Source organism: Sinohyriopsis cumingii, chromosome 13, assembly GCF_028554795.1.
Source record: "Sinohyriopsis cumingii isolate HCF-2022 chromosome 13, ASM2855479v2, whole genome shotgun sequence".
Taxonomy (NCBI): domain Eukaryota; kingdom Metazoa; phylum Mollusca; class Bivalvia; order Unionida; family Unionidae; genus Sinohyriopsis; species Sinohyriopsis cumingii.
In genome coordinates this window covers 5,893,899-5,995,333 of record NC_142973.1, presented here as the reverse complement: position 1 = coordinate 5,995,333, position 101,435 = coordinate 5,893,899, and the positions used below count along the sequence as shown (strand labels likewise).

General features: G+C 35.7%; 2 protein-coding genes across 2 annotated transcripts; one reads left to right on the top strand and one right to left on the bottom strand.

The window, feature by feature from the left end:
* Positions 1 to 11,850: 11,850 nt before the first annotated feature.
* On the top strand, positions 11,851 to 68,028 carry LOC149784892 (sperm axonemal maintenance protein CFAP97D1-like). Its single transcript, XM_089978474.1, has 6 exons — positions 11,851 to 12,014; positions 37,436 to 37,506; positions 41,269 to 41,390; positions 42,553 to 42,676; positions 65,059 to 65,178; positions 67,222 to 68,028. The coding sequence occupies exons 1-6, from the start codon at positions 11,921 to 11,923 to the stop codon at positions 67,300 to 67,302; spliced, it is 612 nt and encodes a 203-aa protein (XP_089834600.1). The 5' UTR covers positions 11,851 to 11,920; the 3' UTR covers positions 67,303 to 68,028.
* Positions 68,029 to 68,328: 300 nt separating this feature from the next.
* Positions 68,329 to 82,560, bottom strand: LOC149784891 (short stature homeobox protein 2-like). The gene is made up of 5 exons (XM_089978473.1): positions 81,976 to 82,560; positions 73,533 to 73,700; positions 72,436 to 72,596; positions 69,819 to 69,953; positions 68,329 to 68,672 (listed from the first exon to the last, which is right to left on the bottom strand). Exons 1-5 carry the CDS (start codon positions 82,151 to 82,153, stop codon positions 68,406 to 68,408), a joined length of 909 nt encoding a protein of 302 aa, XP_089834599.1. The 5' UTR covers positions 82,154 to 82,560; the 3' UTR covers positions 68,329 to 68,405.
* Positions 82,561 to 101,435: the final 18,875 nt, after the last annotated feature.

Sequence of the window (101,435 nt, the reverse complement as noted above, 5' to 3'; positions counted from 1 at the left end):
AGGCAAGGTATTGATTAAGTGTAAAAGCAGAAGTAATGTATAAATACAGTGTAAAAGCAAGGTAAGGTATGAATACAGTGTATGGATCAAGATGGCCGCTATCAACTGACCGGCTTGAAACAGCTGTTCCGATTTTTGTGCCGTTTTCATGATATTTGTGCTTGTTGTCTGTCTTCGTCTACCTTATTGTGTTCATTATGTATTGGCTGTTCAGTTCATATGTGTTTCTTCATCTCCTTGTTTTGGAAATGAGAACAATTAGACTTTTTCTCAGCTGTCTTGCTCCACTGCTACATTTTCACCTGCTTTTAAACAAACCGCCATCATGTGATACTCGCCTGTCAACCCGTTTATGCTATGATGGACCCTCATTAATTGCTTTAAATGACCACTTCTTGGCTCTCCACACTACATTGTGCTCTAGACTAAACGAACTGGGACTACATTCATCATTACCTAAATGTAAACAGAAGCGAAAAGCTGGCCGGCGTAGAACAAGAAGAAGAATTCCAATTATCTCCCTTATACTCTTTCCGGCTCAACAATGAAAAAATTTGACCGTTAATTTAGATAACCTAATTCAAATCCCTATTAATTCGTCAACCTTTATGTCAACTATTCAAGAGATACCTCTGCGTATTGCATTGATCAATGGCCAGGCAGTAGGACCACCGGAAAAACGCACAGAAATAGTTAATTCTATAAACGACCAGAATATTGACGTCTTTTTCCTGACAGAAACATGGCTAAAAGCATCAGGCGATGATGCCATGTGTGCTGATCTAACACCCACTGGTTACAACATCAAATCGTAACTCTCGCGGAGGTGTAATTGCTGTCATCACAAAGAACTCCATGATCAAATGTCTTAACCACACCACAACAATCAATTTCGACCACACATCGTTTGAACTAGTCCAAACCACACTCACAAAGGTCAGTCCATTTGTTCTGCCTATACCTCCCTCCTCCTAGTAGAAAAAAAGCTGACTGAATCTCTCTTTTTGGAGCAGTTTCTGAATCTCCTGGAGTATGGAAATTCTATAGGTGGCAACTTGATTATTCTTGGAGATTTCAACTTTTACTTTGACAGTCTCGGAAACCCAAACACATCAAAACTCCTAGATTCCATTAATGTTTTCAACCTCAAACAGTCAGTTAACCAACCCAACCATAAACATGGTCATATTTTAGACTGGATTCTTCATAGATCTGATGATAACATTCTACGTTCCTCCCTGGTATCCAGTGAGCTTGCATCAGATCACCTCTGCATTATATGCCATCTTGACATATCAGTCCCTAACCCTCCACCTTTATCTGCTACTGAGAGAAACCTCCGTATGATAAATAGAACCAAACTAATGCATGACATCCAAGCAAACCTAACAACTTGCTTACCTCCTACCGCAGAAAAAGTCGATAATTGCCTGCGTTCATGGCTCGACAAACATGCCCCAGCTACCAAGTGCAGAGTATCAATTAAAAAGTGTTCTCCATGGTATAGCAGTGTTAGGGACCAGCTTCGCAATGCTAAAAGAGACCGCCGTAAAGATGAGAGGCTCTGGCTTTCCAACAGACTCACTATTCATAAGAAAATCTATGAAGCCGCTAAGAAGAATGTCACAAATATAGTCCATGCAGCGAAATCAGCCCACTACAGAACTAAAGATCATGGAAAGTTTCAGCTGCAAAGAGGTCTTCGAGATTACTAACAACCTAATGTCAAGGAACAAATTTACACTACTTCCAACTACCTTCTCTCCATTTGACCTTCAGGACATGTTTGCAAATTTCTTCCATGACAAAGTACAAACCATTAGAGATAAGCTTGACAACACAATTTCAATCGACTTGTCACCATACAGATTGGGTTACAGAATTTGAGTGGCAACCATTCGCAGCATTTGAACCTGTCTCTTTGGATTTCGTACGTACAATCCTGATAAAGAGTGCACCAGAGTCATGTGAACTTGATCCAATTCCAACATCACTGCTGCTTGAGTGCTTAGATCCAGTATTGCCTGCACTAACTGATAGTATTAATAACTCTCTCTCATCAGGGGAATTCGCATAATTTTTCAAAACTGCCATTGTAAAGCCTCTGATGAAGAAACCAAAACTAGACCATAACGATTTAAAGAACTGCTGCCCAATTTCTAATCTCCCATTCATTTCAAAAATCTTAGGAAAGGTTGTTCTATCCGAGCTTGTATCTCATCTGAATTCAAACAGTCTTTTTATCAATGTACAATCTGCGTATCGCCCTTGCCACAGTACTGAAACTACTCTTTTAAAAGTAGTTAATGACATTCTCTCTGCGTCGGATAGCAGAAAGATTACAGTCCTTACCATCCCTGATTTGTCTGCAGCATTTGACACAATAGACCATGATATATTACTTCACCGTCTCCAGCATGTATTTGGCATTCATGATACAGCCTTACTGTGGTTCAAGTCCTACTTGGTCAACAGGACACAAATTGTATCTGCAAATGGAATTCACTCCAACCCAGTTGATCTATGTTGTGGTGTTCCACAGGGGTCTGTTCCTGGACCTGTTCTCTTTATTCTGTACACTCATTCGCTCTAAAGTGTCATAGATCATCATCCAGTGTCTCACCAATTGTACGCTGATGACACGCAAATATACAAATCTAGGCACCCAACTGAAGTTTATGCTACCATCCAAGGTATAAAATTGTGCATTTCTGATGTGAAATCATGGATGACATGTAACAAGCTGCAGATGAATGATGATAAAACTGAGGCCATTCTGATCACAACACAAAGACTTTCTCATTCACATCCTTTACCTCAAACAATAAATATCAGCAACGCCAACATTAAATTCACACAATCAATACGAAAAATAGGTGTTACTCTGGACAGTCCTCTCACATTGCACCAACATGTCATGAACAAATGCAAGGCTGGATATCTTGGGCTGAGACGCATCAGCTCCATTCGCAAATATCTTTCAGTTGATGCCACTAAAACACTTGTGTGTTCATTAATACTTTCAAGACTGGACTATTGTAATTCAATTCTGTCTGGTTCATCTCAATATCTACTCCAGAAACTTCAAAAAGTTCAAAACACAGCTGCTCATATCATACTTAGAGTACCACGATCAGAGCACACCTCCCCGCTGCTCTGTACCCTACACAGGCTATCCATTCGATCCAGAATCAAACACAAAATTTGTTCTCTGTGCTACGTTTCACTGTCGGACTCTAGGCCAACATACCTATCCGACCTCACTCATGTGTACACACCAGCAAGATACTTACGCTCCTCTTCTGACAATCGTATACTCATTATTCCAAGTATGAAAACAAAGTCATTTGGACAGCGTTCTTTTGCATACCAGGGCCCAGCAACGTGGAATGAATTGCCCACTGAACTTAGACACAAAAGACACAGTGATCACATTCAAGAGTGCTCTCAAAACTCACTTATTTCGACATCAAGAACAAACTTAAAGACCTAATAATGTTACCTACCTTAAATATTCTCAGCATGTCTTTTAATGTTTACTAATTTCATGGTGTTTGTTTTTGTAATCATATTATTATATGTTTTTTATGTTATAGGTGTTGTCTTTTGTTGTAAATCATTTAGAACTTCTAAAGATGAGGCGCTATGCAATGTCCTCATTATTATTTTTATTATAATTTTTATTATTATTATTACTATTTAAAACAGGAAAAAGAACCTTCAATTTCATTTATTTTGGTGCATAATTGATGGGTGTAATTTGGGTCATATAGTAGACAGCTTGGTCTTAGATCAGACGTGCACCTGTCAAAATCTGCTAGCTCCGCCTCACCAATATCAGTTTCTGGACTTCAGAGATAAATTAGGAAAAGAGAGCCGATAACCTTTCCGTTTTATATATTTTCTAATTCATCTGTTGCACATCATAAGCTATTCTATTCTAGTCTGGACAAATTCGTCTCGCCTATTTTAATAACTGCAAAAAAACTTGGTACTTTAGACTAATTAAGGTTGATTTTATCAAGCACATGGGAACAATCATTTTTATAGCTGTATGCTGAGATCATGTACAAGTTCCACAAGTACAATATCCAACGAAATTTCAGCTACAGTACATGAAAATAACATGCTGGAGTGCCAACATTCTCTCCAGTGTACATGTTGCAAAAGCTAATAATTTCATCTTACACCTGTTACTCTCTAAGAAGTCCATAGTATCTGTAGAGCTTCCACTTAAGTCCCCCGGTTAATATAGATACCCATCCAAGCTGTTTCAGAGTATGGGTATCACGGGTGGTTCTAAAACTATTTTGCTAGTTACAGTGATTGTCTTCTGCCAAACCGTCTCTTCTGGTTTTAACCTATTTGCTCGTGCGATTTCATTAATCAACGCTTCTATGGCTGAACGAAGTCGTGTCATCCACTTGCAAGATTGTTCTTTACGATTCTTTATCAATTTCTTGCGAGTATTTATATCCGGAAAATCGTTCTGCAAGTGTACTGTTAAATCATTCTACTATGGCGTGATCGCGATGCATGCCAACATGTCCAAGACTATCAAACACCATATGTTTTGTTAACATAGCAGCAACGGCTCTGAGAAATTATTTGCCTGGATCAGCATGTAATATCTGCGGTCATGATAGCAACGAACGTGTTTAAATCCATTTAAGCTTATCCACGACACTCGCTGAATCTTTCTACGTCAACGATTTGGCTTCCTTGTATATGCGGGCACAATCTACAATAATTAGTGCGTATTCGTATGTGCGTCCGTGTACCAGATCATGTAGTAGAAAAAAAAAGATCACCCTGATGAGCTTCCTTATATGCTCTCACATCATACCATCCACAGGAAACCATTCTTGTTGCGGTTAGGTAAGTTTGACAAAATCTTTGCTTGGCTAACAATGTTCAAACAACCTCGTGGGTGACTTTTCCGTGTTTACTAATTTTTCAACAGCAGCATTCCTCTTCAAATAGCATATTGCGGACAACGTGCGCTCGTAAATAATGCTTTACTTATTGATGTTTGTGTTATTAATTCACAGTTTTACGTCCAATGAGTGGGCTGTATTCATCGCCAAGTGGTGTATTAGCTACCACCAGTGATGGCTAACATGTGACTGCACCATCTGCGAAAGACCAACCAGCCATATTATGATGTACTCAAAGATTGTACGCACGCGCTTTAGTCGTCGTCGAGAAGCTTATCTCTACCATTGATTTATTTTCCATAATCGTTGAAGCTAATGATATTAATCATCTTCATCCAAGGGCAAATAATCTTGTTCTGTAGGACTATGTAATGCTTGAACGCCAAGACAACCTCGAAAAAATATTTTCCGAGGCGTACATAACACTGATGTGATCTATCAACACAATGATACAAACACGTGCCATAAGTGATTGGTTACAACTGCATCAGGTTGATGATATTTCGTCGTACTGACGCGAATAGTCTCGCAAACATTCATTTCACATAGTGGTATGACACCAATTATTCGTGGAATGAGTTTCGAAATATGTAAGTCTGTGTCATCCGGGACCGGTATAGTTTCTCACGATTTTCTCACGATGGCTCGCATGGTCCAAATATCGTGCGGGTCGAGACGCAACGTTCATCAGTTATCATGGCATATTAACTACCCGTCAAGATATAAGCACACCAAGACACGTGTACATGGCGTTTCGAACTGTAGCTCTGGCAGGCGGTGGACAGAACGTTATTTAAATTTGAATTTCTTGCGATTAAACGGTTATCAGGAACACTCCGAAGAAATTTTCTTTGACTTCAGAAACACGAGTAAATCACAATTTGTATTCTTTCATTGACCGTGATAAAAAAAGTTGACACAGGTCGCCAGATTCCCTCTCATGATTTTGCTACGTTGTGCCCAATTTATTACTTTTTGTTAGACCACCTGGACCGGTACAAATAATTTGACCTGCACTTTATGCACGCGTAGGTAACCTCGCCTAGGCTACAACCGTCTCGGATGGTTACAGATGCATTACTGTAATTCTCTTTGATACAATGATGTGGTCACATTGAGTCTTTCCTCAACAAAGTCATCTAGAACTGTCTTCGTGTCTAAATCAAAAGTAACTTAGTTTAATGCAGCGAAACAAAGGAATACTTCTGTGGCATTAAATTTGTCAAAGTCAGAGGTGACACAAATGCCAAAGATCGGTTTAATATTCCGATTTCTCGTGGTCACTCTAGCGTTGTTAGCGGCTCTGACTTCTGCGGTTGCAAAAGCGGATGCGTCAGAGGCCGCCAGTACTTCATCGGAAATAATAGAGGTCGGTGAAAAGATTTTGGATTACCTGAGACAACTCACAAAATATTCACAGGCGGAGGTCTTTGACTACGAGGTAAGACTCGCAACGGGCCTCGCCGTTAAACAGTTTTGATTCATTCGAGATGGTAAAGTCAGTCAAACATTACTGAGGCGTTTTTGTGTGGCATGACCTTACATTAATGATCTCATGTATAGGCATTACCATTTTAATATGTTGATTATTTAACCAGAGGTGGTAGACGACAACCACTGTTTTATTCGATTCTGCCGTTACAAGTTAGGCTGGACGGTCCAGTATGTGGACATCTTGTTGTTAAAAGCGTTGTGAGCATTTCAATTCAATGTTCACAAGCACCACATTGTCGCTGAGAAAGAAAGTTTAATAGTATACGAAATGCCTACTAACATGTACGGACGTCACTTAACCCGACGCAGTGATGATGTGGATTTGAGCAGGTGTGCCACCAGAGTGAATTAGACTAAGTTACCAACCAGTCGACTTACAATCAGTATTTTTGTAAATCATTTTGATCGGCCTTAATCTCACATCTTAAAGGTCCACGAGTTTGGATCGTTTCTGCTCATCTTTTGTCATACTATAACAGGCTGAGTGCAATGAGAGTATTGGTAGATAATAACCAGTGTGATAATCCATCTATAAGATATGCCAACGAAAGTAGTGATGTTAAAACATATTCTACATATGCACCATCAGTAAAATTAATTACCGGCGAGAAATTCAATCAGATTCACCATTTATGCGGACGGATATTTAATAATATTTGGCTTTTGTGTTGTAGATTGGATTTATCGTTGAATATAAGTGATGGATTCTGATTGCTGTAATGAGTGTGCATAGTTTACAGGCGAGTTGCTGGATCGGCTGATCAATGATGCCAATATTGATGGTGATTTTGTGCCATTTGTTGACAAATGTCAGCTTCACAATTATGGCAATAAAAAACCTTCACACACACTGAAATATAATTTTTTAAAGGGTTAAATAGAAATCGACAGCTGGGAAGATCCTGATGATGTACAGTACCAACTCAAAACCAGCTTGAAATCATTGCATTAGCATGCCAAAACGAATGCACAGCCAGGTATGAACAGACTCAGTGATTTTTTCTGCAGCGATGAAGTGGAGTCTACAGACAAATACATTATGGTTGTGCAACCCTTTGAATATTTTGCTCCATCATCGACTCATCCATGTATAAACAAAATCTCAATTCTTATTCAGCAAGGACGCGCTTGTCCGCTTAACGGAGTTTCGGCCAATACGATAAAATATTCAATGGCGTAATCAATATGGTTTTATAAGAACGAAATGCCAGATACCAAGAATGCGCAATCGCCGAAAATTTAAATATTTCCACGAAAGATATTTTCTATGATTTTACGACAGCTGCACCATTAAAATGGAAAAATTTTGGTTAGAAGTGCGCGTGCCCGTTGCAGAAGCATTGGGCCAGCTGATGGAGGAATTATACGTTGCGATCCCAATAACAATAGACCAACTAAGGTAGACCATTAAAATTACGGAGGTGAAAAAATAACAGAAATTTAACAATATCTGCGATATGAAATCACAAAGACAAAAGCAATATTCGAAAATCACAATTGTGTGTGTTTATGTGTGTAGTTGTAGATGATAATTGAGGAATCACTGCCTCAGTCACTATTGGTGTTACGGGTATTCTGACCACAGCAACTATCGTAGGTACCCTGATCAGATTTATTGTCGGAAGTGCATCGTTAGCAACCGATTTTGCAGACGGTACTGATAAAGCAATCTCGCTAAGGGTACATTCCAGATTGCGTGTTTATTCAGAACTTGTCGCGAGGACACAAAGTAGTCTGAGTACAATTAATAAACTGTACTCGATAGCTATCAATGATAAAACTATCAGCATAGCGGATTTCTAGACCGTGTTTGCAGAAAAGGAAACCCACATAAAAATTCGTGTACAGATACGGAACTGAGGCGTTAGCAGCCAAAACATGCAACTGATTTACAGGCACTGAAAAATCGAGTAGCTGTTTTCCTTGTATATCAGTATGCCCAGTAGTGCGTTGACCTGACTGTGGCACCTAGTGTAGTAACCTCGTTTGCCGGTGCCCACTGAGGACTACTCACCACAACCTCGCACACGAGGGTGAATGATACTCTATTGTGTGGTTCGTGGTTTAAACCATGTGGTTTAGAAGGTTTTCACTTATATTAGTAAAGAAAGTGGATAATGACATAAATGTATGATTGTTTTCTGTTCTGACTGCATATATAATATTTGGTCACAAAATATTAACATTTGTCACAGTAATAACCAGCATCTGCATGTTTGACACCACCCCACACACACCGGATCCAAGGGATGGATAGATACCAAGAACTATTAATGCACGAAGTTTGGTACATTTACACTCAGCAGTTGAGGGGTGTGCGTGGTAACAGACTGAAGGACAGACAGTATGACAGTATAAAATTGACAGGATTTTTGTAGAGAGATTGAATGAATTGTCTCACCCCCTATATAATCTTTATTAAAATATATCATTTGTCTTCCAGTATGACTGCTAATGACGTAATCAGGAAGGGTCTCTAAGTAAACTAGCAACGGAATTAAAGAGCTACTATAGCATATGTTGTTAAGCAATCAAAGTATATATTCACCGGTTTGCAAGGTGGCAGAGTCTACTGTCGTAAATTGGCCCATGGCAAATTTCTTAACTTAAGGCTATGGTGTGACTTTTTCAGCTCTTATTGTTTACTATTTAAAGACATGGATATATTTGTGAACTAGTTATTTTGGGCTTGTGTTGTTCTTGAAATTGATGTCAGGCATGTACACCTTCCATAGTTACTCTGCAGCATGTTGATAGTGAAATACCAATAGTCGGCTAGGAGGAAGAGCTAGCCTCCCATAGCAGTAAACATATGGGTTTGGGGCAAGTAGAATATCTCAAAAACGGCTTGGATGACCACTATTTTCAGTTGCATCAGCCTGTTTAGTACAAACTGTTTTGCAGAACTGTCATCTAGGAAATGACCTTGTGTTTGCACTGTGAGCATCATATGGTGTCAAAAATGACCTTCGGACATGAAAATTGCAGGTAGAAATTTGGGATTGGGGTGCAAAAACTTCTTATGCTATGAACTCCCCATTGACTTCTTTGATCAAGTGGATAATATTCTTATGCTTTATTTTAATACAGGTATCCAAACATATTAATCTTTTTGACCTCACTTGTGTGATTTTTTATACTAGGCCACTGATATCGGCATTAAATTTGTACGTAAAAACTGGCCCCTGCCCCCAAAACAGTGTTCGTCATAACCGGTGCATCCGTAAATTATCACGCTTTAAATAGTTTTCAATTTGATCATCATACAGATTTTGCACATCATATAATGAAGCCTTCACATCATATACTGAAACATCAACACAGCATAATGAAACTTACATAACACATAATGAAACATCAACACGGCATAATGAAACTTGCATAACATATAATGAAACATCAACACGGCATAATGAAACTTACATAACATATAATGAAACATCAACACGGCATAATGAAGCCTTCACATCATATAATGAAACATCAACACGGTATAACGAAACTTACATACCATATAATGAAACATGAACACGGCATAATGAAACTTACATAACATATAATGAAACATCAACACGGCATAATGAAACTTACATGACATATAATAAAACATCAACACGGCATAATGAAACTTACATAAAATATGATAAAACATCAACACAGCATAATGAAACTTACATGACATAATAAAACATCAACACGGCATAATGAAACTTACATGACATATAATAAAACATCAATACGGCATAATGAAACTTACATAACATATAATAAAACATCAACACGGCATAATCAGCTCCTTTCGCAAATATCTTTCAGTTGATGCCACTAAAACACTTGTGTGTTCGTTAGTACTTTCAAGACTGGACTATTTTAACTCAATTATGTCTGGTTTATCTCAATATCTACTTCAGAAACTTCAAAAAGTTCAAAACACAGCTGCTCGGATCATACTTAGAATACCACGATCAGAGCACACCTCCCCGCTGCTCTGTACCCTACACTGGCTATCCGTTCTATCCAGAATCAAACACAACAATTGTTCTCTGTGCTACGTTTCACTAACGGTCTCCAATCCAACATACCTATCCGACCTCTCCCATGTGTACACACCAGCAAGATACTTACGCTCCTCTTCTGACAATCGTATACTCATTATTCCCACTATGAAAATGAAGTCATATGGACAACGTTCTTTTGCATACCAGGGCCCAGCAACGTGGAATGAATTGCCCACTGAACTTAAACACAAAGACAAAGTGATCTCATTCAAGAATGCTCTCAAAACTCACTTATTTCGACTGCAAGAACAAACTTAAAGACCTAATAATGTTTCCTACCTTAAATAATTCAGCATGCTTTTTTTATGTTTTTCTAATTTCATTGTGTTTGTTTTTTGTAATCATATCATTATATGTTGTTTTTTTTATGTTATAGGTGTTGTCTATGTTGTAAAGCGCTTATAGCTTCTAAAGATTAGGGCTATACAAAGTCATTATTATTATTATTATTATTATGAAACCTACACAACATATAATAAAACATCAACACGGCAAAAGGAAACCTACACAACATATAATAAAACATCCACACCGCATAATGAAACCTACACAACATGTAATAAAACAGCCACACCGCTTAATGACGCCTGCACAGCACATAATAAAATATCCACACCGCATTATGAAGACTACAAAGCATATATAAAACATCCACACGGCATTATGAAGATTACACAGCATATAATGAAACATCCACACGGCATAATGAAACCTACACATCAGTTGTGGGGTTTTTTTTAACCTCATTTAGGATATCAAATATAAATTAAAGGAAGGCCATTAATTAAAAATACACAGCATACAATTAGAAATGCACATAATGCAATAAATAATGCACAACATATAACAATATCAACGCATGCTATAATAAGAAAAGCAATTACAACTGCAGAATATATAATAACATGCACATAAAATATGCACATCTCGTAATAAGCAATGTACATCATATTATAACAAAACGGGTATGATATAAAATCGTTTCAATTGCATGCATTTAAATGAATCACCTAAGAGACCCTTTTATTCCGTACAGGTGCATTACCTCTCTCCTAGTAATGGTGTTTGCGATTCTCCACAAGTTGAACACATCAGAACGTTCCAATTTGTTTTCTTATAAACAATGATTTTATTAAAATGTCTCAATTTTTTTCTTCTTGAAGACAAGATAATCAATCGAAATAAAATGCCTCACTAACGAACAGAGACAGTTTTCCTGGTTTCAGAAAGAGGGGACACAAAAACAGACGCGTGTTCAATCGACGCACCAAAAACCGTAAGTCATATCATCCTCATTTCATCAAAAGATAAAACTACAGTGACGTCATCAGTCGACGTCACCGTCACAGCAAAGTTTACTTCCATCGCTGGATTTAGCTTCAACATTTCTTTTATCATGTGTTAATTATGTGGTGCTAATAATTGTGCATTATGTATAGGAGGGAGACGACAAGCCCTAATAAGTTCCTAAAAGAAAAATGGGATCAAGTTATATTCAATTATCATCGTCAAAAACTTAAAAACGGTAACTTTTTCTTCTTTCTGTCTCTGTTTCTCTCCATTTCTGTTTACATATCGATACATCGATGGAAAAAAGGCTTGATGAATAAATAGATCAAGCGAGTACACAATTTAATAGTAGACTCACCAGTTCAGTGTTCAACTACTTGTATAGACAGACATAAATTTATTAATGTTTTATATGTACAATCAAATTTATCGAACATATAAAATCATTTCAATATGTACATATGAGCAGCAGGGAAGTCGTACAGACCAGGTGGCTCAGATAAATTTAACCCTCCCACCAAACATTTATCCGTAGAAGCCTCAGAAAGCAGAAATAACGCCTCCTGCGCAAATTAATCCGCAAAATTTCAACCCAAAGTGCATTTTTAGGTATAAAAAAAAACAGCATTTTTTTGGGGGGGATATTGTAAAATTTGTTTGTGATTGCAGGATTGGGTTGCGGATATTAATTTTATTTCACAATAAAACAATATCTTTGAAAATAAGATGAGCCGGAAAACTAGCACAGTTGGAGAGCCTCAATCTGCTAGATTAGCGCGAGATCAATTAGCGGCATTAAAGAAGCTAATTCCGACAAAACAATTATTTAAGAAAAATGTTCGTGGTTACGAAGATATGCAACATGGAATTTTAGAAACTTCGGCAAAATGGTTGAAGCCAGTTACTAAAACAATTGAACAAACTGTATATGGTGACGAAAAAGATAAGGAAGATGAGGAAGCCAGAAAACGTGGAATTTTTCGTGCGTTGAAAGGTATTGAGGAGCAATCACGAACATTACCCGATCGATTAGCAATAGCAGCAGCGGCAGCGCAACAGGGTGGACAACCTGCAATTGCCTTTAAAGTAGGTCGTAAAGGAAAAACTGAAGCAAGACCTAGAGGGAGAAAACCTGGAGTAAAAAAAAGGAAATTTGATATCGATGATTTAAGAGAAAATTTCACCGATGAGGGATGGAATATAATATCACAACCGCTATCTACGATATATAGTTTAGATCAATTTGGTCAACTTGCTGAAGATATGTTCAGTATTCGAAATGATTATTTGTCTGATATAGGAAGAGGAAGATATCCAACTCGTAAAAGTTGGTTTAGTATGTTATTTAGAATTTATGATGGAAAAACGCAAGCGAGTGAAAGGGATCCATCTTTTAGAAGATTTATGGCAGCAGCAGACGATAGATATGGTCATAATAAACAAATGGCGGAAGAAAGAAAACAGCAAGAGAAAGAAAGAAAACAGCAAGAGAAAGAAAGAAAACAACAAGAAAGAAAAGAAAAAACTAAAACACGAGGGAGAAAAGAAACATCACAGGAAGATATTCAACCACAGGAGCCAATAATTCAACCAGAGGAATTAGGAGCTAGACCAAAGGAAGATATTCCACCTCAGAAAAAGGAAAGAAAATCAAGAAGGAAAAAAGATCAGAGTGATGAACCGATAATTGTACCTAAATATAAATCATCACCGGCTAGTAGTGTGTTTAAAATTGATCCTAGTGTAACAGCGGATAATTATTTGAATACAAACATGTTGCATTTAACTCGCAACTATGATTCAGTAGTTCAAATGGCTGCGGATGATTCTACGGAAAATAAAAGATTATTTTTGCGAAAAGAATTTGATGCTGATAAAGTTAACACAATTGATTGGTATGCGATGATGTATTTTGGTAGTTTAGGAAAACCAGTAAGATATTCCGATGAAGATTTTGAGAAATTTACAGAAGATGTTCATAAACAGAGAGTAAAGTTATCACAAGGAAAAACAAGAACATCAATTTCAGCAACACCTAAAAAAGATAGTCCTAAAAAATATTATAATCCAACAGAGGAACTTATTTCTAAATTAATATACCCCAAACTCGAACCATCACCTGAAGAAATTTCTACTTTATTACAACCTCTTCCTCCTCGTCCCACTCTCCTTTCATTACCTACAGGTAAGGAAATTTTGCCACCTAAAAGTTCGCCACCTGAAAGTAGTGGTACTCCTGAAAAGGCTTATATTAGTAATCTTCTTACTATAAGGGAAAAATATCCTAAACAAGATAGTCCTGCAGGGGATTTGCCACCGAGGTCATCGTCGTCAGGGTTATCTTCAACGCCGTCAGATGAAGTATTTTACGTAACGCCATTGGAATCTCCAGAAACAAAAAGGGAAGGAAAAGGATATGGAAGTGGATATTCAGTTTGCCCCGACAGTGTTGTCAACGATGTTTCTCGTCTTGAAGTATTAATCGGAGGAAAACGAGCCGGAAATAACTCCCGTGAGATAGTCAACGAAGCATCAGATATTTGTCAGCGATTATTCCGTGGTGGTATCATCGATTCTCACATTTATAAGGAGTTTGTCGATGAGCTTATCGATTAAAACAACATAATTGAAATAATATGATTATTCACAAAAATCAACGCAGACCAAGACAGGTCCGCATAGTAAACTCTCGATTGCCAGTATACAAATATATTCACGGTAATGGATTCGGCGATATCGTTGGAAGTCTTGTCACGCGAGTAATACCTAAAATTGGACCCGTGATTAAGCAATTTGGGTTGAAAGCGATAGGAAAGATCGGCGAGACTGCCATTTCTGGTATCGGTAATTTGGCCAGTAAAGGCTTCAACGCTATCAAAGATAAAATATTAAGTTTAGTACGTAAAAAGCAACCCGTCAAATTACCCATTACCAGAGAAATGCCACCTGAAGTCAGTAAGGCCATAAATGATGCGGCAAATAAAAAAATAAATGATCTAGCACAGGAAGCTGCTATAACAAATCTAGCGCAGGAAGTTGCTAATACAAATCTAGCGCAGAATGTTGCTAGGACAAATCTAGCAAATACAAGTTTCGTTTCAGGTGATGGTCTTCGTTTTAGACGATATTATTAATAATAAATGTTCTCACAAGTGTCAAATGAAGTATTTAACATGGATGAACCAGTAGGTATGGATACATCAATGCGAGATTTCCAGTATTTCTCGTACGAGGTAGTTGAGCCAGATTCAAGAAATCGAAAGGAAATTCAAGTCCACGATACAACAAGATATTTTCTTCCATCTGAGGCGTATATCGAATTTGTTGGAAGGCTTGTTAGAGCCAACGATACCAACTTTGGAGCAGATTTTAAAGTTGGATTTGTCAATAACGGCATTATGTCATTATTCAAGAGTGCCACTTACATGATCGATGGAAAAGAGATTGAGTCAATCACGAATAATGTTGATATAGCAACGACGATCATAGGACTAGCAAGATACTCGGATGATTTTACCAGATCAGCCGGTCCTAGTATGATGTTTGCCAAGGATAATTCTAATGAAGCTGAACATAATCGGTATAACATCGCTATACCAATGGATCACACTGGTGTTGCACCAGCCACCCAGATGGCTTTAATAACTGGCGTCAATGACAATTACAATCTCGGATTTGCCACGCGAAAACTTATGTTGGTTGGTCCGAGTTTAAGATTTTCCTGCGCAATTCCGTTATCTCATATTTTTGGATTTTGTAGACATTTCAGAAAAGTTATTTACGGAGCGAAGCATACGATATCTTTCGTTCGAGATGTCAATGATGACAGAGCCATCTGGCGAGGTGCAAGTGTAGATCCCCTTGATATCGGCAAAGTTGTCCTTGAAAGAATTACCTTGTGGATGCCAGCAATAACACCATCGATGATCATAGAAGAAAAATTATTATCATTTATGAATCAAGGTGGAAAATCCGTTATGTCCTGGCTGACAACTATGACTGACTCCTACGATATTGATATTAACGGAATATTTACCTGGCGAATTGCTTCACAACAAGGTTCTTCTGCACCTAGACATATCTTTGTTGCCCTTCAATCTGTAGATAGAAATGATCAACTGCATAGTCACATGATATTTGATCGATTTGGGGCAACAAACATATCATTAAGAATAAATGGCCAACAGGAGCCAACCGAGGAAATAGCCATCGATTATACCACCAATTCCACGGCACGCGCGTATCATCGATTACTAAGTTTTATGGGTCGCGATCAAAATATTGATACCGGATTGCAAATATCACAACTAGATTTTAATACACTCTATCCTATCTATTATTTTTCCCTGGAACATCTCGATTTAGTAAAGCAGTCGGTTGTTGATATTCATTTCAAAGCCAGAATTAACACAGGAGGACCAGCAAGAGCAATCGCAGTAATTCTCAGTGATAGAACGATGATCCTGGAGGGTATCAGTGGTAGAATGAGAGTCATCGATGCACCCGTAGAGAACATGTAACAAATTCTAAATTTAGATTAAGTGATTATTAATATGCCATACGATCACGTTAGTGTAACTCTGACCCCCGGTCAGGTGAAAAAACTTCAATCAGCAACAGCAGCGCGACGAGGTTTAAGTTTAACTTTGAAAAGTAATCAACTTCACGGTGGACCTAACAAACTATCGTTAACTAAAAATCAACACGGACATTTCACCAAAGCCAGATCGGCAAATACTGGTATTCGTCTGAATCTCTCAATAGGAGCAATCAGAGATATGATCAAAGTAGGTGGTATTTTTCCATTGGCCGCGCTTATACCAGCGTTAATAGCAGGTGCGAAGGCAGTAGGATTAGGTGCACTTGGTGGGGCGGGTTCTGCAATAGCAGGAAAAGTTGTTGGAAAAATTATAGGAAAGGGATATCGTAAAAAAAAGGGCGGACTTCTCTTACCCCTTCTTCTCGCAAAAATGATGCAACAACAACGACAAGGATCCGGCCTTTACCTAAGACGACCCCCGTACGGATCCGGGTTAAGTCGAGCCTACCAGCCTCAAATTTAGATTTAATCAGTGAAGCAAAAAAAAAGAAAATAAAATTTTTCAGAGGCGTATTTATGCGAGATCAACTACCAGATAAACCAAATCCCACCGAGACAGGAATAATAAATCTCGATAAAAATTCCGGCCCTGGCACTCACTGGGTTGCTTACGCGATTAATCCTCGCGAAATCATTTACTTCGACTCATATGGATTAGCACCGCCAAATGAATTTATCAAATACGTGTCAAAACTAAAACTTCCGGTTTGGTATTCAACACTTCCAACACAAACATTAGCGGATCCACCAATATGCGGTCCAGAGTCAATTAATGTCCTTGATGCAATTTCAAAATCATCCAATCCTTATCGCAAAATTTTATTTGAATATACCGTAGATAAATATCATGGTTGACATTTACGGTAGATCTCTCTTTAGGAAAGAAAAAAAAGATGCAGTCGACATCGATACATCAAAGTTTGCAACCAAGAGCGATATTAACAATCTTTTATCACTGTCAGAAGTTGATCCTGGCGAAGTTGCTGTATTTCAAAATACAGAAGGGCGATTACAAACTAGCAACGTCAAAATAACTGACATAATCAAGCGAGATGAATACCGCGATCACATTAGTCAGTTTACTCGCCAATCGGAGATGGTATTAAAATCTATTGCTGATATCGCCGATATTATAGCAAAGTTACCCCTGAAGGCCGATAAAGCATTACACGACGATCTTCAGGATAGAATGACAAAAAGACTTAATAGGCTAAATAACGACCTTAAAAAACTTGACGATGCTTTAGATAAATTTAGCAAAAAATTTGACGAGAATATAAAAACATCAACTGATACTTCCTCCGCATCAGATCAAGCATCACATGACGATCTTAGCGAGAAAATAAAAAAAATCAACGAGGAAATTACTAATATTCTTGCCGAAATTAACGAAGTAAATATCTCGATGAGTCAGAAAATCGATAAAACATCAATCGACGATCTCAACGAAAAAATAAAAAAAATCAACGAGGAAATTACTAATATTCTTGCCAAAATTAACGAAGTAAATATCTCGATGGGTCAGAAACCTTCCATCGACGAGCTCAACAAAAAAATCAACGAGGAAATTATTAAACTCGGTAATGTTGTTGTTCCTGAATTTACCAGGGGAATTAACGCGATGCAAGTACAAATAAAAAAAATCAACGATGAAATTAACGTGGTACGTGAATTAGCGCGTCAAAAAGTCGATACATCAACGTACGATGAAAAAATTCAAGATTTAAAAACAAAAATATCGTCAATGAACCTTGGAAGATTATCGCGAATTTCGATACCAGAGGAAGTAGAAACAAAAAATCTTACCTGCAGTGTGCCACTTGTGGTAGAGGTACGAAAAGAGGCATGGTGGACACCCGAGAATAACACATTTACATTTAACCCGCCAATTAGTGGATATTATCGAATATTTATTCAATCTTCGGCAGGTTTTAAAATAAAAACCGGGGGTGATAAAATTTTTGGTGAAAATTTTAATTATGTTATGTACGCAGGTTATGATAATATATTTGTGTTAGAACCACCAGATAGAACCAATATGGGACCATTTGGTTATAGTATAGTTTTCGAATATTTATGTAAATATATTCGGGATTAAATCATGCAATTGTTATCGTAGATTAATAAATGACCGCATCTGATTACCGATACAATCTTGCGCGATCATGGCAGGATTCATTGCGAAAACAACTTGACGATTACCAAACAAAAATAAATAAATACCAGCGCAAATTAGTTATCATTGATGTTGCAGTTTACGCGGTATCAGCCGTAGTAGCTGGTGCGGGTATTATTCTATCCGCGGTAACAATGATAGCGCCAATTGCAGCAACAATAATAATCTCGTCAACAACAGCAATCGCGGGTGTTCTTAATATCATCGCGAAAAAGATATCCTCGTGCACAAGTGAGAAACTATCTTCGTACAAAAGTAAACTAACTAAGATCAGTGACGCGTACTCGAAGTTATCATTGTTACTTTCTGAAAGTCTCAACGACGGTATTATATCCGATCTAGAATTTTCTTCAATGATTAGTATTTACTCGGAGATTGAACAAATGAATATTAATAATGTCCGAGTTAGCCCAGATCGTGACAAACACGACACCGCCAACAACAACGTTAATATCGCTAAGTTCAACGAAACCAGAGTTTAGCATTAATTTCTCAACACCAATTAACGTTAGCGAAATTGCGTTAACACAATTGCGCGTCTACAATAGCTGGCCTAATGTTAGATCGAAATCATTTGGTAATTTGATGCCAAATAATTCACTTGTTTTTGCAAATAAGAATAAACCCGATGGAACACCCGATTGGATCGTCGTTGGTATACCAACCGGTAGTTACGAAATTGATCAGCTGAATAATGAGTTTACCACTAGAATATCAAATTTAACCGGCGATGCTACTCCGGGAATAAAGATATCTTCACATGATCCAACACTATCGTCAATGATAGAAGTGAAATCACCGTACGTGGTAGATATTTACCAATCATCGATCAGGAATATATTAGGTTGGCCCGAGGTCGCACCTCTGATAAAACCAAAGAAATCGGATGTTATTATTCCAGGTTGGTATGATGAAACCCTTCCAGAAATACCGGAACCAAAAAAGGAAGATTTTACAACCGACGAAGGATGGTATGGAGATATCAAACACAAACCTCTGATCCACAGCGCCATCAATCTCATGAATAACCACAAATTTAACCTGGTAATGTTCGCTTTCACTTTTATTAACGAAAGAATTCTCTCATGGTTGCCTCTTCCTAAAATCGCCCCAGATGTGAAAATCTTCGACGCTACCCACATTAACAGGATAATAGCCCCCATAGACGGTATCTTGGTAAGAAGAACTCTAGACGAGTTTATTCAAGAACACGAATTACAATTAAATTTATTGCGAGGATCATTTCATGAATGCATCCTAAATAAATCTAGTTCATGTAGCGAAATTATAAAACACGTGAAAATTTTAAATCAACTTGCAAATGATATTGAATATTATCATGATATGTTTATTCGGGCGATAGTCGACGATATATCAATTGCCGAATATGTTCTTCCTATTAGCAAATTCGAGTTGATCAAGAACTCGGGTGAGAAACAAAAATTCATGAGAGTATTTGAATTAACCGAGGAAACACTGCCAAATTTCAAATTTCCCAATTCTGATTTTGATGCGATGAGAAAATCCGTCACTGATACCATTGATGATTTATTTCCGAAATTATATACCGCATGGACCAAAAAAATACATTCAGAATTAATTCTTAAACACAATAACGATCCTGACAAAGGTGGACGACATATATCGCCGGGTATCGTTAATATAACGGATGTTATCGCGATTTATCTTCACGCGGATGTTGTCGAGGGTAGTTATAATGTTGATTCGTCAGTGTCGAATCAAGCGAATCAGGGATTTGTATTGTATTCATTTTCACCTAGCGCATCTCCCGGTTATTTGATAATCAAGGAGCCAATGAATCCGTTTTACCTGCGATGTCATAATCGATTTTTGTCAAGAATAAATTTCAAACTAACGGATCAGAAAGGAAATTTACTTGATATACGAGGAGAAACTGTAAGTATCAATCTTTTGGTGAAATCGTGAGAATCTCTGATTTTTAAATCGCAAGTGAGATTTTCCAAATCTGTATCCCAGAAATATTTCTGGGGGAAAAAAATAAATAAAATCCAGGGAAATTTTCAAAATTAATCTTTTTTTTTTGTTTTGCGGAGATATTCAATTATTCTTCGTCACTCTCCGAATCAAATATTATTGGTACATAGGAGAATTTGATCCACGAATCAGCATCATAAGAAAATGTTGCGTTGTATTTTCCTTCTGCCACTCGTTTTACTGAATGCGAGTCAATAACGAAATATTTTGCTGCTGCAGACATCGATGTAAACGCGATTTCCTCACCTGTTGCTTGATTCACTGATTTAACAGTCCTCGAATAATTAGGAAATCCACGGTTATTACCAAATCTTGAATTTTCACTCTGGGTTACCGCGCGCAGATTGGAAAGTTTATTGTTAAGTTTATTACCGTCAATGTGGTCGATAACAAGTCCTCTCTCTATTGGTCCTTTGTAGCATTCGAATATAAATCTATGATTCGAATAACATTCTGTTCTTTCATTTCTTTTATGGACTGTAAATTTGAGATATCCCGAATTACAAATACTACCAACACGTTTCTTTGTTTTGATGTTTCTAACGTTACCATCCTCAGATGCTTCGTAACCTTCGATGATGGGATGCGATTTATATTCACTCATGGGAATCGCTGATTTCATTTCCATATATGATATTCTCTTTGTTTAAATCGAAATTTGCTTTGAAACGATTAATATAATCTTCTTCGCATTTTATTACCGAGGAGGATCTTTTTTCATAATATCTCCGTAACTCACGATATTTTTTCCCTCCACAGGAGAAACATAATCTTGTCTTTCCTCGAATGCCAACTTGACAAACTAAACATCGTTGTGGTCCTTTGTTACCTCGTCGAATTTCGTATATATGAGCGCCACAATATTCACCTCTGCAGGATTTGTTACATGATTTTGTTGATCCAACTGTTATCCACGCGCATTGCTTCATTATATTTAGATATTTGTCTAAAATATAATAATGGATTTATTTGATCTCGATGAGGCAGAATATATCATTCCTGAAGTTGATAGTGCGAAGAAGGAATTTTTTGATGATGGAGCGATTCATGTTTGGTCGACATGGAAAACTAACTTTGTTGATGCTACGATGAATTTGGAGCGAGCGAAGAAGATAATCGAACATATAAAAAATTCACACAAAGAAGAGAGATTTATTTTCGGAATAAAATTTATTGCACAAATGCCCGATGATACTTGGATTATTCGTGATAAACGAGATCCAGTACGTGGCGGTAAGAAAAATGTTGTTCTTGATAAAAATTCGAAACCAGGATTGTTATTAGGGATTGATGGTCCTTATTATGCTAGGGCGTATCCTTCTAGTGCTGTTGTCTATGGAATTTATCGGCTGAATAATAATCCTGATGTGAAAAATCTACCTGCGATGAGGGAATCTCCGATAATAAACTGCGTAGCTGAGCGAGTTATCGAGCATATGAGGAATGCCCGTCGCGGATCTGGTCTGACTCAATTGAGATTGGATAAAATTAATTCATGGGCAAAGACAGTTGTTGATGGCGCATCAATCGATGATGTTGCTGCGTTAAGTAAGAAACTTAAATTTCCTATTACGGTTAAAACACTATCGGGTGAAATATTATATTCATCGCCGTATAATTCTCGAGGAACACCAATCGAAATTGTTGATCATAATTCACATGCGTGGAGTCAGTCGGTAATGATATTTCCGCGAGATCGTGTTGTTAAGTTTTATCCCGTGGAATCCAAAGATAGTTCCGATGCAATGTTTAGATATATCAAACTATTAGCCAAGTCCGATCCAATATCGATTTGGTTATTTTCTAGCGAAGAAAGATACGATCAATTTATCTTACCACGCGGAGATATTTACCGTGATGAAATATTACACGAAGCGATGAGAAATATCGCGGAGAAGTATTCGTCTAATCCAAATCAGTTGCTGACAAATTGCTTTACTGTTCCGTCTGTTGCTGCTCATGCTGCCAGAGAAAGAAATTCGTGGAAACCTACAAGAAATGAATTTCTCAATGATATTCAACTTAGTTGTATCGAATACGGCCATGGAGGATTATGGAATACCAAATACTATTTCGAAGATATGATTTCCGTTGATATGAGCGCATGCTATCCTGGAAGTTTCCTCGGATATGGCGATTGTGCAAATTACTTTGCTAAATTCGGTCATCCTACTAACGAGATGACGAGAGTGGCAATTAACGGACCGTTACCCGATTTTGTAATGACAGGATTCGCTTATGTTACTTCATTCGAACTTGCTGAAAATTTGCATAAAATTTGTTATATTTGGTTTGGTCGGCATTTATCTCAGCGAAGATGGATTCCTATAGTGCTGTTGAGATATATGCTAGATTCGTCGATGTTAATATCACTGACGGTAAGTGAAGCAATTATATCGTATAGAAAGCAGACCGAGGTGTGGTTGCCGACAGATTGTGAGAACGCGAAAGATATTGGAAGAAAAATAATTGGTAAATTTACTCAAGGAGGATCAGTTGATCATAAACATCGCCACGCTAGGTTATTTATCAATGATGCGGAGATGGATTTTATTATTGCTGATACGGTATCGCGTGGAATATTTTGCAATAGAGAAAATATTATTATTGATGGAACGAAATTAGGTACCGTGATAACTTATCTCGATGGAGAATCAGCGCAGTATACTCATTTAAGATCATCGATGCTCGCTTATGTGAGTATTAATTTGTTGTCGATGATAAATAAATTTTCTGATATCGCGGTAAGGGTTGCAACGGATTCATTTTATATTGATAAAAAATATCAGTGTAGGTTGGAGAATTTAATCACCGATGGTTCCTGGGGAACTTGGAGAATAAAAAACGAGGATATTCTAGATTATTGTGAGGACGCGGATGTAGAAGATTGCGATAAATTTCATAAAGATAAATGCGATGAAGTATCAACAGCAGTATCAGTGTTTGATCCAATTTCACGAAACAAATTCGTTTACCTAAATGGTCCTGGCGGCAGTGGTAAAACAACACGAGCAATAAACTTATTTTCAAATTCTGATATGATCGTGTTAACTCCAACTCACAGATTAGCGCGAGAAATAAAACAACGTGGCGTTAGTTCTTGTACGTATCATAGTTATTTCAAGTACAGCGGTGGATTGTGGGATTCAGCTCGAATGGGAAACAAATATATCAACAAGATTATAATATTTGATGAAATTTGCACGGTAAATTTAGTTGTGTTAAAATTATTCCTGAGTTGGCTAGAAGAAAAAAATACTGCAGTAATAATGTGTGGCGATCATGGACAACCTGATCCTATTGATGGTGAATCTCCTCACAGATGGCTTAGAAATTTTGTAGATTATTATGAGGAGATTGATGCTGATTATAGATCTAATGATAATTTATTGACTGAGTTTAAAAAAATGATTCGATTGCAACCTAATAAATTTCAATGTGATGTGATGAGAAAAATAATCGACGAAACTTCGATGGATAATTTTCTAACTTTGTGGCGTCCAGATCATCTGATTGTTGCTAGCAGAAAAATTGTTCGCGATGTTATTCAGGAAATATTATTCAAACTTCATTGTGATAAATTTCCAACATTGCAGGTGCCGTTGTGTTATAGGCCAACTGATACTAGGAAACAAAATATCAATGTTATTTTGCCATGTGGAGAAGAAAAAATATTAGTTTTGAATGATATTATTTTCGTTGATATTAATCTTGTCAATGATGCAATAAACGCAGAAAGATCGCCATGGAAACTCGGATACGCAGCAACGATACATTCATCACAGGGATTAACAGTAGATGGCCAGGTCTGGATCGTCGATGATAGAATTTCCTGGTCAAATTTAGTTTATCTAGCTGTGTCTCGAGTAAGAAAATTATCTCAGCTAGGTAGAATTAAATTTCACATTAACGACAATGGTGGTAATTGAGTATCCTTTGGTATTATTTGTAATTCTTCTTTGGTAAATCCGCGTTGTGGCGCTAGTGAATCTAGAAAATAAATCGCTGGCCTTCCTGATGATCTTGTTACAGCTGATATTTTATGTGTCGTAACACTCCAGTTTGGATCAGTTGCTCTTTTTCTGCCACCCTCGGCTTCTCCCTCCTTATATAAATACCTTACAATAACGCTACCTAGCACAGGCGGAATTGTGGAACTTCGCTTTAGTGGTATATTTGGTTTTGTAATTGCAGTTGCGGGTTTCATTGATATTGTTCGTGTTACTTCGTTATTTAGTGCGTTAATCACGTGAGGTAATCTTGTTACCCAATCGCGAGATCGTTTATCTTGGATAAATTCTCTCGCGTACTGATATCCGAATAATCGTTCTGCAAGAGTTTTATTGAATCTCTCAACGATAGCTTGATTGTGATGAACACCTACAATACCGCGACGGATTTTAACATTATTCTTTTTCATCAGTGAAGTAACCGCACCGAGGAATTCTCGTCCTGGATCAACCTGGAGAAGCTTCGGCCATGTTAATGGAGATCGTGAATAAATTTCGCTAAACGCCTTAGCAATATCTGTTGCTGTTTTATTCGATAACGGTTCCGCTTCCTTGTACCTACTTGCAATATCAACAACCGTCAGAACATATTTGTATGTAACTCCGTCAACGGTATCGTAAGGAAGAAACATAAGATCAGCCTGATGGACTTCATTAGGGACACTGACAGAGAAACTCGCATATGATATTTTCTTAGGCGGAGGAAGATAAATTTGCCAGACTGCTTGCCTCGATAGCCACGATTCAGCGACAGATTGCTTTACTTTTGCTGCCTTAGCAAGTTTGTCTATTGCTGATTTTCCTCGCCAAAATCCTCGCGGAGAATAATATATTTGCTCCATTATAAATTACCAGCACCTAGTACTAATTTACCTTTCATTGCTCCTTTTATTAACCAAGTTGCCAATTTCTCTTTGAAATTTTTATCAGGAATAGCATCTATTGCGTGAATTAATTTAATATCAGCGAGATGTCTTTGTTGTAAATCTCCGCTGCGATATGCAAGATCGTGATAGTAGCATGCGTTATCGATGGCGTTTACTGGATCCTCGCCAGGATTTGGTTGATTATTATCGTTAAGTCTTATATCTAGCCTTGTACCAGGTCCGCAGTAATTATATCCTGGTAAATGTTTCTCTCCGGGATATTTCGCCCAGGGAGTTCCAGGTAGATTTGTTAAGGAGGTTGCGATATCTCCTCCGGTTCTACTTTTTTTTTTACAAATCTAAACTTAATTGTCTTACAAACCGCACATTCACCTTTGATTGCATTCCTGTTGTTGCGCGTAACGACTTCGATTGGATTTAGCGTGGCAGTTCGAGTGCGACACTTAACACAATATGAATCCATAATATTCTAATAACATGAATGTAATTGATTTTTCAGCCACAAAAAAACGCGAGCAAGTGAAACACATCGATGCATTACCAAATTCGATTAGAATGATAATTATTGGACCATCTGGTTCTGGAAAAACGCAATTGTTGCTAAATTTGATAATGAGATGGCTAAAATGGGATAAATTATACTTGGTTGCGCCATCCGTTGATGATCAGCGATGTTATCAAGTACTAAAGGAATTTAGCGATAATACTGAGGATGGCACAATAGAATTTATAACGGATATCAATGAGGCTCCATCAGTGGAAAATTTAGACGGTGATGCTAATAATCTTGTTGTTTTTGATGATGTGATGCTGGATAAGCAAACTAACCCAGCTAGGATATTCTCGCGTGGCCGACACAAGAACACCGATGTGATTTACGTGACACAGCGATATACGCAAATTCCAAAGGTGATTAGAGATAATTGTAATATTTTATCAGTTTTCAATGGCGTTGATACTCACACGCTGAGAAATATCCATCAAACTTGGTGCAATGGCGACATGGATATAAATAAGTTTAAAAATTTCTTTAGTCACGCTCAGGCAACACCACACGGTTTTGTCACGATTAATCTTCATGATCCTCGTAGTAGGTATCGAGTTGGTCTTGATCAAATTTACTCATAAAATTGCAGCCCACCATAATTCATTATGGCACAAACAAATTTTACAATACCCCCCCCCCAAAAAATGCTGTTTTTTTTTATACCTAAAAATGCACTTTGGGTTGAAATTTTGCGGATTAATTTGCGCAGGAGGCGTTATTTCTGCTTTCTGAGGCTTCTACGGATAAATGTTTGGTGGGAGGGTTAAATTTATCTGAGCCACCTGGTCTGTACGACTTCCCTGCTGCTACATATGTCCTTGGTAAAAAAAATCAAGATAAGTTCAACATGTTAAACCCCTTGAAATAATCAACTCAAGTTCAAAATTTCTAATTAATTCATTTAAAAAATAAAAACATTTACAAAATACCTATTCCTGAATATAAGTTAGGTGTCTGAAGTGAGGTAATCATAAGTATAAACCTTTCTTGATATCATTAAATAACATTTGGCCATTATGATTATATCTCTTGATGGTAATGCATATCGCTCCGGTGGTCTAGTGGTTGGAGCGTCCGCCTTGAATGCGGAAGGTCGCGGGTTCGAAACCTGGCCGAGTCATACCTAAGACTTATAAAAATGGTACAAACAGCTGCCTCGCTATGCGCTCAGCATTAAGAGGTTAGCGTAAGGACTGGTCGGCCCGGCGTCAGGATAATATGACTGGTAGGGACATGATTCGGCATGATGTCCCTGTAGAGGCTAGACATCACCGTAAACTGCCACACTGCAGACATCTTAGCGATATGACTGAAAAAGTGTTGAAGCTTCTTTAAAAACCCAAATCACACACATAAACACACACTTCATTATATCGCTACATTAATTGAGTCAATCAGCGGTTGTTGAACATTATTGTAAACCATAAGAAAATTATGAATATTGTTTTTTTGATTAGAGACTTTCTATTACTTGCATTCGACAAAACGCAGCAGAGAAATGTTTGTCTAGGTCAGCATCTGGACTTTCGCGCAGAATGAATAAGCAGGGTCACCAGTTGGCAGAGTGGTCAAAAGTGCTCACCTTTACCGACCACTGCTATCTCACCCATGCCCGCATCGGTTCGAATCTCGGGCGCGGTCATTATGGGTATCTGAGGAAGAGAAAGCTTGCCAATGACTAACAGTGGGACCATGGTTCGTACCCTTGTTTTCCCGAGTTCTTCCTCCAATAGTTGTACTGGCAGCCATGTATGACCCTATCGTGTGCTAAAAAATGGCGTTAAACCCACAATAACAACAGTAACAACAAAGCAATCAGGTGTGATTTGGCGGGTTCTGGAGAGGTCACTTGCACTAAAAATTCTACTAGTCCCAGAAAATGCAACATTATCGATGATGATTTATGCCTAGTATAAGAATGATAATATATATGCATCTGAACATGTACGGAAATTTTGTCATAAATTTCGGCAAATGAAGGAAATAAAATAAGGAAGTTACTTATCATGCTGTGTTGGGTTTTTTAACACTTATTTGATGACTATACAGACAAGTAGTTTCATGAGTACAAGTAAAATACACAGGCACTTGATTCTGGGGAAACTAAGTAGAGCGGAAGTAGATCTTTAGAAAGGTCGCCTGTGTGTGAAAGACACGAAGCAACGGATAAACATTTTGCAAAATTGGCCTTTCATAATCAGTAAGGTTGCTTAAATGGTAATGGATGAAAGGTGTGGAGTGTCTTCCAGTGTATCTCCTAGGGGTGCAAGACTGAGAGTCAAAAATCTCCTTAGTGTCAAAACTGGGAGTCAAACTGAGTAAAAACAAACTTTTGGTATCAAAACTGGGGGTCAAATTAAAACTTTGGGGGTCTATGAAGCGCAGATAAGGGTAAAGGGAAACACTGGTCTTCCTTACCGTGGTGTACGTTATGAGTGACTGAATGCGTATATAGTATTGGAAAATTAGATCCGAGTCATCGAGGGGTCAGATTGTGACCGGCGAGAGTTAGTTACCTTGTGTTATATGGTGAGTGTACGCATTAGTTTCCCCAGAATATCAAGTGCCTGTAGTAAAATTTCATTTTCTTTGACGGATGCTAAGCTTAGACGCTGAATATATATATATATATATATATATATATATATATATATATATATATATATATATATATATATATATATGGAGAGAGAGAGAGAGCAACGGGTTCCCTGTTTGAAAATGTGGCTTCATGATAAAAGCTTAGTCAAACAGAAGACCAGCCACAAAATATAGAAGTACACAAACTCGAAATAGCGATCAACAAAGAATTACAGTCCAGCTTCATTGCCACAAATTAATTTGTTATAATAATAAAATTCATTCACGTTCTTAAAAAATACATATAATAATAATAATAATAATAATAATAATAATAACAATAATAATAATGAGGACTTTGTATAGCGTCTAATCTTTAGAAGCTATAAGCGCTTTACAACTTTAGACAAAACCTATAATATAAGAAACATAATAATAATATTACAAAATCAAAGAACATTAAATTAGAAAAACATTTAAAAAATAAAAGAACATGCTGAGAATATTTCAGGTAGGAAACATTAGGTCTTTAAGTTTGTTCTTGCTGTCGAAATAAGTGAGTTTTGAGAGCCCTCTTGAATGAGATCACTTTGTCTTTGTGTTTAAGTTCAGTGGGCAATGCATTCCACGTTGCTGGGCCCTGGTATGCAAAAGAACGCTGTCCATATGACTTTGTTTTCATACTTGGAATAATGAGTTTTCGATTGTCAGAAGAGGAGCGTAAGTATCTTGCTGGTGTGTACACATGAGTGAGGTCAGATAGGTATGTTGGACTAGAGTCCGACAGTGAAATGTAGTACAGAGAACAAATTTTGTGTTTGCTTCTGGATCGAATGGATAGCCAGTATAGGGTACAAAGCACCGGGGAGGTGTGCTCTGATCGTGGTACTCTAAGTATATCCGAGCAGCTGTGTTTTGAACTTTTTGAAGTTTCTGGAGTAGATATTGAGATGAACCAGACAGATTTGAGTTACAATAGTCCAGTCTTGAAGGTACTAATGAACACACAGGTGATTTAGTGGCATCGTCTGAAAGATATTTGCGAACTGAGCTGATGCGTCTCAGCTCAAGATATGCAGCCTTGCATATGTTCATAACATGTTGGTGCAATGTGAGAGTACTGTCCAGAGTAACACCTAGGTTTCCTATTGATTGTGTGAATTTAATGTTGGCGTTGCTGATATTTATTGTTTGAGATAAAGGATGTGAATGAGAAAGTCTTTGTGTTGTGATCAGAATGGCCTCAGTTTTATCATCATTCATCTGCAGCTTGTTGCAAGTCATCCATGATTTCACATCAGAAATGCACCTCTCTACACCTTGGATGGTAGCATCAACTTCAGTTGGGTGCCTAGATTTGTATATTTGGGTGTCATCAGCGTACAATTGGTGAGACACTGGATGGTGATGTATGACACTGGAAAGCGACTGAGTGTACAGAATGAAGAGAACAGGTTCAAGAACAGACCGCTGTGGAACACCACAACATAGATCAACTGGGTTGGAGTGTATTCCATTTGCAGATACAATTTGTGTCCTGTTGACCAAGTAGGACTTGAACCACAGTAAGGCTGTATCATGAATGCCAAATACATGCTGGAGACGGTGAAGTAATATATCATGGTCTATTGTGTCAAATGCTGCAGACAAATCAAAGAGGGTGAGGACTGTAATCTTTCCGCTATCCAATGCAGAGAGAATGTCATTAGCTACTTTTAAAAGAGTAGTTTCAGTACTGTGACAAAAGCAATATGCAGATTGTACATTGCTAAAAAGACTGTTTGAATTTAGATGAGATACAAGCTGGGATAGAACAATCTTTTCTAAGATTTTTGAAATGAATGGGAGATTAGAAACTGGGCGGTAGTTCTTTAAATCGTTATGGTCTAGTGTTGGTTTCTTCAGCAGGGGCTTTACAATGGCAGTTTTGAAAAATGATGGGAATTCCCCAGATGAGAGAGAGGTATTAATAACATCAGTTAGTGCAGGCAATACTGGATCTAAGCACTCAAGCAGCAGTGATGTTGGAATTGGATCAAGTTCACATGACTTTGGTACACTCTTCATCACGATTGTACGTACGAAATCCAAAGAGACAGTTCAAATGCTGCTAATGGATGCCGCTCAAATTCTGTATCCCAACTGTATCGTGACGACGAGTCAATTGAAATTGTGGTGTCAAGCTTATCTCTAATGGTTTGTACTTTGTCACGGAAATAATTTGCAAACATGTCCGGAAGGTCGACTGGAGAGAAGGTAGTTGGAAGTGGTGTTGATTTGTTCCTTGACATTAGCTTGTTAGTAATCTCGAAGACCTCTTTGCAGCTGGAACTTTCCATGATTTTAGTAGTGTAGTGGGCTGATTTCGCTGCATGGACTATATTTGTGACGTTCTTCTCAGCGACTTCATAGATTTACTTATGAATAGTGAGTCTGGTGGAAAGCCAGAGCCTCTCAGCTTTACGGCGGTCTCGTTTAGCAGTGCGAAGCTGGTCATTAACACTACTATACCATTGGAGAACACTTTTTAATTGATACTCTGCACTTGGTAGCTGGGGCATGTTTGTCAAGTAATGAACGCAGACAGTTATTGAGTTGTTCTGCGGTAGGAGGTAAGCAAGTTGTTAGGTTAGCTTGGATGTCGTGCATTAATTTGGTTCTATTTATCATACGGAGGTTTCTCTTAGTTAAAGGTGGAGGGTTAGGGACTGATACGTCAAGATGGCATATAATGCAGAGGTGATCTGATGCAAGGTCATGGAATACCAGGGAGGACTGTAGAATGTTATCATCAGATCTACGAAGAATCCAGTCTAAAATGTGACCATGTTTATGGTTGGGTTGGTTAACTGATTGTTTGAGGTTGAAAACATTAATGGAATCTAGGAGTTTTTATGTATTTGAGTTTCCGGGACAATCAAAGTGAAAGTTGAAATCTCCAAGAACAATTAGGTTGCCATCTATCGAATTTCCATAGTCCAGGAGATTCGGAAACTGCTCCAAAAAAAGAGAGTCAGCCAGGTTGTTTTTTCTACTAGGAGGAGGGCGGTATAGGCAGAAAAAATGTACTGACCTTTGCTCCAGTGTGAGTGTGGTTTGGACTAGTTCAAACGATGTGTGGTCGAAATTGAATGTTGTGGTGTAGTTCAGACGTTTTATCATGGAGTTCTTTGTGATGACAGCAATTCCACCTCCGCGAGAATTACGGGGGAACGACTTGATGGAGTAACCAGTAGGTGTTAGATCCGCACACTTGGGCTCATCGCCTGATGTTTTTAGCCATGTTTCTGTCAAGAATAATATGTCAACATTTTCGTCGTTGATAAAATTAACTATTTCTGTGCGTTTTTCCGGTGGTCCTACCGACTGGGCATTGAATATTGCAATGCGCAGAGGTATTTCTTGGATAGTTGACATAAAGGTTGACGAATTAATTGGGATTTGAATTAGGTTATCTAAATTAACGGTCGAAATTTTTTTAAATGGTTGTGTCGAAATAAATAAGATAACTGGAATTCTTCTTCCTGTTCTATGCCGGCCAGCTTTGAAACAACGTTTCTTTTTTCGCTTCTGTTTACATTTAGGTAATGATGAATGTAGTCCCAGTTCGTTTAGTCTAGAGCACAATGTAGTGTGGAGAGCCAAGGAGTGAACATTTAAAGCAATTAATGAGGGTCCATCGTAGCATAAACGGGTTGACAGGCGAGTATCACGTGATGGCGGTTTGTGCAAAAACAGTGAAGCAAGACAGCTGAGAAAAAGTCTAATTATTCTCGTTTCCAAAACAAGGGGATGAAGAAACACATACGAATTTAACAGCCAATACATAATGAACACAATAACGAAGATGAAAACAGGCAACAAGCACAAATATCATGAAAACGGCACTAAATAAAGGAACAGCTGCTTCAAGCCGGTTAAGCGATAGCGGCCATCTTGTTCTCCATATGTCCTGATCAAATATGGCTATTTTGCAATGAAAATTTTAGTACCACGATAACATAAAATTAAAGAATATACACATTAGTAATGCAATTTATCTTTTATATTTTATAGAAATGAATGTCTTGTCTTTTGGATACATACTACACCCATATTCTAATAGAAATAAAGAATACAGTATTATAATAGATCAAAACCGTCGTTATTTTAAAATTCGTTATAAATTTTAAAGCTGATCAGTATGTGCGTATTGTATCATTTCCGACATTAAACTGCGCCATGCTGGGAAATTTACTGTTGATTATATAAAAAAATGGTGGATAGTGTTACGTGTTTAGGCTCTTACAAAACGTAACAAGAAAAAAGTGAAGACAACGAGCTTTATAAAATTTAACAAATAATTTATTTCCCTAGAAAAACTAGGTAAAAATTAAGAAAAAGGAACTTACGGTTTTACGAATCAAATTCAAAATTAATTCAAGAATAATCCAAGAACTAAAAAATAGAAGTCCTAGTAATAAAAAGTCCTAATAAAACTGAATTCGAATCCCGATTAAATCCAAAATGGAAGGCGATGACATATTGTATGGTCAGCGTCGTACTGATGTGTCAACAGTTCTTTGTTGTTGAATAAAAGAAAATAATATTCCAATTTGAATTCTGTATAAATTTCGACAACTGTCTTTGTCCAAGAATTAACTTAGAGCACAAGTATTTCCAGGGGAAAATAATCTCTTGGAATCCAAATAATTTAAAGAAAAATGAAATAATTAGCCCCAAAAAAACTAGTCATAATAAAAAAACACCTGGACGTCTCCAGTGTTAAGGCAAGTAATGACTATTTTTTCTCAAAACATCAATAATAAACATAGTCACGATGCAAAACAGATGCCCGGATGCGGGTCAATCCTCCAGAAAAATCTAATTGATACATGTTATGTGTCACGTACTCCAAGTATGGCTTTGATTTCACTTTATGAATCTTACTCTGAGAAAAAAAATTAACAAGTGTTTACTTCAGCTCTCACTGATTTCTGAATCAAGGTCAGGAACTAGGTCAGCATTAGATACAAAGTTTATATTATTAGTTGTTTACGAATAATAGTCAGGTCAAACAGAACTGAACTGAATTTCTGGACAATGTCAAGTCCAGTACATACAGTTACATTGCAATAGCATGTAATGGAATATAAAAAATTAAAATACAAACAAACAATTAAATTAAATCAAATATAAATTAAATAAATCAAATATACATAACAACATTATTGTCATATATTAATGTTATATTCTATATATCAATCAATATTGTTATTCTGAAATATTTTCAATTTAAATCCTTTTGTGTGTATATATATGTTTGTTGTTGTTGTTGTTGGGTTTAACGCCATTTTTCAGCACACGATAGGCTATGTATGGCGGCCAATATTAATGGTGGAGGAAGAACCCGGGTTTCCCGGGAAGAACCACCGACCCACGAGAAGTTACTGGCAAGCTTTCTCATATACCCACATTGGCCGAATCCTAGACTCGAACCCACGCAGACAGAGGTGAGATGGCAGTGATCCGTAACGGAGAGCGCTTTAGACCACTCGGCCACTCGGGACCCCCTATATATATATATATATATATATATATATATATATATATATATATATATATATATATATATATATATATATATATATATATATATATATATATTAATTACTACATTTTAATATCATTTAAATTATTTGTTTTTATGGTAATAATGATCATCAATAATTTTGATAATAACTTTTTCCCGGACGCACCTATTATATTATAAATGGGGTATCCCTAAAATTTGGGGAGTGTGTGTATGTGTGTGCGTGTGTCTTGGATTTTTAACGTAGGTTTAAAACATTTCCAGTCATATCGCTACGATGTCTGCAATGTGACAGTTTAAAGTGATGTCTAGCACTGGGGCATCATGCCGCAGACATGTAGCATGATGTCCCACACAGTCACATTATCCTGACACCATGCTGACCAGTCCTAACACTAACATCTTAATGATGAGCGCCTAGCGCGACAGCTGTTAGTACCATGTTTAGAAGTCTTTGGTATGACTCGGCCGGGGTTCGAACCCACGACCTCCCGCATCCAGGGCGGACGCTCTAACCACTAGACCACTTGAGCAGTATCCAAAATGTGGATGTCTCTGGTTTTCATATCATCGTTTATCATAAATTAACACCTTATGAAGTGGTTGAGAGTTGCTAGTCCGATTGGGATTTGTTCTGGTGAGTCCAAAGATTTTCTCGCTTCAACCCTAAAGCACACCTCACCCAGAAGAAGGAATATTTATGTATGTATGTGGATAACAGCAAGATCTTAGTGCCAGTACAAGTTCAGTAGTAAATAAAGGAAGATAGTTTAGGTACTTTTGTTGTTGTTGTTGTTGTTGTTGTTCCTTTTTCTTTGGAGGTACATCAGTCGGTCAGGAAGATTTATCGTATGTTCACAACATGAACATAACATTATCATGTACCTGAACGGAAAGGGATACAAAATTGAAAATTTTCTGTCCCTAACATCTACTCTGTTCGTTTGTCACACAGACTAAAACGTCTGGTCCAACTGGGCTAGTTGTTAGTAAGTGCATTCATATACCTCGACCGCTACACACCAAAGGAAATAAAATACAAATAAATTGGCCAGTACATGTCAACCCTTTATATTGTAATTATTAGGTTTTGTGTATTTAGGGAATGAAGGGAACACAGACTTAGGACGGATTGGAAAGTTAGCCAGATTACTCAACCTAAAATACATTATAGAAGTTTAAAAGACATTTTGTATCCGAAATGGACAGGTGTTTGCAAAACTCAGAGAACAGATTTTGCACATCCCAATGTATATGAATTAATATCTATTGCTCTGAACATTTTACTTATGATGCGCGTTTATGAATTTAATGTAAAACAAATTTTTCAGGTAACTAAAATATTTCACTGGTAGATTGGAAGGACAAGTAGACATTCTTTCAAAATAATTCTGTCCTCGCGAGGGAAAAAATGAAATGTCCCAAAATGTTCCAGAATTTCCATGTATAACTAAATCCACTGCAGTTTATCCACTTAAAAAAGATGTTTTTTATGATATGATTTGATCTACCGTGATATTTCTGGTGATTATGATATTCAACCCTAATAAAATCAGAACAGAGGGACAAGCTCTTGTACAATTCTGTCCGCTGTTCAATCTCCTTATAAACCGCTATTTGGAAATTTACCAAAATTGGTAGGTTTCCCTGCTTTTCCACAATAAACATATGGGATCCATGGAAAAGGTGCCAGAAGTACGAATGTATTACAAATTTCAATTGCTGTGATATTTACAAATAGTTTTCTTCAAGACGGTATGTAGTGATAACACGAAATGTGCAACATACGCGATGGTACGGGATGAAGCCAGGTGGTACTGGATTTATTAAAACGACTTAACACCTCTACGAAATTGAAATCATTAGTAATAATGCAAATGAATTAATCTGACGCAATACGTATGTGCACAATTTCAGCGAAGGTGATACTGTTCCTTTATGGAACCGATCAAAGAATGGAATTTCATCCAAAAATAATCACATGATACCGTATGTCAGCATATAGGAACAATGTATGGAACTTATCAACAAATGTGCTTGACATTTGGAATTAAAAATAAGTATGATTGCCATATAGATTTATCAGCGGATACGATAAATGCATGAAATTAAAAATACGTATGGTTCATCAACATGATTTATGGATGCATGATTGACTTTGACATTGAATTTGATTTATTTTAACACTGCATTTTAGGCTCCAAAGGAATCTATAATAGCATGTATCCTGTTCATCCAGTTAAATTAAGACGAGGTATTTCCTATTCCACATCTACAATCAAATAGTGAAGGAACTACCTCACGTCGTCCGCTTCAGCTAGCCTGCCAAAGGATCCGTCGAGAAGCTCAATATCCCGCAGACCCATTTATACAGATCCTTTGACCCCTCCCTCTGAGGATCCTTTGACCCTTCCCTCTGAGGAGCCTTTGACCCCTCCCTCTGAGTAAATCAGTACCTTCCTTCCAACCAATGTTAACAATTACCACATTATTTGGGTTACACAAAATCCCAAAGTTCGATGACTCCCCGCAACAGCTAAAAATACAATAACTAAGACGTGTAATACACGAGTCACATTGAAGCGTAGATACAATGGTTTAGATTAGGCATCCACGAATATGCATTGACTTTGTTATGCATTCGATTATTTCGTAATAACGATAAACCGACAAAGAATAATCGCACTGGGTTGTGAGAACTCGAGCATTACTGCTTAACTACCATTCATTTAATGCGTTACAGATATAACTGAATTCAACTTGTGTGTTAATTGTCTAAACTACAAATATATTATGATCTATCCAATAGCATGGCGTTATGCGAAAAACTACTAAAAAACAAGAAACAAAAAAATATTTATCGAGTTTCTTTTTCTATTTCAATAATGTCATAACAAAAGAAATATGTTATTTTAATTCCTCTTTTCTTCTTCAACCGATGCGACGACAATCCGCAAAAGTTGTTCTAGTTCCTATTTTCTTTTCAGCCTAGTCGATAACAATCCACTTAAGGTGTGCAAGGTCCTCTTTCATTCAGCCAAGACCACATATAATGCCCAAGCTCCACTTTTATTCAGCCAAGACCACATATAATACCCAAACTCCACTTTTGTTTCAGCCGAGGCGATGTAATCCAAATTAGATCTTCTTTTCTTTTTCAACTGATACATTGGCAATCCACACAAGATGCTCTTATATTTATTTTTTTTATCAACCATTATTTAGCAATCCACGGAATGTTCTCTAGCTCTCTTTTTATATTCTTCAGCTAAGGCGGTCATAGATAACAAGCCTCCGAATACATACCTCCATTTGCACCTGAAACTCAAGAAACTGCAGGTAAAAAGTCATTCGTATAACTCAGTTGTATGAATGGCATTGTGGGGAATTAAAATCCATATATAAATAATTGTAATAATTTTGTTAGAACTTGTCTTAAATGCAGACGATTGGCGAGAGGTGAGTAGTTTTCATTAGGCCAGTGCCGGATTACCCATTGTTATCTATATTTAATTTAATTGTTTATTTGTTAGCTTTTGAAGAAAAAGATTATTTCATTACATGCTATTGTAATGTAACATTGTATGCTGGACTTGACCTTGTCCAAAACTGAGTTCATTTCTGTTTGACCTGATTGACCTTTTGTTTAGATATATTTCATTTTATATATTTTATATGAATAGCTTCATTATTCTCTACGTGTATGAACTTAATATCAGGATTTTTAATCAGGTAAACAAGAAGGCGTAAATATGTTTATTTGGGTCGAGTTTTTGGAATTTCCTAAGTGAATTTTACAGGTCATTGTGTTGTAAGTAAACAAGGTCCATTAGATCATTCTAGAGAGTTACTTTCCAGAAGGTATTTTTTTTAGAAAATGCTAATGTGACCGGAGTTCGAGTAGAGAACTATATACATTGTAACTGTGAGGATTTTACCACTCATGCATTAACATCTAGCGCTTTCAGACTGTATTATGTTGTGACTAGTTTGGGAAGATTTTTATTTTCTTCAAATTATTGAATTTAAGTGATTATTTTCTCTGGAAATACAAAAATGAGCTGATAAAATTCTTGGATAAAGACATTCACTGGAATTTATACTGAATTCAAACCAGGAATTATATTTCTGTGATTCAACAAAAGACTGTTGATACATCAACACTTCAGTAGTTACCACAGACACGTCATCGACTTTAGTTTGAGATATTTTCTGGACTTTTACTGAATTTTATTCAGGACTTTAAATTATTAGGACTTGTGTCAATAATTCTTGGATTATTTTGGGATATTATTTGGAATACCGTAAGTTGCATTTTGTTTTTTCTCATTTTCACTTTGTATTCTAGGAAAAAAAATTATTTGTTAAATTTTAGAAAGCTTGTTGTCATTCACTTTTTTCTGTTACTTACTTCAAGAGCATAGACTAGTAACACCATTAAGCACACTAAGTACGTACTTAGGTCATCAGCCCAACAGGTGCACCAGATAAAAATCAAATTAATTGTTGATGATAAAATTGAATGAATATGTGACCATTTCGATCTGCATGTACTAGTATTTTGTTTTGGAATGAAGTCAACACTGGTATTTTCCAACCTTTGTAGCATTTAATATTATTTTTGTTTCCTTTGAGTTTCACATTTTAAACGGGGCGGTGCTTAGGGCCCTGTAAGGCCTTAACCCTACACTGCACGAGGCCCAGCCGAAAACAAGCGCAAAGAAATCTGAATGTAAAATTCATCCCTTTGCCCTTTATCTTAAATATTGAACAGCTTATATTGTACAACTCTTAAATATTGAACAGTTTATATGGTACAACTCTTAAATATTGAACAGTTTATATGGTACAACTCTTAAATATTGAACAGTTTATATTGTACAACTCTTAAATATTGAACAGTTTATATTGTACAACTCTTAAATATTGAACAGTTTATATGGTACAACTCTTAAATATTGAACAGTTTATATGGTACAACTCTTAAATATTGAACAGTTTATGTGGTAAAATTCTTAAATATTGAACAGTTTATATGGTACAGCTCTTAAATATCGAACAGTTTGTACTTACTCTTAAATATTGAACAGTTTGTACAACTCTTAAATATTGAACAGTTTATATGGTACAACACTTAAATATTGAACAGTTTATATAGTACAAATTTTAAATATTGAACAGTTTATATGGTACAAATCTTAAATACTGAACAGTTTGTACAACTCTTACACCAGAAGAGTAGTTTGCTTTAGACATATTGCATGCAACTAAAATTAAATATAAAACTAACAATTAGTTAATTTGTTTTATAAGGCACCTAATGATCAACTATTTGTCCAATAGCTTTATACAGAAAATTCAAACAAAGATACTTGACATCGATACTTTGGATACACCTATATAGAATGTCTTAGGAATACAAATACAAGCTCTTTTGCAACATTTTACCACTAACAACATCACAATAGCCACCGGCTATTTTGTGTATGTGTGTGTGTGTGTGTGTGTCTTATTTCTTGGGGAGAGGGGGTAGTCGAAATAGGCAGCATCATTGTAGATACGGAATGTATTAACAATACATATTTGGTCCAATTTTTGCCGCCAGACAAATATTTATATGGCATAGAAGAAAACAAAGGATACCAATCAAAGAGAAGAAAAGAAAGGTTTCAAAATTTACATTGAAATTTGTTGGGACCAGCAGATTTATCTTTCTTTAAGATTATATCGTAGTTCAAATTTTTACGTAGATCAAACTTTACTATGATGCCTTGTACAAGAAAGATTTTTAAAAAAAAAACAAACATTTTAAATGAAAAATATTTTAAATAAGCTGTTGCTGTAATATTTCTCACAGAAGTGCCACTTCATGGCCAGAAAATGAGGCAAGATGTTGCTTATTTTTTGAAAATAATGCTATAAAAATGATATAATATTGCCTTCCAAGAAGGCAAACATATCCATAATCATGATGGTGAAAGCTCTTGTTTAAATAACTCATTAAACTTCTCGTGTTAGCCTATTTAACATACCGAGGCTCAGGAAGTTATAATTTGAAACTACCAGGAATTGTCACTCAAGGTGGTCCCCACATTCTTAAGTTTGCGCTTAATTAAAAACAAAAGAAACAAATCAAACAATCAACCAACAAAAGTAAAACACGAATGTATAATTTTGTGTTTATCTATATTACGTGTTTAATGATTTTTTTCGTCACGCTGGTATATTGTAAGGGTCGTTTTGTTTGTACTTGAACGTAATATCATTTTGTCTGTAAATATATTGATTGGGAAATTATGTGGTGTACATGATTATTTACTGGCTGGCTGCTAAAAGTTCAGCAAAGGACTTACCTTCTTTGCAACATAGAATGCTCTGGAAATAAACTTATGACCCTAATCCAGCTTCAGTTATTGTGTCTAAGTTTTTAATACAATGGCTGTTTACATTAGAATTGCTCATTCCTATCTTAAACATCTATAGTGGATTCAGTATTTCAGTTGTATTCAATAATTACAGGAGAGGATTTATTTATTTCATTTATTCATTGGAATTGCAAAGTTCTCAATGAATATAGGATAAAATCACTATTTTGGGATTACTGGGAATTCATTTCAAGAAATTATGGATTACATCATTGTCATACATCAAGACTGTCAACATCTTATCACATACGAAGCTACATGAGCATATTCAAGACTGGACTTCATTCGGAACACCACTAGAACCCATTTGGAATACTCTTGATATAACTCTTTTATGACTATTTGGGGTCTAAATAACAATATTGAAAGTTGTTTCGAAATTTTCACTTTGTATTTAGGTAAAGAAATTACTTATTGAATTTTACAAACCTTGTTGGTTTTCGCTTTTACTGTAACTTAACTAAGGCCATAAAGTTGAAACTAGATCATGCAGGCAGATAAGTATGTTCAGATTTCATACATTTGCTAAATTCATGGACGTAGTTATTATTTAGTCATGTGATAAAAAAATTTCCAGTCGTTTGTCATAATACATTCGAAATGTTTATATTTCCGCCTTGCAGAAAGGCTCGAAAATGTCCGTGTGCAGTTCCCTAAATAAGCATGTATGTTACAGATGGAAGCTGAGCGGATGGCAACTACAATGCGAGACAATCGTCTTTTGCTAGAGAAAATGGCTCACATCATGAGAAAAGGTGGAGAGGTTGACCACATCAAATGGGATTACACAAAGAAAAGGTGCATTTTTTATACACCTTTCAAATTAAAAATGATATATTTGAGTCACACACACACACACACACACACACACATATAAATGTAATAAACTGACAACGAACAGTGCAAAACTAGTATCTAGCTAGCCTGAGCGCTTTCGACTCTTTAATGAGTCTTTTCCAAAGGCAAATACAAAACATAGACAAGACAAACAAATAATTAAAAAACGGTTATGTTTGCGAAACTTTGAATGGCTGTTTCTACAGGAATTCAACCTTTTAACTTTATTTTGTTTCAACTAGTGTATTTCAGCTTCTTGCTGATACTGGAAAATATTTGTATTGACCTAGAAATTAATGAGCCATAACGACATCTTTTTATGTAAATTTATATAAGCGCAAATTATATCTCGGATATTTCATTGTTATAGTAGTCATTGTCTATTAAGCAAATTTAGAAAATTATTTAAAAGAAAATGTGTCGGCTGCAGAGATAATTTTGTTTGTGCATGGTTGTCATTTTCGAGTCTTCTTGGTTTAAACCGCTTGGTTCCAATGTTCTAAGGCGGCGTATCCAGTAAGATTCTTTTCCTTTCCTAATCTGGGGACTCCAGTTGGGGTTGTAAGCAATTGCGATAAGTGTTATATCACTGAAAGTGTGGCATGGGGAGGAGAAGTGTTCTACTGAAAAATTGCTTATAGTCAAAACTCACTTTAACGTGTCTTCTGTACATGTTTAACTTCTGCCGAATGATCGTGAAGTCCGCAAATTCTGTCCTCACTCCGACTGCAGTACTGCATCACTCTCGTGTTCTTTGCACATTTGTAAAGCGGTGTTGATTGGTCCTTTTTCTAATCGGACATAGTTTTAAGTTTACAAAGACCCACCTGCTCTAAGAATTATCATCCATAAGTCAACCCGTAAAAGTATATTGGTTGCCATGTATGCGGTAACTGTCGATAAGCGATTTTAATCCAAATAATGTCACCGTCCCTTACCGCTTGTTTGTGTATGGATGAATGAGCGCAACATAAGGCCATGAACCAGTCTGTTAGAATTTCTATAACTCAACGAAGAAAGCTTATAAAACAGAGAACGATACTTGAATTCCTTAGAAAACTCACGCCATCGAATGACACGAAGATTAATGGCGAGTTCATTTATTTTTTGTGTCGTATTACAGCTTGAACCATTCAAAGAAACAGAGAGAGCTACTGCGCGTGACGCACGAGAACTTCGCCATCTTGAAGCGTATCATCACCAAACAACCTCACTACAATCATAACCATTGGCTGTATGACTGGAGTGTAAGTAAAAGTACATTATTTTAAAATTCAACGTCTCACATGTATGTCAGTGTAAGTTACGTTACCTGATCTTTGTATACATGTACAATGCAATTAGTATGTATTGTTTTTAAAAGCAATTAAACTATATTTTGTCATTTTAAACAATATGTGTATTTAATAAATATATATACTTAGAGAGTTTGTCCTGTAGGATATTATGGTAATGCTGAAAGTATATGGGTCTCTAAAGGTCGCCCAGTCATACCTATCTAACAGTACAAACACCATAATCTATAATTAATTAATGTAACACTATAATACACAAGTAATTATATTATGTCATGTCGTCACTGGTTACACTATACGTTGATAGTTTTACTGAGCAGCAGAGAGGGTGAACAGACCACTTAGGGGAATGGTCACCCTTGTGTTTGACCAAAAAAAATAGTGACCACTCATAGAGGTCAATTACCACGTCTACGATTATTGTTTGTCCCAAACAGAATTGTAGACACCCCTCTCTGCTGCTATCAATATTGGGAATCATCATCTGAATCATGGGAATCTTCATCTGTTTCATCTTCATCTGAATCTTCGGAATTTGTTCTATGTTTCAAGTAATATTCAAGTTCTGATGGTGGTTTTTCTATTTTGGGATTTATGTTCTTTCTGTGTTTATAATATATCATCAAACTTCTGTATCGATCTCCACCGCAATTTTTACAAATCTGATATAATCCTCTAACGCCGTTGTTACATCCAACACATCTTCGTGGACCAGCATGAGGATTTTTCTTTATAAGATAATTATGTTTCTTGCAATATTCTCCACGGCATTTTTTATTACAATTGTTAGTGGTTCCTTGACGCAGCCACGCACAGTTGTTCATTATATTAATGATATCTGTTTAATTAAATTTAATTTTATCATCACCCCTGTTACCCAAATATTTTATCAATACCCACACGATATCTTGTTCTTGGATCATGTAAATTTATTGTTATAAATCCATGCGGGGTAGCTTGCGCTCGTGAGAAGAAATTTTTGAATTTAATTATATCCATGTCACCACCACACCAAGTTTGATGAATATTTCGCAACGTGTGTGTGTCTACGCCATTAAACACAACTAAAATGTTGCAGTTGTCTCTGATCACCTTCGGAATTTGTGTATATCGTTGAGTAACATAGATCACGTCTGTATTTTTGTGTCTACCTCGGGAAAATATTCTGGCTGGATTTGATTGTTTATCTAGCATCACATCGTCGTATACAACTAAATTATTAATAAATCCGTCTATGGAATCTACGGATGGTGCTTCATCAATATCGGTTATAAACTCTATAACATCATTATCTTCATCCAGTAATCGCGCGTTTTCATTGAAATCTTTAAGTACATCATAACATCGTTGATCATCAACGGATGGTGCTACTAAATACAACTTATCCCATTTCAACCATCTCATTATCAGATTAAGTAATAATTGCGTCTTACCCGATCCAGATGGTCCTATGATAATCATTCTGATGGAGTTCGGTAGCGCAGGATGATGCTTAACTGGCTCTCGTTGCCGAGTTGCTGAGAAATCAATTATATCCATATATGTTATAACATGAATTTATATTGTTTACGCTGTAGAGTTAAAACTCCAACTATTGATTTAGCTACAGTTACAACAAAAAATAAAAAAATAGCGTACGGTGGAAAATGTTCTATATGTGGTAGAAAGAAATTTTCATTTTTACCTAATAAGCGGGGTGGTGATATTGCTAATTTGATGTCAACGTTTCCAGGTGCTCCATGGGCTAAATACAGCGGAGAAAAACATCTACCAGGATATAATTATTGCGGTCCTGGTACTCGACTCGATATCAGGCTCGATAATCAAGATCAACCAAAACCAGGCGAGGAACCAATAAACGCTATTGATCGAGCTTGTCATGCTCATGATGTAGCTTATAAAAGTAAAAATCTACAAGATAGGCATATTGCAGATGTAAAATTAATTCATTCATTAAATTCTATAAAAAATAAAAATATTAGAGAATCATTAGCTAATTGGTTAGTAAGATCCTCGATGAAAGGTAAATTAGCGATTGGGGCTGGTAATTAATAATGGAATCAATTTATTATTCACCGAGAGGATACTGGAGAGGCAAAGCAGCAATTGGTAAACTTGCTGATGCAGCAGCGGTTAAACATTCTACTGCTAAAACGTGGTTATCTAAACAAGCAATATGGCAAATTTATCTACCACGTCCTAAACAAATTCAGTACTCGTATTTCGATGTCAGTGTTCCTAATGAAGTTCATCAAGCTGATATTCTGTTTTTACCGCATGATACTGTACGTGGAAAAACGTACAAGTACGCGCTAACCGTAGTTGATGTTGCAAGTAGATATAAAGAAGCAGAGCCGCTATCGGCGAAAACATCATCTGAAGTAGCCGATGCGTTTGAACGAATTTATCAACGAGGTGGTGGACCACAAGGTGGTCTACGATGGCCACAGCTACTACAGGTTGATCCTGGTAAGGAATTTCTTGGTCCAGTATCATCGCTGATGAAACAACATAATACCAAAATACGACGAGGTCATACTGCAATTCACCGTGATCAAGCAATTGTTGAGCGATTTAATCGAACACTTGCTGAACGGTTATTTGGATATCAATACGCGAGGGAATTTATTCAGGATAAAAGATCTCGTGAATGGGTTGCAAGATTACCAAACGTGATAGCTGCATTAAATAATGAGATCACACGAACAACCAACATGAAACCCACTAGCGCGGTCACAAAAAAAAATATACCAACACAACGGAAAGATGCTGGAAAACAAAAAATATTAGGTGATGTTACAGTCAGATATTTATATGAGCCTGGTGAACTTGAAGGTGGTAAAGCGAGAGCGACTGATCCTATTTGGAGTGTTACCACACACAAAATATCTACCGTGACAAGATCCACTGGAAGAAATGTAGGCGTTTCCAGACCTGCAATCTACAGATTAGATTCAGCTGCTCCTCAACGTGGATTTACACGTGAACAACTACAAATAATTCCCGCGGATACACAACTACCGCCGCGATCACTTCGGTGATTTCGATCACTTAACTAGCACCCAAGGTGTCAGCACCCCGACGTCGATTACACTCAAGACAGGTTAACATGGTATTTTCTCGTGTATGACCGCGACTATTATCTTTTCTATCTACGGTAAATTGTCTTGAATCATTACTCGAATACCGCCATAACATTATACAATTACAACTGGTGCAATGATTGTTCTGCTGCTGTTTTAACTCAATAATAAATTCAACATCAAGATCAAAGTCACGTTTATTTTTTTTGTCAGATTGTTTGTATCCGATTAATTTTTTTCTTATTATATCATCATCGATGATGTTAAATTTATCAACGATTTCAGGAATTATAATTCTACGTAATTGAGATATATTTCTGACCCTTGATACCGCTAAATAAACTAAATTTGACCACTCGATGCGATCGTCTACAATCCAGACTCGTGTATCAGAAATAGTTAATCCCTGTGACGAGTGGATTGTCATGGCGTATCCCAACACCCACGGAGATTTGTCAGCGCGTAATGCATCTTCGACCACACTGATATCGACGGCGACAATATCATTTAATACGAGATTCTGTTTCCTTGACTCTGTCTGTCCTGGAATATCAACATTAATATTCTGTTTTCGTGTATCTGATGGTCTATAACATAACGGAACGGGTAGTTCTGAATATTGTTCTTTATGCAGCTGAAATAACTGTTGTTGTAAAGCGTCTCTGATTATTTTTCTACTTGCTACGATCAAATCGTTGGGCCTCCATAAATTTAAAAAATCGTTCATTGATGTCTCTGAGATCACTCCACGTATTATTTCGCACTGAATTTTGTTTGATTGTAATCTGATTAATTTTTTAAACTCCTTCAAATTTGCATCAAGAGCTCTATGATCATCATCTATTTCTTCGTAATAATCAACGAAATTTTTTAACCAATCATGTGGAGATGGTCCAACAAAAGGCGGAGGTTGACCATGATCGCCACACATTATTATAGCGGTATTTTTCGTCAACAACCAATCAAGAAACGTTTTTAATGTATCCAATGAGACCGTACATATCTCATCCCAAATAATTATTTTAGGTATATATTTTTCCCCCATCCGTTCAGGAGTCCATGTATCTCCGCGCCACCGAAAGAAACTATGATACGTGCACGATTGTACTTGCCGCTGTTTCATCTCACGTGCAAGTCTATGTGTGGGTGTCAGCACGATTATATCTGAATTTCTAAAAACATTAATCGTTCGAGTTGTTTTGCCGCATCCACCAGGTCCATTGAGATATACTGTCTTATATCTGGTTATTGGATCACTCAACGATGGTGCCTTCGACATTTCTGATATTTTATTACCCTCACGATAAACATCTCTCACTGGAACATCTGCTGATTCTGTGTAATTGTGTAATAGTTCCTTTTTTATTCTCCACGAACCCCATCGTTCATCATTACTTGTAAATTTCATAACAGGTTCTAAATATTTACTTGAAATATAAAACGAGTCCGTTGCGACTCTGACTGCGGTCTTGGGAAATCTATTAATCATCGATAATAAATTTATAGAAACATAAGCCAACATGGAAGATCTTAGATGAGTATATTGCGGGGATACGTCATTTATGTAACTAACGATCGTACCTAATTTTGTTCCGTCGGATAAATAAACACTCTCTCGATTTACAAACGTATTTTTCGCCGTTGTATCAGCGATTATAAAATCGTACTCGGCATCATCTAGAATTAATCGTGCGTGATGTCTTTTATAATCATATGCACCACCTTGAGTAAATTTACCTATAATTTTTCTACCGAGATCTTTTGCGGTTTTGAGTTTATTGGGAATATCATCCTTAAACTCGCTGATAACTTCAGAATCTGACATGGGCAACCAAACTTTGGTCTGTGCATGATATGATATAATTGCCTCACTGACCACCAACGATGTCAGTATCGCACAATCTAGCATATATCGCAACAAAACTATAGGTGCCCAACGTTTTTCACAAAAATGTCTACCAAACCAAACATAACAAATCTTGTGAAGATTTTCGTTGAGCTCGAACGACTCAATACATGCGAATCCAGTCAGATCAAAATCAGGTAATGGTCCATTAATTGCCACTCGCGTCATCTCGTTTGTAGGGTGACCAAATCTTTCAAAGTACGTAGAACAATCTCCGTATCCCAGAAAACTTCCTGGATAACATGCAACCATATCAACCGAAATAACATCGTTGTAATTGTATTTGGTATTCCATAATCCGCCATGTCCATATTCGACGCAACTTGCGCGTACGTCCTCGAGTAAATCAAATCGTGTTGGTTTCCATGAATTTCGTTCTCTGGCGAAATGAGCCGCAACAGATGGAACGGTAAAACAACTAGTTAGTAATTTGTCAGTATTTTCCACGTGCTTGCACTGTAAAAACGTCGCAAGATTTTTCATCTCGTCATGGAGGGATTCTGTGCGATATATTTCACCGTTCGGTTTGACAAACTGATCAAATTCACCCTCCTCATTACTTTTAAATAACCATACCGATACAGGATCGGTTTTACTTATTTCGTTGATAAAATCAAACATATCTGCCACAGAATTATCTGTGGCAGATAATTCTGTGGAGTAAAATCTAACAGTTCGATCACGTGGAAATATTGTTACTGCGTTAGTCCATGCGTGTGCGTTATGATCGATAATATTTATTGGAGCTCCTTTCGATTTATATTTCGACTGGTACAGTACTTCTCCCGTTATTGTCGCCACAGTTATTGGAAATTTTAATATTTTTCCTAACCCAGCAACATCTTTTATTGTAGCACCGGTGTCCTTAACTGAATCAGCCCACGAGTTTATTTTTTCACGCCTTAAATCAGTTAATCCATTTCCACGCATCGCGTTTGTAAAGTGTTCTATTACTCGTTCAGCTACACAATTTAACCTTGAAAATTTCATCGGCGCTAGTTTATCAACGTTGGGTTTTTTATTTATCTCATAAATTCCATAAATAACTGCTGTCACAGGGTACGCTCGTTCATAATACGGTTTATCAATACCAGTCAATAGACCCGGTCTGGAATTTTTACTTAATATGATAGTTTTATTATTACCAAGTACAGGATCATATTTGTCACGGATAATCCAACTACCTGTTTCTGTTAATACAATAAATTTTACTCTGAAGAAATATTTTTGATTGCCCTCGTATTCAGCGATGTAGTTAATGATAGTTGCCGCTCGTTTGTCATTCATTGTAGCGTCCGTGACAGTGTTGCGTATAATCTTGAACGTTGACCATGTATGAGATGCACCATCCGTGTAAAATTCTTTCTTAGCGTCATGAATTTTCGAGATCAAACTTTTATTTTTCGGATCAACCAGATCTCGTACTGGCAATTGAGATAATCTGTCAAGGTTGAATTTATATTTAACAGGCCTAGTTTGGGATAATCTCTCAAACTCGTTCATATAATTAAAACAAATATTTAAATAAAGAAAATTATATATATATATACAATGTCCCAATGCAGATGGTTGATGATCGGCTCAGTAAATCGATGCAACAAATCCTGTAGAAAGGAATTTTGTTGGATGCACTCACAAAACATACGACGAGGAAGTCTAGGACCAATACCATGTCTACGGTGTGGTATTGGAGTGCGAGGAAAGACAGAATTATGTGGGAAGTGCGGCGGGAAACGGTTCAGAGAGCTCAAAAGATATTATGACAAAAAAAATAATAGCGGTGAAAACGCTATAAAATCCGTGAGGGATTATATATCAAGATTTCAGACAAACAATGATTTAAACATATAATATTATTATAATGGAGCAAAATATATTTGTCCCACATCCTGTCATAACAAACTATGAATCAAATATTAATGGTATCATCAGACACTGCAAGTTGAAGAAACAAGTTGGTTATATTACTAATGCTGGTTATCTAATGTTCACATGCGGGGGGGGAAAGAAACATTATCTGTGTCATAGATTTACGTATGAGTGTCACAAGGGTTTGATCAATGACGGTCTTGTTATTGATCATGTTGACGGGGACACTCAAAACAATAATTTATCCAACCTTCGTGTTGTCACATACAGCGAGAATAATACATGTGGTAATACAGGAAGATGTAAGACAATCGGAAAGAGGGCGGTAATTTCCACAAACATAGAAACTGGCAAAGAAAATATGTTTCGTTCAATATCTTCTGCTGCGAAATATTTTGATATTCACCCGCAATCAGTACAAAAAGTCGCAGATAATATAACCAGATCTGCTCTCTCGAAAAAATATAAGCAGAAAATTATCTTTAAGTATCAATAACTATCATCACCACATTATTAACTATCATCACCGCATTGAATTAATTTTTTTAATTTATGTCACAGTAGGTCCTCCATACACTACTGAATTTTTTATTTAAGGGGAGATTACTTTGTAATATATAGTTTTCTTCGTAGATGGTTGGTTTTTTATGATCGTAATTAGTCAGTTTAACTAATTACATCGTATTGTGCCGACGAACCTAACTCATTAGACTCATAAGTATTATTTATGGTTTTTAAATATTTCCCCATCATACAACACATGATAATATTATTGATCCGTAGGAAGCTGTGTGTAAACAGAAACCGTTACTCATTGTAATTGACCCGCAGTTGTGTGTTCACTGAACTTACAATTCTGGAAAGTTCTTTGACTGGTACATTAATGCCTCTATATTATTGATTTTCGGTCTGCTACAAATACAGAAACTATTATTCAGAAACTGTTATAAATACAGAAACTATTATTCAGAAACTGTTATAAATACAGAAACTGTTATTATTCAGAAACTGTTATTATTCAGAAACCACTACAAATACAGAAACTGTTAAATACAGAAACCGTTATTATTCAGAAACCGCTGTTTAGTGTAAATATTGGTTCCTTAGCTATATAGCTAGCTATATATTTTCCGAAACATATGTTCGTAACAAGGTTTGATAGCTCGATCAGTATGGTATTGGACTGTGGCGCTCGCGGTCCAGGATCAAACCCCCATGGCTGACAATTTGTCGGTGGTGCGCATAATTGCGATTTTTATAATAGTGGGGGGAACCGCAAGAACCCCTCCGCTCAGCAGAATTCACCCACAATATTGACTTGTGGTTGATACCTATTTTTCGTATCACCCACTGGATTAATTATTATGGGTGGGTTTTTGCTGAGCGTACCTTAATTAAGTTATATGTTTGTGCTGTCCCAGAAACATCCCGACGAACTCGAAGGGGGTCTGGGATATTTTTTTTTTATTTTAAAGATTTATATATTATATAATGAACCATGAAAATATCAATGATGTAATTGTCGCTATTAAAAAATTAAAAAAAGATGGAATTAATATATCTGATGAACTTAATCCTGAAAAAATAGTTTCTGACTTTGAGATTTTACAAGAACGTAAAACCATGGGCACACACACACTATCATCTGAATACAGGCTCATGAAACGGATTCAATCGGCAATGTTTCAGTCGCTAGCTACCGTAGAAGATGATCATGTGAAGGAGTTCGTTCCTCTTTCTACTGCCGTAGAAAGAATTAAGTTGTTATTATCCCACGAGTATGAGGCAAAGAAAACGATTAGTACTCGCATAAGACTATTAAGAAAAATAATGTCAGATCGTGAAACGATCCAAAGTAGTAATTTTGAAGATGACTGAGATCTTTGATCAGAAATAATATTTCTGAATTTGATGGGTTAGTAATTTGGTTTTTTTTACTGAAATTTAACAAATTTGTACAAATTTCTTAATTTCTGAATTAATTTATTTATTTACTGAATTAATTTATTTTTTTTTTACTAAAATCAAGAAAAATGCACGAACTACTTGATTCTGACGGGGTATTTGGTAGTCAAAATCAAAGAAAAATGCACGAATTACTTGATTTCTGACGGGGTAGTTGGTAGTCAAAATCAGGAAAATTGAGCAATTTCGTTGTATTTTAGTAAAAAAAAAATAAAAATCTCAGTAAAAATAATATTATTAATAAATAAAATTTATTAGGAACAATTTGACAAGGTTAGAATTTCTTATTTCTGACGGGGTAGTTGGTAGTCAAAATCAAGTAGTTCGTGCATTTTTATGTTTCTGAGGGGGTAGTTGGTAGTCAAAATCAAGTAGTTCGTGCATTTTTATGTTTCTGAGGGGGTAGTTGGTAGTCAAAATCAAGTAATTTGTACAATTTCAGTAAAAATCAGGAAAATTAATAAATATTTTTTTAAGTTGATCGAATTTGATTCTGATCTCTGTTACAAATGTTCTTCTAACTGTTAAGAAATCCTCGCGTGTAAAACCCTCCTCCACATGAAGATCTACGATAAAGTCTTTACGACAAAAGTCTTTACGACTTTACATACAGATTTATCACAAGTTCTTCTTCACGTATGTCAATCAAGCGATTAAGGTGGTCTGTGAGTTTAAAATTGATTCGCGTTAACATATTATTGTGACACCGCAAATACACGGGATTAGTTGGTTCTTGCACGATTAAATTTCCAGGGGGAACTTGTGGTGTGAACGTGTATAGGATGTATCCTTGTTGAGCTTGATTTGATCTTCCGAGATCTATTTGATAGCTGCCATCGATTACGTCACAAACCAGATTGACCGCGACAGTCGGTGTTATATTAACGATCCCGGGGGATACGTGTCTTCCGCCGCCATGTGGATCATTATCATGTCTGAGAACGGTTGCTGGTGGAATTAATTTTCTCCATGCATCGAGTATTTTAGGAAAAAACTCATCAATGACATCATTGATAGATTTTCTTAACTCGGTTACACTATACCCGGGAAATTTATAATTTGGTACATCGGCTTCTGTTATTTTATATTTTTCTAACCATGCTTTTGCTTCAGGATTTTCAGATGATTCTAAAATAATAAGCATCTCCTGAACTATTCGGTTATTAATATATTCCATATCTGATATAAGCTGATTTAATATTTCTACACGCGTGATGATTTTTTCACGCGATGACGCTGATATGTCAAAAATATGTTCGTTAAAATATTGATTTAGTTGATCTAGTTGTTTTTTACACTCTTGATTGATTTCCTGAAAAAATCTAATAATCGTTTCTCGATGAAAACCCCAATGACGTCCTGTTTCTCCCGGATTTTTAAAAAACCATGCCTCAACTCTACCGAAGAAGGAAAAACTGTGAAGCATTGATTTATTTTTTATAATACGTAGGTGTTCCCTGTATGATGGATTAATTTCATGATATGATTATCTATCCGTGACATAATCAGACTTTTTCGGTTCTGGTGGTATCGGTGTTATCGGTGGTGATATTTCAGGCCAACCTAGTACGGATCTGATTGAAGATTGATAAATATCAACGGCATAATCAGGCGAGTTTATTTCAATCGTCGAGGACAACGTCGGCTCATGAACGTTTATTGATATTTTTGATTCTTTTCCTGTTATTGATTTTATTCTACGCGCAAATTCCTCACTCATTTGTTCGATCTCATAACTGCCGGTTGGTATTCCAACAACAACCCAGTCAGGTGTTCCATCGGGTTTGTTGTTGTTAGTAAATACGAGCGAATTATTTGCTGGTGTATCATGAAATGATTTTGATCTGATATTTGGCCAGCTGTAATATACTCGTAATTGTGCTAGTGCTATTTCTTTTACTGGAATTGCAGTTGGAAAATTAACACTAAATTCAGGATTAGTTGAACTTACCGAGATCATCGTTATCTTTGGCGGAGTTGTGTTGGTCACGATCTGCTGGAGTAATTCTGTCATTATTGATACTTGTATCTTTAATACCTTCATCGTATATTTTGATCATCATTGAAAATTCGAAATCAGATATAATTCCATCACTGAGACTCGCTGATAACAACGAGGATAATTTCGAGTATGCTACCGTCGCTGTATGTAATTTTATTTTGTAATCGGATAATTTTTCGTTCGTACAAGTACATATTTTTTTTGTGATGATACCAAGCACACCTGCAATAGTTGTTGCTGCTGAAATACAAACAGTTACAGCTACTGGTGCCATCGTTGTCAACGCTGATAATATTACACCGGTTCCAGCAACAACAGCGGATACTGAATAAACAATCACATCAACGATAACCAATCGTCGTCGATATTTTTTTACTTTTACTGTATATTGATCGACTTGATCTTTTAGCGCCGCCTGCCATTCACGCGCTTGATTGTATCTGTATTGTGCACCGTCCATATATATTTTTATGCAGTAACCAATTGAGGTGTTTCAGCTACAAATTCCAAACACCACCAGTAAGATGTTGCGTTTAATGTATTATCAACTGCTTCCAAAATAAATTCCTCCTCGGTTCCGCTATTTAATATAACAGATACAACCCCGGAAAACTTATCAGTTGAATGGCGCCATGGAAACGTTGTAAATATTTCAAATTTTGCAGCACTGAACACAGACAGCCTGTACACGCCAGTGACTGTTGCGGTATATTTGATAGTTTTATTTTGCTGCGACCATGTTGCAAATCCCGATGATACCGTGCATACGATGTTTGTAATATGCCCGGGAGTTATTGCAGCTGGAATTTTAATCAAATTTGTTTTGTTGACAATCTCAGGAATTCCCGCTACGACGTCTTGCTGTGTTCGTTTGATCGTGTCTAGGTTATTTTTGATATCAACGAGTTTCATGTCAATGACGTGTGGAGTACCGAGGAATTTATCTATAGATTCATCGGTTTTTTGAAAATTTCTTCGGAACCTTGAAAAACCGGTTACGTGAACATCATATTCGGCCCGTAACGTGGATAATTTATTATCTACGGTACCATAGTTGACGTCGACGTATTTTTTTGTTGCTGCGTCTTCGTCAGATGTTGGATCTCTTAAAACTACTATTTTGTTCCCGTTCATGTTAAGTTCACCTGTCATTGTGTCACCGGTGTTTCTCACGCGATTAGCAACACTTCTTTCAATTTCATTTCTAATTGTTGCTAATGATACACTTGAATCTCTGATTTTGCCGCTATCAGTAAACACGGGAATATTATCTTTAACTGCACCGAGTACTCGCCGGACTATATCATTCCATTTGATATTGCTGGTTTTTAGTTTACCATATCGATCTTGAAAAATAACAACCTCATCTGGATTAACTCCAGCAAGGTTCATAATATCAGCGAGGTCATCTTTAGTCGCATACTTTGACAGATCAACGTCGGATTTTATTTTCTTACTAGTAGAAGATCTTCCGTAAATATCAACCATTATAATAAGATCCGTTGTTTAAAATGCTTTACGCGCAACAAATCGGTTGCTTGTATAATCGTGCACAACTTTATGTGGCGGCCTGGATGATTTTGATATAGCGTCGAGTACATTAATTACTTCACGGCCGCATATTGGCGGATCTGTCATTGTTTGTGTGGGTAGCGTTGAATACCAAACTTTGGAACCTCTGGTTGTGTGGAGTGGTGCGACATACTTGATAAATTCAACAGGTGGAGCTAACCCGTACGAATCAAAATAAACAATTCCACGCGGATCAACCGCGTATGATACCCAATGAGTACCGGGTCCGGAACGTTTGTCAAGATTAATAATACCTGTTTCTAGTTTGTTTGGTTGTTTCGGTAATTGATCTCGCATAAAAACACCTCTAAAGGCAGATATTTTTAATTTTTTAGCAGCATCAAGTAAATCAAAATTTGATGATGGAACGTCTAACGAAATGACCCTGGAAGCCTTAGGCCTCTCCCCCAACGAGATCCCGGTAATCTTAGACCGCGTCCCTTTTTTTTGTATCCCTGCCCTGTTGCTTTCTTTAGTGCCATTCCAGCGGCTGTTCCAACAGCACCTAACGCGGCCGCTTTTGCTACGGCTGGAGCAGCTGCAGCTATTAATGCCGGAATGTCCGCAAGTAGTGGAAATATATCACCCGTTTTAACCATGTCTTTGATGGCGCTCGGGGAGAGATGGAATTGAACTCCAGTTTTTGATTCTAGGGCTTTATTGAAATGTTTAATCTGATTATTTGTCAACGATAATTTATTTGGACCACCACCAATCTGATCTCGTTTTAGTGATATTTTAGTTCCGCATTTGTTGGCGGTTTTTGTTTGAAGCTTTTTTACCTGACCAGGAGTTAGAGTAACATTAACATGACTATACGACATTTTTATATAAAATATATTTTTCTAAATAACACGATTAAAGATTTTCTACCGGTGCATCAACGACCCTCATTCGACCACTGCCACCTTCAAGTAACATGGCCTTGTCGCTAAGTATGACCGCGATCGCTCTGTAGAAGCCGGGAACAACTGGTGGACCGGGTATATCAGGAGGAGGGTTAGTAACATGAGCTCGAAAGTGTATATCAACAACAGATTGTTTGGATAAATCAAGATGTTCTAGTGAAAAATAATAAATCGGATATAGACCTGTAAAATCTAGTTGTGATATTTGCAACCCGGTATCCACGTTTTGATCACGTCCCATGAATGACATCAAACGATGATATGCGCGCGCTACATGATTTTGATCAAAATTTAGTTGTATATCCTCGGCTGGTTCTTGATGTCCATTTATCCGTAAAGAAACTTCATTAACTCCAAGGTTATCAAATATCATATGTGAACGTTCTTGATTATTCGTTCGAGCATTATCTTGTAGTGCAATAAAAATATGTCGTGGTGCAGAAACACCCTGTTGTGATGCTATATGCCATGTAAATAAACCATTAATATTGCTTTGAGCAGCATCTGTGGTTACTGTTAACCATGATAGCAATGATTTACCGCCTTGATCCATAAAAGATAGTAATTTTTGTTCTTCAGTAATAGACCTAAGTGGTCTGTTCACCCTCTCTGCTGCTTACTGACTAAAAGCTAAAAGGCCTGAAATATGTTTAAGCAACTTATACGTACTTCTGAAACCGGTCTGCTCCCTGTAGCTGGCTTTTTTGAGACGTTATACTTATATTTAATACCCGCGTTAAATGCACACGCGAATTCTTTCATAACACTGTATGAGGCAAACCATGGCGCGTCTCATGGTATTCTATAATACTCCAGTGCAATCACTTACGTGTTGTTTCTTATCTGTCTCATTGAGTACTGTCATAATGGGTTGGTGTCGGTCGTTTCCTGTCCTAGCTCACTAATCCACAAAATCAGGTCAGCTCCTATATAACAATGTATCTTTTCTGGTGTTGTGAACACCTTCTGAAACTCAATAGCGCAGTTTCCTTGCTCAAGCTGTTTTCCACTGAGATTTGAAAGTATTCTGTTAATCAACGCTGATTACTCACCGGCACATCCCAAAATGCATCACCAATATGCCAAAATCCGCCTTCTTTGAACCCGATAGACAGCATAACTTAAAACATGCTACAGCACATCAGATAATCTTCTCTTACCACCCATGCCCTCATTATACACAACATATTTACCCAGACGTTACCAGCAGATGATATTAATAACACACAAACACTACTGATCAGGGATCGCCCAAGATTATCGTTCTCCATTCACCTCATTGCCATTCTGAAAATAACAATGTCGAAGGTAAAAGCCCCTGTCTGTAGAAACGAACTCGTTCTCCTCTATCTATGTAGCTCTTTGTTAGCTGAATTATATGCACTAAAACCAAATCCGACCCAAGAACAATCAAGATTCCTTGCGGGGTCTTCAACAAAGCCTGCGATAGGGAAAAACCTTGTGTGCGTTGTGACTCATGCGAAGTATGGCATCATCAAGAGTGTATGAATATGCCAAACTCCGTGTTCAAAACCTTCCACAATGTAAGCTTGGAATGTATTCAATGTGGTTTGCCAACTTTTTTCCACAGGAATATTTAACACCTCTGTCTTCGATACCAGTAAAGTTCCAAATGCCTTAGCGACAGTAGCCAAGCCGACAGTGAGATAATCTTTATCATGTCCTTTAGCAACCCAACTGCTACTTCATCTTGACACAAGCAGAGGTCCCACTTCAATCAGAACTGGGGCCCCGAGTGGCCGAGTAGTCTAAAGCTCTCTCCGTTACGGATCACTGCCATCTCACCTCTGTCTGCGTGGGTTCGAGTCTAGGATTCGGCTAACGTGGGTATATGAGAAAGCTCGCCAGTAGCTTCTCGCGGGTCGGTGGTTCTTCCCGGGGTTTTCCCGGGTTCTTCCTCCACCATTAATACTGGCCGCCATGCATAGCCTATCGTGTGCTGAAATATGCCGCTAAACCCCACAACAACAACAATCAATCAGAATTTACTTGCCCATGAGAATCCTAGTCATTAATTGTCAATCTATAAAGGGACATGGAAAAAAGACTACCTAGCAATGTGGTCTCCTCTTCCAAACCTACCATTGTTATTGGTACGGAATCATGGCTAGACAGCAGCACAAATTCACCCGAAGTATTCTCAGCAAACGTCAGATCCTACCGCTAAGATCGTCCATGGGGCGGTGTATTTGCCCTAGTATCAGACAAGTATGCCATATAATAACTTTGAGTTAGTTTGGTCCAAAATTAAGGTTAATTGAGCAACAGACCTATACGTGGAAGCCTTCTACAAAACTCCATCCTTAACTGATCCAATCTACCGAGACCAACTCGTGCCTTGCAGGAATTCCACGCGGTGCGAACATAAGGTTAGAAGGAGACTTTAACCTTGGTTGATATTGACTGGGAGAATAAGTATCCACTACCATAAGCCACAAACAACACCCAGTGTCAATAGCTAATACATATCATAAAGGACTATGTCCTGGAACAGGTTGTAGATGCAGCAACACGGGTCACTTTTACTTCACATCTGCTTGATCTGCTCTTCACAAACAACAAAACATTAGTCAATAAATGTGATGTCATACCAAACATTGATGTCCAGGAAGTAGTTGATACAGATTCCAGCCTACGACCAATGAAATTGAAGAAAACAAATCGTGAAGTTTTCCAATACAGGAATGCAGAATGGCCAGATACATGAAGAATTGAAATCCTCACAAGAGACATTCATATGTGAAACATATAACCTTCCTGCATAAGACGCGTGGAAACTTTATGAAGAGATCCAACGGTTAATGGAAAAAGTCGTTGTCTGTAAACAAGACAAACAAGCCTTGGATAGACAAATCTATTAAAGCACAAATCAGAAGACGGAACAAATTATTTGCAAGATTGAAAACAATAGGAAAGGCACGATATCGGAACCTATACAAAGAAGCAAAAGCAAGATCACAACGCTTAGAACGGAAAGTCTACTGGAGATATATTGAAATTTTGATAGAATTTTGAAATCCAAATGAAGAACAACAACCAAACAAGCAGAAGAGATTTTGGAACTACATTAAGTACTTACGTAGAGACAACTGTGGTGTGGCACCACTCAGTGAACACGGGTAACTAAATTCAGAGGCATCAGACAAGGCTAACATACTGAATCGTCAATACCAGTCAGTCTTCACACAAGAGGATAAGAGTGATCTACCAAGCCTACATGGAGATCGTTACCCACCAATGCCTGACATCCAAGTTACCGAAGGAGGTGTATACAGCTTATAATGAACGATTAACGCACAGAAGTACCATCGGAATAGCCATGATTCCAGCAAGAACCCTCAAAGATCTGGCCGGTGAGTGTGCACCATACTTAAGCTATATTTACCAGAAGTGCTTCTTAACAGGTTATGTCCCTGATCTGTGCAAAACAGCAAATGTTATGGCTATCTTCAAAAATGGAGAAAGATTCATCATAGGAATTACAGACCTGTCTCCATTTCATGTATCTGCTGGGAAACGCATGAACACATCATTGTCAGCAACATGATGCATCACTAGATCATTTAAACATTCTAACAGACTGCCAACATGGTTTCCGTGCCAGACGAAGCTGTTAAGCACAGCTCATAACCCTAGTGGATAAGCTCGCCAAATCCTTAGACAGAGGTAAGCAATATGGCCTTTCGGTCCTTAAATTTAGTAAGGCTTTCGATCGTGTCCCGCTTGAAAACTCCTCTGTCATTTGGACTACTATGGCATCAGGGGTACTACTCAGCAAAGGATCAGATATTTCCTGACAGACAGATCGCAGAGGGTTTAGTACATGGAGCAACATCAGACCCAGCACCGGTTGTTAGGGGAGTACTTCAAGGAAGTGTTTTGGGTACCATCCTCTTTCTGGTGTTCATCAAGCGACTTACTTGCGAGTTTCAAATCCAACACAAGACTGTGTGCAGTTAACTGTATAGTCTACCTGGAAATAAATTCCCTCTAATGATTGTGAAATCCTCCAAGAAGACCTGAACCGACTGGCGCTCTCGGAAAGAACTTGGAGTTGTTATTCCGACCAGAAAAATGCCGCATCCTAAAAATTTACAGGAAGAAATCATCAATCTTGTCAGAATATATTCTTAAAGCGTACAAGCTAACTACTGAGCAGGCAACACAATATCTCGTTAAACATGCAGCATATTTCTATCTTGTTCGACCAGGCATTGAGTACTGCTCAACCGCGTGGAAACCACATAATAAAGGCCTAAACATAGGATAGAGATGGTTCAAATGTGAGCTACTAAATTCACCACAAATAGATAATGCAATGCTTGCAGCTTCCTTCGATGCTGAATCATCTCTCCAGTGGAAATTACTCGAATCCAGGCGAACGAAAACCCAGCTGACCATGTTGTTCAAAATAGTGAACAATCTAGGGTACTTACCAGGTGACAAATACTTGACCCTAGTGTAAAGCCAAACTAGGGCAAGTTCCAATTAAAGTCATCATCAACAAATTTTTCAAGGTCAGGAACTTGGAACAAATTACCTACAATAATTGCAGAAGCTATTAACTTGGTATCTCACAAGTAGGAGCTTTCCAAAATCGCATTCTAATGAACTAGTCAGCTAGAAGTAAGACCTAGAGATTATCAGGGCTATGCCGGTTGCGGCTCCTTATCTCATCGCAGCTACGGTAGCTAGCCAGATCTGAGTATGCTACAGTAGCCGGATTGGTCTGAATATTAAAGGACGAAAACATACACTGACACTCTTTTACTTATTTCTGACATTCCTATCATTACTGTTCTGACTGTCATATAGCTATCTTCCTAACCTTAATATCGACCACATTTCAGCGTAGATAAAAATTATTTTTCTATGCGAATAATAATGCTAGACGTAAGCATGTGCGAGAAGAAAACGAATTCGGTGTTCGCAGTCTTCTGTATTGTTTGCATGTCGTGTGAATAACAGAATGTTTACAGTTTATTAGGTATATAATAGACATAAGAACAAAAATGTAATATGCATTGCCGTATCACGTATAACAGACACGGTTTAGCTCACCGTTTCACTTAGCTTAGCATATCCATTTTTCTTTAGTTTTTCCGTACAATTTCCGTATTTGGTTACAGGTGCTTCACTAACGAGAATTTTGTACATATTTCTGAAGTTTTCCTTTGAGTTACACGTCAGACTTGACCCAAAATCCCAGGCAGACGTAAATGCAAAGTGTTTTCCTAAGTCTGTATTCTGGAATGCGAGAATCCTCGAGACAAAAGGTTGTTTTTTAGATGCTCCCTGACATTTCAGTATGTACCGTGTAGTGGGTCTTCCCTAACAACGCTAAAAATAGTTTTACACGTTCGCTGTAAAATAATTCAATGTAAACATTCAAATGCGTAATGGTACATTTTGTTTAGCTGATTAACCCGAAAATATAAACAAGTGAGACATTAAAGTACAAACTTTACTGAAATTCCGTCATAAAACTCGCCAGAAAAATGACCCCTTACATACGTTATGTCAAGTTTGAGAAATGATGATGTTCGGAGTGCCATTTTATGCAGAGTCATTTAGAATGTATTCCCGTTAGTACAAACAGAAATTAAGATGCGAAAATTCGAATCCAGTAGACTGTACATTTTTTATTCCCTCCCTACTATTCATTATATGAAACCAATTTTTCCATACGTTTACAGGTGACGCCGTCAGCATTTCCTTTTGATAATGGCTACTGTCTTATAATACATCGAACGAAGACAATTTACAACTGTTTTTCTGTAAATTATCAACATCAGCAGCAGCAGATGGAATTAATAAATGTTTTGTTGGCTAATGATAAGAATTTGTTTATACAGACTTTTGGGGTCCTTATTCACCAAACATACGTTCAGCTCAAACGCGAAAGTAGCCTTAATGGGACTTCAGTGTTATTGAAGAAAATTAAGAGTGGACAGATATTTATTTATTTTTTAAAATTGTCTGGTATTATCCATAATATCTGAAGAGCCTTTAGCCCAAATGGATGTTGCACAAAGCTTGACACAGTGATTTGATACATAAACGAATTTACAGTTCCCACTGGTCATTAGATTGTGAGATTAATAAACTATTTCCTCAAGTTTATTTTTCTGTTTCCAGTGAAATCGCATATTTATAAAATAATAAAAAAAATAACTCAAAGCAAACATAATATTGTGAATAAGAAACTGTATAATCGCACTGTTGCATCGATGAAAACATGAGCAATCTATTTATATAGAAGTTTAAAAGCTTTTCTGTATATGAATTACGTAAAATCTGACCACAGGCTGTACAGTGCATGGTACCGAATTCTAAAATAGCAGTATCCAATTTTTTACACATGGATCGAGCACACAGAATTCAGGTAATACTTCTTATCGAACAGCAGGGCAATCACTCAAATAGCTGCCAAATCACTCTAACAGCGGCCAAATCACTCAAACAATTGCCAGATCACTGAAATAGCGAACAAAATCACTGAATAGCAACCAAATCACTCAAACAGCAGTCAATTCACTCAAATAGCAACCAAATCGCTGAATAGTGGCCAAATGACTGAAATAGCTGACCAATCACTCAAAAAGCTGCCAAATTAGTCAAATAGCGACCAAGTATGCAACCAAACGAACGAAAAAGATGTAAAACTTGGTCAAAAACTCTAATTATATTTAAAGCTTAATTTACATTTTCTTCAAGCATATATTTCTAGTTTATGTGTGGCTGCATAAGCATTTTGTTCTTCCCTCCTCCTAAATAGTTGTCATTTACTGGAAAGTGTTTAATGCTTAGTACAATTCTTTATATCATTTCTTATTGAATTGTATATTTGTTTCCATCAGAGCATTCAAACCACCTCTTTAATTATAACTAAGAGTTTTTTGTATATTTGTTTCCATCAGAGCATTCAAACCACCTCTTTAATTATAAAGAGTTTTTTGTATATTTGTTTCCATCAGAGCATTCAAACCACCTCTTTATTTATAACTAAGAGTTTATCTTGTAAACATTTGAACCTTCTAGAATGAAATTTTCCATTAGGTAATAGTTTTTTATATATAGAAAATGCTAATTGTAACCTGAGGTCAAGTAAAGGACTATATAATCTTGTTTATCTAGAAATTATTCATTCGTTCTGTAAGATCTGAGCAGAATCAGTTGTATTATTGTTGTATCCAGTATGTCATCTAGGCTGGAATTTATTTATTCAAATTATTTAATTCACATGATTCTTCTTTGAAAATACAAAGTGCTCAAAGTACCATTATTTAAAAACGAGACTAGGATTTATAGTGAAATTCAAAAATAAGGATATATTCTTGGATTGTATTATTGTGATTCGACAAAAGACTGTTGGCACATCACGACGACACAGACCACTTCAAGCACATTAATACTTTCAGCGTGGATTTAATTAGAATACCACTAACGTTTATTCTGAACTTTAATCATTAGGACCTTTCTTCCAAATTCTAGGATAATTTGGCATTTATTTCACAATACCGTTCATTTCACATGTTTCACTTTGTATTCTGAGGATATAAATTATTCAATTTTACAAAACTTGTGTTTTTTCGTTCTTTTCCATTACTTAGTGTATGACCATAGACTCGTAATAGGAAAATTCATCGTGCAGTCAGTCTAATATTCCATCAGTGGAAAGGCTGTGTATACGTTGAGGTGTTTAAATGGTGTTCAATGTAGAAAATTTTAATGATTTTCTTTTCCACGATCTTCAATTCATAGAAAAATGCCAAAATCGAGACATTGAGACGACGGCTTATTTTTTGTACTATTCCGATAGGAATTTGATGAAATTCGTTACATTTGAGTTTGGAATCGCATTTAATCGCTACATTTAATTGGGAATCGCCTTTCTGTTTTAAAGCAAATCCCACCCGATAACTGAAGGGTTGTGGAATAGATTCAAACAACACAAGAAACAACAGAAAGGCGGTATGCTGAGACAAAATTAGGGGAAGCATAGTGTTCCAAGGAACCAGTGGCGTCACTAGGGTTGGTGTCACCCAGTGAGGTAAATCTTGGTGTTACCCCCATGGATCTCTTTCCGTAAGAGACCATACAGAATCTTTAGTAATGTCATTTTGGTGTCACCCCCTCTGATGGTGTCACCCGGTGCGGTCCGCTCCCCCCAAGTGACGCCACTGCAAAGAACCTTTGTTGATTGGTTTATTTCTGTGAGACTTTAGAGTTACGAAAGGGTTGACTCACACTTGACTCATTTAATGATTCTGACACATAATTCTCTACAAAAGAAGTTAGGGGTAAACTAAGCGATACTTGTTCATTAGTCTTCCATTGGGTCATTTTATATCCGAACCTTAAAGCTGCCAGCTCGAAGTGACAGTGATTCACGTTAGATTATTATAATGATAATACATACATTATATATATATATATATATATATATATATATATATATATATATATATATATATATATATATATATATATATACATACATACATACATACACAAAAATACATAGTGTTTTATTCAGAATCGGCGGAAAGAATGAGCAGGTATATGTCGAGTTCGTCAGGCTAAGAAATATTCATTCCCCATATTAAAATGAATTATTTCCCCCGACGTGGAATAAAACATTGTTGCACTTTTGTATTTATTTAATACCCAACTTTATGTTTCACACATCATTTTCGCTCTACAGTGTGACTGGATATTAAAATCTCGATTCGGTGCATCCTCATTATTAACGCGCGTGCATCTGTTAAAAGACGTAAATGAATGTAGGTGTGCGATTCGGAAAAAAGATCGAATATGTGTCATGCGCCAGAACAACAATGCAGTATGATTTGAGGAATAAAACCCCAAAACTGGTTCATCCCAAGCTTGTTTTTGTCATCCCTTCATTTTGCGTGGACGAGGCTGAAATGTATATCATTGGGTTTTCCCAATGTGCAAATTTGTGTCTCTGCATTTAATATCGTCAATCTGTCTTTCTTTTTCAGGTTAACCAGGTGTACATGATGAATATTTCTAAGTATCCACATCCATGGAGGAGTGAGCAATCACACTACGAGAAAATCAAACAACAGAAGATGTGTGCAAACAAAGAAATCATGGAAAAGGTTATCACACAAAATGAAAAACACTAATATCAAGGGGTTCTGTTTTGCGACTTTAGCATTCGATCGCCTCGGTCATAGATACGTCGCACTAGACCGCCACGTTATGCGACAAAACGCAATGTATTGCATTCGACCGAGTAGTGTTGTATTCACTCGCCTACCGCATACACATAGTTCGAATACAGCATGCCACTTCGTCAAATGATGCTTAAAACGCGCTGTTTAGATGTGGCGAATGAGAAAAGACGTATTTGTCTCGGTCTAATACGATATATCTGTTATTCTCTGGGTTGATTTCAAAAAGCTGTTTCACTATTACACTCTTTAAAAAAAAAATAATTAAATATTCGCTAAGTACAAAAGTTTGGCGGAATAAAGCGAAGTGTTCGAGTCCTAAAGTTCTAAGTTTTCCACAAAAGATCCAACAAATGGTGACTCTGAGTAAATGTTGAATAATCTTTGTTTTTAAATGATATTATAATCAAAACATTTATAATTTACGAATAGACCTTTTGTCCCTTTGTACGAGTGATGTCCCTTTGAATAAGGTTAAGGATTATTGTGGTAGAAGTACAGTAAGCTCACTTTTGTGTTAATTCATATTTTTCATAAAATGATTATTAAAGAAAAACATGCTAGATTCTATTGGGTCTGAATTTAGATCATACATAAACTGTTTATATTACATACCTAAAGTATGCATTATTTGCTCATTAAGGGGACGCTCTACAGGTATTATGAACTTTTGAATGAGGGTCAGGTGTAAGGTGAAGTTGTTTGCATTTGCAACATGCACATTGGAGAGAATAGTGACATACCTCTATGTTACTTTCACGCACTATGGCTGTAATTTATTTGGATATTTTACCTGTGGAAATTGTACATGACTTAAGCACGCGACTAACCAAAATGACTGCTCCCAGGTGCTCGGAAAAAAGCCTGTTTAGTCTAAAGTGCACTATCTTTAGCAGTTACTGAAATAGGAAAGACGAAATTTGCTAGACTAGACAACACCAGCTTCTGAAATGCAATGAATGAATAAACAAATGTATAAAATAAAAAAAAAGTTATACGCTCTTTTTATAAGTTACCTCTGTAGACTAAGAAGTGAAAATGACCGAGCGGAGCTTGCCAGTGGCGTCACTCGGGTTGGTGTCACCCAGTGCGGTAGCTCATGGTGTCACCCCCATGGTCCTCCTTCCGTAACAGACCATACAGAATCCTTAGTAATGTCATTTTGGTGTCACCCCCTCTGATGGTGTCACCCGGTGCAGTCCTCACTCCCCGCATACCCCTAGCGACGCCACTGCTGTGCCTGCTAGTCATGTATTTAACTATGATCGGTTATCTGCTTATGAAATTCGACTAGACCGAGCAGTGTGTGCTCTGTAAAATTTACAATTTTTCATTTTGGTGTCACCCCTCTGAGATGATGTCACCCGGTGCGGTCTGCACCCCCCGCACCCCTCTAGCGACGCCACTGGAGCTTGCAGTTTTTTTTATTTTTATAGATGTGCGTCTAAAGGAAGGCCTAGCTGTATATTCTGTAACCCATATTACAGACATCAACCATACACAAAAATAAAGGGAATTAAAAGTTCTTTTAACAATGCCTAAAATAAACAAGGTCTAACTTTTAAATAACCAGTATATCCAGTGAGGCAAATCGGGTAATTCTTTTTCTTTAAAATCTAACCCAATGCAAAATACGAAACAGTAGAGCGCCACCTTAACTGTCAAAATCACTTTTATATGAAGACTGTGTACTCCGAATGACATCTGACCTTTGGAGCTCTTCAGTGCGTAGAAAGCAACATTGCGAACGAAGTGTTAATACAGCTATTACATCCTAGAAACGAGTCTTAATGACAATAGAAACTGCGGTAAATCAATATTTGACACATTTTATATAACGTTATATGAGCATTTATATTGAAATTTTGAGTAGCCTAATAGCAAACAATCCTTGAAGATGTGAGAAATGAATAAGTGGTCCTTTTTTGTCTGAAAAGTTACTCTTAAATTCTATTTTTTTTTTCACAGATCAGGAAAGGGAACCAGAGGATAGCACAGCTAGTGGCAGATTCCTCAAACACATCAAAAACATCCAAAACACCGTGGTAGATCTTGGAGAAATATGATAAATATATGAATTATTTACAGACGTGGATCTCTGCAAGAATGTTATCAAAATTTTTGTCCAGTGACTTTCTTCTTCTGAATTTATTTATTTGTATCGTTCCTTTGCATTGCGTGCAAGACATAAAATTATTTGTTATACCAAATATTACTCTAATTTGTTTTCTTTTTAACATTTCATTGATTTTTCATGCTACTACTACTACTACTAATAATAATAATAATAATAATAATAATAATCTATAGTAATTGTAATATTCTTCTTATATATTATTAATATCATCATCATCATCATTATTATTATTATTATTATTATTGTTCCGAGGAACTTTCTTCAAATCAGAGAGTCCTCTACCTTGTTTGTGCAAAAATTACTTGTTTACTTATTCCATATGCAAGTTCAAAGTATAAATTTGGCCAAATTTAGCATATTGTATGCAAGAGTCCTCTATATCGTTTGATCTGACGCTAGTAGAGAGAAAAGTTGTAACGCCTGACAACTAACAAGAAGAGGAAAATGGGACTGCTGTGGTAAAATTGGTATAACAGATATGCTGATTTTGAGGCTGGGTGGTGGTTTTAATATCTGACTGTGCAAAAACATTATTATGGGTCAATAGTTCCAACAGAGTCAAATTAGGACGATAATGTAGTCCATATTGTTTCAACAGACTTAAGTATTAATTAAACTGTATCAGCTTTATCATCCATATTGCAGATCGACAAGCGCAAACATGAAGGCAGCCTCAAATGTGTTGTGCACGTATACAGTTTTATACCTCGAATGTACCAAAATTGATCCCTTTCAAGGAGAAAAAGAAAGAATGTTGCAGACCAAAGGAAGAATAATAACTCGGAGTCTAACGAACCAGCAAAGGAAATCCAGTTTACTCGAGTAATGGTGGCACTGATACAAAACGTTTAATCAAGGTCACGCTTTATAACTATCGTCTGCATAAATCCATCTGGTATATGCTTGAAAAGTAATCAGGAAAAGAGTGGAAAACAAAGTAATTTGGCACGGCAAGGTTTATTAAGACACAGATGCGTGAAGGAAAATGATAGAAACCCAACTGTTCAATTATAAGTCACTTGTAAAGATACTGCATTTCAATCGCAGCCTCGTGCTCGCGTGCTTTCATCCGCAAGGTTGCAATACTTCCATTTCGTTGCGGTTCCGGAAGCGCGTATCCATAGTAACAGCTGGGCGCATACGGAAATGGAGGGAAGATATTGTAGAATGGAAAAGGGTAAAAGGGGTAGGGTGGTAAGGACAGAGCTAGTGGTGACAGTTTTGTGTTCTCAACTTTCAGTTTGTCATCAGCTGTTGAGCCCTCGAGCCTTTCGTTCTTTTTCTGAAAATCAAAGAAAAATTTGAGAATAAAACACTTAGGTAAAGTGAATAGATATATGATGCATGGAAGTTTCTTTATGACTTATATCCTTCGATTCTTTAGAATGCAGCTTTTTGTGTGTTCAGTATGCAAAGATGGTATCATAGGTTACCACTAGCTGAGTTTTCCTAATATAATTCTTTAAAAAATAAGTACTACAGGAACATTTATCGCAATATGATGATACAGATTAGACCTGATGCTTTCTAATGGTTTAATCTTGATTAAATGTGTTGATTTTCTAAATCATACACTTCAGTGCTATTTAAGACGAATAATGTTCAAACTTTATTATGACAATTCAAGGACATATAAATATTGCTTCAAATCAGTTATTAAATATATGACGCACCTGAATTATACGAAAGAGTAAGACATATTTTACGACTTTTGAATGAATTAGCAAGAAATGTAAATTCTAGGTGATGATGTAGTTCCGTACTTCTAAGGGCGAACGCAGTATTTTAATTAATCTATGTTGAACTAACCCTAAAGAGTGAGTTATATCAATACAGATATTGGTACGTGACAAGTTTATTTCATAATGCACCAATGCTACAACGTTCGTCACCAAAGCACAAAAAATTGTGGAATTAGAGTTGATTTACTAATTGTAAGCAAAAATGAGCGAATCTTGGAAAGCAGATCACATTGACCTAGTTTAACATTACGGCACATCTTCACCCGAATATGCGCCTATAATGCATGTTTATTATCATTAAGTTTATTTAAATAGGGCGCACTAATGCATGTACACAAGGACAAACACAAACCAAGAATTAAGGACAACTTAAAACGTATATTCTGTCTACTTCTCGAAGTGGGGGCCCCGAGTGGCCGAGTGATCTAAAGCGCTCTCCGTTACGGATCAATGCCATCTCACCTCTGTCTGCGTGGGTTCCAGTCTCCGATTCGGCCAATGTGGTTATGTGAGAAAGCTTGCCAGTAGCTTCTCGTGGGTCGGTGGTTCTTTCCGTGGTTTTCCCGGGTTCTTCCTCCACCATTAATACTGGCCGCCATGTATAGCCTATCGTGTGCTGAAAAATGGCGTTAAACCCTACAACAATAACAACAACAATAACTTCTCTAAGTCGTGAGAACATTTACCAGAATAAATTCATGTTGCTGAAACGATGATTTCGGTGCAGGAACAAAGGAAACATCCCTCAGATCTTGAAGTCCACCAAAGTTTCCCAATTTTTCGAATTTCCTCCATTTTGCCCTTCTGTTCTGAAACCAAATCTGCATAGAAAAAGTAGTTGTTAATATAGAAATCATACACTACTTCATTTTTTCAAATGGCTAGAGGTGTAGAGGCTTCCTATTTTTATTAGCAATCATCCAGTAAATTTGTATACCTAGACTAGATAATTACCTATTTGTAAACGTTCTGTTCACATTAATGAAAAGAAATGTTATCGAAAGTGTTAACATGACAGCGCCATGACGAACATGTTTAAAATGACAAGGCCAATAATAAAAATAGATAAATTTACAAGATCCCTGATGAACATAGTTGACGTGACAAGGCCCCCCGTTGCCATAGTTAACATGACAAGGTCCTCGATAAACATGACAAAGTCCCTGCTGAACATAGATAACATGACAAGCTCCTTGATGAATTTTGATGACATGACAAAGTCCCTGCTGAACATAGATAACATAAGGTCCCTGCTGAACACAGATAACATAAAAAAGTCTATGCTGAACATTGATATCGTGACAAAATTGCTGCTGAACATAAATAACATGACAAGCTCTCTGATGAACATTGATAACATGATAAAGTTCCTGCTGAACATAGATAACACGACAAGCTCCCTTACGAATATTGATAACATGATAACGTTCCTACTTAACATAAATAACATGACAAAGTCCCTTTATAACATAGAATACATGACAAAGGCCCTGCTGAAAATAGATAACACGCGAAGCTCCCTTACGAATATTGATAACGTGATAAAGTCCCTGCTGAACATAGATAACATGACAAAGTCGATGCTGAACATTGATAACTTGACAAAGCCCCTGCTGAACATAGAAAACATGAGAAGCTCCCCGATAAACATTGATAACATGACAAAGTCCCTGTTGAACATAGATAACATGACAAGCTCCCTTACGAATATTGATAACATGATAATGTCCCTGCTGAACATAGATAACATGAAAAAGTTGATGCTGAACATTGATATTGTGACAAAGTCCCTGCTGAACAGAGATAACAGGACAAACTCCATGATGAATATTGATAACATGATAAGTCCCTGCTGAACATAGATAACATGACAAAGTCTCTTCTGAACATAAACTATATGGCAAAGTCCCTGCTGAACATAGATAACAAGAGAAGTTCCCCGATGAACACTAATAACATGACAAAGTCCCTGCTGAACATAGCTTGAGAAGCTCCCTTACGAATATTGATAACATGATAAAGTCCCTGCGGAACATAGATACCATGACAAAGTCCCTTATGAGCATAGATTACATAATAAAGTCCCTGATGAACATTGATAGCATGACGAAGTCACTGCTAAAAATAGAGAACACGACAAAATCCCTGATGAACAATAATAACATGACAAAGTCCCCCTGCTGAATAAAGATAACATGACAATGTCCTTGCTGAATATAAATAACACGACACGCTCCCTGCTGAACACAGATAACACGAAAATATCCCTGCTGAGCATAGATAACATGCCAAGCTACTTGATGAATATTGATAACATGACAAAGTCCCTGTTTAACATAGATAACATGACAACGTCCCTGCAGAACATTGATAACATGACAAACACCCTGCTGAACATAATTAATATGAAAAGTTCCCTTATGAATATTGACAACATGACAATCTCCCTGATGAACACAGTTAACGTTACAAGGCCCCTGATGACCACAGTTAACATAGTAATATGACAAGGCCAACTATAAAGAAAGTAGACATGACAAGACCTCCATTGACCATATTTAACACAAGGCCTGCGATAACCATACTTAACAAAGTAACGTTCCTGATGAATATTGATAACATGACAAGACCTCTGATGAACACAGTTAACTTGACAAAACCTATTTAACATAACAATGTTCGCGATGATCATATTTCACATGACAGTGCCCTTGATGAATATAGTTAAAACAAAACGTTTTCGATCTGGACATAAATTTCCAGCAAAACTGACCAGATCGTTTTTAAACCTCCCTAAATTCAATAAAGTAACTTAAATCACAAAACATATCTTAGCAAAGTAATGAGTCGTATCAAACACATTTAGTCCCTTATAGTATAGCTTCTTCTTCTTCTTCATATGCCAGTACTTTAAATTCAAGTGCAAAATTTATTGGTCAGACTGTATACTAGCATTGGTCAACTATTGGTCAGACTTTATATCAACATTGAATGAGTCCAGTTTATAATTGCAGAAATGAGTCCACAAAGAAATGTTTTCAACTATGGCTCATTAGGACAACTTTCTTAGGTAGAAAGAATTCTTTGGCGCTGAAGCAATTTTAGGGAAACGAATTTTAAAAGCAAATATACATAATCTGTTCCGTCTTCTTTGAAGAAATCGTAGGGACATTTTCATCGTCATCTCTACTACTATTCCACTTGTGACCAGTATAATAATGAACTTGAAAAGCTACATTGTGGGAATAACTTCAAATTCATCAAGACCGCGTGAGGAATTTCAACAAATGACACAATACTTACTTGTACACGTGCTTCTGGTATACCAGTCTTCTGCGAAAGCTCTTCGCGCATGTTTACATCTGGGTAATGTGTGAGACAGAAGACTTCCTCAAGTTTCTTAAGCTGATCTGCAGAAAAAGTAGTTCTGAACCTGCGTCGTTTTGCTGATAATTCTTCTTTGCCTGTGAATATAAAAAAAAATGAATACGACACGTGTGGCAATATATCGAATTAAAATTGTTATAGACGAGGCGTACACAATAATATTCATATGTAAGTTTTAGCAAACACAACGTGTTTCTTTCTTTAGTGGACTGGGATATTCCTAAGACATAGGTTATTATATTGAGAGAGAAAATAACCTTATATTAGGAATGAACGTGAAATTTAATGTTAATTACTTAATTAGCATCATACTGAAGAAAAAACCAACCTGGTATGACCTGCGGTGGCCAGAATAAATACACAAGAGTTCAAAAGCCAGGAAAGACAGCTGACGATGCTTTTCTTAGTGATTATCAGAATAGTACAGACGTAAACGCTAGAATATCGAATGAAGGAGCTGCGTATCGTACGCATCACTAGTCTAATCGTTTACTAAAACTTGGATGTTCTGCTGAAAAGAAAAAGAAACAACATGGTCGTGAAACATATTGTTTGATGTTTATTGGCATGTTAACACATAAAAGGTTATAGAGTGGGGAGAGACAAATATATGGTCTGGTCTGTGCAGGATTCGAAGCTACAGTCTTCTGGTCGTTGAGTCTGGCACACTAACTACAAAGCTAAAGCGTTTCTTGATGGCAAGGAGAATCTTTCTACAATAATCACAAAGCCAAAGCGGTTCTTGACGATAATTAAAAACGTTCCTTCTCCTTCTAGTGAAACAAGCAACAGAAAACATTGAATCAAACAATGTGAGACATGAGAAATTCCAAAAATGAAATATACGATTTGCAGAGATACCATGGAATTAAGTTATTTCAGTGACGAAATTGTTATAATATGATATATATATATATATATATATATATATATATATATATATATATATATATATATATATATATATATATATATATATATTGGTTTAAATGTGATATTCGTTTTACAATTACCTGTGTCCGAAGGTCCGCTCTTGTCCATTGTTAAGTCCAGTGAAATGTCATCTGAAAGGCTATCATCTTGTGAGGTTGATGTGACGTTTTCTGGTTCATTGCCCAAACTGATGTCAGAGGAACTGGAACTTGTCTCCGCATAAGGCTCCTCTCTAGAATTCAATGGAGCTGCAAAATAAATATTAATCCATACTATTTTTTTGATAACTTTAGTGGAAATCAACTACTTGTATTACCTCTGCTGCTGAATAATCGATAAACTAAAAGCATTGACACTTTTCTATTTCATTAATTTAGCCCCATTATCAAAGAATGTTTCATTTGTATTCTCTCTCTCTCTCTCTCTCTCTCTCTCTCTCTCTCTCACTAGTTAAAAATTTTAAAAGTTTGTAGGAATATGGAGTTTCTAGTTGTTTGTGGAAGTGGTTGATTTAATTAGCTTTAAGCAACGTTTACAAAAACAAACGTTCCTGCGTATTGCATAGCGATTTGAATCTCAATTTCACATTAAAAGATCAGAGGAATACATAAATTTTGGATTCCCCTTGCTATCAATGTATCCAGCACAGTTCGCAGGTACCGATCGCTTGTACAAAGGCCAGTAATTGAAAATTTCTTTTCAATGGGTAATAACACAAATTTATGAGTATACAAGCGTGACAGGATTGACGACTTCCAAGGAAATTTTCAAAAGTTATCTCCATTTATCTTATCGTATTAGACTATTAATTAGTTACCAAAGGGAGATAATCCTTTGATTTTTCCTTTTGACTATGCATTGCAAAGTAAGTGAATCTTCAGGTCAACAAAATTATGAAACAATCTGTGTTGAACTTGTTTACTCAACACAAGTTGGTTTCGGTTTTAATCTCACCTTACAGATTCACTGCCCGGTAATGTCATTCAATTTTTTAAATTTCACATAAGCGTTTGACAGAAAAATACCGTGAGTTCCAAAATGTATGTTTGGCAAGGAATATTGAAGCTAATCACCAATTTAAAAATAAACAGCCTTTTGTTTTTAAATATTCATTTAAAAACATAATTCAATTTTTCTTAATTGCATAAAATATATGAGGAGTAAAATGTTGAAAATTAAAAATAACATATCTTGATTTTGAAACTTTTAAGTTGCAGAAAGTACATATATAGTAGTAGTAGTAGCAGCAGCAACAGTAGTAGTAGTAGTGGTAGTAGTTGCTATTGTTTTGTCATGGTAATATTAGCTGCCATTTTCGTTCTAATTTGTAAATTACTGATGATAGTGGACGTCCTTAGCAGTTAAATAAAAATACAATGGTTATGGCTTGGGGTTCAACCTAATCCTAAATAAAAATACAATGGTTATGGCCTGGGGTTCAACCTAATCCTAAATAAAATTACAGTGGTTATGGCTTGGGGTTCAACCTAATCCTAAATAAAAATACAATGGTTATGGCTTGGAGTTCAACCTAATCTTACATAAAAATACAATGGTTATGGCTTGGGGTTCAACCTAATCCTAAATAAAAATACAATGGTTATGGCTTGAGGTTCAGCCTAATCCTAAATAAAAATACAATGGTTATGGCTTGGGGTTGAACCTAATCCTAAATAAAAATACAATGGTTATGGCTTGGAGTTCAACCTAATCTTACATAAAAATACAATGGTTATGGCTTGGAGTTCAACCTAATCTTACATAAAAATACAATGGTTATGGCTTGGGGTTCAACCTAATCCTAAATAAAAATACAATGGTTATGGCTTGGGGTTCAACCTAATCCTAAATAAAAATACAATGGTTATGGCTTGAGGTTCAGCCTAATCCTAAATAAAAATACAATGGTTATGGCTTGGGGTTGAACCTAATCCTAAATAAAAATACAATGGTTATGGATTGGGGTTCAACCTAATCCTAAATAAAAATACAATGGAAAAAAGAGTGGGGATAAGTGGAACTTCAAGCAATATCAGGCTTGGTCCGGTTTGTCCTTTACAATGTGTATTTTATTCATTACTTATTTTTACTTACGTCTTAGCATATGTCTGTCTGTCTCTCTCTCTCTCTCTCTCTCTCTCTCTCTCTCTCTCTATATATATATATATATATATATATATATATATATATATATATATATATATATATATATATATATATACATCACGAAACATAATTAAAATAATTAAAATCAAGGTAGTATTTTTTAACTTTCCTGCAGGTAGAAAAAACATTCAGTACTGGAAGACGAACAGTAGATTAGATAGGTATAGGTTGTACATTCGAGTCTCAGTTTTTATTTAAACTGTTTCAATATATACTAGCTGCATTCATTGCTGTTTCTGCTGCTGTGTGATGTTCTTGATATCATTATCGTCTTCGTCGTTGTCGTAGTCGTTGTCCCTTTTACAATTTTTATATTATTATTAGTAGTAGTAGTAGTTGTATTGTTGTTGTTGTTGTTGTTGTTGATGATGATGATGGCCACATAATCGCGATCATCATCACTAATGTTGTATTGTTAATAATAATAATAATAATAATAATAATAATAAGTAGTAGTAGTAGTAGTAGTAGTAGTAGTATTGCTGTGTTTGTTTTTTTATTATTCGTGTGGTCGTGTTTATTCTTGTTCTTGGAGCTGTCATATGTTATGTGAAATGTCATTTTAAGTATTGTTAGTTTTCCGTCTACAATTTTGCCAAGCAAGTTTGTGTTTTTATATTAAAAAGCAAGCTAAGCTTACACTTTAAAGCATTCCGTTTAAAACTCAGATTCATGTAGAAATCAAACACTAATGTGAAATTATCCGAATCTCCACTTGACAAGCGATTACACAGTATAACTGGATTAATAATACGCAACGCGTGTCGGAGAAGTTGTAAAAATGTCTCGATTTCACTGTCACTTGTTGCCTTAATAGCCTATAGACAGATTACAGTTACTCGTACAAACTTTTGCGGGTAACAAGATTTTAGAACAAGTGCACTGCAAACAAGTGGCCCATTATAACTACCTTTATAACTTCGTTATATAAGCCCGATAGCTGCATGTTTTATTGACGGGAAATCTTGATCACTGTCAAATTTTAAGGCTATTGAAGACTTAGATCACTGTGATAAATTATTCCAAATTGCACTAAATTGCCTTTTCAACTAAATATAAGAATATCTCTCTCTCTCTCTCTCTCTCTCTCTCTCTCTCTCTCTCTCTCTGTATATATGTGGTGAGTTATATGCACTAAACTAACAATAAGCTTTTAATCTTTTAATGTATCATTGTTTTCTTCAAAACGAGACTTTTAACAGTTGTTTAGATCGTAAATCCTAAATCATCTCACTTTTTCAACACATTCCAATTATTAAACTTTTGTCATTAATTTAAATATTAATATTAAGGCTATCTACATGTACCTGCACTTTGCAGGACCTATTTATTCACTGCATGACCTATTTGTTAATTGAATGACCTATTTATTCATCACATGACCTATTTATTCATTATCTTAAATTAATTAAAAGGAGAGAAAAGAGGAAGTTCTTAAGTGGGGTTTTTGTTCGTCACCATAAAAGAAAAAATGCGAAAACTGAAGGCAAATTTGTCAAATTCAAAATTATATAGTAAGATTTTATAAGTAAGTATGATAATTTGGCAAAATGTAGAAATGTTTAAAATATTAAAAAGGATTGGACTGTTCTACTTATAATACTTTCTTCAGACTGGCACACTGACAAATAATCAAACTTGAAAATAAACATTTCATCATAAAGTAATTTAATGACGTCCAAATTAATAACAATAATCCGCTTTCTTTCAAATTCACATTTTGTTAGTTTGTTTATATCTGCGCGAAATAGCACAATTCTGAATTTTTAAAATTTGTTAAAAGTATCTCTATATCGACAAAAAACATCAGAATAAAAGCAAACATTAGAGACAAAAGCCTAAACCCGGTCTAGCCAATGTTAGAGGGAAGCGGAATATAACAGTCGCTTTTTAAGGCTGTAGTTTTCATTTGTATATATTTCTATCCTATTTGACACAAATCATTATGAAGCTAGAACAACTAGTTTTTGTCGGCCTCTATGACCTTAGGTCCAAGTTACAAAAGGAGAACATTTGAGTTCAGGATTTAGTTGATAAAAAATACCTCTTTAAAAAAACCTGATTGATTTTCTACATGGAAAGAATCTTGATGAAGCAACGTTTTCTTTGCACAATCGTTTGACCTTGGGGTCAAGGTCATGGTTCTCACAGCAATACTTTGATCATGGGCTTGAAATGCAGGCCTTGACCTTCATGTCTATCTTTCGTTTCTCTTTTTTTTTCAGTGTTATTAGGTGGATCAGAACAACATTGTGCTTTGGATTAATTATTCGATAATTTAAACAGAAAAAATATTAAACACACTGAGAGAGAGAGAGAGAGAGAGAGAGAGAGAGAGGGCATATTGAAGAGACAACTTTATTTTACATAATTTCATTTTGTTTTTCATCTGTTCTGTCAGTAGTAAATAACAACCGACAAATGCTTGGAACTTGCAAACTAATCCTTAGAATTTCTAGGTGAGTTATCCTTCTCTTACGGTGTTCTGTGTCATTAAATGGTGGAGCTTCCTGGGTTTCTAATGATGTACCTTAACATTAAATGGTGGGTCTTCCTGATTTTCCTATGATGTTCCGTACTTTAAATGGTGGGTCTTCCTGATTTTCTTATGATGTACTGTCACATAAAATGGTGGGTTTTCCTGAGTTTCTTATGATGTACTGTCACATAAAATGGTGGGTATTCCTTATTTTGCTATGATATCCTGGAACATTAAAGGATACTTCTTTCTGATGCTGCCTCTTAAGTGATGACACCTCTATTACAACGCAACCAACCCCATCACGGTGCTCGGGAAAAGTTTGTTTATGGGAGCATTATGTATCGGTAACGGCAAAAGCACTCTTAAGTTTCCATGCTACTTTACCAGCCCGGGGAAAAGGAGTGATGTATTGTACTTGTCGAGAGGCACACGTACCATTTGCACCTAATTATGAATTGCCATATGGGTCCTTCAGAGAGTTGCTTCAGGGCGTGCATCTCAATGAAATTAGTTCCGCTTAGGAAGAACGAGATGAGTACCGACTTTGGTTTACTTGGGCTTCAACTAGAAAATTATCCAACCAAAAAAATGGATTTCTTTAACTTAGTGCGATCTTGATGTGGGTTTTCTTCTCTTCGTTTGTTTCTTGTTGTTTTTTTTTTAATTTATGTTTTAATAATATTCCCGTTCTGTCCGTTGTTTTTAATATTTTTACCCGTTTTGGTTGTTGTTCTTAATAATATACCCGTTTTGTCTGTTGTTTCTAATAATATACCCGCTTTGTCTGTTGTTTCTAATAATATATCCGTTTTGTCTGTTGTTTCTAATAATATATCCGTTTTGTCTGTTGTTTCTAATAATATATCCGTTTTGTCTGTTGTTCTTAATATTATCCCCGTTTTGTCTGTTGTTTTTAACAATTTACAAATTTTGACTGTTGTTTTTAATAATTTACACGTTTTGTCTGTTGTTTTTAATAATTTACACGTTTTGTCTGTTGCTTTTAATAATATATCCGTTTCGTCTGCTGCTTTTAATAATATGCTCGCCTTGTCAGTTGTTTTTAATAATTTACACGTTTTGTCTGTTCGCTGAAGGATTGCCTTCATGAAGATAAATTTTCATCCATTTGTAAAGTTCCTTTATTGAAATTATTGAGTCCGAATAGTCATATAAATTTAATCTTCTGTTGTTCAAGTTTTGTAAAACTCTATGCTAAGAAAAATGTCGCAAATGTACGCCTACACCTTGAGATATTAAATCGAAAAATTGTCAGAGATGAAAATACTGTATGTCATATTATTTAAAACAGCTGTTTATATTGTCCACAAAACAACAATATACGCATTAATTCTTCCATAAGAATGATTGGAATAGCCAGAGACGCCGTTGCATCCCTCTCAATATTAAAGTAGCAGCAAACAATTTGTCGAAAACTCTGCACGAAATTTTGGGAATAACAAATGGCATATTGTAAAAGTACTCCACCATTTAAGTTGCAGTGATAATGCTTTGTTTACAATTTTTGTTCTGATAAATATAATACCTTGTCAAATGAAAAAAAAGATGTGTCAATTATTGCATTGATATTACGTAAAAATAAATATCTTGAAAAAGTTGTCACTTATTATATTTAAAACTGTAATCTATATTAATATTAAAAAGAAACAAATAAAACAATTAATTCTACTTTCCCACCATAAATCTACAATTCAAAACTCGATTTAATGATTGTATAGTCTGTGGTTAAAATCTTTTTAATAAACCACTCTCTTAATCGCAGACGTTTCAGATGTAACGTTTATCGGAGAAAAAATATTAATGTTATGTTCATGAAATATGACAGTAATTAGGATACAAAAGAAAGTTATTTAACAATGTTGGACAGCATTTCTAGAAAGTTAGGAATTTTAACGACCTTTGTGGGGATTCTTTAAAAAAGTAGTACTCAGCTTACAAAGTTAAGTTCCAACAGTAGAATATACTTTTCGATAAGCATTCTCTCTCTCTCTCTCTCTCTCTCTCTCTCTCTCTCTCTCTCTCTATATATATATATATATATATATATATATATATATATATATATATATATATATATATAAATGAAACTGTAGTACCATACCATGTACCTTTCCCGGCCGATGTTACTTTTTCTTCATTTCTTCAAAATTTATATCCCGTCTCATCTAGACTAATTTTAAGAGATGTTTCTTTCATAATACAAACTGCATGACATCGATGAGAACTGAATTAAATAAACGTGTGTGTGCGCGTGTTCGAGGGTGTGTATGTGTGTGTTAAGATATTGGAAACGTTAATTTGAGCACTTAGATTTACGGTTATTTAGAAATGTGCAAGCCACCAGTCTGCCAGAGAAACGAGGATGGCGAAGTCGCAATTACTTTCAGTGCATAATGCAGTGCTAATAATAAGAATTTCATTTCAAGATGGTATCACATTATACCAAGAATTTCGCCGTCTTTACCAAATACAGAATATGGGATTAAGAAGAGAAGAAAAATGAACAAAATTTGAATCCTTGATAGTACATATAGAGATATTACATGTATATGTATATAAAGAATGTCATACATTGCGTATAAATCTTACTCAATCACGTCATCATCAGTTTTTATCAATTTATAATGACAATGTAAAAGCTGATGTAGATCTGTTTGCGATTTTTTTAATGAGGATTTAAGAGTTCGACTCAAGGCTCATCCTTTTTTTTCTCTGTTTTACATATTTACAACTCTCTTAAGCTCAGAATAACAATATGGCTGAAAAATGAATCACTGTTATCGTTTCTGTTGATATAGTTTCGAAAGTTGCCAAGAATCGATTAAAATAATTTAATACATTACTTCGTCATTTTCTCCGTCCCTCCACCAAAAACCCAAATAAACAAAACAAATCCAGTAGTATATATATATATATATATATATAGTGACAAAAATATGAAGGAGTAAGAAAAGTGTTAAAATATTCATTGTAATCTCTTCCTAGAAACTGGAAAGGACATTAAACTTGATAAAAAGAAAGAAAACACCGTACTGAGCCGTCATTTTTGTTTTGAAGCAGGATATCACTATTGAACGATCTTCCAAGAGCAATGCCACTTAAAACATTGACTAGTTAACAATTAGTGAATGCATAGACAGGCAGTTTATTATTATTGATTCTGCTTAAATCATTGATTGCTAATGCGAGAAGCACCTTCTGAACAAGAATGGAAACTAGAAAACTCGTGTGTCTGAAGAATACTTCAAATATTTCTGCTTGACAAATTTGCAAACATACCGGTTTGATACATGTGTCGATCAAAACCTAAGCGGCTATACGTGTATCAAGCGATACGGCTTCTCTAAAGTGTGTTTATCTATAAAGTTCTTTTGCAAATCAATTACATTATATGTATTGCACTAACTCACCTAATTTTGTAAAGATTCGTTTGAAGAGAGGATCGTAGAAATCTCATATCTTCCATGGTATTTTTACACGTATGTTGGGAAAGTATATTTATTCTATGACAAAAAAATTCGCTGACTCATCTATACGTATCTATTTGCCTGATTAAAGATTCAACAGTGCAACTTCGTATGCAAATCGTCAAATTCAAATTTTCTTCATAAATACATTTGTAATAAATACATTTAATTTCTCAAAAAGGACAATTTTCCCCTTGATGTGTCGTAGAAATTCAGACATATGGATGAAAACATTTGGTACACAAACCGAAAACGAATCTTTGAAATAGCGGTAATTGTTATTTGTTCAGATTGTTCTTAAGGAGTTATGTTGAGATGGGCAGACACTTTCACTAAAGAACTCTTAGACAGTTTGAAGTATATTAGCAAGTGATAAAAGCTGATTACCTGGTTCTATGACGACATCAGTACATTGCTTTTCGTATTTAATTTCTTCTTTCTTTTCGTCTTTTCCATTATCTCCACAAGACGACTTAGCTGGGTCCATTTTAGCATCTCCGAGTATGGCGTCAATTGAATATTTTGTCGAGAGTTTGTAGTATTGTTTGAGTTTCATCACATTCATTTTTTTAAATCAGTAATCAGTTCCAAATGAGATCCAAACCCAGTAGTAGCCGTCTACTTGTTTTTAATGTCAAGTAATATTGTTTTACAAGGCCATTCGAATTATCTTGAATAGAAACTGAAAATTAAGTCGTCCTTTTTAATGAAATATTTCTTGCAAGATGTTGTCAATCTAAAGGCACTTTAGCGGAAAAAAAATTTGAATTCTCCAGTATCAAATTAAAATTGTAAGCAATAACCAACATCCATTACAAACATCTGTTGTGCTCTTTAAAACGGGTTTTCCTCAACAAAAATCAGAGAAGTATGAATTAAATCCTTTCTTCTTTCTTCCGATGTCTGTGACAGTCAGTAGTTTAACTGTTATCAAGTTTTATTAAAGTTTTTCGTATAGATATATGGCCTCCGTTGTATTTGATCAAGATAACTTGGAAGTGGCTTCTCACGAATACATTCATTGTATAGACCCGAAATTGTCTGCCATTGGCTATCTATCTGTTCCCTTTGCTCTGGATGTCACACTGGGCGTAGTTTAGGGTGATTTATAACCCCTTCTTGGAGGTTTGACAGATTTTCTATCCATCTTGAAAGAAGAAATAAGCAAATGAGGAGAAATTTACACTTGATTTACACATTCATATGTTATGTCCTATTTTGAAAGATATTCTTCCGAAATTCGATCTAAATATGACGAAGCATGTAGTGTTACAATTATTTTTCCTTCATTTTCAAAGGTCTAACGATATTGACAGACTCAATAATAGAACCATACTCCTCATAATTGTCATCATTGTAATTAACATCGTTTTCATCATCATCGTCATCGTTAACAGCATCATCATCATCATCAATAATAATAATAATAATAATAATAATAACTACTTCATATTTACATTTATTACATTGCAAGAGTGGTTGTTTACTTAGACTAATCAATATGACAAAACAATAATTGGTGTTTGTTGACGGTTTTGAGAATATAGTTCAACAGATTTAAGTTGAACGATACGATAACGCGTTCCAAATCTAGTCTATTCATACAAGGATAGTCTAAGTTCCTATACAAACTTATATTTTCCTGAGTTTCATCTACTGGTCGTGTTTCAATAAGCTTGTGAATATCAGCTTTATTTTATATTGAAATAATTATTAGTATTTAATTATAAATAAGTATTGATGTATGAGAATATGTTACAACAATTGAATTTTTGTAATACTTCTCATTAATTCAGGAATATTACTTAAACTGTGTCATCTAAACTTACCCCTCCTTTGCCATTCAATCGTTTTATAAAAATAAAACGAAAGTAAAGAGAATCTGTGTTTCAATACTGTAATTAAATCCTCTTTGGTTAAACAATAAACCTATTTAAAATTAATATTTTCATGTATTATATTTATGTCGGTTATATTTGAATTATTTGTCATCAAGACACATTGAAAGTTGTCAGCAGAAAATCGTTTCTAAACAGTACAAAGCAGTATTTATCTATTGCGGGGGAGATGGGGGGGGGGGGGCTTTATTGGTATTTATTATTTTTAATTAATATAGACCATAGAGAAAGCCAAGTCATCGTAAGCTTTGCGATAAATTATTTAGTTTTAAATTATTATATAGTCGAGTAGATTATACTAACCATTTTTAAAGCAGTAATATGGCATGGACAGTTGATCCTCTTGGCTAACAAAGTTGAAATAAAATATTTAATTCAGTGCATGTACCCTTGTCATTCTTACGGATGACATGCCGGAATTATATGAGATCATTTCTTTCATTATATTTCTGAAGAATCCCCATAAAAACATAAATATTAGTTTACTTTTTACTTGTTGATTCTCGACAGAGCTTTGCATATGGAGAATCTTTCGTTCAAGTCAACGTTGATATTTCTCAATATATTTTTTACTTTATCCATTGAAACTTGATGAAACTCAAACTTTCCAACTACACAGTGCATAAGTAGGACTCGTATTATTCAGCTGTTTAAATTTGGGGGGGGGGGGGCTTATAAATGTACAGACATACACTGAAAGAAATTACTAAGCTGTACTTTATATGTGTATAATTCCTATAGCTCTATTACAGTATATATTAGACGGTAATGTCCTATTTGATGGTTTATATGAACTCATGTATTTCTATCCATGACAACCAGTAGTCCTCCATCACAAGAGGTGCCCGGGAAACGTGCCCATGTGCCTCCCCTCCCCCCAGGTCTTAATTGGCCCTACAGGCCGTATTGAGCATCTATAATTTTATATCGAAGTGAATGCATTCCAAAGAGCAAGCTAAGTCCACCTCAGAAACTTCTTTGTCAGAGGCTGGGTTGTCCATACCAATAATACCCTCCATGCGTTGAGCAATTGCTGAATCTTACTTTGATAGAGAGTTAGAGAGTTTCTTGTTTGTCCTCTCTCTCTCTGTCTGTCTGTCTCTCTCTCTCTCTCTCTCTCTCTCTCTCTCTCTTTATATATATATATATATATATATATATATATATATATATATATATATATATATATATACATACATTGCTTAATTTAATTACAATCAGTCAGCACGATATTTCCTGTTCCTGTATTGGCATAATCATAAGAATGAATTACTCCGGCCAAATCTTGTCGCCGTCTCAGGGCGAGAATATATATATCGCCGTGTAGTAAACAAGAAAAACCACGACAACAAAAACAAAACATAAACACAATCATTGCTCTTTATCCGTGGTCCAGTTATAATGAGTTCATCAACGTCAGAAAACAATTTCAGTCAAATACAATAAATCTTCGGAAAGTGGCAATAGCCGATCAGCTTCATTCATGTACGTTCCATCAATTTCAGTCAAGAGCGGATGCAGGAATATCGTTGAGGGGTCGGGGGACGGGTGTGTACACAAGTAGGAAATGGTTTTGTGCAATGGAAAATCTTGTGGGGGCCCAGGGGTCCAAACCACCTGGGTATAATTTCAGCCATCTAGCTGTGGAGAACACTTTTATTCTCAGATATGATCCGTGTTTTTTCGCGCTCATTTATGGGGGGGGGGACGGGGGAGTTGGCGATGGCTCTCCTTAAAGATTTATTTTAACATTGCAGCAAAAGAGATCGAATTTTAAATCCACAGAAATAATGTACACACAAATCAAGGCATTTGATATAAGGTTAGCCAGTTTGATTTTATTTTCTGGCCAGAGTGAGTGGTCGTATTTGGATGATATAACGACCTCAGCGCATCGGGCAGGCAGTGGGACGGTTTGAAGGGGATATTTAACAAATATGTCAGTCAAATTTAAGTTTCCTTGTTCAGGCGGTCATATTGTGAAGATACGATGTATTAAAGAGTAATTTGAACAACTTATTACAGAGGAAGAAAAATTACAAGAGCCGTGTTAATAGCTCACTTTAACTCTGCGCCGAATAAAATTTAAAAACAACTGGCAATTATAATGTTGGCGGCAGCATCGTCATACGGTCAGTACTTACCAAACTGTTGGATTATGTCAGATACGAAGTTAATCAAACTAGTCTCTGATGTAGAGATTAATCATGCTTCCATTCAGAGACGTCAATTGAGGGTGGGGCCGGGCGAGAGGTGATCGTTTCCCCCTCCCCCCGAATTTGCATGTGCTGTAAAAATTGCTGTTGCCTAATTACGAAAATTTACATACCCGTCAAGTTTTGCCCTCTCCCACCCACTGAAGAAAGTTGAAATGACGTCCCTGCTTCCATTAATAGTTGTTTAGAAAGGAAGACGATACAATGTATAATTTTGCAGGGTTTATTTGACCATTATTCCCCAGTTAACCATACATTCTTTTTAACCCCTGGATGGAGAGTTTCTAGACTTTGCACATATGTTGTCCATGTGACTGCCTTTATGAGAGTAGCATCGTTCCTGAGACCCTCCTCTGGTGTCCCTGGGAGGTGGGGGTGGGTGTAAACGTAAGATATGCCTTCCATATGGTGTCCCTGGGAGGTGGGGGTGGGTGTAAACGTAAGATATGCCTTCCATACTACCGTTCTATAGACTGAACGTAATGTGTAAGGAATTCACGAGCTGTCCGTTTCTTGTCGTCCTTTTGAGTATTGAAATTTTCTCACATATTCTTGAGAAACTCACACCCAATTTCATCACACAATTTTTTCCTTGTATGTTATATTGGACATGTTCAATAAGATCAGTATAGCACATAACCATTGACCAAGAACCTGATAGTTCATAGACATTGACCTTTAACCTGATGTCCCCACGTTAAGTTAATCTATAATTATTCTTTTTAAGCATAAACAATGAGCTATTAAACTAGAATCATGCAATGTATTCAGAAAGAGATATCCAGTAAGTGGTGTTGAGAAAGAAAACTATTCATGCTTTGTTTTATGAAATTTATAAACTATGATCGAGCTAAATCATGATCAGTGAGGGCCGATTCTATATTGCAATAAACGTTCTAATGAAAACTCGGTGTCACTGCCACCACTCCTTCAAGAGGGCTTTGCATAAGGCGATTGGTTAGATTACCACTATAATTGCCATGGAGAAGATCAGGTCAGTGACATTATCATTTAGAAACAGCTTCATGTTGCTACAGTGTTTTAAGGAAGCATCCACAGAACCAGCCTCTTAGGAGAAGCAGCCATAAGAAGATTTTCAAGCCGTCCGCCATTTTGGATGATAGACGAGTATCATTTTCATACGAGACTAGCTAGATATTGCAAGAAACCATGTAGGGAAATCCAAATGACGATACCATCATTTGTTCAAGGGGAGTGGAAATATTGTTGGGGTCACATCGTGAAATTATATCCGCATAACGTTCAGAAAGAAAAAGCTACAAGGGAAATTTAAGGATGGCAACCATGCCATTTTGGAGTTCAAATATAATCCATTCTAACTGCAGACCAGCTTGAAAATCTTACTATGACTATATCATCTGAAAGGATGCTTGTATGGATACGTCACACTATAGCTATACGGTGTTGGTCCATCTTTTAGTGACATACACCATGTCGATCTGACCATCCATGCTTGAGAAGTGACCATACGATTTTAAAGATGATGTCATTTTCATTTACGACTATTTTATACCATTAAATGGCCTTGTAGTGAAACCCTCAGAAGAAGTAGCGACTTCAAGGTTTTCAAAGTGGTCTCAGTGGCGGCCATATTGACTGTTTGAGGGACACTGTTTTCATTTAAGACCAACTGGACTGCTGGACTAGATTGAAGTTACAGCGACATTTGAATTTTTAAAGAAACTTTATTAACTCATTTTTACATGCAGTCACATCATGAAGACATATAATATGTTTAAGGATTATGTTTTGGATCCTAGGGTGAGGTCAGGGGTTAGGGAATTAGCCGTTAAAGGGAGGAGGTGAGGGTTTACGGAATTTGTAATTAAAACAATATCAAGATTAGCAAATACGAGCTGATGAAGAGGCTACAGTTTTAAACGCGTTCTGAGAGATTAATACATGAACTTTATAAAGAACGATCACTATTAAATATTTTCCCAATTATGGGATTATCAATGGTGACCTCGGCATCCTAGGGAGAGACCCAGGCCGAGTGAAGGCCTAAATGTCTCATCAAACAACTTTTTGTACTGGAGGTGGGTTCTAGAATTAATTATCCGGTTTGGGTTGGACGGTATAATTCATTGTTTCGCCACTGGTTATTAGAAATTGTTTACAATGTAATTGGGTAGAAAGTTACGAAGTAATTCATTGCAACGTAATTGGGTTATTGTCGTTTATTTTTCTCTCCTTTCTTTTCCAATTATTTGCTTATTATTTAAAAATACACTTTAGATAGGATGGCTCTTTTGTTCTTGCCTCAGTGTGGTCAAATATTACAACGCATTTGTGAAAGGTGCGGTTTATGGAGTTAACCAGAAAAAAATTTGAATTAGGTTACAATACTATTATTTTCCCATCAATTGCGAAACACCTGCAAGTTTGAAAAGTTCGAGAACATGTTTTGTCCTGCAAAAGGTTTCTCCATTGAATTTTTTCTTCTCACCTGGTCCTTATAATGAAGTTTAATTGGGCAATTGTTTACAGCAATTGGGGAATATCTACTTAAGTTTGCAGTTTTTAACTACAAGTCGAGTATCTATATGGCCTATTGAAGACAATACTTCAACCATATACTGACGGAAAGCGCTATAAATGTGCTCCGATTTACAACCTAACTGGAAAGCATATTTGAATTGTAAAACGCAATTTAACATAAAATGTACGTGGTGCTTAACGCCAACTTTCCAAATAAAGGCGACAAAGCCGTGAATATGACAAATTGGGACATTGAAGCGCTTTATCAATATCCTAAGATGTTTGGTTAGTATATAAGTCGAAGATATTGTCCACATGGGAGATAAAATGAGCTATAATGGCTTGGCATACAGTCAATAAGTAGATATCGTTATATATTAATCCTTTAATGTGTCCAATTGCAGACAACTATAATGCAGAGGAAAATGCTCGAGAAGGGTTGTTTTGCATATCGTTTCGATAGAATCCAATCATCGTCAGGTACATAAGGGATTGTCTAAAATAAATTGTGTTTGAATATTATATTCTAATATAGCAATCAAAGTACGAGTCATAATATTGTACGTACCTTAGATGAAACATTCCCCATATTGTTATTTCAGTATAGCGCAATAGTGAAAACAGTTTGACATTATACGAACAGATGAATACTGGATTCCAAATAAGTTATTTTTTTTTAAAATTAGTATATATTTAGCCAGACCGCTACAGCCGAGGGGGTTTGTTGTCACACGTTGTGGGTATGTATGTGCATAATAGACCCAAATTCACCAATGAGGCGTAGCTAGACGTATAAAAATGGAAGGAAAAAAAATGATCTAGAAACAACAACTTTATTCGCCGATTTCATAGAAATAACTGAAATTTAATCTAAAAATTTAAACAACACCAATTGGCCCATATTTTGTTTTTGTTTACTCGCAAATATGGTCTCAAAACCTTAATTCTCAAGAAAAATACATACGTTACATGAGATCGTCTCGTATTTAAAAGTATTTTTAATGATTTACAAATAAAATTTTACCGGGAAAAAGGTTGAAAACTGTATAATTAGGTACTTTGCGATAACTTCACATAAATTTAATTCAAAACATTATTGCGTTTCGCTATTATGAGTTATGAAAAAGACAGATAAGTGTGCGTAAAGTAAAATGCATCTTTACCAAAATTTCTCGTATTTTAAATTTCATTTAAATTGATAATACTAAATATTCAAAACAACAAAAGCATTTTAAGTCGTCAAATTAATACCATTCTAATCATAACAGTCTATGTTTCAAAATATAAGCACGAAAGTTTAAAATGTGTATGCCTTTCCAGTCACTCCAAGAATATAACGTATATATCAGATACACAAGACAAGAGACTGCTCATTAAATCTATAATTGTTTTCACTTAGTTTTCTTGGTTCCCTTTTGGTTATGAAATTATGGCATGAAATTATGAAATTATTACAAATATGTTTGATTAACCCAATTAGACAAGTACATTCGTCATTTTAGTATTTTTATATTGTATGTGACAGTTGAACATCATCATAATTCACATGATCATTAATCTGATATAATCATTATGACTTATTTTATATTTTATAAGAAGATAAAATGAATAAAAATTTATTCTTAATTAAGTAAATTCACGAAATTTTTCAAATAAAATAAAATAACTAATGTATTTTATAAAATGTTTTTGCAACATAGAATGGTAACGTATGTGTCATAGTGTAAAACACGAAAATACTTTAAAGTTCAAACAACTGTTTTGTCGCCTTTATTTCAGACAAAACTGCATTGCATACAAGGAGTTTTCTTCTTACAAGATTCCGTCTTCTTGGGTCAGAAATAAATTTTCAACGTCTGCAACGGCTCGTTTACTTGGTGTTAATTCCTTAGGTGCTGTCAACAGTCTGAGTTGTTTTTCTTAGTCGCTCAATTTTCTTATTTTTTTGTCTTTATCTTACGTCGCAGGTTTAAAACGTCAGATTTCAGATCATCTATATTTTTGTGAGAATCCCCAAGAGCCCTACGCTTGATCATCTGCAAACCTTTTCCTTTGTTACTTTTAGTAATAAATGGTATCCTTACTATCAGGTGACCATTCTGCTCTTCATTTCTTGGTACAATATCACTCTCATATCCACTGGTCTGTTTACTTATGCTTTCTTCTCTTTCTTTTTTCTCAGCCGTGAAAGTTTATTTCTTAATTTATTTTTCATGTTTCTTACCACCCTTTTCTTCTTACTTACTTGTGACGATGGCACATAATATTGCCTTTGCCTACCTAGCACTCTCATTTTGGAGGAACTCCGGACCATTAGCCTTCTGGTGTTCCCTGTAAGCCTTTTGTATTTCCTTTCCTGTTTTAGCCATTCTAAAATAAACAAGTGTTATTTATATTTGATTTAATTGAATTTTCTGTACGTTTTAATTTTTTTATTACATGTTAAAGTAATGTAATTTATTTTACTGGAATTTGGCATTTTCCAAAAATTATTTTGACCTGAATGTTTTGTCGTAAACACCTAAAGTTGACATAGTTCCCGACCTTGATTCAGAAACCAGTGAGTCAAGTAAACAACTTTCTATTTTTATCTTATTCTTGGAGTAAAATGATTGGCTTTGTCAAGGTCATAATGGGAATACGTGACTTTAGATTAAACAGCCTCTATTTTGAAATTCAAATTTTACCAGTCGTGTTTAATCCTGATGTTTATAGAGAATTTAGTCAGTTTGGACTTGAAAACACTTGACGTCAAGGTGTTCGTTTCGTTTTGTTGTGACCAGTTTGGAGTTATATTTTAATTTTTATTCATATTATTTGGATTCTGAAAGATCAATTCGTTTACTAGAAATATTTTAGTGCTCATGCAGAATTCTTGGACAAAGACATTTCTTTAAATTTTATTCGGAATTCGAACACCGGAATGTTATTGTCTGTGGGATAACAAAGAACTGTAAACACAACAGCACTATACTAGCTATAATATACGTCATCACATTCCATTTTGGATTTTCGTTGGGACTCGAACTCAAATTTCTTTAGAACATTATATTATTAGGACTTCTAATTTTTAATTTTTGGATTATTTGTGGATTATTGTTGGATTTCATTCTTAAAACCCTAAATTCCATTTTTTTTCATTTTACGAAGCTTGTTGTCTTTACTTTTTTCTAGTTACTGTTTATTAAAGCCTAAACACGTAACATAAGGCAAGAACGAGTCAGTGCAAACCTAGAGTCCCTCCGGTTTGACCGGTAGGGGACTAATAACGTAAGTATCGATAATACGTTACGAAATTATAATGCGAAGTATTGAGCATAGTTGAAATTAACTGACGTTTTTAATAAATATTCACATTCATGGTTTGTTTCTAATTTACCTTTGCATTTAATTTTTTCCTAGTTTGTTTATAATTTACCTTCGCACTATAGATTTGTTCTTTTTATGCTAGTCCTTCAACCATTAGTTACCGAATATACTCATGTCATTCACAGTCACTTTTTAAACTTTTTAAAACTTTATCCAATATTATGGCGCTTTTAAGAATAATTGTATAGTAGAACTAAACGGAAGATCGAAATTGTACTCATATTTTACACTGATAGTCATTTTTGTTCTGGATTAAGTCTTCGTGCATACGTTACGCTCTGTAACGTTTGTATCAGTATTTTATCCACAGTGATTATAAACAAAGAGGTCACTATATTTTAATGTATTATATCTAATCTTTCTTTTGCACTGATTCTTGTCCAATAAAAACGTAAGTATCAAGAAAAAGTTTTAATTGGAATAGCTTACCTATAGGTGGGCTTTAGTACATAGAGTATAACACAGTTTGACTGGCATGTCCTCATTGTACTTGATGTTTGTCTTTTTTACTATGAATTGTATGTATCGGTAACGTACGTATTATTAAGCATTATACATGCTAAAATTGGTCAAAATACTACTTGGTAGATTTATCAAAATTTTATTTTCAGACATATATGAAACATGATTACATTTTCGAAGGGTTTATTCAATTCTTTGATTTTGATTTCATATTATTTGAACCAAGTAACATAAGTATCCCATATTTTATAACCAATGAACATCACAACATATGGCACGTACAAAATTATATGCATCAACAATAACCATTTATTTAGTTGTTTTTTTTATATATAATAAAACGAATAAGTGTATTTTGAGCGCATTTATTACTCCCCAAATCCCTCGTTTTACATAAAAAAGGATTGCGTATATATCATGACCTTAGCGACCCACATTCTGAAATCTCGTGAATGATATTCAGGGTATAATTATTCAAAATTTGCTTTGAGATTTCTCAGAGTTTATACACGATTGATTCAGAGATTTTTTAATTAAATCTTCAGTTTTATTTTTCATCTTTATCTGACAGAATTGGCTCGTAATTACATATGCGACATTAACGTAGGTATTGATATATACTATTTAGGTTGCGATATTTTCAGATCCAATCTTTATTTATTGTTTACAGTGACTTTTTTGGAATGATAGACGTATATTGATATAGCAAAAAGGTATGCATTAAGGAAAGAAACGAATATAATTTAGTGAACGTGTCAGCGACATTGATTTGTGCCTCATTAGTGAATTTGGGTGGATTGGTTTGTGCCTCATTAGTAAATTTGGGTGGATAGTGTGTGAAAATTAGATTATCATTTGATGTGATGAAATTTTGTAAGATTAATAAGGATTAAAAGTAATATGATCGGGAGAAATACCACACCAGTATAGATGACCCTTGAGGTATTTTTCCGGCTGAAAATTTCGCGATTGTTTTCAAAATAAATCAGAATGATTTTACATCATGTATATTGTCATTTACGAAATTCGACCAATTGAGTTTAGGAAATATGACGAATCTCCAAAAAAGTAACGAATTAAATATACAATATTAGGTTTATTCTGTGATGTGACCATTAAACGGTTGACAGTTTATGTTGTTTTTGTTGCTTGTCATCGGTCTTTACTGGATTTTAATGTGACAATAACAGACTCAAAAGCCCTAAAGAAAATATCTTCTGACTTTAACATCTTAATTCTTCCATTGACATTATGAGACAAACGCGTTGAATACATATCAACATAGTTATGTACACACACACACACACACACACACACATACACACACACACATTTAAATATAGTATTAACGACATGTCAGCATTAAGTATTTGAGAATGATATCATCTGTAATAAACAAGAATTGTTATGCATGGTATTTCAGTCAAAGTCTTTAGAATTACCTCCACTTTACATATTGTCAGTCACGCTATTACACATGTCAACAGTTATACGTAATTAGGTAATACATTAAAATGCAAAGTCTTTAGAATTACCTCCCCTTCACATCTTGTCAGCCATGCTCTTACACATGTCAACAGTTATCAGTAATTAGGTAATACATTAAAATGCATTCAAAGTCTTTAGAATTACCTCCCCTTTACATCTTGTCAACCATGCTATTACACATGTCAACAGTTATACGTAATTAGGTAATACATTAAAATGCAGTCAAATGCTTTAGAATTACCTCCCCTTTACATATTGTCAGCCATGCTCTTACACATGTCTATACGTAATTAGGTAATACATTAAAATGCAGTCAAAGTCTTTAGAATTACCTCCCCTTTACATCTTGTCTGCCATGCTCTTACACATGTCTATACGTAATTAGATAACACATTAAAATGCAGTCAAAGTCTTTAGAATTACCTCCCCTTTACATCTTGTCAGCCATGCACGTGTCAACAGTTATAAATAATCAGGTAATACATTAAAATGCAGTCAAAAAATGAAGATATGATGAGACATTACTCGAACAAACATGATACTATGTAAGTTTAGAAATAGTTATTTGAAATATTAAAATTATATTATTCAAATCTATTACGACTGCACAATACATAGCACTCTTATGTGAATAAACTTCAGTACATGTATGAGAAGAAAACTAGTTATTGACTATAGTCTTCGTTTTCTATTACGCCTTTACGCCTTTAAAGATGGAATAGTGCCTGTAACAAATTTCGTAAACTATAATGTATTCAGTTTTGAAGAAGTAATGAGAAATCACGCGTTCTCAATGATGACAATAATATCTAATACTAAGAACTGTATCTAGCAACAGAGTCATTCATTTTAATTCTCTGACTATATATAAATGGAATTTTTTTTTAACTCTTTAAATGTCTTACATAATTTTATTCTTAAAAGTGCCGGACACAATCTGTAGTTGCACATGTGTCCGTGTGTTCGTTCACATGACTCCTATTATCTTTTATGTTTCGAATACATATATATTTTAGTTTAGATGTATTGTCTATGAAATAAAAATAAATGCGACTAACTCTGGAGAAAACTGTGATGTACTTCAATTAACAAAAAAGAAAAAAAAGAAATGATAACAAGCAATAACTTTGGAGTACAACTTATAAATAATGTTTAAAATTAGTAAATACTTGAGTGCAGGGTCACACACACACACACACACACACACACACACACACACACACACTCTCTCTCTCTCTCTCTCACACACACACACACACACACACATACACACACACACAAACACCTCTAGGTTTATACATTCATCAATCTGTCCGTATTTATGAACTTACGTCTAGATTCTGCACTTTGGTTCTATACTGGTTCTTACATTGGTTAGAAAGATTCAACTTAAGAATTATTGCTTTTTTGCCTTTTAAAGATTAGCCACCCAAGTGTTCAGTATCCTCTTGAATGTCAACAGCCCCACCGAGAACGGTAGTTCACCTGTTTGAGAGCCCTTCGTCCCCGCACTCCTGGTGAGAAGAGCCTTGCAGATGTGTCAAGGGAACAATATTACGCTAATAATAAAATCACTTTCACACTTCCAGGTCAAAAAGTTAGCGATATGCACGTGAAAATAAAAATGAATACGTCCCTTATACCATCCCAGATCCCCCACCCACCCAAACTCACTATCCCCCTTCCCCCCCCCACCTCTCATTTTCCCATACGCTTCATTGGACGAAATCAGATGTCGAATGCTTCCCTGTACAATCCTTAATGCTAAAGGTACAGCAAAACACAGAATTAAAATGATTTGATGCATTATTGCAGTTGCCATCACTGTCAAACCATCTGGCATTTTCGCGAGCAAACATTGATAACAAGAGAAGTAGAAGATGACAACCATTATGATTATGTTGGTTGAGATTGAGTGCTACGACGACGATGACGACGACGATCACATAAAAGAGGGGAGGATTTTCACATTCTGAGGAATTATTAACAAAATAAAGTTCATTTGAATGAACAATTTAGGACAACAAGTTACATTTAGACTAGAAAACAGTAGCAGCAACAACAGCAATAACAAAGAAACAGTAAATATAATAAATATAATAACAATCCAAAAGAATACTATACCAGTCATTATAATACCAGTCCTCGACGTTGTCGTCTTCTTAATGATCATCATCATCTTAACAACAGTGTCATTGTTTTTCATCGCCCTCTTCACCATCGAGCATGGACACTTGAAATCAATACTCCGTAAATTTATAATACTTTCCTAAAATTCTTATTCTTAATTTTATCATGCACAGGTGTGCAACAGCCTATTAGGAACACCGTGTATATCAGCTGGACATATTATAAATCAATTGTTATGGGTTATTGAGGACAATTAAACCCAGCTATTCATCGAAATCAAAACTCTAGACACTTGGATTTGACAATTTTTATTTCACTATTTGGCATGATAAACTTGTTAAAGCGTCAAACTTGATCACGAGTGGAACCCTTTAAAATGTCTAGATTTCAAGCACCGCAGTGAAAACTAAGCTTTACCGTTTTCATTGATTTTGTAACAGAATTGTGCATTTTTGTAATAAAACACTTAAGAACGAAATTGTATTCAGACTTGGTTATGATAACTCATCCAGATGTGTCAAGATCTATAGTATTCTGTTTTCTATTTGAGCAAAAATAATCTTACACTTATGGGTGACGAATAGTTGTGTATATATATATATATATATATATATATATATATATATATATATATATATATATATATATGCATACAGAGAGAGATGTGTGTATGTATGATTATATATATATATATATATATATATATATATATATATATATATATATATATATATATATATATATATATATATATATATATATATATATATATATATATATATAGTTATATCAATCTATGTTTTTTATAAAAATAGATAATGCTACTTGTGACATCAGGTCAAGTAGACGAATATATAATCTTGTTTTTCTAGAAATTAATTATTTGTGCTGTTGCATTATTATTGTGCACGGTATTCATTTGGGTTGGATTTTTTTAATTCAAATTATTTAATTGAAGTTATTCTTCTCTGGAAAAATAAAGTGCTCAGAAAATAGAATTCTTGGAAACAGAGACTTGAATTTATAAGGATGTTTCAGATAAGAATATAATCTTGGACTGTATTATTGTGGTCCCACGAAAGCATGTTGCCACATAACCACTACACTGGCCACCACGGTCACATCAACACTTCCAGGGATGGATTTAGTTTTTTGATTTCCATAACTTTTATTCAGTACGTTTATAAGTAGGACTTGCGTCTGTAATTCGAGGTATAATTTGGATTGAATTCACAATACCGTAAGTTCTAGTAATACATTTGTACTTTACTTTGTGTTATAGGGAATATTTATAACAAAGCTTGTTGCTTCTCATTCTTTTCTATTACTAATTTTAAGACCACAGAATCGTAATATGTGTGTGTGTGTGTGTGTGTGTGTGTGTGTGTGCATGTGTATATATATATATATATATATATATATATATATATATATATATATATATATATATATATATATGCATGCATACATACATACATACGCGTGCTTTCCTGTGACAAGAAACCCGAAAAAAAGAGATATGATGTTCACTTTTCCAATTTCTCCTCTTCCTCCTTACCCGGCTTCTTCGCCCATTGTCCTACGATCACACACTCCCAAATTCAAGCCCAAAGCCCATGTGTGTGTATATATATATATATATATATATATATATATATATATATATATATATATATATATATATATATATATATATATACGAAGCAAATGATAACTATATATAAACGCTGATATTCTAAAAGTTTGCATGACTTAAGAACTTCTGATGCACTGTTCGTTGTCACAAGGCTTTAATTCCGTCAGACAAGATCATGTAAACAGCGATAGCTTTTTTGTGCTTATTTCTTGACTCTAAGCTAGTTCAGAACGAGTTTTTCACTGTTCGTTGTTAGTTTGTTGTATTGCTCTTAATCAATCCCCGTCACGCGATGTCTTGATGGTTCCAATACAATTCAATGGACTGTTATTCGCAATACATGCTATTTAAAAGAAGAAACGAAAAAGAAGAAATCTCGAACATTGGGGAGGTGGGTAGAGAGCTCGTGTCTTTTCTGCACACAACCTGTGGACCTACACTATGTTAAATGCCTCACCTATCGCTATGTAAATCGCAGAAATTTATGACAATCGAGTTTCAATTACCGTAATAAAGGCTTAATATCAGTGAAACTGTTGGATCTAGTAAATGACCATGAACCTAAAATTTGATATACAAGCTATGCTATCTTTCAACAAACACATACCATTAGCGTACACTCTTAAATCGCTACCCAACATCTCTCTACCCAATATTTCAGTCTTACTGATTGAGTCATTCACAGTCAAGACGAAATGTGATCAGATCCATTAGCACACATCCATGTTTTTTTAAAATTAATATTGGATGAGTTAGGGGATATATATATATATATATATATATATATATATATATATATATATATATATATATATATATATATATATATATATATATATATATATATATAATAATAATAATAATAATAATAATAATAATGATAACAATAATAATAATTTTAACCTTTCTAATCTGACATATAAGCAGAGAGTATATTCACCCATATAAGTTCACATCCCAAACTGAAATTAAATCACACCCCCAGGAATGAGAAACTATGGACCGTAAGAAAGTGACAAGATATTGCAAGTTTGTGTATTCACGTTTTTCTAATAACATATACACATATTATGGTTTTGTTCTAATAACATAGATACATATTATGGATTGTTCTAATAACATAGACACATATTTTTGTTTGTTCTAATAACATAGACACATATTATGGTTTGTTCAAATAACAAAGACACATATTATGGTTTGTTCTAATAACATAGACACATGATTTGTTCTAATAACACAGACACATATTATGATTTGTTCTAACAACATAGACAAATATTATGGGTTTTTTTCTATTAACATAGCCACATATGGTTTATTCAAATAACATAGGCACATATTACGGTTTGTCCTAATAACACAGACACATATGGTTTATTTTAATAACGGAGACACATGTTATGGTTTATTCCAATAAAATAGACACATATGGTTTATTCTAATAACATAGACACATATTATGGTTTGTGCTAATAACATACACATATGGTTTGTTCTAACAAGATAGTGGTAATAACATAGACACATATTATGTTTTTTGAGCTATTGACATGTTTACTCTTATTGTATATGATTATATTCCAATTTTTAAAAGTTGAGTATATTACCAATTAATATTAATGTAGGTACAACCTACATCCACTCATGCATGAGTTAAAACACACACACACACACACACACACACACACACACACACACATACATACACCTCTTTCTATACACACACATATCTATCTATCTCTATACACACACACACACACACACACACACACACATATATATATATATATATATATAGAGAGAGAGAGAGAGAGAGAGAGAGAGAGACATACATACATACATATACACGTGCACCTAGGAGGAAAGATCAGTATATATGTATGTACTTTGGATGGTACAAGCATTAACGAAAGTATTTTCAACTCCTCCTAAAATATTTTATTTTGAGGACCACACTTTATTTTTCTTTAAAAACGTCCGATATTTTTTTTTCTATTTACGAGCTTTCAAAGATGACCTTGTCATGGTGCATAACACAAGTACGTACTTGTTAATTGTTTTTAGAACTGTATCACATCTAATATGATTACACAGGTATTTTGCAATATATGATTTCTGTTTGCATATATTTTAATTAGACACTCTATAATAAAAGACTGAAAAGAGATACTTCGATACTCCATCTTTTGTCTGTTCCTTTTCGTTGTCCGGTGTCTTTTCCTATCGTGTCGCTTTATTTTGTGTTTCCTTTTAGCTTATGCTTCTTAAAGAATATGCATGCTTATATTGACCAAAAAAAAATAAAAAATAAAAACAAAACCCGAACAAAACATTTACATCATAGGGTGACCTTTAGAACTTTATAACTACTCCGGCTTGTAACAATTACCACTCTTTGAACTAACTTCAAAGACGGAAATAAATTTTATTTCAACTTGAAGATGGGAGCACAAGAAGGTAGCCTAATCCTTTAGCAATTAAATAATCAATTGATTTATTGCGCAAAGGCTCTAAATGCATCTATTTTGGTCTCTTCACAAACCTTAATCCAGGTCGGGTAGTCAAAATTTAGGGAGAAAGGCGTGACTCACGCAGAAACAAAGTTGCATGATATTAGTGGTTAGAGTAACAACGCCACCAATATAAAAAAGGGGTTGGGAGACATGTTCTCTTCCATCGTTAGGACTTCTTTGCTTTGCAGTCACAATGTCAGACGTAATCTTTTCTTTGGGCTCATTTTTCTATCTCTTATAATTTGTTATTGGTTTCTCCTGCATCCTGATTTATCACTCTTTGGGAAATATCCCTGCTAATTTCGAAACAAGATTACTTATTGTATATAGCTTCCCAATCTTTACCGTAAAAAAATCCGACCGCTACTACATCTACTGCTGCTTTTATTAGTTTCTTCTTCTTTCTGGATTGTCAAATGTGATAATAATGAAAATTATGTTGCCTTCCCAAAATAATCCATTTTCAATAAATCTCACAAACCCTTTGTGTAACTGGCAATGCGTCGAAATCTTGCCCGATCCGACACCTCTGCATAAACTCAATCATCTCTTTTTTTAGCTACCTGTCAGTCTTTGTAATCAAAACAATTCTAATCCTGACGGAAGAGACTGGGATTTAAAATTCTGTCTGATGCATTTAACACGTGAAAAGGTTATTATTACACAGCCAACCAACTTCTTAGTCAAATAACAGAAGTTTACTCTTTTTAACACACGTGCAACACTGATGTCACGATTAGATCTGAAACGTTTTACAAAATACTGTTCAGGGGTTATGTACAGAATCCAACACGTGTGATGTTTCGATCAGCTATCGAAACAACAGCCCAGAAAAGGCACGTGTAAAGCAAAACTGGTTTCCAAATAACATGTGAAATTTTTATATTCAAAACTATCGGACAAATAAATTCGCGCGTGAAAACAGTTATAATGGACTGGATTGTGCAAGCACACATATTTGATTAATCGAGGGCAACGAGTAGGATATTTAATCAAGAATAAACACCAATATAGATGCAGAACAAATTTTAATTTTTTTGGTAAACATTGAGACTTATGTTTATATTTTAACTCACTTTATCTGTGTCAAATAATGTCAAAATGGAGATTCTGCTTAGTTATAAATATCTGAATCGCGATGGAAAAAGTCTAAATGAAATGTAATCAATCAGTAACGTACAAAATTTACGTTAACTTATCGGGAAGTTCAACGTGCTCATTTGTCATCTCCAGTCGACGACCTTCCCATGTTTCTATCATCGACGTTCTATCATCTGCATAAACAAAAGAAATAACAAAGTCAATAAATGAGAACGAAAGGAAAAGAAATATAAATGATTGATGGTCAATGAATGAGCCACTCACAGCGTTTATCCGACGAGAATAGGACCGATGTTTTAAAGTGTTTATATATGAACTCATGTGCGATACTAATGCCGTCTTTATCATATTTTTAAAAAATCAACGGTTTACGAAATACAAAAGCAGAAACCTATACTTTTGCGGTATTAAATGGAAGTGTACTAAATGCGAAGAGGAGTTCCGAAAATACTGAATTGCTGATAAAGTCGGTTTAATCTTCCAGGTTACGTTTGCAAAAGGATTTCAAACATAAATAATTTACATTACC

Coding starts and splice junctions, on each gene's coding strand:
- LOC149784892 (XM_089978474.1), top strand. CDS start 11,921: ATGTATAGGAGGGAGACGACAAGCCCTAATAAGTTCCTAAAAGAAAAA. Junction 41,391..42,552: donor TGGGATTACACAAAGAAAAG/GTGCATTTTTTA, acceptor GTCGTATTACAG/CTTGAACCATTCAAAGAAAC. Junction 42,677..65,058: donor ATTGGCTGTATGACTGGAGT/GTAAGTAAAAGT, acceptor TTTCTTTTTCAG/GTTAACCAGGTGTACATGAT.
- LOC149784891 (XM_089978473.1), bottom strand. CDS start 82,153: ATGAATGTGATGAAACTCAAACAATACTACAAACTCTCGACAAAATAT. Junction 72,597..73,532: donor GAGCGGACCTTCGGACACAG/GTAATTGTAAAA, acceptor TTATATTCACAG/GCAAAGAAGAATTATCAGCA. Junction 69,954..72,435: donor TACCAGAAGCACGTGTACAA/GTAAGTATTGTG, acceptor TTTTCTATGCAG/ATTTGGTTTCAGAACAGAAG.